This window comes from Leucopleurus acutus, assembly GCF_964270905.1.
Source record: "Leucopleurus acutus genome assembly, chromosome: 10".
NCBI classification, from domain to species: domain Eukaryota; kingdom Metazoa; phylum Chordata; class Mammalia; order Artiodactyla; family Delphinidae; genus Leucopleurus; species Leucopleurus acutus.
The window spans coordinates 50275898-50420076 of record NC_139153.1 but is presented as its reverse complement, the minus strand read 5'-3'; the positions used below and the strand labels follow the sequence as shown (position 1 = coordinate 50420076).

Genomic DNA, 144179 nt, shown 5'->3' with positions numbered 1-144179 from the left:
GGCTCGTATATCCACACTAAGCAACAAGCAAGATGATCTGTAGACCTGAAAAGGCGGGGTGGGGGGGGGCAGCCATCAAAGGACCACTTACTGTGTGTTTGCTTGTGACTTCGGCAGCTTATCCTGGTCTAATCCCTGCAGCGTGAGCAGTGGAACTCTGCCTCTGCCCCGCCTCCTGCATCCACACCGGAGGTGCGCATCCCTACTTTGACCTTGCTCCTCTGCCCCTTCGAATCATCCTGGCCGCCGGCTGTTACCTTTGCCCTCCTTTCTCATCTCTGCTGCCCCATCCTTGGAGAAAGGCCTGGGCTCTCAAGGAGGGCAAGAGGGAGGCTGCTCCCAACCCTTCAGGGTGTGGGACCACAGGTTCAGATAATGACCGGCTTCATTCTTAAAAGTTCACGACTTGGCGAATAATTGTCAGACTCAAAAGGAGAATTATTAACTCTTGACTGAGGACTTTGAGTAAATATTTCCTTTCTTACTGGGAGGATACTACTTTCTTCATTTCATTGGGTGAGAGGATGTTTTCTTCAAAATCATAGATTAGTCTAATCTGTTATCCTTGAAGCTTAGTGAACTACCCAGTAAGGATTCATTGGGAATTCATTGTTTAGCATACTCACTGAAAAACAGAGAAGGTAAGTCCTTGAAACGCTAAGTTGAATAACTCCTCGTTTTTAGCAGACTGTAAATTTCCTGAAGGCAGGGGCTGGACCATATCAATCTTTGCACGGCTCACAATTCCTAGCAGACTGGATTGTACCTAGTAGGAGCTGAGTAAATAATTGTTTATCCATTTCACTAGCATTAACAGCCCTGATTACACACATGATCACACACACGGATTGTCTGGGCAATTAAAGTGGGGTCCTCCAAGAGACTAAATGTTTTACCTAGACTGATTTAAGTACACATCTTCTCAGCCTTGTAAAACATCAAATGCTGAATACAACTTACTATTCTCATATTGATTCATTGTCATAGTATGAAAATCAGTTATTGAGCTGTGTTTGTGGGAATAACGATTCATGCTGTTACAGCTTCACCTCCCCCCAGGCCTATCCACAAAGAGAAGTGGTGAAGGATGCCACGTAAAGAGGGAAAGAGATGAAGTGACTCTGTGGGTTGTCACTGGTAAAGTTTATAGAACGCTGCTCAGCCTATAGGACCACAATGAGAGCATTAGCTGCTATTATAATTGTTTAGACTGCTCCTTTATTAGTGTCTTTGAAGTGCTAACATACTTGCTCTGCATAGGGTAGCACGGGGAAATCAGAACACTTATAAATTTCCTATGGCCAGCTATAAAAATTTTTAAATCAACAATATTCAGTTCTAATTTACCTTATTATGTCCTGCCTATTCCTCCAAAGAGTACTTTAGATAGACAACAGTCATACATGTTTCCTGTGGTGAAAGGCATGGTCAACACTTTCTAACTTGTATAATCTCGGGCAATTTTCTTGGCCTACTGAGTCTCAGTTATCCCATCTGTATAATGGAAACTGTGACAGCTAAGTATTAGCGATTCTGACAGAGTAAATGATATCACGTGTGTAAGCCGTTTATCATGATATCTTTAGTGCCTACTGTGTATCAGGCATGGTGTTAGCTGCTGGTGGTCTCGAAATGACATCTAGGAATGTCACTGTCAGAGGTGCCTGCAAGTAGATGTGGGCTACATTTGAGGTTAGAGGACTGTGTAACCTAATAGTGGCCTCTGAGAATTGGAAGTTGAAAATAGGATCAGATTTTATGTTTAGATGAAAATTCATAACTTTGGAGAGAGTTATAGATTTTTAATTGACCAGAATTAAATATGGGGTCCAATAAGAAGCAGTTACTCGGAAGTACAGATTGATATACAAATACACACAGTATGTACAAGTTTCAGTCCCTTTACACGTATTGCAAGATTTGGATCTGTAGTGAGGTGTCCAGGGTTAGAGAAGGTGCGTTTTGTTACCACCACGATGCGACTTCAGCCTTCCAGAGGGAAGCCCTGAGGTGTGGCAGGCAGGGTCCCCAGAGCAGCCTCTGAGATGGAGTTCAGTGTGCAGGAGGTTTACACAGTATGGTTCTTGGGACCAACACCATGAGGGACACAGGGAAGGGAGCAGGAGTGGCCAGAGGGAGCGGTGAACCACAGTTCAGGCCTGAGGATGAGATCAGCCTTGGCCAGCTCCGGGGCCCTGCAGCTAGGAGGGCCCTGAGTGTCAGCCTAGGCTGGAGATGGCCATGCTCACCTTCCCACATCAATCACTTATTGGATACGGACTGTCCTAGGAAGAGTGTGGCATTGGAGCCTCAGACTCTGCAGTTGAAATAACCCCTCAAGAGGCAACAAGTCCTTCCTTGAAGAGGATTCTGTCTCTACCACCAAGGTTGACCAGAAAGATAAAAAAAATGACCCCCACAGTGCCCTAGAACAAGTGTATTTTAATGTGTACCCCAGTGTTGCATAAAACTTGTCTTGTATCACTCCTTGGGGAAAAAAGCCTTAACTAGATATGCGTCAGTTTTTTTCAAAGAAGCTGTGGATCTAAGAGATTTTCAGACCTCTCCCATTCTCCCTGGCAATAATCATCAGTCACCTATGAATCAGAGTCTCTCCCATCTGGACTGAAGCCCCGTTTGGGTGCACAGTACTTCTACCTGATATTGTTATATTATTTAATCCCAGAGGAATTTATTATGAAAATCTTTAAAAATGCACAAAAAATAATGATAATTGAGTACCAACCCCCCATGTATGCATCAGGGAGTGTCCATATTTCCCCTTCTCCTTCCGGAGGGATTTCTAACGCATAAAGCATAGCCTCCTGTGTTCATCTGAGACAGATCCTGACGGGTGTGTCCTCAGAGCAGGGTGAGATTTCACAATGTTTGAAGTCACTAATGTTTCTTAATAGCACTGACGTGAACGCAGTTGGAGTTGTCAGATCCATGGTTCCGGGAAGCGACCTGCTCACCACCCCCAGATCTTCAAAACAGTGCCCCGCCAGCCACTCACATATCCACTGTCTTGCCTCTGCAGCTCAGCAGTGGGAATTAGATTTGGGCCTGGAATGAGGGCTGATGCCTGAGGCTGTCTCAACAACGTTCATGGCAACCCAAGAAGCCCACACCGGGAGTCACAGGCCGAGAAAGGTGCATGGAACTCTCGTGCTTCAGTTTCGTGATGCTGTTGTGTGGAGGGGCCTCCTGAAAATTGATGGACACGGAAGTGACCTGCCGGCCTGCTGTGCTCTTGGCAATATTTCAGCCCAATGTAACATCAAAATCAAGATTTCAGTTTAGGAAAGGAGCATCGTAGGGAAGTCGTACAGAGACTATCTAGAGCCAAATCGGGGATCTGATCAGAATCCGTGACCTGAAGTTCCAAGACCATTTCTGATTCCCTAGCAAGTTCGAGTCCCCAGGTGGGTCTTCCAGGGTGTCCAGGATGAGGCCCCAAGCCTTAGGCTGCGCTGGGCCCGGCTCTGTCCTGAGCGGAGCAGCCCTGGCATGCCAGGGAGTGAGTCAGCAGTCCCCTCTGCCCCCGCGGATGCAGTGGGGACTTGGTGGCTGTTTGGCCCCAGCGCAGGTGGCAGCGGGGGTGGCGGCGGTTGCATTTCCTCTTTGAGGTGGGGACTCAGCTGTTTCCTTGGTCACGTGCCCCTCCTAAGCGCTTGGAAGAGGCAGGAGGCCAAGAATACAGCTGAGACTTGAGCTGCAGCCAACTCCCAGCAGCTGCTACTCTGTTCTCTGAGCTAGAATCAACTCCAGGCTGCAGTGTGGCCTGATCTGGCATTTGGGGAGGGGCCCGGGAGGGGTGTCACTTGCACATTCTGAGTGACTTAACCCACCTGCTGTTTGTGTGTGTGTGTGTGTGTGTATGTGTGTGTGGCTTAATTTAAGTGACACTTTTCTAATATCCCAGTTACATGAAAAAAAATGTAGCTCAGTGAAAAAAAGGAGAAGGCGTTCACTTTTGGGGGGGGTCAGTGGATTTGTAGATCTTAAAGGAATTACTTTAAAACATAAAGCTGAGGGTACCATCCTAACTCAGAACGTGCTTAATACAAGCATGTTTTGGTCTACATTTTCGTCTCTATATATGCACAGAAGCAGCCTGGCAAGGAATTGCACCAGGAGCAAGAAGTACTGAGTCCTAGTGATTGTGTGGCCTTTACAAAGATAGGTATGTGATTCTGGACACCGTCTTTGTTCTCAGCCTAGGCTGTTTGTTTGTTTGTTTAACATGCTAACTGAAGACAATAAATCTCTCAGATCAAATTATGAGTGTTTTTTGGAGAAGCAAAACAATTAAAGAAAGTGGAAAGTTTTGGGCAAAATGCCAAAAAATCAACTTTTAACAGTCTACAGAATCAAAATGTGTACTCAGTTAACACACAGTATCTATTTCTTTTTTCCCCCTTTATTTATTTATTTATATTGAAGTATACTTGATTTACAATGTTGTGTTAGTTTCAGGTGTACAGCAAGGTGATTCAGTTATACACACATATATCTTTTTTCAGATTCTTTTCCCTTACAGGTTATTACAAAATATTGAGTCTAGTTCCTTGTGCTATACAGTAGACCCTTGTTGGTTATCTAGTTTATATATAGTAGTGTGTATTTTTGTATCTGTTTCTACACAGCAATAGTTGATAGGTCTTTAAAATGGCTTAGCATAGAGCTGTTTTATGTAATGTAAACATATCCATTTGGAGGTAAGAGATCCTACCAAACATCTAGGATTTTGTTACTTCCTATATTTGAGAAACCAGAAAAAGAATTATCTGCGTAAATATCGCATGAGTTCCTGAATCTGTCCTCCTATTTGAAAGCATTGCTGTTGACGAAGAGCCACCTTTAATGAACTCTACCTGCTTTTTTACGCAGTTAATACAAAATCCTCCTCAAGTCTGGGTCCTCCAGAGGGTGCAGTGTATTCTAGTCATCTTTGGACCCGCTGTTCCTATCAAGGTGCTCGTTAAAAGTATGTAGAAGAAATGAAAAGGCATTCAGTTTATCCTGTTCATTATGCTTTTGAAAGGAAATATGATGATAATGATGTGTGTTGTCGTGGTTTTAAAAATACCCAGATCGGGCTTCCCTGGTGGCGCAGTGGTTGAGAGTCCGCCTGCCGATGCAGGGGACACGGGTTCGTGCCCCGGTCCGGGAAGATCCCACATGCCACGGAGCGGCTGGGTCCGTGAGCCATGGCCGCTGGGCCTGCGCATCCGGAGCCTGTGCTCCGCAACGGGAGAGGCCACAACAGTGAGAGGCCCGCGTACGGCAAAAAAAAAAAATACCCAGATCATCGCTCACCGTGTAACAGCTCCGCTGGTCTTTACCCTTCTTCCCAGACCCTTGGCTCCAACCTGCCCCTCAAAGAAGAGTGGCTGCAGACAAAAGATGTTTAAAAGTGACAAACTTATAGGTGGCTGCTGAGTAAAAGGGACTACAGATGGTATAGATGGAGAATGCTATAAATGATGACGGATGTCACCCAGGCACCATTCCCTGAATCCAAACCTACAAAGCAGAAGGGAAACACATTTCTTTTAATGAAGTTACAGGGTTTCCCCACAAACAGTCCATTTTCATTGAAAACTTTTGGTTGATTCCTTGTAGAAGCAAGTAAGCTCAGAACCCAATGTTCACGTCAATGGCTCCATATAAAAATATCCTTGAATTCTTAAGACATTTAAGTCCAGTCTGACTTGTAATTGTTTTTGACTTTGTTTTTAATGCATTCAAGTTGTTTTGATTTTAATATTTATTCTAAGAACAAAACATATTTTTTGATCATTTAAATGTTTATCTAACTCATCTTGAGATTCTTCTGGCGTTATTAAAATAGTTCTAAAAAATTTTATTAAACAAGTTGGTTCATGTGTAGGGTATTTTTCTTTAGTTTTATCTTTGATGTTTATTTTATTTATTTATTTAGGCTGCACCAGGTCTTGGTTGTGGCATGTGGGATCTTCGTTGAGGCACGCGGGATATTTCATTGTGGTGCGCGGGCTTCTCTCTAGTTGTGGCTTGTGGCTTTTCTCTCTCTAGTTGTGGCATGCAGGCTCCAGAGCGCCGGGGCTCTGTAGTTTTCGCGACACGCAGGCTCTCTAGTCGAGGCGCACGAGCTCAGCAGTTGTGGCACGTGGGCTTAGTTGCCCCGCGGCACGTGGGATCTTAGTTCCCCCACCAGGGATTGAACCCACGTCCCCTGCATTGGAAGGTGTGATTCTTTATCACTGGTCCACCAGGGAAGTCCCTGACGTTTATTTAAAACATGCCTTTCATAGACTAACTCCTTTCACTGTGCATTTGATTAGATGGACTTATTCTCTACTTTTGGTTTTGTTAACAATTGCATTGTCTTTACTTTCATGTTTTCTAATTGAATGGGTAATTTCATGGCAACGAAAAAGGGGTTCACTGTGCAATTAACACTGCAAGTAGCCTATTTGAACTCATTCAGTATTTTTTGGTGTCTTCTCAATCTTTAAGTTTACTTTTTCTGATTGTAAAGCTAAAATAGGTTCATTTGAGAAAATTTAGAAAGACTGGGGTAAGCATGTACCCTCATATATCCTGTAGTTTCATCCCATGGATTCCAAAGCATCACTTTGGCCGCCTTGGTTACTTATCAGGCATGTGGTGACTGTTATTCTCACTCATTTGAAAGTGTTGTGGTTGAAGTTGAAGTCCTGTGGCCAGTCTGTCAGAATCTGAACTCTAACCCCACCTTGTCCTAGAGCAAATCTTAGCTATGATACTTAATGTCTCTGTAGCTGTTTCCTCCATTCAAAAATAGGACATTTGAGGGTGAATCCTTTTATCCTGTATTTTTTAATTGAAATAATGTCAGGTACGCAGTGAGCAATAGATGTATTGAAATTGTTGTCAATCGGCTCTGTTTACATTAGCATTAAACTTTCTTTTCATGTAAAATCTCTAATTGTATCATAGTAAAAGTCATTTTCTTTGCAGTGTGATTTATGGCAGTGATAATGATAATGAGGAAATAATTGCTAGTTTGAAAGTGGGACCTCAGCGGTTTTGCATTATGACTAGGTACCATAATCTCATGACTTGTTAAATTTATGTATTCATTCACTAATTCATTAAATAAGTACATCATCAAACCATTACTGAACACCAGATGTTTCCATACAATAAAAGTAAGGATAGTCCCAGTTTTTAAAGAACTTATGTGAGAGTGAGAGAGATAAGTAAGAATCTGTTACTTCTCTCTCTCTCTCTCACAGAGGAATCTACAGATTCTTCCTGAATCTTGACAGTCTTTTTTTCAATGTCCATTGGAAGCTGGGCTCCAGTTGGCTTACTTCTTTTTTTTTTTTTTTTTTTGGCGGTATGCGGGCTTCTCACTGTTTTGGCCTCTCCCGTTGCAGAGCACAGGCTCCGGACGCGCAGGCTCAGCAGCCATGGCTCACGGGCCCAGCCGCTCCGTGGCATGTGGGATCCTCCCGGACCGGGGCACGAACCCGTGTCGCCTGCATCAGCAGGCAGACTCTCAACCACTGTGCCACCAGGGAAGCCCCATTTGGCTTACTTCTTAATAGGTTTTGGAGAGGTGCTGGCTTAAAAGAAGAAAAAGAAGCAATGTAAGATTTTTTAAAAGTTAATTAAAGGAAAATATCTAATCTGAAATGGGAACTTATAATGCACAAAAATGTAATTTATAATGAAATTTCTCCTAAATAATGCACTCTGAAAACTAGCATGGAACAGGCATCTTGACAGCGTATACATTCTTGAGTAGACACTGATTTTAAAAAGGAGGACCTTTACATACTGGTAGTATAGTGGCTGAGTACCAGTAGTGGTGACTGGAGCATCCCTGTACCATCTCTGAATTTGTTTTTATCCATTTGGGGTGAGGAGTAGTCTTAATTAAATATAGAAGTGTTCATTTTTGCCTGAGCATATCTATACTAAAAAAGGGGGGAAAAAGAGAACCTAAAAGCCTTTTTTAGGGGTGAAACTGTAAATATTACTTCTAATAAATATTGTTTATTGCATTCTTTATATATAGCCCAGATGTGAGTGAGTGTGTGTGTGTGTTTCTGTGTATATGAATGTGTATCTTTAGAGAGGTTAAGATGTGTAGAGACTACACTTCACATAGACCATGGTGAATACAGTATCAATAGCTTATTACTGCTGGTCAGAAAACAAACTTTTGCTCCAGTGTTTATTTAAAGGCTGCAGTTGTCTTTCAAAATCCACTAAGAAACCTGCCCCCCAAATTCAGTTATAATGTTTTAAAGAGAAAAGAAAAACAGTGAACAGAAAAAATTTACTCCTAATTTGCATACAGAACTTTTGACAAAATAAAATATGTGAAAATGCTGCATCACAATACGTGTTAAGAGAAAGATTCCTAAATTTTCTACCAGTTTTTAAGAATGTTGCCAGGACACAAAATCTGCAGTAAAGCCCAGGCCACTCAACTAGGTTCTGTCTAGAGAAAGCCAGGAAATAAGGGTAGGTTTGGCTTATAACCAGAGCATTGTTTTTTTTTTAAATTTTTTATATATATATTTTTTGCGGTATGCAGGCCTCTCACTGTTGTGGCCTCTCCCATTGCGGAGCACAGGCTCCAGACACACAGGCCCAGCGGCCATGGCCCACGGGCCCAGCCACTCTGCGGCATGTGGGATCTTCCCGGACCGGGGCACGAACCCGTGTCCCCTGCATCGGCAGGCGGACTCTCAACCACTGCGCCACCAGGGAAGCCCAAGAGCATTTTTTTTTTAAACAAAAGTTTTCCAGAATTGACCAACTGAATTCATGTATACACGATACAGCAGGCCGGGAAGATTTAGACAGGCAGCTCTTCTTTTCAGTTTTTCACAGTCTCCTGAAGTTCGGCTTCTTGGTGAGCCAGTGGCTGGCCTGTGGAGGGAATAGCCAGTGGTTTCTGTCCCTGTGTCACTCTCCCCTTTCTCCTTCTGGAGTCTCTGAAGTTGAGAAAAATTATGGCCTCACCTGGAATTGGCATCTGCAGGTGTGACCAGGCCCCCCATAGGAATGATCAGGCCACAGAGTTTCCAGCAGAAACACTCCCAGGCAAGTTATAAGGATAGTTTCAGACCAGAAGAGGTTTCAAAGACCTGGGATTGTACAAATCACACATGTGTGTTCTCCCTCTGTGTATATATATATACATATATACACATATATACACATACATATACACACACATATATATATTAAATCTTAATATTTAAATTAGGATACTAACAATACCTTTTGAGGGTAAAAGTAGTCATATATGTTAACATGCTTAGAATCCATTAGTACTAACAGATTCAGATTACCTTTCTTATCATTATGTACGTGATTTGTGAGGCAGCAGGATCCAATCATGTCCTTTACACATCTTTTCCTTTTCAGTGAAATTACGAAATTGTTTGAAGTGTAGAACCCTTTTTTGTATATACCATACTTTAACAGATACAGAAAAATGCTCTCCTAACATACTATTTATCTATAATAATGAACCATCCTGTCTTTGCTTAGATGCTAGTAATAACGAGTGAATGACTCTTTTTGTCTTCCTAGTTTTCAGTCTATTTGTGAAAATTAAAATTTGTTTCAGGCTCCATCATGAATTCCTCCAAATATTCCATGTTCTACTTTCACATATTAATTTTGGATGATTTTTTCTGACAGTTGGGCTGGCCTGCCCCTTCCTCCTTACCTTTTTTTCTTTCCTCCCTTCCTCCCTTCCGCCCTTCCTCCTTCCTTCCCTCCCTTCCTCCCTTCCTTCGTTATGAGTAAAAAAATTATGTTTTTTTCCCCTCTGTATAGTTTTCCCCATGTTTACGACCTGGACTTTTTATTAAGGAGATTGTATCTAACAAAAATGTTTCCACTTCTGAGCATGCCTTGCTATATATTATGATGCAACTGTTGACTTCTCTTATCTATGTTTAAAATCTTGAAGGTATCACAAATAAGCCAGTGGCTCAAAAGCTGAATATTACACATTACATAAGACTGACAGATGTTTCATTTCTACAATAGATCAAATCATAAATTTGATTCTTTCGCAGATAATCTCATCCTGGCCATTTCCACATCTGAGGCTTGGATGTACAGTCTTGCAAACTTTTAAACAGCCGTCGTTTAAAAGTTGTTTTCGTTCGTTTTGCTTGTTTTCGTTCTTTGATCCAATACCAGATTTCCATCCCCCATTTCAAGAATCCTGTTGTCCTACTGTGTTGCAGGGATACTACATCCCATCTGACTTTTAATTTCAAGGTTGCACCTTAGAGATATCAAAGTGCACGCATTAGCCTCTTGTCTTTCTTCCTAAAATGTCCGTTTGCACTAGGTCCACCCGCAGTCCCCCTTTTTTGAAGTCTCTGAAAATCAAGTGTGTTTCAAGGCTATTTTCTTCTAATCATACGACACATGTACAAAGCTAATAGCCCCTTCCCGACACTTAGCTTAAGCATTATACACCCCATGAATAGAATGACCCCAAATCTTCAACTTCACCATCAGGAATCCTCAAAGAATTTTTACATACAGCTTAACCCTGTTCTTCCAGTAGTCATGGGACCCTTCAGCCCTGGGATCTCAGGCCCACATCTCTCATCACCTGGGTTGAAACTGACCATGTATCTCCTGAATTTCATCAGTGATTTCTGCCAGTTCCCTTATATAGATGGTTTGACAACCTGTTTTTTCCCACGACAGGTAACTCTAGCAGGCTCTAATAACTCACAGAGCTTACAGCAGCGCATAGTTTTGTAAGATTATCCACATGTATTAGATATTTTAAAATATAGAGAATTTTAAAAAGCACACACCTGTTTGCCCTGGGCTTCTCTGGATTGAAGGGACTTGTTGGAAAGTTTGAACAGGGAGCATCCCAATAGGAGAGTCTATCGAAGTAGAAGGCATTCACCTGCAAAATACTGCAGTCTTGAATGCAACTGACTCTCTAACAGTCCCTTAAAGCAAGAATGTTTTCTTTTAAAAAAAAAAAAAAAAGCTTTGAGGTCAGGCTTGAGGCAGGGAGCAGGGGAGAGGTCATGGGTGTCTGGCCAAGCTTTTGAGGTACACAGTGGTCATGTGATTGCAGTTGTGACACTGAATGGTGGCACACAGGCCAACTTTAAACGGCAGCCCCTATCTTTCAAGTGACCAACCACAGCTCCCTGTAGGTGACTTTGCAAGCAGGGCTCCTCGGGTTTAATCAGCATTGCCATAGATGGCCCCAGACCTGGGGGAGCACGCACACGCACATTCATATGTCTTAAGTAGGAAATTACCTGCCGGGTGAGTCCTGGGACACCTGGCAGAGAAACAGATTCTGTTCCACCAATGTGTCGTAAGTTTTCTGAAAATGTTTCCCTCCCAGGAATATATCCATTTCTCCTCCCGGCAAATTGGTACAGATTGTGTTCTTGCTGTGTGTGAGGCATTATGCATGCTCCCAGAGACACTGGTCCAAGAGCCCTCTGTCCAGGGAATTTAGTCATTCTCCCACCCATGTTTACCACCTGGAATGCTTTAGATGGTTTATATTTAAAGCAGGATCCTAAAACAAGCCAAACCTTTGATGGCTTAGAAGTAAAGGCTTTGAGACACCATATTGCATACTTGCATTCTTTTCCTAGACATTTGTTCTCCCTGAGTCTCTGTAAGTCCCGTCTCTGAAGCCACAGAGGTTTCACTCCCTGCCTGCTTCCCTTCTCTTCGAGGAAAGGAAGCATCGCAGGAAATGTTTTCCCATCACTTTCTGCAGCACTTGAGGTCCCAAATGCAGACTCTTTTCCTGAAGTCCATTCCCGAACATCCTTTGGTGGTTTTGTTAACTTACTCTCCCACATCTACAATTTAAATAGTCTTTCTAGAGATTTCATTGTGGTGAGGAAAAATTCCAACAACGCGTTGCTAGCCATTAAAACCAAAAACATGCGGATGTCAAATGAATTCATGTATCCTACATTTCAAGTGAATTTTCTCCCAGGAAGTCTGAGGATAGTAGGAATTATTTATTGAACACTTACGTTCTTCTCTAGCAAATCTATTGATCTCAGCCCAGTGGCTTTCTGGTTTCATGACTGTGTTTGCAGGGGTGTCAGTATGGAATTTTGTGTCGTGCTGTACTAGGCCGCGTAGAGAAAGAGGAAAAACAAGAGGAATAAAGTTCCTCGCATTCAAGAAGGGGCAGAGATGGCCGGTAGGATGTAGATATATTATCCTCCTCTATGTGGGCTGAGCACCATTGCACTGCAGTGGGGGGCATGTCATCCTGAGGTGCCAGGTGACACAGGTGAGGGGCCTGATGAAGTGAGCACTTGGACGAGACTCCATGGAAGAAACTCGATGTAATAACTGAAAAAATGGAGGTTAGAAGGAATGAGAGGCACTACTTCTGTATTTGTTTTTAGTCTGGAAGTATGAGCAAGGCCTAACTGTCTGGCCAGTTTAATTGTAATAACTCATACATTGGTGGGATGCCATCATTTTCATGAAAACTCAGACACTATCAATGCCCTAAAGAAACTCACCTGCATGTGAGTCTTCAGTTCAGGGTTTCCATGCTTTCCTTTTATCTAGTGAAAACGTCTGCCCATTGTCTGTTTTCTGTCACTTGTATCTATTAGTTCCCTTAAGATGGCATTCAAATTAGCCTTTGTGAATAGAAGACTTTGAGGAAACGTTAGGTCTAAGGTTGGCAGTGGTGTGCGTTTTTGTATCGTATGCTTTAGTCCTCTGGATGGGATTGCTTTGCTCTCAAATCCCTTTGTCCGCTGAATTCTCTAGTTGGGTTGTTAGCTGTCCCCGGGGGCAAGCGCCATCCCTTTCCTTTCTCTAGTGTCCTATCCGAAAGGCCACACAAGTGTAGGTGCTCTCTAGGTAAGCTTGGACTCTTTCTCTGAATGGACTGTCCATTATCACAGATACACAGAGCTCAGTGAGACCAAAGCCCTCTTGAGACCCTCCCATCCAGAAGCATGTCATGGTTTTGCCCTATTAGTGGCTGTTGGGCGTTTTCCCTTAACCTTGCCACATTGGTTAATAGGTCTCTGGATGGTTAGATGCCTTGGCTTTTGGGGGTTGGAGGAAGCAGAAAAAATAGTACAGTGACAACAAGTCCTGCTGTGTGTCAGGCACTGTTCTCAACACTGAGTTAATACAGAGGTAAACTAACCAGGCACAGATCTCCATCGTTGTGTAGCTTATGTAATAGTGGGGGGAGAATGATTTTTACTACTTGGTTCAAATATTGAGCCTTGTTAAAGAGTGACTTGTCTGAGTGTCTAAGATCTGGGGATTTCAGTGATCGAAGTAGCCAATAGCCAGCTGCCCTAACACTAAAGAGACAAGATAAGTAGGCGTGTTGTCTTGCCCCACTATAGGTTAGCAACAAATAGTGCAGTTGATATGACGATAAAATGTAATAATCTATGGAAAACACTCATTCCAAAATCACCCATGTGGAAGTAAATACTAAAAGCATTTATGGGTGTGGCTGTTGGATCTTGTAGAAAGAGCTTGCTATCAATATATTAACACACAATTGTAGCCCAGAGTCACCCGACAGAACTAAAACTCCCTTTGTTCCTGAATCTCCTGAAATTCCCCCTGCTGTACTTGGGATGGCAGCAGACATCCGTTTCTGGTAAATCTCTCTCTCCTGCCTCTCTCCCTCCCTTTTAGGTGTAGAACTCGCCTCCTGCGGTCATAGACCCTTAAGACCCACACTTGAGCTTTTTATTTTGGGGGAACATCCTTCAATTCCTTTGCTCCCCTTGAAAATCTTCTCATTCTTCTGCTGTTGTAGGGGGGTGGAAGGAGGCAGAGCTGAGGTCCTGGGTGGGTAATTTAAACTTCTATGTTGATTCACTTTGATTAGATTTAGTGATGATGTTAGCTAGTAATAATTCTGAAAAGGCAACCTTAAGGCGTGAAATAGTCACAGGCTGTGGCACCAAGTAATACCCCTTGACGTAAGGGAAAGCAAAGATATCGTGGCCGTGAAAACCTCTTATTTTTCCCAGTTTATATATGGATAGAACACGAACCTTATTGCCATTTCAGAAACTGACAGAATAGCAATTTATCGATTTATCTTTGCTTTTACTCATTTTATCTAAATGTCTCTTCCTTCTTTTCTGCAAGAAGTGTTTTAATGACACACACATTTAGCTCACCCTGTGGCACCTATAACTACTGCATCACATTTGTCAAGTTTCATTGCTTTCAAAATGACAGATTCTTCCTTCACTTCTTGTAGGAATAAAGGACAAAAGAGTTCACATCAGATACGCTGAATAAAATGAGTATTTCTCCCCACCCTTTTTTTTGAAGTGCCTTTTCTCTTCATGATGAATTTTTAGAGTTTTGAATTCTTTAAGCCAGAGTTGAAAATATGCATTTGTGATAAATCCTTGTTCCGTTACAAGGTGTCTCCAGTATACGTAACTGAACATAAGTAATGGATTATATTCTTGGCATCCAGATCCTCCGAAAGAGGACATCTTAAAATATTGCATTGAACTGAATTGAACTGAGTTGAGAATACAGAAGTTCTGACATCTGTGAGGTTAATAATGCTCAAGCAAAAGTATCATTTCAATTGATCATCCCCTCCCCCTTCCCTGAAATAGTGTTGTTTGTCCCAGGAGATCATGGTACAGTGATACTGAGGGAAATAATTCAGGATAAGTGTGTAACTTGGTGAGATTCCTGGAAGATCTAACTATTTAGAAGCATTTTTGTTTGAACAAAGTTATGTGGTATCATCAGCAACAAGATCCCAGCAGTGTTATTTACTTTCCCGGAAAATTTGTTTTAGTTACACTTGGAATAAAAAAGCAACTTCCCAAGCCGGAGATTCTGACTCTTCGCTTAAACATTAAGGATACACTCATTTCTAAATGTTACATGTGTTCTGGCACCAGTAAATTCAAATTCATTGTTCCATATTAAAAAAAAAAAGTATAATGCTTTCTGAAAACTCTGGGCACACTATCTGGGAATCTTGCAGGCATGTGATTTTTCTGTATGGCTTCTGGAAAGACAGGTACCATGAGTTCTAGAAGTGAAGGAGGAAACTGGGCAGATAACTAGCAGATATCTAGAGGTCATTCTGATGACTATGGCTTATGGGCTTTCAGGAGTTTCAAAGGAAAAGATGAAGCACAATGTCTAGAAACACACATGTGTCCATAAAATATTAGGGATAAAATCGGGAAAGAAACACACATACCATTATCAGACAAACTGTTCATGAAGTCTCTGGGCAGTATTTGTTGGCTTATGCGACAGGAAGGGCAGTAGTGGTCTAAGGAAAAACAACGTGTGTGTGTCTCTTGCAATATCCCGGGAACTAATTGCACAGATTAGATAAGCCTCGTCTGTATTTCTAATAGAGCCCCAAGTCACTAGAGGAACACGGAGTTTTAAAAACAGCTCTGATCCCCAGTTAAAATGACAGTGTTTCTTACCCAGCTCTGCCACTATCTGTTTGTAGATCTTCTCCAAGTCACTGGATTTAATATCAGCTAGACTAGCTGATTTCAAGGTTCTTTGCAGGGCTGTGGTTCTCTGGGTACTTTTTTTTTTTTTTAAGTTTGCTCATGGCTGGAGGTTGGTGATGCTACCCTGTGTATGGATAAATCATACCTAGACTCTTAACAGATTGAGGTAGGAAACATAAGGTGGTGATTAGCCTGCATGGCCTATGAAAGTTGAGGCTATTTTAAAATCCTGGGACTGGTCCCAGGGATCACCCAGTCAAATCTAAACAAGCCTCAGTGCTTTCTCAGTCTCGGATTGTTTTCTAACATGACAGCAGGGCCACTGGCCCTGTTCTCTGTGGCATTAATTGTGGTCAGAAAATTCTCCTTATCTGCAATAAAAAAAATATGCAGGGCTTCCGGGTTCCGGCTTCCGGGACCGGGTTTGTGCCCCGGTCCAGGAAGATCCCACATGCCCCGGAGTGGCTGGGCTCGTGAGCCATGGTTGCTGAGCCTGCGCGTCCGGAGCCTGTGCTCCGCAACGGGAGACGCCACAACAGTGAGAGGCCCGCGTACCGCAAAAAAAAAAAAAAAAAAAATATATGCAAAATACTGAGTCAGTGATGTGACAAAGCAGCTGATCAGCTGCCCCATTACCTGCAGCTCTCTCATTCAGATGATTGACGGCTGATGTTTGTATTGCATTAAGATGCGCTCAGAGTTGTCTTGTGCAGTTAGAAGTGGTTTCTGTTACCTTTTGTGGTTGAGGACACATTGGCCAAACAGGCACTGATTCTAGTAGAGGTGCAACAGAAAATTCTCAGCACATCACTGCATCCTAACCTTTTATTCTTGCAGTGTCCACATTGGATGGTTAAATAGCAGAGCTTATCTTGCCAACGATGAGACTGCTAAGATGATGCTGAGGAGGAGGATGGCCCCATTTATTGGGTACCTATTTGAATCAGTACAAACCAAGGCAGGTTACATCCACCACACTTGTCTTTCTACGTATGTGTTTTCAATACACCAGAAGCAGTTTTGTAAAGTAGGCCAGTTCCTCTCTTGTACCATCATTTTCTGCCTTTGATCTGTTTATATGTATATTGATTTGTCTATTTTTCATTTATATCATATTCAAGAAGAAAAAAGTTTTTTAGGTTCTTTTATTGTGACAAAATATACATAATATAATATTTATCATTTTAGCCATTCCGAAGTGTACAATTAGGTGGCATTAAACTGTGTAACCATCACATCTGTACCCACAACTTTTTTTTCCCCCCACAACTTTTTAATCATCCCCAACAAAAACCAATTAAACAACAACTCCTTTCTTCCTTACCTCCAGCTCCGGGTAGCCTCCCTTCTACTTTCTGTCTCTATAAATTTGCCTGTTCTAGGTACTTCATATAAGCAGAATCATACCATCTTTGTTCTTCTGTGTCTGACTTATCTTACTAAGGATAATATTTTTAAAGTCCGTACATGTTGTAACATGTATCAGAATTCCATTCCTTTTTAAGGCTGAATAATATTCCATTGTATGTTCTAGTCCCTGCTTTCCATTCTCTTGGATGTATATTCTGGAGTTGAATTACTGGGTCATATGGTAGTTCTATGTTTAGGAAGGTAGGTTCTTATTTTTTTTTCCTAGTGCTAACTTTTGAAGCAACACCAAGTAAGGCCAATTCCTTGTTCTCTGAATATGTTTTAAAATAGCGTTAGAAAATAGCTATTTTGTCCTCCCTAAGTCTTCTCTTGTCTAAACTAAAAATTGCAAATTATGCAACTATTTTTTAGAACCCAAATGTAAGATCTTTTGTCCTGCTACATTTCACTTTATTACTTTCATCAATTAGTTCTGGGGATATCCAAATATTTATTATGGGACCCAGGACATTATTTGCTTTTCCCAAGTTTATGTCTTCCTTTGAAATACACTGAGAAAACATTTAAGAATTATAAAAGCAGAAGTCATCTTTGTTTTCCAGTTCATGAATAATCAAGAAAAGGATGATGAAATTGTTTAACCCGTCTTTACAATTTTTCATGTGGATCCATTAGAAGTATTTAACTTTTATCTTATTTTATTTTTTGGGGAAAAAAAGAGGATTTTTTGAGATTGTGTTACAGCATCCTTGCAGGTGGTAGAGATTCCGTAAACAGTTGTTATAAAAGTGAGGAATTGAAACATTGGCCTTTTTCCTTCAGATGTGTTTACTGAGATCAGACCTCTCTTATTTTTAAAGACACTTGTGATTATTGTGGGGCTGTTCTTATGTTCAAAGCTTTGACATCAGTTTTTTCCGTTACTGAAGTCTGGTAAATGTTGATGTAGGTTATGTTTGTGTCCAATTTGCTATAATAATAAGGAAGAAAAAGTGATATTCTACATATGAGGTACTGTATGTTTATAAACTGCCTAGCTATCAAAGTTGAAGTAAGAATATTCATGTAAAATACTTCTACCTTTAAACCCCTAGTATGAAAATTCCTTTTCTTAAATATCCTCCTAGGTTCTTCCTCCAAAACAGTTGTCTGATCACTTTGGCATTTGCATGGTGGTTCAAGAATTTTACAGAATGCCTGTGCATTGAGTTGACCAAAAAATGTTTAATGAAAGGGTAGAACTCCTGGTTGAGTATTTCTTATACATGTATTGAAGGAGACATTTTTCTTTGGAAAGTAAACTTATGTGAAATTCTCTTATTGATGTTTTTCTGTTACCTGGGGAAATTTTCAAGCTTGCTGAAGGTATTAGTCCGTATGTTCTATTCATGCCATGATGCCATGGTTGCTCTCATTTCTGAAAGGATTACATTCCAATTACTTCCTCTTTCTTTCTTTCTTTCTTTCTTTCTTTCTTTCTTTCTTTCTTTCTTCCTTCCTTCCTTCCTTCCTTCCTTCCTTCCTTCTTTCCTTCCTTCCTTCCTTTCTTCCTTCCTTTCTTTCTTTCTGGCTACATTTTGGGTCTCTGTTGCCGTGCACAGGCTTTCTCTAGTTGTGGCGAGCGGGGACTACTCTTCGTTGCAGTGTGCAGGCTTCTCATTCCGGTGGCCTCTCTTGTTGCAGAGCCACTAGGGAAGCCCTCCAATTATTTTCTTCTCTTTTTTTTTTGTTTTTTAAGTCTTTAAACTTAATCTTACACGTTCAAACTAACTCTTTTAACTTTAACAGAATAACTGTTTTGAGACTAGGGTGTGTCTTTGGTTGATAAGGGGTTGCAGCATTTAAATACCTTATGCAGAAAATTGACAGATCACTAATATCACAATTTGCTAGTGGCTTACATTTGCGGAACTGTGACTAGCTAAAAGAAGAAGGAACAGTGCATAAGGGAAAAACATTTCAGTTGTTCAAATAAGTAAATCTTGATTGTGTTGTCTCATCATAAAGTACCTATACTGATCGAGGATAAGATTAGTCATCCTCTGCTAATTTTGAGTAGAAAGATTATGACAAAAGTGACTAATAACGTGGCCCTCCCAACTTGCTAATAGAATTTAATGTCTCATTTTAGATATCCTCTGAGAACTAAATCACTGCTGGAATTTGAATTAAACCCCAAGCTTTCTTTCTCCACACGACAGCCCAGTGATTAATATATGCAACACACACGCACGCGTGTGTGCACACAATTAGGACATGCCTATTTTGTTGGTGATGATGAAAGACAGAATATTTGGTCTTCTGCGCGGTGCTTCTCTCCTCTCGCCCTCTCTTTCTCATTCCCAGAAACCCAGTTGCTACTATATGCAACTCTAAAAGTCGGCCCAAAAAATAAGAAACAACATAATCTAAAATGGTCATTATTTTACTCATTTTCCTCATTGTAAATAGCTGACAACACCATTGATCAATTTCCTATAGCTTACTTATTGCGTGCCTCTCCTCAATATCACCCCCTAAACCGTGGTTAAAATATTATTTCCACTGAAAGAACTGCAGTGACTTTTATTTTGTGCATGTGTGTAGAGTCTCCTTTTTCTCCCTCCCCACCTCCAGCCATAACAATTGACGCTTGGCCAGGATATCTATTAACCAAATGTTGGGTAAAACATATTTGTTAGACATGGTTTTGCTTCTTTGTGAAAAACGGGAGAAGTTGGGACAAATGAAGACTAAACAGCAGTGGAAGAGTCGGGTTAGTTTGGGGAACGGAAAGCTGGACTAGGGTTGATTCCCTGGCACTGCTTTCTTAGCAAAGAGAACAGTTTTAATCAGTTACAAAAATATTTGTGATCCATATGTTCCTCCCTGCTCGTTCCCATATGCCCATATTCTCTTTTATCTTGGTGGATGATGACTTTATGATTCAGGGAGGCAAGAATAATACCTCGCTGGCTTTAGAGCACAGTGCTATTTCCAAACGTGTCCTGGTAATTACGCACGCACACATATCCAGGCTGTTCACGCTTTGAGATGGTTACGTGAATACCAGTTTGTTCTTTCTTCGTGGAAAGAATTATATCTTGCATCCACCTACTGGGGCTGGAATAAGGCATCTCAGGCTTAGATTTGAAAACTGCATGGCCATTTCACCGGCTGGATTAACCACCACTGTACAAATAGGAGCTTCAGAAAAAGGAGACAGGAAGGCTGCGGTGATCGTTGATAACTTCATTTTCTTTGGGAAAAGGAAAACAGAATCCAAAAAGCATTTGGTAAATCCATCCATCACAGGTGCCTATTCTAAGACATGTTAGATATTGAGCTGGTTACTTAAATAGATCCTAATTTTAAGGCATGTTGACTTCTATTTAGTATCAAGTTTTCATTATGTGAAACTGATAAAAATTGAGAAATTAAAATTACTGTTGATGAGCAACGCATTTGGTCCCTAAATTCATGTTTCCTTCGCCATAGTTATATAATTTTTAACGACAAAAGAAACACTTTTTACAGCCAAAGTATCCATTTTAATAAGACATAAATAACGCTAGAAATGATTGACTGTATAAGCGATTGAATTTTCAACAGTTGTTTTCCTCTTACACAACAAATGGTGTCGTAACCCAATAGGCTGTTGATAAAGCTGCAGTAAAATCCGATGAGGAGCCAGCTGTGCTCATGTCAACTTGGGAGGGGGCAGCGAGGGGGAGGCAGAGAGAGTTTCTAAACTTCAGAGTAAATAACTGAGATGCATTTAGTGTTTTCAAAGTCGGGTATATGGTGGAACACGTGCGCAGGCTGTTGGATTTAGCAGATGTGCGCCAGGGTAGAGTTGCAGCAAAGGGAGAGAGATACAGCTTGGTTTTGGCAAACGTTATTAGGAATCTGTCTCTCTCTTTGCATTCGAGCTGTATTTGCCGCTGCTCCTGTAGGAGTTGTGAGAAAAAGAAAGTGCACGTTATAGCAGGGATTGTTTTCAACAGGCTCAAAGTTTGCAAATCTGTTGAATCCCTCTGACAGTGTTGCTTTGCTGTCAAACAGAATGCCCAGCTGACGGTGGCAGTCCTGATTGGGAGGGGCCAGTAGGTGGCGGGTAAATGATGCTCACACAGCAAAGAGAATATTCGGAAATTTTCTTCTCAAACTGTCAGTGGAGAGGAAAGAGCTCTCTCAACAATACCACTGTGAAAGTTTTCTTTTTCCTTTCTTTGTTTTTTTCACTTTTATAGCTAATGCCTCATTAAGTCAAAAATCTTTCAGCCTTCTTAGGATAACCTTCAGAAGAAAAGAGTCACAGGAACAGCACTCAGGTAGATTATATTGATCTATAATTAAGACAAAAGCTTTGGTTAAAAACGGAGGCAAGACTTTTGCTCATAGGTGATCTGGATTGTCATTGAGGCAAACACACAAGCTTGTTTTTTTTTTTTTTTTAATATAAAGTGCGAGATTTCACTAAAAAAGGTTAAAATTGAAGTGAGTAATCTTCGGTGCATAATGCAATTGTTAATTTTAGCTCGTTGCGTGGGTGCCGCTCTGACTTGAACAGCCGGCTGTAGCCTTCATTAGAGAAGAAGCAGGCAGCTCGGGACAGGTGGAGTGGATCAAGCTGTGAACTTGATTTGCTGGAGGCCGGTCATTAGTGTTAGAAACCCAGTCTTGTTTATTTCGTCCCTCACCCTTACCATGGTTGTTGCAATTATTGTGACTATTGACTTTTCGTCTTTTTTCAGGTGGATGATGTGTCAGGCTGTGTAAGGGAATCGCACGGAGATGGGCGTTTTGAACTGTTGATGGGGACATGGGACTCCCGCTGTCTCTGATCCCTCGTGTGGATTTTCCCAGCGTAGAAGGACAGAAGCCGCTCGTAAGTCGCCAAGACCGACAGCAGAAATTCTGCGCAAAAGGTAAAGGGCTGTCATCAGATGGCTGTCATCTCATCTGTATATTTTTCTCATTCTATAAATATGCCTGTTTGCATAAAACAGTTCATGAAAGGCAACCAAAACAGACAGGATCTGTGTCAGGGATTCAACTGCCTTAGTGTTTGTAAAATTAGAGCTCAATTTGTTCTTTTTTTTTTTTTTTTTTTTTTTAAAGCTGGCCACGATCTGTTTTTTATTGAAACCCTCTGGAAAAAAAGTTAGGGCAACAGAAGTCCCATCTCCTCCCCCCACTAGTTTGTACATTGAGAAACAAACTATTTGCTACTGGGAAACAGAACTTTTTGTTTGGTTAACTACACACATCCCCGGTGTCACTGAAATACAAGAGATCTGTCAGATACACTGAATGGATATCCTCAAACCTCCCCAAACCTAAGAGCCTTGCTCACCAGGCCCTCACAGACTCCCAAGTACCATCCTTGAGGAAAACTTCCTTTTCCATTCCCACAATCCTTTGCCAAGTGAGCTTGTCCTGTCATGGTAGGTCTTAGCAAATTTGCAACAGAAATTACTGCGATTTAGATTTTTCTCGTGCTTCCTATGTCCAGTTGGAAATAAAGTTACTGAACTAGTAAATGATAAACACTCCCAGAGAAACATGTCAAGACACTGATTTGTCCAGTAATAGTTACCATTGTAATGACTAGGAACAGGGCAGTCATTACTTGGGAATTTTTGTGAAAAAACTGACTTTCTAGGCTACAAGGTCTTTCTCTATTTTTCTCTCTCCTTCCTTCCTCTCTTTTCTTCTTTCTTTTCCTCCTTCCTTCTATTCTCTCCTTTCTTGTTTTTCTTTTAAAAAAAAAATTGAGGAGGAAATAAATGCTAAATTATTCAGGAGCCCCCTTTGACAGCACATCGGAAGGGGAAGTGTCAGGGCTTTATGGAAGAAGGGAGAAAAAAGTACTAATAACAGGCTGACACTTTGAAAAGCCATTTCCAGTGTCTGTGTACTCGTCTCTTGTGAGCCTGGAGCATCGGAGTTCAGCTGTGATAGCTTCCTTCTGCAGAATCTCCAGCATCAGCCACCGACAGGGCTTCTGAGGGCTTCTGCTTTTAATAACGTCACTGTTACTGTGAAGCCTGAAACTGTTGTCCCTGAAAGGTTTACTGCCAAATTTAGATCCTGTGTGTATACTGAATGATTACCTCTTACATTGACTTCTGCCCCTTGTAGAGTGTACTGAATCCCTTCTACCCAGGAAGGTACGTCTGTGGTTGAAATTTGCAAATGACTTATGAGTCATCTTAGAGATGCTGCAGCACCTAGTACCACCTCCCGACTCAGAAGTGGAGGAAGAGTTGGGGAGATACTCTCTTCTTCTTTTGCTTCTACTTTGTAGAGGAGCATAGGGACGGGGAGACGTGTGGGACTTTCACATCTCATTTTAAGATGTATTGACCCACCTTGACGGCAAGGTGTATTCACAAGAGCATGTGTATGTGTTTGGAGGGGCGTGGACAGGGCAACTGAATCTGCCTCTTGTGTTTGTCTTGGGTACTTGATTTGATCTTGTTTTATTCTCCTTTTGTATAAAATTGTCAGGGAGGCTGGAGTTGCTTATTCGAATTTGAGTACAAAGGGAAAAATCGAATATCTCAAGGATAATGGTCAAGACTTCACCCTGTGCTGACATTACTTTCTGATGTCTTAACCTTGTAGGGTGTCAAATCTTGTTATTTTAATTTGCATCTGGGAGAATGTCTGAGCCAGGAGACCTGAGTCAGACCATAGTGGAGGAAGGCGGGCCTGAGCAGGAGACGGCCACTCCAGAGAACGGCGTGGTTAAATCCGAAAGTCTGGATGAGGAGGAGAAACTGGAATTACAGGTGAGCCTGGAGAAATCCCATTTCTCATACCACTGTGTGCATCCCTTTCTTTCATTTTGAAGATACTCTGAAGGTTTGGGGTTTTCTTTGCTTGTGAAGAGTTTGACTAGTAAAATAAATAGGAAATCCATAAAACGAATCTTCTCCTTTTCCAATTATTAGTCTTGTTTTCTTTTTTTTTTTTTTTTTTTTTTCTGACCAAACAGTGCATTCTGGTCAAAATGCCCTTTGAAATGAAAAAAAAAAAAAAAAATCCAAAGAACATATTTAATGACTGAATTTGCCCACAGCTTCTCCATATTAATTTCCAGATCACCTCAAGTAGCTTGTGGAGGACTTCTGAGGCAGCTTTACACTAGCTGAGTTATAAAAATGGGTTTGTAGTCCATGGAATACAGCTCATGACAGACTAAGAAAAATCAAAGACATGAGCTCTGTTGACCTTCCTGGGCAGGCTAAGCTTCGATTCTTATTAGCAGAAAAGCCTAGAATTCCCAGCCAGAGAGAGAGAGGGAGAAAGAATGCTCTAGAAGGGGTAGGGGGAAGTTTGGGAGTGATTGACGGTACTGAAAAAGTGATATGATTAAATACTCATGATTTATGAGAGAAGGAGATTTGGTAGAAGGAAAACAAACTGTACTTGCAAATAACCTGTATCGATTTTCTTTAAACCAAACTACAAAAGTGTTAACTCTTTTTATATAAAAAGGGAGCAGAGGCTGATAACAGCATAATGGCCAAAAAAGCCTTCAAGGCCGGCTTTTCCCCTCCCCAGGAGCTGCTGTAAGGAGGGAATGAGAAAAGCTAAATGGTCAAAAGTTTGGGGAAGCAAGAGCTGGGGGAGTCCTCCCTGGTGGTTATAATACCTTGTTGCTGTTGTTATTGATTTTTCAACTCTGGTGACATCTTTTTCTCTCCTTCTCTCCCCTCCCCTCTCCTGGTTGTTGGTGGACTGTTTGTTTGTTTGTTTGTTTGATTTTGTTTCTAACATACAGAGGCAACTGGCGGCTCAGAACCAAGAGAGAAGAAAATCCAAGGTAGGGTTCTGGAATTCTACATTGACCTGATATCATGGTTGCATGTGGATTAACATCAGGGTTAGAGAATTTGCCAAGGATTCACGTGGCTGTATGTGGATCTTGGCTGCACCGGTGCTGCCTGCATTTAATGGGGTCGTGTTGATGCCTATCTGCTCTATGTGCTTTTTTTTTTTTTTTTTTTTGGATATGGACCATTTTTAAAGTCTATTGAATTCTGTTTTATGTTTTGGTTTTTGGGCCACAAGGTATGTGGGATCTTAGCTCCCTGACCAGGGAACGAACCTGCACCCCCTACATTGGAAGGTGAAGTCTTAACCACTGGACTGCCAGGAAAGTCCCGCTATAGGCTTTTTAATTAGAGCATTTAGGGTTCACATAGCTGCAGTGTATATATTTGATCCTGGCAGACTTGACAGTGCTTTACAAACAAATAGCTGCTTGTTTTCTTTTCATTTTAAATCAAGTTTGGGGGAAATGTTTTAGTCTGTCTAATTCGTTTCTGCCTTGAAGTAAACAGGTTCTGGTGTTTAGGACACAATCTTCAACTTTTAAAACATCTTCTCAGTCAAGTCACTTCCAAACCCAGTTTTAGTAGAAATTAATTTGTGCTGTCTTTTTCTCCTTGTACTTTCATGAAAAGGCAGCAATTCATTCTTTGTACGTTTCCAGTGTGATGGGCACAGTTTGCTAGGCATGTTCCTTAAATTCATCCTTCCACATTCTCCTCCACCTGCATCTCGATCAACACAGGGGTCCGATGCTTCAAGCCAGTGTAGACACTGCATCCCCATCAGCACAGGGGGGTGATGCTTGGAGCCATTGTAGACAGCACTGAGCAGTGGATCTGAAGCTTGCTTTTAAAACTCTGATTTGGGAATGTCCAGAGAAGGTGGAGATGATTTGACAGCCTGAGGATGTATCCTGGGTTTTTTTTCTTTATTTTCCTTTCCTTCTCGTTTCTTTTCCCTCCCCAGTCAGGAGCAGGGAAAGGTAAACTGACTCGCAGCCTTGCTGTCTGTGAAGAATCCTCGGCCAGACCAGGAGGGGAAAGTCTTCAGGACCAGGTATACCCCCTGTCATTATGGGTCATTGCATGAACGGGATCTACCTTTGTGTGCATGAGTATTCATTTGGCATTAAAGAGTGCTTTGGGGGAGCAAAAAACAGTTCAAGAAGGAAAAAGTCTTCTGGCTTCATCCTCTGTTTCTGAGACATTCAATATTAGTTGAACAGTTTGTCACAAAGTATTACATTTGTTTTTTTCCAGACCCTCTGAAAACTGCAAATGGAAAGGAATTCAAAAGAATTTAGATTAAAACTTAAAATGTAAGCACAGTCGTGCTGATATTCCTCAAAGGCTCTCTCTTGATAAAACTGAACCAAATATAGTCCCAAGTATCCCATCTCCTTCCTTATTGGAGATTCTTACCTCCCCAAAATGCACTTGCCTATAAAAACACAAATCTTGGCTTTTGTGAAACTTCAGAAATAGTGAATAAGGTGCATTGAGTTTTGGAGACATACTTTTATGGCCTTTGGTGGAGATTTCTCACTACTGGAAAAATTGTCCAGAAATAAATCTGAGATGATGGTGAACTTGAGTTAATATTATTAATACATTGCTGCATATCCTTATACCTATTTTTGCTCCTTATAGCAAGACTATTAAGCTCTAAAAATTCAAATTCCAACAAAACCCTTCTGTGACAAAATGGGAAACTTCACATCGTATCTATTTTTGTTTGCCTTTCAGGCATCATATTCATTTTTATAAAAATGGTCTTGCTGCTAAAAAATTTTCCTTATTTTATCAGAGGCTGAGAGCAGTGAAGACAAGTAAAATGATTTATCTGAGCCCAGAGGAGGAAAAATTGATTAAGATAGCATTATTTTTGTTGGGCCTTGTTTTGCTTCGCTCTTTTTACTTTAATTAAAATAGTCTAAATTCTCCTCATGGGTACAGAGAGCATTGAGAGCACTTTCTTTAAAAGGACCAAAAATAAATTCCTTATAGATTTTGTCCTAAGAGTATTTTTTTTCCCTAGCCTCATTTCCTTAATAAGCCACCCATGTCGTAAGCCATGGGCAGGCCAGCTTTCAGTAGCCATCCCTATGTTTCATACACAGGCTTTATTTTACTTGGGCTCTGAGAAATATGTGGCTTTTGTTCAGCATTTTATTTGTGCTTCTTCTTTTAAGGGAGATTGAAAAGGGGGAATAATGTGAATATCACAGCTTATATTATTCAACATTGATTGATGGCTTGTGATGTAATGCACACAATATATGTTAACACTGCAGAATGACAGACCCTGGGAGAAGTAATGCCCCAGTGGTCCCCCACTTCTAATGCCAGGCAGAGGAGGACAGCCTTTATAGATTTCATCTGCTTTTTATCCTATTTGACAAGTACCAGGAGGAAATTTTTTAAGAGATCATCTGTATCGTTGTGCCCATCCTGGACCTAAGTCTAGGTTCTCCATACAATTGGTGCAGAGAAATAAGAGGCAAACGGTGCTTTGTTCCTGCTGGTTCCAAGCTGAGTAACTAAGACTAGCTTTGTAGAAATTAGAGCTTGCAAGCCTCTCTTTGGACTGGCTGAGGTGTGGTGGAAGCAGGGGGCTGATAGACACACAAATAAGCGAGTGGCCGTGCTACTTTTTTTAGAAAATAAAGAAGCAGACCTTTGAGCTTGAATGCAATGCCTTCATTAGGTACTACCGGCACTTAAACAAAATGTGGGAACTGAATCCCTGAGAACACTGGCCGAAGTATACAGTATATGGATTGTATTGCTTCCCCAATGTTTGTATATTCACAGTATTTGGAAAACTGCCTTCATTTTCCTGCGTGGGAAAAACTCTTGCTACCTGTATTACTTGATCTCAGACCCATAGCTGATGGTTCAGCCTGTCCTTAAGTTAAAGGAGTTTTGCTTTTCTAATGTTATACTATTTACCTATCAGTGTATTACTGCAACTTGAATCATTCTTTTCCTGTTGTTGGATATAAACTTATCCTGTACCGATGTATTTATTAATACTTGTATTTTATTATTGAGCATATCAATAAAAATATTAAAAAAGAACAGATTGTTTTTTACCAACTCTATAGCACTTTTGTGTGTTCTTTCAACACCAGAATGTGTAGAAAAGACAGGTATGTTTCTGAGTATGGTATTTGTCAACACACGGCATGAGTTTGTACATATTTTTGGTAAATGATGTCCTTCAGCCTGTGCTCTTACATTTATATTTCCAAGCCTCTTTGATTTTAGATTCAAACTTACCGAGGCTGGATGGTTCAATCGGTTTTGAAGAAGCAATGAGACCACTGCCATGGCCTGGTACCATCACTTTCCTCCCCTGAACCACTGTCGAATCGATTCTTCCCCACTCAGAGCCAGAAATGTTCCAGCTGTTTCCTTAACAAGTGGAAGCAAACCGTAACCCCGAAGTCTGCCTGAATCTCTGCAGACTGAGACATTTCTGTCCCAAGTCCGGTGATAAAAGACCTTACAATCAAATTACACTCCATTTTACATAATTTGTATATGTCCATCCCGAGGATAAACATGTGGATATCAGGAAACCCGGCTAAGATAAATATTTACCATGAGAAGGTGTTTTATTTCATCCTCTGTATCATGCATCTTTCCAAACATGGTGACTTTTTATTCCAGCCTGGAATACACAATGGAGCCTCTCCCAAAACAGAAATTTGGCTTTGGAGGATTTTTGTTTTCTGCTTGTTAGATTAGCTAGATTTACCAAGAACCGTTAAGAATCCCGGATTGACCATAATTTGAGGATGTAGAGGCATAGTTTAGTCACATGTAGAGGAGCATTAGTTTAGTTACCAGTGAGAAACACTATTAGTCATTGGGAATATTTTTTTCCCACATCATAAATGTTAATGTCGCTAGTAGAAGAAAGCTTTCCCATCAAATCATCTCTTACATAAGAGCCAGTGGGTTTAATGTTGGCTCATTTGTCATAGTTTTAATCATAGTGTAGTTTTTTCATAAAACTGAAAAACATAATTTGGCTCATTCTTCTTCAAAACAGTGAACATACTATCAACCAAATGGCTGATATATGAGTTAATACAAAATGATCTGTTTTCAGTGAACAATCAATAAATATAAAAGTGGATCCAGTCCCAATACTGTAAATGGTCAACCAAGCATCGGTTCAAGAGAATCTTACATCTTGGAAAGGATTAACTGATGCTAGAATTAAAATAATATTAAATATTTATATATAACTGATGGAAAATATAGTCCTATTTTCTACCTTTTCTAAAAGGCAGTGCTTATTGTAACCATATATTACGATGATTTATTAATAGCCTTTGTAAACAATGTATGATAATAGCCCATACCTAGGATTCCTGCAATTCTATATCTTGAGTTTTCATAGTGATAGAAATCATTATTGATATGGTTCTAGAACAGATTTTTAATTGTAAATTGGCTGTCACGGCCTTTATTTATGTCTGTTTTTTCTGTAATTATGATTCATAGTATCTGTCTGTCTGTGTTTGTGCCAGTTTTTCCTTACAAGGAATTATAGAAAAGAACTGCAGAAGCCTCTTTTTTTCTTTTTTTGAGACGTGACAGGAGCTGTGATGCAAGCTTATTGATAAAGAAAATTTTTCCTAGGTGTTTAAAAATAAACCTGTAGAGAAAATCAGTGTTGTTATCTACAGAAATTTAACTTGCTTATGGTTAATATTCATGAGGCAAAGTTTTAGTACTATATACTTCTCATGACCTTCCATTGACTTCTGAAGTTTAGTTCACCTTAAAGGGCAATTATTTTTCTGACAGGTTTAATTTTTTACCACTTAAGAAAAAAAAAATCTGCACCTGGCTTTCATTTTCCTGTTCTTAATAATCTCTATGCAAAATGGAAACCAGACAGAGATTCTTAAATCTGGCCCTAAATTATTATATTTTTTCCCCAACAGGAATCAATTCATTTACAGCTTTCCAGTTTTCCCAGCCTGCAAGAGGATGATAAATCTAGGAAAGATGACTCTGAAAGAGAAAAAGAAAAGGATAAAAACAAAGATAAAACCTGTGAAAAACCCAAGATCAGAATGTTATCAAAAGGTGAATGTGAAAATGTTTCCTTAACTTAATTTGGACGCATAAATAGTCACAGAATACATTATAGATTTTACACACATGTCACCTCCCACCAAATTCTGCATATAATTTTATATGTGTACGTATGTGTGTGTGTAAAAGGTGATGTGACCTTGATTTTTTTTTTCTGTTCATGGTGTCATTTTTGTGTATCTAGAAAGGTTACTTTTAGGATCACATATTTCTTGGGATATTCGTTTGGATATCCCATTTTCAATGAGAAGTTTGTACAAGGGAGTGAATATAAATATGTTCTTAATTCAGGTTTATTAGTCCAGTTAGCTCGAATTGATGAACAGTAATAGTACCCAGTTTTATATCTTTACTTTCATGTTTATCTTAAAAAACAGATAGTGGAGTAGCAATTCTCAGTCGATAAGTGGTAAGTGTTGTTATCCCCAAAGCACAGATGTATATACCAATGTCAATGGAACACATTTTAACATTTTATCTGGCACAGATGAATTTGGTCTCTGCAACCCATATACTGCTCCATAATGTCTCATTTAAAATATACACACTTCTACTTCAATAAAAATTCTTCCCCAAAAGTTATTCCTTCTAAAACCCCAAATCTACAATCCGGGCTTTTCAAATTGTTGCCTTACGTGTAATTATACAAAACTAAAACCGAAAAAAGAGAGAGAGAGAAAAATAAAACTAAGTTGAAATGAAGAATACCATGAATAAATAGCTTGGCGGTAGACTATTTTTTTTAAAAATAACTGCGGGAGCATAGGGCATCTGATCAGCTGAGAAATGACAACTACTTCTCATATCATGCTCTATAACCACATATCTGCCTATAATGATTATCTCTGCTGCTGAATATCTAAAACCAAGGTGTATCCAAGAGTAAAGAAGTACAGCTTCCTAAGATGGCTTTAGAAATTAAGCTTTAGCCAGCATCAAAAGACTTGAAAGACTTGGAAATATTTAGTGCCCTCCTATACTTTGTATTGATTATTATGTAGACAGTCTTATAACAGAACTTTCAGTTTTTGCCTTCTCTGTTTTAAGAGAAAGAGAGTTCCATGGTATCTCAAACTCTTGAGAGCTCTCTCTGTGGGTTGGGAGTACCCCTCACTGTCACGGGGAGGTCGTGCCCTTGCTGATTGACAGCACAGAATGAACACATGACATTTGACTCCACCCACCCACCCAGACTGTGCCCACTTCCTCTCCTATGACAGTTGGGTCTTTTCAAACTGGGAATTTACTGGGTGTTCTCAATCCCTGAATCTAATTTTCATCCTGATGTAATATTACCAGGTTGCTAGTTTTGTAACATGTATCTTTCACACCAATAGCTTCACCTAAAGTTTACCTGAGCAAAAGGGATCGGGAAAGGTTGGGAAAACCTTTTCCACCCCACCTCCACATCGGCCTTTCTGACAACTGCATCCTGCTATTTGTTTCAGATTGCAGCCAAGAATATACGGATTCTACAGGCATAGACTTACACGAGTTTCTGATTAACACATTAAAGAATAATTCCAGGTAAATTATTAAGTAAACCTCTCATTTCTAGAAGAGTCAAGTAGAATATTACAATCAAACTCATTAATCCAAACACTTCTAAGAAGAGAGTTGTAAAAGGCAGGCTTCTTCTCTGATGTCTTAAACTGTCTCTTGTATTTCCTTTTTTCTGCAAATAGTTTGCATGTGTACTGTGTATAAATAGTCTTAATTCCTGGGTACTTAGCCAATGAATAAATTACAGTTTACAAGTTCTGCTTTTCTGGTCACAAAGAGATACTGATTAAGGGGAAAAAATAGAGGATGAGAATCAATGTCAAATAAACCAAATATGCATCAGTACAGCTATAGAACCAACTACTTAGGCTTAGCTTTGTTCCAGTTTCCTATCAATTTAAAATATAAAATTTACTTGATGTGTTTTATGGGCCTGATACCTTGCATGCCTTAATTAATATTAAAAACTACAGGAGTTTCAATATTACAAAATACTTAACAAATGAGATGAGAAATAATCTTAAACAGAATGGAATTACAGGTATTTGGACAGCATATTCCAGAGAAGAGTTAGATACTGATTTGTAGCCACATAGATTTAAACAATCTTTTCCATACATATAAATGAAATTGTTAAGTCTTTGGGAATGGAAAGTACATAAAGCCTTTTCATTTTAACATTTATTTTGCAGAGACAGGATGATACTCTTGAAAATGGAGCAGGAAATTATTGATTTCATTGGTGACAACAAGTATGTTAAATTGCAATGCCGGTTAATTAATCTGATATGTCTTAGTTTGGTATTTGGGTTTAATTATTCATTCTGGAAAGATTTTTAGGGATAGATAAAACATTATTTAACGTGTTTGCTGACTCATTAAATAGAGATGCTATTGGAGTTAGGAGCTATGTGCTGATGGGAATTGTTGCTTGGACCGTGTGTGCTCCCGCTTGTTAAATTCCTGACAAAACGGCTATAAACAGGGGGGCCACTGATTAGCATAGAGTAGCAGTAACAAGAAGCGACCCTTTTCATTTTTATTATAGTTTTTTAATGGGCGCCAGCTGGCTGTAGTCAGTTATGCCTGGAAATAATTGTACTGCTTTCAGTGTCAACCATGTAATGACATATCTCCAGATAGGCATCTGCAGTCCCGTATTATGTCATGTCATTTGTCCTGTGCCTGGCTCTGTTGATAAGGTATCCTGGACCAAAACAGAACACTTTCCAGTGGACATTAAGTTCTCTGTGGTCTGAGAAATGTGCAACTATAAAACAAAAACACTTATTGTAACTTAATCAGTACATCTGTCAGTGGAAAATGTGTCTGGAAATGAGGACCTCACGTGATGCCAGAAATGAAATAAGCTTAATGGTTTGGATGAAAAAGAACTGGTTTTGTTGGTGTGCCTCTAAAATGTACTACAGGCCAGAAACGAATTTGCTGATGCTGCTGTTTCTTGTATTCCTTTCCAGTAATCACTATAAAAAGTTTCCTCAGATGTCGTCCTATCAGAGGATGCTTGTCCATCGAGTGGCAGCTTACTTTGGGTTGGATCACAACGTGGATCAAACAGGGAAATCTGTCATCATCAACAAAACCAGCAACACAAGAATGTAAGCCCCACCACTGTATTTATTTAGCATTTGCTTTCTCTCTTGTGGATTCATTTATAAGAGCACAGTATAAAATTCAAAGTACATGGCATTTAAAATGTGCAGTGTTATTTATCTCTTGCTCTTATCAGCAGTAGTGGCATTTATCTGTAGAAGATTGTCTGAGGACCAGGAAAGTCGATAAAATTTAGGCCGTGCTATGTATTTATTGCCTGATCTTTTACATAACTCGTGAAACGCAGTTTTCTTCCTTCCATCAGTAATCCCTGTGATTACATACAAAACATGGAACGTGTTATGTCAAATATACCTCCAATGAAAAATAACAGACATTTTAAAACAATAATGACATACATAGGATAATTGTCCTTTTCTTTGTTTTTCTGTTTCATAGACATCGATCTTAGTGTGGTTTTTAGAATAACAAAAAATTCCAAACCTGGAGACAAAAGTCCTGCCTCTAAGACTCAATTCTTTTACTTACTAGCTGTGTGACTTGAAACAAGTCATTTAAAATCTGCCATCTCAGTTTTTTCACCTGTAAAATGAGAGTTTTTGAGCTGGCTAATATCTAAGTTCTAGATCTAAAAGGAGGTTGCTTGTTTGGTTCTGCTCCTTTCAGTAACTGTTTGCTTCTATCTTAATGACTTTTCATGGTGCCACTGAGTCACCAAAAAGCATAAGATGAGTAGTCATTTGCTTTGGTAATTTGGAACCGTCTCTCTTGAACTCATGTCTCCTTTAAGTACAGCACAAACCACCTTCATAGCAAAAATACACATTAAACTCAAAAACTGTCCCTATATAAAGCATTCTCTTAAGACATCTGTGTATTATAATTTCTTTTTTCACAGTGTTTGGTAAATTGTGTAAACTGCGTGGTTTTTAGGAATGCCATGTTGGTGAAGGGAACTTTTGTATCAAGCACAGCAGCATGGTTAAAACATTATTTTCTACTCACCGGAGGTTGGGACTTGTTGGGACGGAGATGAGGCTCTTTCTCTGCTCAAGACTCAGTCTGTGTTCAGCAGAATGAGCGTGAAAGTCATAGTGGAGAGAACTCAGACTAGGAGATCTGGGACTGAGGTTGGCTATTATCTCAGGAACACTGAACACTTCACTTCTCTGGGCTTCAAATTACTTATGTATCTGCAGGAGAGTTTGAAATGGATAATGTTTAAAGGCCCTTGGAGCTTCAGAATTCTTGGGTCCTGTGGTTGCATTCTACTGTGCTGGCAAAATACATCTTAAAATGTATTAGCTTTCCACTTTATCTGATTGTTGGCACATGGACCTCCTATTCTGAACAGTAGTAGGAATGAAAGATTACTGTCCTTTAATCCTTTACATCTTCCCTCTCCATCAGATACTCCTGGTTGTTGCTGTTGTTTTTCACTCTCCATTCTGGTTTTTCTTATGACGTTCTGATACTAATGCAGGGACACACTGACTGCAAAATAGGCAAGCAAGTGACTCTTTCCTTCTAATTTCACCTCTTTCTCTGTAAGGCCATAACAGACATGGAAAAAGCCCATAGGTCAAGTAGATTGGTATAGTTTCAACTAGTAGAGATAGTGCATTTATGTTTAATTCACTGTGATTTTGCAATCGCATAGTCATAGATATTAATACACATGTTTGAGACCTGTTTCCTTGTATAACAGTTTTTGAGAAAATAAACCAGTGTATAAAGGCTCTCAGTAAACTCGGAGTGATGACTCTGAACTTGCTCAGTTCGATGTAGTAGTCACTACTTATGTATGACTATTTACATTTTAAATTAAGTTAATTAAATTTAAATAAAATTTGAGCATTAAGATTCAGTTCCTCAGTCAGGCTAGCCACATTTCAAGTGCACCTGCTCCAGCATATATAGAACATTCCCATTTCTTCAGAAAGTTCTATTGGTCAGCTCTTCTCGAAATCCTTATGATTCTTGCAAGTTTCCATATATCACTAAAGGACATAATTTGTCCCGTAAACCTTTCATTTTCTGCCAGTGAGCATCCTGTTATCATAATATATCAGACTTCTTCACTTCCAAAAGAGCACTAGATTTTCTTTTTCTTTTTTTTTTTTTTTTTTAATGGCCAGTTTCCAATAGACCCCATGTGTTCATGCCTCCAGGAAGAGCAGAAGGAGAGTTTATGCAGGGTACCCCTTTAGGTATTGCTGCTACAACAAAATGCCCAGGCTGCTAGACATTTTGCCTGGTTCCTGCTCTTGATCCTCACTCTGTGAGTCCTAAACAAAAAGAAATGACCGTATGTCATGGACAATCAAGGTATTTTCTGAAGAGCTGAGCTTAATACTCTTTCATCCACAGTTGTCAAGGCCTACTGTCCTATTCCAGATGCCTTTCTGACCGTCCTCGATTTGAGTGGCTCTTGCCGGGGTTGAGATGGGGATGGGAGAGGTTAATATCTTTTAGGACAAGAGAAAAGGATGAATTAAATGTCCTTTTACAAATGTCCTTAACAAGTCACATTTCCAGGACCTGAATCACTTTGGGCAGTTTCAGAAAGGAGAAATAAATATTGTTCTGTGGGAAATGATACATTTGATGTTTGAAGTCTATTGCCATGTTCTCATGGAGTTGAAGTTTGAAAGGGAACATCTCTTCAAGTTCTAGGTGTCTTGGCGTTTCTTTGACTCTGAAAATTTCAGGAGTTGTGCCATCAGCGCAATTGGCATGTGATGGTCGTGGGGACCGTATTGATTTGGATATATTATTAGATGAAAATGTTTCCATTTCTATAAAGGAGGGAGGCTGAGATGGAAATTCCTCAGATGGTTCCTTGTGGGTTTTGTGTTTTAGGAGTACCTTTTCAGTGTGTACAGTTTTATGCTATTCTGAAGCAAATACATTACAAATGCATATTTTAAATGGTACTGCAGCTTGGGAGAAATGCAGCAAAACGTGGATGGAAGATATAAAAATGAACTAGAGGGCTGAGGGAGAGAAAACACTTTCTTAGTTAACTTTTAATTTTTCTTTTTCAATGACACTGAGCTGGCATATAAGGTGTTCCTCTGACGTGGATGCATATCAGCTAGATATTGGCTGGGATTTATTTCCAGAATCCCTGTTTTTCTAGATTGTCAGCAGTTCAAGTAATTATAGAATGTGACTTGAAAATATTAAGTTTTGCATGGAGAGAAAATAGTTTCACCTGAAGTTCAAAATACTTAAGTCACGACAGCAGACTATGAGGATTATACATACACGTGTGTGTACCACACTCACTTCCAGTATTTTCTCTAATGTCTTCAGATATAATACATCCATCCTTTCATGATGGAAAAAACTTATCTCAGACTTCTCAGTTAGTTAAGTGGTATAATCTCTTATACGAACATTACCTAATGTTTGTTCAATTGCACTGGGTACTTTACCTCTTATTTAATGTATGTTATTTCATTTAATATTAAAAACATATAACGTAAGTCATTAGAGGTTCATTTTACAGAAGAAGAACATTAAGCACAAACTCAAATTCAATTTTGGACTTACAGAGAAGCAATGCTCAGTGTGGCTGGGATCTAAACCAGTGTGTCTAATGCTGAGAACAATTTTCTTAAATAATCTAACTCTCTTTAAAGCAAAAACATCCAAAACATCTTGGGCAAAATCCTCAAGATCTCCTGGATTGGTTGGAATTTTCAACTCTTAAGTCTTTTGTTGTCTGATAAGAAACAATGATTGAGGGAGAAGATCTCTTTGAAGATTAACTCAGTGGTATCAATAAATAACAGAGACTTCCTACAAAATGATAGTTCTTGCCAGATTTTCTGTATTTATCACTGCTACAAGATGTGATATTTGGGGAGAAGAAGATGCCGTATTTGGTAGGGGGTGATAGCCATCCAGTGGAAAGTTCCTATACTCCATTTCGATCTGTGTTTTCAAGAATGAAAAAGCTACGCTTATGGATAATGTCGGTACAGGAGATAAACGTATCCATTGTGTTAATACAAAATTACTGCTCCAGGCAATTCAGTTGTCCAAATGCATGTTTTCATGTCATAGCCACAGGAGCATGGGGTTAAGGATGTAGTAGTCCTGAGAGAGTAGAAAATAAGAATCATGTTCATTTGGGGTACGTTCCAAAAAGGTGCCTTCTTCTGAGTGAACTGATGCACTTTAGAGCCTTTAGCAAAGGAAAGTCACCTTAGCCTGGCACCACTGCATCCTTGTTGATTCTCAGGGCTAGCCAGGGTGAGAACAGCTGAGTGTATGTCGCCTACAGCCATCCAGCACATCTGTTGTTCCACGAATTGGATCTGAATGGTTGGGGATGCCTCTCATTAGAATTGACTGCTTTTTGTTGAAATAACAAGAGTTTTTGAGCTGAGGCTCACTACGTGTTTTTGTTTTTGTTTTTTTTCAGCTTTTGTTGGGCTCTCTTTCCCCCGTTTATTGCTAGAAATATGTTTCACTCTCTAGCACTTTTAAATTTTTTCTGTTGACATTCTTTGTTAACTGTCAGATTAGGTGGTGACACCAAATGAGCCCCTTGGAAATCTGGGGCAGAGGTACTAGGGTCTGTGCAATTTGGTAGTGCAAGTGATATTTAGAATGTATTTACTCTCTATCATGTTACTTTTTTGATAAGTATTGAGGATTGAGGCTAAAAGATGAACAGTGCTTTTTAAAAAATATTTAAATGTTACAAATATATGGGTCTGTTTTCTTTATGAGAAGCTTTATTCTTCTCTTTGTTTCTCTCTCTGATCTTCACTTTTTCTCTTTTGCTTATTTTTCTACGTGTTTAGCCCAAAGCAGCTCATTGTTCTCTTATTAGATAATTTTTACCCGCCCCCCCTCCCATTTTCTCCTTCTTAGAGAAAAGATGTATGCTCAGGGTGTATCATATGGAGACGAGAAACCATCTACTTTGACTAGTATTTTCCAAAGGGCCAAGGTCAGTCATAGGCAGAGAAAATCCCACGTGTATCTGAATGTCTTTGCATATGTCAGAGTAACCATTTAACTAGCTCCAGATAATTTTCATGTTAAAATGTTGTCATCTCTTGAATATTTTTTTCTTTTGTCTTTCACATCCACCCACTGTCATTGCCTCCAATCCCCTACTCTTAAGAGTGCAAAGCAAGGAAAGGAAATGGCAGATCTACTGCGGAAAGAGGATACAGGCCCCTGCAACCATGAAACAAGAATAGTGGCTCAAAGGCAGAGGTTGGGGGTGACACCTTAAGAGTCCAGTGCTCAAGAGCACAAGGTCCCGATTCCTGAGAGGTGTGGACGTGGGTATTGGCCTGGAGTGATGAGCGGCGTTATAGTGACTGTGGTAGTTTGCTTGTTTGTTGCAGAAAGGGTGATGCACTGAGCTGGCTATTAGGTAAATCACAAGAACCATGAAACTTGTTCTGGTGCTAAGCAAAGCCTCTCTCTAAGTGAAGCAGTTGAGCCCAGTTGACTTTGCTAAGAATCCCTGAGGTGATGGATGGTGACTGCCCTATGAAAAGGACTGGGGGACTGCCCCCTTCTCAGGGGGAGTGGCCAGCAGCACAGCAGGGTCAGCGGACATCTGTTCTGCTTAGTTTCCTGAAGGGACTCAGGTTGAAGATGGGAGTCATCAGTTCTTGACCCTTAAGCACTCACTCCCTGCAGGTGATGGAGTGCATTTATACCAGAACAAACCAAAAAAACCCATACTTTTCCTCCCACATCTGTTGCATTTCTTTTCCTTTGTCTTGGAATGTGAGTGGCACCAGGAATAAACTGAGCAGCGTCCTGATATGATGCTTGCTAACTAATCCTCTGAAGAGGACTAAGCATCCCTTCAAGTGCCTCTTGGAAATCTGTGAGCGGTTGGTTGGCATCCTGTCATTTCTAAACAGGACAAATTTACTCTGCACTTTTTATAGGAATAGCATTGAAAAATCATCTGACCTTAAGCCAAAGGTCAGAAACCTAACTAAGAATCACATTACTCTCAGGAAAACCGTGGGATTTTATTTACTGAACAGACAACCTAGTTCATTAAACAATAGTCCAGCTCAAAGTTAAGACATTTATTTATTAACATTGGTCAAACTCTGCATCATGTCTCTCAAAATATATTTTCTCATATTATTATTCTCAAATACCTCAGAGAACATGTGTCTGTAGATAGACAGACATACATTGTGAGGAGAGAAAATAAGTGTGCTCTGTTCCTTTCACAACTTGAAATTATTTATGGGCCTTGGAGTGTTGAACATATAATTTACTGTTTAATTTTGGAAATGAAACATGCACGTACCTTCTATAATGTTAATATCCTTAATATAACTTTTTTTAAAAAGAGCTTTCCCATGCAGTAATAATACTTTCCAAATATCTGTATATCTCTCTATCTATCTGTCTAGCTCACAACATTCTAGGTAGATAAAGCTAGACTGTTTTACAGAAGAGAAAACTGAGGTTCGTGTCTTGGTCTTACCTGGTCATTTCACAGAAGATCAAGACTGAAATCCACGGCTACTGCCACTCAGCTCAGACTGAGGTTTACATGGTGTGTAAGTGCAAGCCTGTGTGTATAAGTTTGTAAAGACATTATCTGTATTATACAGTTCGGGAGAGTTTAGAGGGAGGTTCACTATACATATAAATACTACATACAGTCTTTTCCTATATGTAGAGTAGTTTGGAGGGAGCCAGATTACAGTGATTTGGTTCCTTCCATCAGCACCTTGGCCTCCTATAGGGAGCAGAATTGGGCCCAGTTTCTGCAGACTCCCTTTGTTGCTTCCAGATCCACCTTTAGTAGGAGCAGTCACATTAGCACTCTCACTGGGGGAAGTTGTAGGGCATACTTGAAGGCCAGAGCCTGGTTGGGTACAATGAATCTTCTTGGTGTATTTCCTGTGTCTTATTAATCTTAAGATTTCTAGAGAACAAATGTATGGACACCAAGGGGGGAACGTGGTGGGGGAAGGTGGTGGTGGTGGGATGAATTGGGAGATTGGGATTGACATATACACACTAATATGTATGAAATAGATAACTAATAAGAACCTGCTGTATAAAAAAATAAATAAAATTCAAAAAATAAAAATGGTCAATAGAATGAACTGAAATTTCAACAGAGAACATATACAAATGACCAAAAAAAAAAAAAAAAGATTTCTGCTAGTGGAGAGGCCGTGAGTGTGTCACCATGACTTCAGGAAAGGTGGAATTGGGGCATAGAGTAGAAAGAGAAGTTGTAGTCTGTTGGTTGAAGATGTTTGGTTTCCAAACTTAAATGCTAGAATGCTGAATTTTTAAGGCGTAGTCTCATTTAAAAGAGAATAAAATGGTATAAAATGACAAGGTGGAAGTGGAAATCATGAAATACGTAAAGAACATAGGACTTTCTTTTTTAAATAAGAGATATCAGTTGTCAGTATCGTAATTGAATATTTCCACGTGTTAAGGGAACAGGGACACTCAGACTTCTGTGATATGTTTGACTATTAAAATATTTTTGACGAATGTCTTTGACATCAAAATATTTCACCCTGCTGTGCGCAGCAACCTTTCATGCATATTGATGACCATCTTTCCATTATTCAGTATGAAATTCAAAGATGTCCCTTTGTGCTCCTCCGCATTTAGCAGAATTGAATTCTTCATTTGTGCGTATGTGAGGGGAGGGATTAAACTGAACTATTTGGATGAGAAGTAATACATTTGGTTTCAAGAAATGGAAACCAAATGGCAGTGAGAGTAAACCACTGAAAATACTTGTAGATCAAAAAGATTTTTTAAAAATAATAAAGCATCCTCATCTTTTTTTAAGGTTCAGGTGAAAGAAATCTAACTAAAATTGGAATCAATTGACGAGAAGATAGAGTTTGATGGTCTTACACAGTATTTCACTCAGCCATACTGCCTGTCAATTCATGAGCTCTGTCTAATAAGGAACAATGAAGAGTTAGTTCTAACTTTTGAAAGGTTTGGGGATGCCAAGACAGAATGGAAATGCCAGTACTGCTCACCACACATGATCAATGAGTGTCACAGTAGACACCTCCTATGAATTGTGGGAAAACACTTTTAAAAAACTTAAGAAGAGGAAACTATTTTTTTTTTAATCAAGAAGAAACATTAGGAACTTCCCTGGTGGCGCAGTGGTTAATAACCCGCCTGCCAATGCAGGGGACACAGGTTCGATCCCTGGTCTGGGAAGATCCCACACGCCACGGAGCAACTAAGCCCGTGCACCACAACTACTGAGCCTGTGCTCTAGAACCCATGAGCCACAACCACTGAGCCCACGTGTCACAACTACTGAAGCCTGCACGCCTAGAGCCTGTGCTCTGCAACAAGAGAAGCCACCACAATGAGGAACCCATGCACCACAAGGAAGAGTAGCCTCCGCTTGCCACAACTAGGGAAAGCCCGCACACAGCAATGAGGACCCAACACAGCAAAAAATAAATAAATAAAATAAAATAAATAAATTTTGAAAAAGAAGAAGAAACATTAAATTTGTTTTCTCTGCTTTTTGATAAAGAGACAGCTAAAAATAATAACTCATGGACTGAAATGTTCCAGGAAAAAATAATGTAGGCATGTATAATGCATGGCCATGAGATACATAGTAAACTCTAGTTATCATTAATTTAATAAATACCTTGACCTTTTGAAGCCTTGAGGAGTTTTTCTTAGAGTTACATCTTGATACATTAAAAATAATTCATTACCATTTTAAATAAAGGTCCATGATATATTACTTTAGTTCCATTCATTTTATGGCTAAGAAATAATATTGCTATAATGTTAAATTAGTGGTAAAAAGGATTTTTAAAAGCGCCAATATAATGGTGCATTACCAGTAATTTTTAGTGTAATCACATATAATACTTCAGTAATAAACTATAGCCTGCATGAGTTTAAACCTAAAATTACTCCTTACCTCTAGGTAATTCTCTATAAAATCAACCTGGAAAAATCTTATTAGGTTTATTTTATTCCTTTTATGCAAACTTCAAATGGTTACTTTCTAACCTTTCAAAATATTTTTGGAAAATCAAGAAGGGATTAGTAATTTGGACTTTTAGTTTCTAATGTTTGAAAACAAATTTAAACAAAATACTTGAAAAGCAGTCGTGCAAGATGCAGTTTGCATAATTTATATCAGAGTAACAAATATTGTTGTTCTAAATAATATTTCCATTATTGATTCAAACAAGCTCCTTTGACTACTCTTGCTTATGTGATGGATGTATTTTTCCTGCTATGAAAAAAAGAAAATCATCACTATGAAGAAACGCAGATGACATTTCAAAAATAATGGTTGAAAAGCTCTCTCGTAACTATAATGACATTTTAACTGAGAAGTTCCCAAACTAGAAAAGCTAAAATTCCCATGTCCACCTCTTTTCCCAAGATATCCTCAAATGTGAAAAGCTTTTCTTTAATAACACAATTGACTTGAAGCCAAACATAAATCTGATTTTTAAGGATGTTCCTAATGGTCTAAATTTGTTTTTAAGATTTATAATTTATTTATTTTTGGCTGCATCGGGTCTTAGTTGTGGCACACGGGATCTGCATTGAGGCATGCGGGATCTTTCATTGCGGCATGAGGGCCTCTCCCTAGTTGTGGCAGGCGGGTTTTCTCTCTCTAGTTGTGGCGGGCAGGCTCCAGGGTACGTGGGCTCTGTAGTTGTGGCACGCGGGTTCCAGAGCATGCGGGCTCTGTAGTTTGCAGCACGCGGGCTCTAGTTGAGCCGCGGGAGCTCAGTAGTTGTGGTGCGCGGGTTTAGTTGCCCCACGGCATGTTAGATCTTAGTTCCCAGACCAGGGATCAAACCCGCGTCCCCTGCATCGTAAGGCGGATTCTTTACCACTGGACCACCAGGGAAGTCCCTCTAAATTTGAATTTATGCTCCTACTAACCAAACTCTCTGCTGTTCTGTTTTATAAACATTTGTGACTGTATATCTTACTCAGTGATTCTTTGATCTGTCCCTGAATTACTGTGATTTATATACAGCTGTGCTAAATTTTCATTCATTCATACATTGAGTCATTTATTCATCCAACCAAATGGCTCCCATATGCCAGGCACGGTTCTAGGCACTAAGGATTCAGTTTTTAAAAAGCAAGGTCCCTACCCACATGGAACTTGCATTCTATCTCTGGTTACTACGCTGAAATCTCACTCTAAATGATTTTCTGCCTAAAGAAGAATTTAGTCTGAAGCAAATTCACCTTATGCTCATGAATCCAAAAGTTCACATTCTTAGACCATTTCATTTCTAAATGAACATTTATAGATGATTAGCAACAAATAAAAGAAATATATCTGTATATTTAGCAGTCAGCAAATCATTTCATTGACTAGAGTTTATCAGGTTTACAGAGCTTGGGGCTATTAGAAGAGGCTTAATTAGTATTGATACTATCAGCGTTTGTACTTAAGTTAATATCCTAATTTTACATGCTACATAAGAAACAATACAACAACATCTAAGTGTTTGAAAATGTTGGGAAGCTTTAAAAAAGCTTTTTTTAAAAAAAATTTGGATATCACTGTATTGTACACCTGTAACTCATATAATATTATGTACACTTACTATACGTCAATTAAGAAGAAAGGAAAGAAAACAATATAACAACACCTAAGTGGTTGAAAATGTTGGGAAGCTTTAAAAAAGCTCCTAAAAAAAAAAAAAAGAAAGAAAAAAGAAAAGCTCCTGGAGAATTTTTCTCGTTTACAGCGACCTGTAGCTATTCACACTAGTATTGTCAGACTTTATAGCGTAATAAGTAATTGAAGTGACCTGTGACTGTGCTCCACCAAAATATATTTAATTTCTCTACTGTGAATGACCTCTTCATTATAAAGTGCAAATTTACTCTGTTCTGATGTTAAAATGTCACATTCGCACTTCCAAATTGCTATATTTTATTACATCTTAATTTTGGTGGAAAACATTTACATTGATATTGAAGATGATATGATGCAGATTTTTTGTTCTTTATCCTGAGGTGTGAGGCCCTCCAGCCCACTGAGTACAACAGAAGCAGAGAGAGACTGAATCACTTCTCTGCAAGGATGTGAATAGGCTGTTTGATGCCTGTGGCTTAGTGGGTGAATCTATAAACTGGAGTCAAAAGATTTAGCGAGGGATGGTTTCTTTATCTGTAAAAGAGGCAAAAAATATTTGCTTTTCCTACATGAAAGTTTTTTTGCAAGGATTGAGTAAGATAATGATATCACTTTGCAGAAATTATATACAATTCTAGAAGCTATAACTGGTATTATTTCAGTTTTCTGGTTTTGTCTGCTCCCCAATTATTATTATACTTTATGTATGTGCGTTTAAGGAAACAATGCTTCTCATCAAGATTTGAATTATACAGTTAAACTGCTCCTTTGTTTTCAAAGTGCTGTTTGCTTATTTTGGAGCTAATGATGAGATTCCCTTAATTACTGGTCACCTTAATTGCTGGTCATATTAAACAATAGATGCTGTGACATGGCTTCCCAATGACTGGATACATACTGAACCCAGGGGACTTACAGAGTAATACATCAGACATGAGAGACACTTTAATGACAGCCGTAAATTACAACTGCTCCTAAACTGGGGAATGAACATTTTAGCACTTCCTCTGGGATGAACTCAAGCCCAGGTCATTCATTGAGTTCTTTGGTGTGCAGTGATGCCTGTGGGAAATTAACAGGGAAGTGGAGCCCTTTCCTGTAATAATACAAAATGATTAAGAGGACCTTAAAAAAAATCAATTGACTAGTCAATAGTGTATAACTGCTTGGAGCATTTTCCCCATGCTAATCAGACATTAAGTTGTTTAAACTAAATATCTCCAGTTTCCCCTATTACTGAACTGATTTATAAGACATGGTCAAGGATGTCAGAGTCTACTGGAGCCAGATTCCAGAGCATTTGTCATTAAAGAAAGATGGAAATAATTCGTAGATGGTTCTCTCTCACTACAGATTCAGAAGGCTCTTGAAAGGGAAGATATAATAGGAAGATATAAAAGAAAGTGTTCTTCTAGTTTCCAGACATTTGTGAATTAATGTGGTAATCCCAAATTCTAAGCATGTATAGTTGCTTGAGAATATGGGCAGGGACTTGATTGAATTCAGGAGTGATGGAGGTCAAAATAACTATAGAAAACATCTATACACTATATATTTTCAGGCCTTTAAAATTTTTTTTTAACTTCAGCCATGGTGAACAGCATGCAGCAAACAAGACTCCGAATTCCAAACAACCAAAGGTATTCAAACAACACCTGTGAAGTGACATATTATTACCTACCTGTATATTGCCAGCAATTCTAGTATCAAAACCACGTGTCCACGTTTTTTTAAAGTTGAATGCCACTGTGCGGGGCGTGGGGGGGGGGGGAGCACTAAGAAATAACTCTAAACAGGGGGAAAAACTTTTTTTATTGATATGTTTTACTTTGCTGGCAGACCAGAGCAAAGGTTTTGTGAACATTTAAAAGATGAAAAAGGTGAAGAATCCCAGAAGCGGTTTATCTTGAAGCGAGATAACTCTAGTATTGATAAAGAAGACACTCAGGTTGGTTCTCAAGTTTGAGAGTGGCTGACGTTGTTGTTTTTGAAGGTGGGCTGCCTGATGTTCTTGTCATTCTGTTGTCCCCGCTCCCCCTCCCAAATCTCCCCTGCCTCTGAAACGACTGTCCGCCCCCAACCTCCTGCCCCCCTCCCCCCTGCCTCCCTCTTCGGCATTCAGTGGGTAGCAGAACACCACATCCTGGTTGCTTCAGCGATGGCTCTGTGTTGGGCTGCATGGGTGGTGCTTGACGCAGGCTCTGCTGCATGTCTTGGGGGGTTGGGATGCCGCAGGCTCCGAGCTGATGGGAAGAGCTTTGTCAGTTGCATTTCCAGGTGTCTGTGTAACTCTGGCAGTCGTTCCCCTCCCTACAGCTTTATCCTTCCGTTGTGCACACATTGAGCTGGATTGTCAATACGGACCGCTGATCAACTGATGTAGCTGTTAACAACAAACCTTGTTATGGTGAGGCCAGGTGGATTTTGCAAACTCTCCTAAAATAAGTCTTCACAGCAAAGAACTGAGTTCAGGTTTTAGTCCCCCGCCCCTTCCCCTTCCCGTGTTTTATCGTCCATGTCAGTTGTCTGCTTGTTTTGCACGAACTGGAGCAGAACTTCCTCCTTACGTGTTTTTTGCTTGTGACAAAACATTACATTGTTCTAGAGTAGCCTTACTCATGGGACCTCAACAAGGCTAGAGAGACTTTTCTATGGATGGAGGGGGTGGGTTCCAGGGTGATTAAGAAGAAAACTAAGTAAATGGCAAAAGAAAACAAAATTTTAATGATAAAAGGAACAGTAGAAAGTCATGTAAATGTCATTACAGTTACCCTTTATGTCTCTGACAATCAAATAGATTTTTTTTTTTTGGCAATGACTTTGCTTTAGAATGCTGAAAGGTAAGACAATCTGCGTCTCACTCAAGTTATTATTTTAATTACCCACAGTGAGTCACCGTGAGCCTGTGTGTGCATCTCTGACGCACTTTTTTTTAAAAAAAAAACCCGTTCGTCATTTGTATCTCGTTTCCTGCCACCACCATCAAACCACACCATGGCTCGAGTTGACTCTGGAACATGTGCCCGTGTCCTGTACTTAGTGGGTGTTTGTTGGATGGATGGATGGACGTGGTTAGTGCAGGGCGTTTGGGGAGGAACGGCAGGAATAAGATGGGAGGGCGGTAGAGACACAGGAAGTGGCTCAGCGGGAAGAACAGCAGTCCTCATGCTGGGTTCTTTGAATTGTTAGATTTCTTGACATCGACCTTAATCAGCAGACAAGCTTTTTGAATTTAGTTCCTCTTTTTATCCCAGACGCAATTCACAGAATAAGTCATTGAGTGAATAAAAATACAAGTTAGGATGCAGAGAAGTAGCATCCACGTCTTCCATTCTGCCTGTTCCCTTCTTTACCGCCTTGCTCTGTTTCTCCGGTCCCCACGTTTTCAAAGCCATTTCTTCTCTTAGACATCTTGAACTAGCCACTTCCTCTTTTCTCACCACCATTCTGCCTCCTTTGGGGGAGTCAGAATCACACAGGTTTGCTAAGGGGACAGAGCCCATGACTCATGACCCATCACGTAGCCAACTGACTGAATACCTGAGGCACATTCAGGAGCTTACACTCCAGAAACTCCCATGCTACTTGCATCGGCAAGGGAGCAAGCAGGAGTAACAAGCATCCCCTGCCATTGCATGGCACACACACCACACACGTACCCTACCACGGCTTCCTTAGGGACCAGAGGGAGTAAGGCTTTTCACGCCCCATTTGCTTAAGTGAACATTTATTATTCTCAGCTGACAGTTTTTCTTAACTGCAGATTTCCAACAGCTCAACTTGGATAACCCTCCTGATTTCTTTTTTCTGTTCAGCAAAACAGAATGCATCCATTTAGAGATGACAGACGAAGTAAATCAATTGAAGAGAGAGAAGAGGAATATCAGAGAGTGAGGGAGAGAATATTTGCACACGATGTGAGTAGTTGTTTTCATTGCCTCTTGAGTGCGGTCCTTCCGTCAGCAGCAAGGCAGCCTCATTCCCCAGACAGGGAGCTGGCAGGGACGAGGGAAGCTGGAGGCAGGGAACAAACCGAAGGGCAGCAAACTAGAGGTGTTTCTGGAAGAGGACCTGCTTCAGGGAAGTGATGGAGGAGGGGCCGAGGGTTTGCATGTGTTCTCTAGGGTATGACCTGTGGGGAAATAGAGATACCATTTTGGTCAATGAAATAGACCGTAAGTACAGAGAGAGGTTGCCAGATTTGCAGAAATCCCTTCACGTTCATATTAGCCAGCAGATACCACACGGTTGTCTTTTTAAGACCAACATTGTACACAGGAAAGAATTACAGGAAAAGAAAGAAGAGTTGTTGATCTTACACACACACACACACATACACACACACACACACACACACACACAGAATTTTCTGCAATCTTAGCAAGTATGGACATTTTATTATATCAAAGTTAAATAGTGATATTCATCCCCCCCCACCCCATTTTCAGATCGAATAGTTCTGTGAACAATTTTCAAGGATATAGTCAGAAAACAATTTTTATTGTTCAAATCCTAAAGAAGATGTGGTTGGTTTTTTTCTTTATCTTTTTCCTCAGTGTGGCCAAAATTAAATGCAATTAAATTAAATACAAATTAAAAGGTTTTTAAAAAACTGGATTTAAATGCAATGAAATGAAAAGGACAAGCTATTGCCATAGGTTTTCCCTTCCATGAACTCATCTGGCACCCTCCTAAAATGCTGTGGCCTCTTCTCTCTGCAGAGGTACAGCCGTGAGCACCTTTGTGTAGACTCTCTGCTGCCAACACCTCTGGCGTTACTAAGTCAGGTGGAGCGTCTGACCTCCTGTGTGATTTGCTCCTGGATGTCTTACAAAGCCAGCCTAGCATGGAGGGGGACTGCTCTCCCTAGAGGTGTTAAGCCCAAGCCAGTCTCCCTGATCTCTAGATCCTCTCTGCCTTTCTTAAAACACAATTTTCAGTTGAATAATCTGGCCCAGAGCTTGGGAATTAGAGGAGTGTGAGAGAAGGAGATGGAGGTAGCCATAGTTGGCTGACGTCCAGGTACAATTCTAGAAGATTCTAGAAAATTCTTTTATTATGGTCAGAATTATTGAGGGTGCATAGGACAGCAAGACACATGGTAGACCTTTCCTTATGTTTGCTGGATACAAGAATGCAGTAATGAGAGGATCTTTTCTAGTCATGATACTATGATGATGCCAACTGTGGACTAGAGGTAGAATGTTCCTGTCTGATGACCTTCAAGAAGAGAAATATTTCTGAAGGCTAGTTTATTTTCTATTTTCTCTCTCTCTTTCTCTCTCTCTCTTACACACACACACACACACACACACACACACACACACACACACGCGCGCACACACACACACACCCCTTTTCCCTCTTAGTCTGGTTCTGGCAAGTCATATAGTTTATGAATGAGTTGTTACATTGATAAACAAATACTTATCACTCACATAATATACGAACAACATTATTCTTTTTTTTTCTTGCCAAAGCTGTGCCACATTGCCAGACACTCAAGAGCCAGGTGACAGTAAGTAACGTCACTGATGCATGCCTATGATGGGGGTGACACTTGCCCTGCTGTACTTCATTTGTGTATTCTCGTGTCCATAGGGAGGTCGTCAAAGGGAGAAGGGGTCAGCGTGACTCGCTTTACACATTGCATTTCCTCACATCCATCTTAAGGAGATTATTCGTAAGCGACCTGGGTTCCAGGCTAAAGATTGGAGGCAAGGGTTCCTGTTTAAAGCCTCTATGGCCACATGCTGTATTAACTTTTTTTAACAAGTAAAAGCAGACTTAAATGTGAGAAAGCTTAAATGCAAAGCTATTGTCATAGCCTTTTTATTCCATGAAATCATTCAGCAGCCTTCTCTACAATGCTGTGGCTGCTTCTCCCTATGGGAGTGGAGGCATGAGCTCCTTTGATAGGCTGTCACGCCTGGTGGCCAGCACTTCTGGCTTTACTGATTCAGGTGGGAAACTGCCTGTTTCTGACACTGCTTTTCACTTGATCTCCTAGGGCAGTAGTTTTTTAATCAGCATGCTGTACCCAGAGTGTACTCATAAAGGGCTTCAGAGATCAAATAAAATCCCTGATATTACCTGCAAAATATTATGTTCATGAGCATATGTGCATTTTTCTAAGGATAAGATCTCTAGTGTTTATCATATTCTTATAAGTTTTCATGATGCTTAAATGAGCCACTAAGAGCCACTTTCCTAGACGGAAAACAAAATGTGTTTCTCCCTAGTCTGATAGCTCTTGTAGAGACAATGCAGTCATACCACTGGTATTCTCTGTTTTAGCTATTAATATTCCCAAATTTAGCAGCTTAAAAAACAAACAAACAAAAATCTGCTTCTCTCACAGTTTCCATGGGTCAGGAATCTGGGAGTGGCTTAGCTGAGTGATTCTGACTCAAGGCTTTTCATGAGGTTACAGTCAAGCTGTCAGCTGGGGCTGTACTCATCTGAAGGCTTGGTGAAGTGGTTATCTGCTTCCAAATTCACTCGAGTATCTCCAGGCCTTAGTTCTTTGCTGGCTGTAAGCTGGAGATCTCACTTCCCACATAGTGATGTGGGCTTCTCCATAGACTTGACAGGTGTCTTCAGAATGGCAACTAGCTTCCCCCAGAGCAAGTGATCTGAGAGGGAAAGAAAGAATCCCTGTTAGAAGCCACAGTCATTTATAACCTGATCCTGGAAGTGACCTACCTTCCCTTCTGCTGTATTCTGTTGGCACGCAGACCAGCCCTGGTGCATGTGGGAGGTGCTACACAAGGCAGGGGTCACTGGGCGCCACCCTGTACTAACAGGATAACACAAACTCAAGGACATAACAGCAATATGAACTTTCTCGAATATATATAGTAACATAAAGACAGGACCCTTTAGGGAACCTTCACCTATGCAATTCCAGATTCCCAAATGATCATTACTGCTGCCCAGATTGTCAAGGTTCACAAGATAATAATTAAAGTATCTTAACTCAGTTGTAAAACAAATGCAAAGAATCCAGCATAAGGAAATTAAGTTACAGGCATCTAATCTTTTTTTTAGCTGGTCTTTAATTTAGCATCTTCATAATTTAAAAACAGAGGTAATATAACCAGCTTCCTTTGCCAATTATTAAGTAGAGGAGTAGTTCAAACAGGTTCAAATATCGATATACTTAAGTAGGATTTTTTTTTCTACTTGAAGTTACAATAGAGATTTACAGAAAAATACTTCCTGGTATTTACACTTTAGCAAAATCCAGATTTGTTTTAAAATTAGAAGCGTTCTTGAATATTTTACAAGTGTATCTTGGTTTCTAAGGATGTGTGTGTGTGTGTGTGTGTGTGTGTGTGTGTGTGTGTGCTTTTGTACATAGGTGTACAATCAGTATATGCAGATTACTTCAGGGTTTTCTAGAAAAAGTTTTTCAAATATAGTTTGAGAATTTTGGTATCTTGAAATAAGACCAATTTATCTATTATTTGGGAACTAAAATGTTATTTAGAGCACACAACAATTTAGTTCTCAAATAATAAATAAATGTACTTTTGTTGTCAGAAATACTCGAAATATAGCTCTTGTTTCCTTTGGCAAGAATTTCAACTTGTTTTATGATTAATCCTATGCAATGTTGTTCCTTTTAGGAAGGTTAAGTTGATAAAGCAATATATTTGAGAGAGACCTGTTTTGCCTGTAGGGTGATTTCTGAAGGGTATTTATGTATAAATAGGGATTCGGGGAGGACCTCATCTTTGGTCTCCTTTGCATGTGCTGGGATTCTTCAGGGAGAGCTGATGATGAGGGTGTGAGGCACCACCTGGCTTGGGGGTGGCACGTGGAAGAGAATTCTGTAAGCCATCAGCAAAAACGTTTTCCTCCTTTAAAAAAAAAAAGACCTTTGTTTACATCTGAGAACGCATATACCTGACAGCTCTGAATGCTGGGCTAAATTACTGTGACAATTTTATCTTTCTCTGCTATTAAAATTTGTAAGTTATTAATGCTACTTTATACACACACACACACATACACACACATACACACACACACATTTTCATCAGTTACTGAATCACAGCCCATAACTGTCTCTTGTCTTATTTATGAAAATGTGGTAGATGGATGATGAGATGATTTTCTAGGACCTTTCCACAATAATCAGGCAGATGCTCTGGACATTGGTTTTGGGGAACATCATCTTTGACTTGCAAGTGACTTATTTTTTAATTCAAAGAGTTTTGGGCTGCTTCACTTTCCCCCAAATGCTATTAGATTAATGAGTCTGACGAGGTCAGCATGTCTTTGATCAACTCCTTCAAAGAAGTAATTGAGTCTCAGTTATTCAGTACCAGCCAGAACATCCTAAATGTAATTGACCTCTCTTCAACCTCAACAGATGAGAAATAACAAAGTATTAAATTCATCGTGGATATCTGACACAATCTCACTTTTGTCACATACCAGGACTTGGCTCAAACTTGACTCAAACTGGTAGGGAAACCAAACTAAAGGAAATAAAGACAATGGGATATTTAGCTTACTTTAAAGAGATCCTCATAGGAATAATGTCAAGGGCACATCATCTGTATTTGTTTCCTTTTATAAAATTAAATGTCAAATTTTTAAAAAAGATATTTTTCTGAAAAGCTTTTTTCTTAGTTGGCTGTTTTTGCCTTTTGTTTAATAAAATCTTTGCACACTTGATCTTCGGGATGCATGTTAAATGCACAGAGGTTAAAACAGAAATCGTTCTAGAGATGCCCCCATTAAAATGCTCAGACCACTGAGAAAAACATTTATGCCCAATCTAGCCCTTTGGCTTAGTGGAAGGAAATGATTTCTCCAGTAAAATGTAGAAAGAAACCAATATCCTGCTGGCATCTCTGAGCGGTGGTTACATTAGCAGCATTTTTAATTCAAAAATTCAATATTGAAAGGTCATTATTATTTCTTTAGTTTTATTTTATCTTAAAATCGACCTGTTAAGTCTCTATTTATCCCTTTAGCCAGGTGACTTATTCATCATTTAGAAAATCCACACGTATAATTTTACATTTGTAAATTTACATTTACAAACTTAGTACTTTGGACATGGTTTTATATTAGTTCCTAAACACAGTCGTATTTTAGGACTGTTGCACCATATTTTGTTTAGACTTCTCTTTCTCTTTTGTTAAAATTTAATTTGATCTCCCTTTCCTGAGCACATATGATAATGGAATTTTATCTTCCCTAAGTTGTATATTAAACCCAAGATAGCAGAGAAATGTGTGCTAGAGAACGCAAGCTAAGAAGAAAGTCACTGGGTTTTTTGTGTGAAAAACTAAGATATATTAGATGGAGCTTGATATTCCTTCCCAATTAACTTCATTTTGTTCTCACTTGTTTTCTGAGCACCCCGCTGCCCCCACCAACTCCCCACCAAGATTGTTTGATAGCATCTCTTCGGTTTGAGAGTCTTGCAGGTCATCTGTTTACGTTGTGAGAGTTTATTGTTGCCAGGTCATAATTTCAGGATTGTGGCTTTACAGCTCTCCCATCCTCAGGTGGATCGTGCCAAGTTTGCACGCTCTGCCTTGATCTGAACTTGTCCTTTTGGCTCCTGATGGCGGCTGCATCTCGGCAGCCCTAGAGGAAACCACTAGCTCAGGACCTGATGCTCACAGGTTTCTCCAGCAGCTTCATTCACAACATCTCTCTTCTGACCTTGGCGCTACACGGGCTAAATCTGTGTGAAACCTGGAGACACCGTGATGGAAAAGAGCTGCATGAGAATGGTTTACACTTCTAACTCTAACCGTTTTTTTTTCCTTTTTTTTAATTTCCATTTTTTCTGAAAATGGTACATATTTTTCTTAATTCTTTTCCTCTTGGAGGGGAAAAGTAGTTTGAAAAGCAGGCAAGGATTTGGGCTCCCTCAGCATATCCAGAACATCTGATACAATGCTTTTTTTTATTTTTCAGTCAGTTTGCTCCCAGGAAAGCCTTTTTGTGGAAAACAGGTAAAATGAAATCTGCTTTTTCATGTCTTTAGAGGAACAAAGTCTGTCATGTGTCTTGTTTTTCATAGATATACATATGCCATATATGTGTGTGCTTGAATATATGTATAAATAAATACATATATCTATGTGTACACACGTCTATATGCACACATATATGTTATTTAGCATGTCTAAAAGCTATTTAACTTTGGGGAAGAATTCCCTCCATTACTTCCAAACATAAGTTTCAACAATTTCCTTATTTAAAGTCTCAACTTCTGGTCCTTCCAAAGGTATAATCCTGTTACCTTCCCCAGGCATTAAAAAGTATAAATGTTGAGACAAGAACTTGCAGTTTCATTGGCTTATTGAATAGGCTGCTAAAAGTACTTGTGTATTTGGTGTTATTGGCCTCTTCCTGTGCCCTATCGTTATACGTAGCTACACAGATGATAATTTGAATAGTATTGTTTTATGTTTCTCATTCTAAATAATCTGTCTTCATAAAAGGCTGAACTTGGAAAACTTATCTAAACCGATCTAGATTTATCAGTGTACCTGGCGGGGTATTAGTAGAGAAGGTGGTGGTTATGACATGAATGTGTTAAAACATTTATACAAAGTCTTGAGTATAAGAGCAGAAGTTCTCAAATTTAGCATGTACCTTTTAAAAATAGTTCTAAACTGATATAGATATTAAAATGCTCCATTGATTTAATTGCACGTTTTCAAGGGGAATTAAGGAATTCCTCATTAGCTGTACTGATCACATTAAAATGCATCACAGTGGGCAACTTGGATTGGAAATATGGTAGCCATTAAAAGAGTGGTGGTTAATTTCATTTCAGGCGTTGGCTTAATGGGTATCCCTATAAAATCGATTAAAATGGAGGCTATTTCATTAAATTCCAGTACTTAGAGAAAAGTTAAACCTGGCATTCAAGAGGATTGGTTTAAAAAATGCCCTCATTCATAGTAGCAGTTAGAAAACGTCAAGTAACTACCCTCAACTGAATAACCTCTTGTAGAAGAAGGGATGAAAGTAGTGAACAGGTCTTTACAAGGCATCCAAAAGCATCCTCAAAAACCCATACAGTTTTCAACAAGTATTCCTTTTTTACAGTAAATTAAGAATCCGTGAGCTTTACCATCGTAGGGATGTTAAAGCAATCCAAAATTCTATATCCAAAATTGAATTTGGATGTTGGATGCAACATTTGGATGTTGAAGCAATCCGGAATTCTATATCCTTACCCAAAGAACGAAGTGAGCATTTAGAATTCAGTTTAGTAGGACATGTCATTCCCTAGTCTTCTAGCCAATCATTTTCCCTACTTACTCCCTAATCTTCGTCATATACTTGTGTTTTGTATGAAAAGACTGCTAGTGCACTTGTGTCCCTAATATTCAAATTGGATTATATTCATCAATACAATAATTTGTCACAAATATGCATTGCATATGTGAAGAAGTATTGATGGTCCCCAAAAGCAAAATTCTGAATAGATCCCTACAAAAATAAATATATTTCTTTGATACCTGCCTTTGGAAGGCACATTTCACTATGCCCAAAATATAAAGAATAACTAGTATTACCCAAAGAAAAAAATTGCAACCGATATATTTAATTAATTAAATGTCTATTATATCTATATCCATTTCTTTGATTCTCCCCTCCTCTTCCATTCCATCTGTTTCTTCTTCCCTTCTTTCTCCCTGTCTAGCATCGGTACTTTATCCTAGGGTAGGGAAAAATCAGGCTGCCATTAATTTATTAGGGCAAAATTCTACATCTTGAAAATAAACCGTAGCATATAGGGTTGATTTGCAAGACAGGTGTGCCATAGTTGAGTACACATCCATTTAACATAGGGCATTTAGTACCCTTAGATTTTATATCATAAAAATCATGTTTTTCATTTCCAGTAGGCTCTTGGAAGACAGTAACATATGCAGTGAGACGTATAAGAAAAGACAGCTCTTTCGGTTGGTATGGTTTACTTTTTTAAAACTGTGTTTTCAGATGATGTGGTGGAATCAATGTTAAATATAAGTGTATTAGTGTAAAATATCTCTGTTCATGAAATAAAATATGTTTGGTTATCTCTTTGTAAAGGTTATTACTGAGCTAGTGTTGAAGCCATACGGGGTCCTGTGAGATACAGGACTGGGAAACCAAGTGCTTTGTCTACAGTCCTTTAGGGTTCTTCCTCGGATTTTCTGGGTTTTTTTCCTCCAGGACTAAGTTTGACGGCACACTGATTTCACATTCCCAAATCAACTTTGGTGAATTACACTGAGTTAAAATTTCTCTTATAGCTTGCAATTGTGTATACGTTCCCAACACTGGAAAACAAATCAATGAAAACTCTATTTGAGTAGTTGATTTTTAGCCACTACTATCCATCATAATATTTCAAACAATATTTTTTCAAGCACAGATTTTATTTCTAAAGAAAGATATGGGATTGTTTCCAATTATAATGAACTGCTTAAATCAAGATCTGTGTGGGATAAGGAGAATAGGTTTTTTATATATATACATAATATGTATAAAGTTTTATACTAGGCTAGAGAGTGCCATGAAAGCAGAGGTACTATACGCGCTCTCTCATTACTTTATTATTTATTTATTTATTTATTTATTTATTTATTTATTTATTTATTTATTTTGCGGTACGCGGGCCTCTCACTGTTGTGGCCTCTCCCGTTGCGGAGCAACAGGCTCCAGACGCGCAGGCTCAGCGGCCATGGCTCATGGGCCCAGCCGCTCCGCGGCATGTGGGATCTTCCCGGACCGGGGCACGAACCCGTGTCCCCTGCATCGGCAGGCGGACTCTCAACCACTGCGCCACCAGGGAAGCCCACTTTATTTTTTTAATTAAAAATTTTTTTTATCTCGTTACTTTATTAAATGTGTCTCTACCATCCATTATAGGGCAATGGATACACAGCGCTATATATATTTTATATGTATATGTGTATATATATATTCAATACCTAATACATATATTTACCTAATATATATATTTAATATGCTAGTGCTTTTATGAATATTAGGATTCATCTCTGTTGTAGGAAAGGCAAAACAAACAAACCAACAGAACTTCTTGACCACTGAGAAAAAAGGAAATACCCAGAAGTAAATGAATTCTATGCTTAGAACATATCTTTTTGCTGTAAATCTGAACTTATGACCTCACCCTTAGAAAAGTTAGAGCAATTTCTTTTCTTTTTACACTTTGGCAGAAACAAACAAAAAAACCAGGATCTATTTTTTTAACTTCCTTTACTTTTCTAGGTTGAACTATACATCTAATACCTTCCTCTTGTATCATTAGACAGTTTATTTTCACACTTGAATATTAAGAAAATAACCTTGCATTTTTTCCCTTGAAAGCCCAGAGAAGGACTAGAATGTATCTGTGCTCGTGCAGTCACACACCATGACCTGGCTTGTTTAGACCAGTACAGATAAAATGTGAGTTCTTGACCCCTAGAGGCATTTAGTTTTACATAGCCCCAAATCTGGTCCCTAGCCAGAGCTGCCGTCTACTGAAGTCAACCATCCCAAATACGGATGCTATAACCCACCAAAATTACCAAGCACAGAAACTCAGGAATATGACTTAGCACAAAGCCATCCACACACTGATAAAAGCAGTTCAAAATGTACATTATACCTAACTTGGTAAAAAAAAAAAAAAAAAAAAAAGTGTCACGTTCAAACATGAAGGACATAAAAGTTATCAGCTATGTTAATCAGCACAGAAGCAGAACTTAGAGTACGTGCTTTATGACTACTCTGGGGTCAAATTCTAGTTATGTACAAGAGGGCCAACGCCTCTTGATGGCCAGATATTCATTATCATTGTCTTCCTGGTTTCCAATAGAAGAACACTAGGACTGGGCTTGTTAGGAAGTATAGGAAGGCACTTGTGGATATGATACCTATGATTCCACACCCAAATAGATATGAAATTCAGTTCTGGACCTTACCTTGCCAGTGTTAAGGTGAATGATTGATAGAGCAGTAAAAGATATGATTTCAGTGTATCCGTATCTAGAGATCATAAATTAAATGCATTATTTTGAACCTCATTAGTGCTAACTCTCTAAAGCAACAACTTAAATTCCATTTTTTATAAAATGCACAGATCTTGACTTGAGATGAGGGTTTGAGCCAGTGGATTAGAGTTAGAAGAAGTTAAGGAAATCTTAGGTTGCCTTATTGGCTATGGGATGTGACATGAGCCTAGAGGAACTACCCAGTGCTTTAGAAACACACTAAAATGCACTTAGGAATAGTGGTGGACACCTCCTTTGCAGAGAAAGGCTTAGCCACTCTGGCATTTAGAGGAAGTCTGAATTCCTCCCATGGAGGTGCAGAGTTGATAATTGAAGCGGACTTTAGTGATGATCGCCTCCATATGGGGAATTGCCTTCTGATGCATCCTGTATGCTGAGGACCCCACTCCAAATCTTTTCCTATAATAAATATTCTGCGTTATCTACAGGGGAGATTATTGTCACACCCTTGGTACGTTCATGGTTGCTAAATAATGATTTAGTCAGGCTTTGTCAAGGGTGGGTCAAATCAATCAGAATTATATGAGAAAAGAATGAAGCTGAATTTGGAGATTGAAAGGGAAACAATCAGGAATAGAGCACCTTGAAGGGCTGGTTTTTCTCCACCCAGTCTCCTCTGGGCTGTTTGAATTTCATAGGTGTTTAAGAACTAAAGTCACCTGGCCCTTGGTGAGTGTCTGATACTTACTACTCACAAACTAGTCTTTTTTTAAAATAGCCCTTGTTTCTAAAACCAGCCATCCCCGAGGTACGGAACGCAGAGAGAATGTTTGTAAGAAAACATTAAGAGAGGACAGCAGGGCGCTGAGTACTTTTTGTTTTGTGAATTTTCTGTTGCATTTCCTCTCCTCACTGTACAAAGTCTTTATCACAGACTAGCTGTTTCATCTTTATTATCTCCTGGATCCATTGACCTTCTTAAGTTTTCACAAAATGAAAGAAAACGTTTAGTAAGTAAAGTTGAAGCAAAACCTAAAATTTTCTGTATACCTTCTGTACAATTTGGTGGGTGAGTGTTTCAATCAGATATGTATACTTCTAGCATCTCAACAGCCCATGATTGTCTTTAGAAGAATATTAATAAAACTGCTATTCACCACTGTGATCAAGATTTCTATCACATTGCACAGTGATACGAATTAGGGGTTATATTTATTGCCCATGGTTTTTGTCCCCTTTGCTTATTCATAATCCATGAGAATCTTAGAATATTTTGATGATCCATTATTTCCAAACTGCAGAAAAGCCTTTGAAAAATAGTAACCAAGTCACTCTTTAAGCAGTTGGAAACCAATGAAAATGCAAATTTCATCAACTTTCTCTATAAAATATATGCAGTTTTGCACACTGCTTAGAAATACTCTGTAGTCTTCAAAAATGACTTTTGACTATTGGATCTCTTCCAATAAGTTCAATCTTTTTCTATTTGAATTTTTAACAAATGTGTCATTTCATCTATGGAGCTATTTTGTTATTCCCATTGATCTCCTTGGAAAGTTTCGTGTCAGTGTAGTGTTTGCACTGTTGTTATTATCACGAATTTTTCTATGTGAAAGGTATTAAAGGGCTCTTTCCTCTGCCCGTGAAGGTTAAAATCACTGGGCAAAATTCTCACCAAAGGTTAACAGAGGAATTCCTGTGATCTCTGTGCTGTCTGCCAAAGCCTTAATATGTATATAATATAGTTAGCAACTAAATTAGTAAATGGCTTCTTTGAAACTGTGTATTTTACCATGGTCCAGTTACTTAATGCTAAAGGGAAAGACGAAACTCTTCTTCGGTGGGAGTTGCTTTTAGGATCATTTAACATCATAATTGCTTTCAAACACTGATTCATTGTTGATTTGGGTCAGGAGAATTTACCTTCCTCTCTCCTCTCCACAAGAGAAGTTACCAATTATATCTTATATCCTATTTTTCTTGTTGTTTCCCCTTCACTGGCAGAGGGACCATGTGACATTTCTAGGTTTGGTTTTTCGTTTGTAGCATGAGTGTTTGTGTGATGTGTTACCTGTCTGTCTGTACATCAACAAGGTGTCTGTGCGCTGTTTGTGAGGCGACAGGTGTCAAGGAAAGTGTTGACAAGAAGGGTCTTGTGTAGACGGTTCTTACAAGAAAGGTCCCGCTCTGTGTCCGTTCTGCTCTCGGAATCTAATGCTGTCCCGTGCATCTTTCTGATGGCCACACTCCAGGGGCAACAGAGACAGCTCGGGGAGAACATCTGGAAGTCGGCAGAGCAGCTCGGAGAATGAACTCAAGTGGTCCGACCACCAAAGAGCCTGGAGCAGCACAGATTCTGACAGCTCCAACCGCAATCTCAAGCCTGCCATGACCAAGACGGCGAGTTTTGGGGGCATCACGGTGCTGACCAGGGGTGACAGCACATCCAGTAGCAGGAGTACCGGGAAGCTGTCCAAAGCAGGTAGTTAGTACTGAATGGGTTTATGTCCTGTGATAGTTTCCTCTGATTCCACCCAAGCTGTGCAGTCAGCGCTCTCACTGACTTCCCTGAACTAAAGATAATGATGTGAATATTAATCACTGGGATAGGAAAAAAGTCAGAAGGTGCAATTGAAATAACAATACTGCCTCTTGCGAGCTGTGTGCCTGGGTCCAATTATTAACCTCTCTAATCTTCAATTTCCTTATCTATAAAATGTGGGTGGTAATAGAATGATACTGTAACTCCCCTCAGTAGACTATTGTAAGTTTAAATTTGACCATTTATATAAAATCAGTTACCAAGGCACCTGCACAAGGCGGCTATTTAACCAAGTTAGCTATTTTTAAAAATGCAATATTATGATTTATTCCTTAAAGATAAGGAATAGGATAAGGAAGGAGAGCCTCAGAAATTTTCAAGTCTCCAAGTAGCTAGGTGCATGCATCTTCTTTTTTCCCGTTTTTTTTCTTGTAAGTGAATAGTGATCTTTTTTTTTTTTTTTTTTTTGCGGTACGCGGGCCTCTCACTGTTGTGGCCTCTCCCATTGCGGAGCACAGTCTCCGGACGTGCAGGCTCAGCGGCCATGGCTCATGGGCCCAGCCACTCCGCAGCATGTGGGATCCTCCCAGACCGGGGCACGAACCCGTGTCCCCCGCATCGGCAGGCGGACTCTCAACCACTGCGCCACCAGGGAAGCCCGAATAGTGATCTTTTGACATAGGTAGTTGAAGTTTGCATTCATACTGGTGCATTCATAGCCTGCATGTGCAGTGAGTGGGAGTCCAGGGCCCCGAGGGGAAATGCTGAATGGACAACGCCAAGCAGAGGTAAAACACGGGCAGTCCTCCACTGTGAATACTTTCCCAACCAAGCTTCTCACTAACGCTGGGGAGCCTCTTTGTGAAATCTCGGCTCATTATGCTAATGGTTTAACATAATTATGTTGTTGACAAGTGCTTCCTAAGAAATTATCTTGTGTTTTCCTACATAGGCAGAAAATTAATAGCATTTAGTCTCAGCCACTACTTTATGTATATATTCTGCTTCTTGGAAAGATTCAGGTGGGCTCGCACTGCCTTCTGTCATCTCTATTCACCAATTGGTGAATTCTTGATTTCTTCCTCTAATTAATTGCTCTTATATCCCACTACTGCAGCAATCTGAAGTCAAGAAAATCCACTGTGGTACACTTGAGTTCCTGTGAACTAAGACAGGTTAAAGAGTTTTAAATCTCCTTCAAACGCAGAAACGAAGTACCTTAAATGGTGCACTTAAAAATTCCAGCACACCCAAAGAGCTCTTAAGATTTTTAAATTAATCGTCCTTCTCCACACACCAACCACCAATCATCTCCAAAGCAAAGCTCTTTGGAAACATTTAAAACACTTCAAGAATGCTAAAATGCCATGTTCTTTGAAGAATGATTAGAAATTGTAAGTGCTTCAGACATTTTTTTTTTTTTCTTTTCATCTAAGTGTCTCCATTTGAAAGCCTGTCAGGGTACAGGAATGGCAAGGAAAAAAATTAAAGGGGATCAAGATAGGATGTCAAAACAGACTTACAATCTCCCAAGATGGTTTTATGAAACAAAGCTGTCAATTTTGCTGTCATGGAGCTTCAGAACCACACAAGTTTCTGATTTTTTACTTTATTGTTCACAGTGGAATGGCAAACTTTTTTTGACCTTTTAGAAACTAAGTGTGGAGTTGTGACGTTTAAGTTATTCTTCTCCTCCTCTAATTACATAGGTTCTAGCTTCAAATAGTTAATAATGAGACTCTTTCCAGGTGGGAAACATGTTTTGCTACATTTGGGGAAAAGCATATCAACTGAAGTCAGAATGCACAAGCACATCCTCTTGAGATCTGGGCTGTATTTCCCTTATTGTACCCCCCGCACTGAGCACAGCAGTGGTCACCTATCAGGGGTCCAGTGCAGGCCTGTGGAGACAGCTGATTTCGTCACATCCTCATTGGGAAGAGGACTTGAATGGCGCTTGCACTGCGACCCCAGCTGTTTCTTGGTAGTGGCGATGGGGTTGAGAGAGAAGTGGGTGTGATATCTATTTCTTTCCACACTGGCCACACCATGTTGGGTTTTTTGGTTTGTTTGGTTGGTTGGGTTTTTAAATCTAATTTTTATTTTATATTGGGGTATAGTTGATTTACAATGTTGTGTTAGTTTCAGGTGTACAGCAAAGTGGTTCAGTTATACATATAACTGAATTCTTTTTCAGATTCTTTTCCCATATAGGTTATTACAGAGTGTTGAGTAGAGTCCCCTGTGCTATACAGTAGGTCCTTGTTGATTATCGATTTTATATATATTAGTGTGTATCTGTTAATCCCAACCTCCTGATTTATCCCTCCCCACCCTTCCCTCTTTGGGAACCATAAGTTTGTTTTCGAAGTGTGTGAGTCTGTTTCTGTTTTGGAAATAAGTTCACTTGTATTGTTTTTATAGATTCCACATATAAGTGATATCATATGGTATTTGTCTTTCTCTTTCTGACTTACTTCACTTAGTATGATAATCTCTAGGTCCGTCCATGTTGCTGCAGATGGCATTATTTCAGTCTCTTTATGGCTGAGTAATATTCCATTGTATATATGTACCACATCGTCTTATCCGTTCATCTGTCGATGGACATTTAGGTTGCTTCCATGTCTTGGCTATTGTAAATAGTGCTGCCATGAACATGGGGTTGAGAAATAAGTGTGTGATATGTTTCTTTCCACACTGGCTACACCATGTTGTTTTACTACCATCCTTCTCTCTTGATGTCCAGAGCAGGGCTTCTCGACTTTAGCTGCATCAGACTCACAAGAAGAATTTGTTCAAGCACAGATGGCTTCTCTACAAACCAAGCTTGAGAAACAACTGCTCTGGAGAAATAAGATAGCCTTCCGTTTTGTCTTCACCATTTTACATGGCCTGGCATCTTGTTTTCTGGAGGCAAGGGTATCCTTGTTGTTGTTACCTTCCTGGTCTATGCCCTGGGGTATTTCTGGAGCCAGTGCAAGATGCCTCATCTTTCCATCACTTCCTCTTCTCCGTGTTTATTTTCGTCACTACACGAATGCATCCTGGATATTCTTTGTCCCTCGTAATTTCAGAAGCTTTAGGTTATTCTACTGAATAACTTGGATCTGGAAACATTTCCTCAAACTCAGGAGAGAAAAATACTCATGGTTCAGGGTCCCTGTAAAAGAAAAATTGCATCTGATGAGTTAAAGAGGCAGGGAAGACTTTACCCATAACTAATTCAATAGAGGTCAAGACTGTTGCAGTAGGGGAGAGAAACTAAACTCAACCCTGCTGAAACAAAGGCAGGAGAGTCTGTAAATGAGCTAGAGGGCCTTAAAGAGCTGATTGGTCAATTTGATAAGACCGCCTGTGTTTGCTAATTGGTGCTGAGACTTGCAGAGAAAGGCACCGTTTTTCTTGAGGACTTCACTTCAAACGGATGGCTCCCAAGTCCTTAGAAAGACCTTCCCGTGTTGTAAAACTGATAAAAGGCTGGGAGAAGATTTGCATCTTTTTTTTTTTTTAACATCTTTATTGGAGTATAATTGCTTTACAGTGGTGTGTTAGTTTCTGCTTTATAACAAAGTGAATCAGTTATACATATGTTCCCATATCTCTTCCCTCTTGCGTCTCCCTCCCACCCTCCCTATCCCACCCCTCTAGGTGGTCACAAACCACCGAGCTGATCTCCCTGTGCTATGCGGCTGCTTCCCATTAGCTATCTATTTTACGTTTGGTAGTGTATATATGTCCATGCCACTCTCTCACTTTGTCACAGCTTACCCTTCCCCCTCCCTATATCCTCAAGTCCATTCTCTAGTAGGTCTGTGTCTTTATTCCCATCTTACCCCTAGGTTCTTCATGACATTTTTTTTTCTTCGATTCCATATATATTTGTTAGCATACGGTATTTGTCTTTCTCTTTCTGACTTACTTCACTCTGTATGACAGACTCTCTAGCTCCATCTACCTCACTACAAATAACTCAATTTCGTTTCTTTTTATGGCTGAGTAATATTCCATTGTATATATGTGTCACATCTTCTTTATCCATTCATCTGATGAAGGGCACTTAGGTTGCTTCCATGTCCTGGCTCTTGTAAATAGAGCTGCAATGAACATTTTGGTACATGACTCTTTTTGAATTATGGTTTTCTCAGGGTATATGCCCAGTAGTGGGATTGCTGGGTCGTATGGTAGTTCTATTTGTAGTTTTTTAAGGAATCTCCATACTGTTCTCCATATTGGCTGTATCAATTACATTCCCACCAACAGTGCAAGAGCATTCCCTTTTCTCCACACCCTGTCCAGCATTTATTGGTTATAGATTTTTTGATGATGGCCATTCTGACTGGTGTGAGATGATATCTCATTGTAGTTTTGATTTGCATTTCTCTAATGATTAATGATGTTGAGCATTCTTTCATGTGTTTGTTGGCAATCTGTATATCTTCTTTGGAGAACTGTCTATTTAGGTCTTCTGCCCATTTTTGGATTGGGCTGTTTGTTTTTTTGTTATTGAGCTGCATGAGCTGCTTATAAATTTTGGAGATTAATCCTTTGTCAGGTGCTTCATTTGCAAATAATTTCTCCCTTTCTGAGGGTTGTCTTTTGGTCTTGCTTATGGTTTCCTTTGCTGTGCAAAAGCTTTTAAGTTTCATTAGGTCACATTTGTTTATTTTTGTTTTTATTTCCATTTCTGTAGGGGGTGGGTCAAAAAGGATCTTGCTGTGATTTATGTCATAGAGCGTTCTGCCTATGTTTTCCTCTAAGAGTTTGATAGTGTCTGGCCTTACATTTTAGGTCTTTAATCCATTTTGAGTTTATTTTTGTGTATGGTGTTAGGGAGTATTCTAATTTCGTTCTTTTACATGTAGCTGTCCAGTTTTCCCAGCACCACTTATGGAAGTGGCTGTCTTTTCTCCACTGTATATTCTTGCCTCGTTTATCAAATATAAGGTGACCATATGTGCGTGGGTTTATCTCTGGGCTTTCTGTCTTGTTCCATTGATCTATATTTCTGTTTTTGTGCCAGTACCATACTATCTTGATTACTGTAGCTTTGTCGTATAGTCTGAGGTCAGGGAGCCTGATTCCTCCAGCTCCATTTTTCTTTCTCAAGATTGCTTTGGCTATTCGGGGTCTTTTGTGTTTCCATACAAATTGTGAAATTTTTTGTTCTAGTCCTGTGAATAATGCCAGTGGTAGTTTGATAGGGATTGCATTGAATCTGTAGATTGCTTTGGGTAGTAGAGTCATTTTCACAATGTTGATTCTTCCAATCCAAGAACATGGTATAGCTCTCCATCTATTTGTATCATCTTTAATTTCTTTCATTAGTGTCTTATAATTTTCTGCATACAGGTCTTTTGTCTCCTTAGGTAGGTTTATTCCTAGATATTTTATTCTTTTTGTTGCAATGGTAAATGGGAGTGTTTTCTTAATTTCACTTTCAGATTTTTCATCATTAGTGTATAAGAATGCCAGAGATTTCTGTGCATTCATTTTGTATCCTGCTACCTTACCAAATTCATTGATTAGCTCTAGTAGTTTTCTGGTAGCATCTTTAGGATTCTCTATGTATAGTATCATGTCATCTGCAAACAGTGACAGCTTTACTTCTTCTTTTCTGATTTGGATTCCTTTTATTTCTTTTTCTTCTCTGATTGCTGTGGCTAAAACTTGCAAAACTATGTTGAATAAGAGTGGTGAGAGTGGGCAACCTTGTCTTGTTCCTGATTTAGTGGAAATGGTTTCAGTTTTTCACCATTGAAGACGATGTTGGCTCTGGGTTTGTCATATGTGGCCTTTATTATGTTGAGGAAAGTTCCCTCTATGCCTACTTTCTGCAGGCTTTTTATCATAAATAGGTGTTGAATTTTGTCGAAAGCTTTCTCTGCGTCTATTGAGGAGCAGAGATGCGCTGAGAAAAGGGAGGTAAAGGGCCTGTAATCAGAAAGAAACCTATTTAAAGCATAGTTAAACTGAGGGGAACTTCAAGGGCATCATCCTCAGCTATACTCATCATTTAATCAGTGGCTTATATTTTACAAAGAAGACATTGAGGTCTAAAGAAAATGTCACTTCCTGAAGGAAATACAACTAGTTCTGGCAGAACTGGAACCACAACTCAGGGTGCTCCCTCCCTGGGGAGTGAATGCTCATTCCCTCCTCCAAGGGACCCTTCCCTTGCCCTTTCCTTTCTGCCCCATCCCTTTCCTGGATTTCTATTTTGCTTTGCCTTATGATCTCTTTTCCAATCTCTTCCCATTTTTCCCTTTTCCTGTGTCCCTCTTGAGGGTTCATCTGAGGCTTTCACCCAGCCACCCTAGTGTCTTTGGTCTACACCTCCCACCAGCTGCCCCTCAGGGTCCAGCTTCAATTTCTGAGCATCCCGTTATGAGTAGCATTGAATTTCTGTGCAGTATCTCCTAGAACTTGGCATAGGCCTGGTCAGGGCCCTGGTCCTACCTGGTTCTTGCTGGAATGACTTTAGGGTAAACACATGACCTGCAGGCTTCAAGCTTGGTCCCTGAAGTTGCGTTGCCTGGGTTTGAACTCAGACTCCTCCACGCGCTAACTGCACTTGGGAAATTTACTTAACGTCTCTGAGGATCAGCTCTCAGCTGCAAAATGAGGTTGCTATGAAAAGTAGATTAGATAATTCATACAGCGTGATTAACACTGTTTGTCACATAGACATACTGTTTAAATATTTGCCATTGCTGTCACTAAGTCCCTAAACAAGGAAGCACGAACCACTCTCAGCACCCAAAGTAGTAAAGTTCTCAAATATTAATTTTTTTTTTAATCTGTGAACACTTCTAATCCTGTGCCTTTTATCACCATTGGTAGCAGCCATTTTTGATCAAGAATTTCAGTAATGCTGGCTACGTGTCGAATACCTGATTCTAGGTGATGGATGTTTAGAAACTGGTCAGAGCTGGTTATACACCAGCCAGCCTGCAGGGTCATTGCTGAGCCATCGCTCCAGGGAGGTCTGACTGCCTCCATCTTTGCAAGTGTTGAGAGTTTAAGCCAAATTTAATTTTCCTTCTTCCCTTCTTTTAACCTGTGGGATCAAATCATTTCCATTATCTTTACCTTGTCTCCTCATTATTCCTGTTGAAGCTGCTGCTTTTTCTCAGCCAGTAGAAGGAAATATTGTCAATCAGTGATGAATGGCCATCTTCTAAAAGCCAAAATGAAGTCATCTTTTGGATTTTGTTGAGGCACGTTAGTCTCTGTGTATCAATCTCCACCACCAGCACACACGCCCAGCATGGTGCTAGATGCTTGTTAGCCCCGACTTTTTCTTACTGTCTAACCCCTCAGCCTGGATGTGGGCTGAGTCAGTTGTGTATGAGCTTCATCGTCTGGGGTCAGGAAGTGTTATTGTATTATTACTGTTCTTGCTGTTGTTGTTGACGCTGCTAAGTGTCAAACTTGGACTGTAGCATCAAATCATGGGCACAAGTCCACAAACGCACGCACTGGGGCAGTGACTGCAGGATCAGACGTGTCAGCCATGTGGTCTGAAAACTACTCTTAGTATTTCCACATTTCCTTTTATCCTTCATTTTTCTGCCCATACATTATTCAGAAACCCATCAGCATTAGTTAGATGGAACATCCTGAATTAATCTGAAACTTTATCATTCTGAATAATAAAGTCATGGAAAAAGCAGAGAAGGTTCCCACCTGAGAACACTGGTGGCAGTCGGTGTTGGGTCATGGTTAAATCTAGATCATTCTGCCTGGATCACATCCCAGCTCTGTCACTGTCTACCTGTATGAGTTGACTTGAGTTAGCTGCCTTTTCTGTGCTTCCATTTCCCTATCTATCTAGGCAGTATAGTCCTTGTAATTACAATGTTTGTCAGGTTACCCACACATGCTAAATGCTCAGTAAATATCACTGTCCTTCTTCTCAAAAATTACCGCACTCTCCAATGGCCCCTCTTCTCTGCAATCACATGTTGTATTCCTCTCATGTATTTAAGAACTTGAAAAAGAGTAGACACATGTATATGTATAACTGAATCACTTGCTGTACACCTGAAACTAACACAACATTGTTAATCAATTATACTCCAATATAGAATAAAAAAATTTTCAATAAAAATAAAATAAAAAGGTCTTCAGTTTACCGTAATTTAGAACTCCATATTCTCATTAAAGATGACAAATCACTTACTATTCCTTTAACCACTTATTAGTACTGGAATAAGTTAGGGCCGTAGAGTTGAAATTCATATGTCAGCCACACTTTTTATTATTAAAAATGCTGAGAATTTTAGAAGGAACATAACAAAAACAGATAGTAGAACTAAAAGCCATATCATTTCAAAGATAAACTTCATCACATGTTATTTAGTTACTTATATTCTTCCCAGTATCCACTGTACAGAATATTTTTCCTCTTTATGTTTTGCAGAAAGATAATTTATAAGGCATTATACTAAATATCACTTTGAAAAAAAATGGTTTAATAAAAGAATCTGTGTTCAGGAAAAAAAAAAGGTCTTCAGTTTAAGGGCACATTTTAGAATCTTCTAAACAATCTTAACTATTCCTTATATGTTTTAACCTCTAATGACACAGAATAATGCATTTTTAATGACATAAGTCAATAATGTGAGCTGATAGTTTTTAAAGTTTCTTATACTCCATTCTTTCAAACTATGATGTCACTCAATCCATCTGTTAGTTTGAATTCACAGATACAGAAATTTTGCTCAGTGCATTTTCTCTCTCAGGCTCTGGTTAATATTCAGAGCCCAGAACAGCCACAGTCAAGGGTGCTGGAGCTGCTTGGCTCTGGTTGCAGTGAAGAGTGGCTGGTGCCTAATGGACGTGGGCTGTAGCTTTTCTTGTCCACATTGGAGGGAAAGGGAGATGATTAGGGCTGGATTCCATCTTGGGAGCTTCTGCACACTGACCCAGTTACTTACATATTTGAGGAATCTACAGTCCACAAATCTCCCCATGATTCTACTCTTCTGTGTCATCTGAAGGATGCTCAGTCAATATCATGATGGCCAAGCCCTCCTTGGTTCACCTCTTGGTCATATTAACAAGACTTCTGTGAGTATGGGAGGTACAGTGCAGCTCTTAAGCATTTCTAATAGGAATAAGCGAGTTCTTCTCACATTTGAGGGAAAAGATCGTTTCTGACCATGACCCTTCAAAATGCAGCTTTACAGATGTTGGAGAACCAGTACTTTAGAACCATCTGCGTGACCACAGACTCCTCCTTAAACTGCAGTCTCTTTAACCTCCATCCCAGTCATGTTACTGTCATAACTCCAGCTCAGTGAGACATTTCCACTTCATTAGTTACTCAGGGAAATGGGAGTTTTCAGGCCCTGAGTTCCCAGCTTTATGGTACCATTTACCAATTCATCACCCTAGTGGCATGTGAGAAGCCGGAAAGAGAGAGCTCATTCTTAATCTCTCTTTTCCTAGAAATCTGACACATCTGAAAAATACGCAGCAAATATTTCAATCAAATGTGGGAGGGGCATTAGTTAATCGCATCCTGCAGTGCTCACCTCAAATTCTTTAGTGATGGATTCTTTACACTAAGTAGTGGTTTCTTTCCTCTCCTCCATGTGGAATGATTTGTTGATTTGTGTCTCTCCGGTAGGTTCTGAGTCCTCCAGCAGTGCAGGCTCGTCAGGATCGCTGTCGCGTACCCATCCACCTCTCCAGAGCTCACCGCTGGTCTCGGGCGTGGCAGCCACTTCTCCCGGCTGTGTGACCTACCCAGAGAATGGGATGGGAGGCCAGGTCGCTCACAGCAGCACCAGCTACATCCTCCTTCCACTCGAAGCTGCCACAGGCATCCCACCCGGAAGCATCCTTCTTAATCCACATACAGGTTCGTGCATTACCTCTGCTTTGGCTGAGACATAATATCAGAGGTTTATTCTTGTGTTTGAGCTTAGAACTTTGCTGGCAAGTGTTCTAAAAATTCCTGGTGCGTGGATTGTTCTGTAGGGTCTTGATTTAGGAAGAGCAGATCTATAGAGAGCTGGAATCTATATCTCTGTATCGTTATCAATATTGGTATGTAAATCGAAATACAGATACTTCCCAGAAATATCCGCTTTTCTCTCTGTCCTCTTCCTTGAGCACGGTGTCTCTCACGTATTCCGAGGAGCTAAGATAAGAAACCATGGAGTGAAGAATCAGGATGTACTAATTGAAAATTGATGTTTCTCAGACCAAATCCGTGGTTAGCTTGTTGTTGTGTCAAAAGCATTTTTGCATCCAAGATATTTCAGGAACTTGAGATCTCAGTTGGAGCAGATTCTTCACTACAGAAATTGACTTCCCACCTTAGAACTCCATGCAACTCCCACTGGGAAATAAGGAACAGCAGTGGCAAGAGAATACAGAGGGCAAGTTCTTATGTATTTTAGGGATTTTAGGATTAGACAGGTTTTGGTGGGGTTTGGAAAATCGGTAACTTCATGACTATTGTTTCTTTCATGATGAATGGCTATTTTTTTACTTTTTTTAAATTGAGGTATAGTTTTACAATATTATATAAGTTACAGGTGTACAATATGGTGATTCACAATTTTTAAAAGTTATGCCCCATTTATAGTTATTGTAAAATATTGGCTATATTCCCTGTGTTGTACAGTATACCTTTGTGGTTTGTTTTATACCTAACAGTTTGTACATCTTACGTTTTTTACTTTTTAAATTTCTCCTGTGGTCAGTTAACTTCCACACTAATTTCAGAGGACCCAGAGCATGGGCAAATAGACTGATGAACACCTGCTTCATGGGGGAAACTTCTCAACCAGAGGCAATTTTTCCATGCCTCCAAGGCCATTTGGCAATATCTGCAGATAGTTTGATTATCATGACCTAGGGAGGAGGGGCTGCTACTGGCATCTAAGAAGGTAGAGACCAGAGATGCTACTAAACATCTTACAATGCACAGAACAGCCCCTGACACAGGAAGATTATCCAGCCCAATATGTTAGTCGTGCCAGGGCTGGTAAACCCTGGGTTAGAAGGCTTGATTTGACAAGTCACTTCTCTAGAAACCTTTGAAAGAGATTGAAAAAAAAAATGTATTTTCTCAAAATATATCTGAGGTTTGGTTTAGATTACTTAAAAATGCAGCGCTGGATGGGAATCTCATAAAAGTGATCTGGCTCAATCTTCTCACATGTCTAGTGCTACTAATAAGTAGGAAATTCAGAGAAGCATGACAGTAAAATAGTTACTTGAATAATTGCCACATTTTCATGAAAACATATGGCACATTCTTAAGGAATGGTGTTTGATTGAGACATTTTGAAAATGCCACAAGTTTGAGGGAAAAGGAGGCATAATCATTTTATTGAAAACCATTTGAAAGCTTTCAGATTAGATACTTCTAAGGAGAATATTAGATATCTGGATCAGTGTAAGCACTATAAAGGAAATGAAAAGAAAACCAGGATCATATTCATTACTCTGGGCACAGATCAAAGTATGATCTGACTCTGTCAGCTTTAATTCTTTCACTTTTAATTGAGATGGAAGGTTTGTAGACAGGAGTAGCCACTAAGCATAGTTTTGAGTGTTATGTTTTAACCAAAACTGCAGAGTATTTCGGGAAAGCTCAAAAGAGTATTTTTTAGGGTACAGCGCAGGAATATGATTTGTAATGAAAGCGTGGATGTGTGTGTATGTGTATATTATCATCTATAATCTTGTTTATAGAAAAGGAAAGGATGTGCTCTTGGTGCCAAGCCCCAATTACAAATTGGAATGAGTAATTTGGAGCTGTTATTAAAATTTATCCTTTGCAAAAGGATCCTAACTAAAGAAAAGGATCCGATAATACTGTTGAACAACAGAGTTTCCCTACACACATCTCTGATCTGACAAATGCTAGACAGAAAACTATCCCTCGACCAGGAGGAAGATGTACGATTCTATTCTGTGATTGAGTGGTGGGATGTAAGGTGAATTGTGATACTTCTTTTTTCCCAGAATGTGTTTATTTTTGTCAATTAAAAATATGCGTGGGGGGACTTCCCTGGTGACACAGTGGTTAAGAATCCGCCTGCCAATGCAGGGGACACGGGTTCGATCCCTGGTCTGGGAAGATCCCATATGCCGAGGAGCAACTAAACCCGTGCGCCACAACTACAGAAACCCACGTGCATAGAGCTCATGCACTGCGATAGGACAAGCCACCACGATAAGAAGCCCGCGCACTGCAACAAAGGGTAGCCCCCGCTCGCTGCAACTAGAGAAAGCCCGCAGGCAGCAACAAAGACCCAATGCATCCATAAATTAATTAATTAATTAATTTTAAAAATATGAACAGAAGTTCCCTGGTGGTCCAGTGGTTAGGACTTAAGGCTTTCACTGCCGTGGCTCCAGGTTCAATCCCTTGTCAGGGATCTAAGATCCTATAAGTCATGTGGCATGACCAAAACACACACACACACACACACACACACACACACACACACACACACATGCCAGCACATATGAATGTACGTATACATCTATCACATATCATATATATGTATGTATATATGTATCTGTGGTGAGTCATGTGCATGTCTGTCTATCAGGCTATCTGATCACTTATTTGACTCTACTATTGAAACTGGAAATTTGCCTCCTTTGGGCTGAAACTCATCTTTCTCTGGCATTGCTGTGTTCCCCTAGAATCCACACCTCTTACCTTTTCCTAAATACCCTTTGCCAAATATGTGGTAGGAACACTTTGGTATAAGCAACCCAGAGCATATGACTACTTTGCTTCTTATGTGAATTGCCCTTGGATACATTTCCCTGTTACCAGCATATTCATGAGCTTGTGGGGAGGAACCGTACTTGGTTATATTTTTGGCCTCCCTAGAGTGGATAACAAAGGTCCTCAACAATTACATATTTTTGAAACAATATCTACTATTCATCATATATGCTAATGTGGATAATAGAGCAGCTTTTCATCCAATGTCATATATTTGAGAATGTCCCTCATATGTAAAACAATGATTGATTAAATATCTGTCTTAAGCAGGAATAAGACAAGCAATGATTTGAAATACTAAGGTGCCTGCCAGTCATTTGTCTATTAAATGAAACAAAAATGAAATTTCCTTTGTCAGCACAGTTGACCGGGCTCTTACTAGGAACTGAATATTTGGCAGCTGAAACCAACCCACTCACATACATTCTTGTGGCTCCCAGATACAACCAGGACTTTTTATTTAGTCTGGCTTTAGGCTCAGCTCCCATTTGGTCCATTTCCAACTCTAAACCTGCGTTGGCTGTTGTTTCTTTGCTTTGCAGGCATCTGGATGAGGGAGTCAGAGGCTCTTTCTCAAAGTTATCCCTGGACCACATCTTCATCCTTGCCAGGCAAGCCTGGGTTTGACTCTTGAGAATGATCTTCCTCCAGCCGTCTTAGGCTCAGCCTCAGTTTGGAAATTTCTAGCTGAAAGCTCATCTTTGGCTATTTTCTTTCAACTCAGTGCTATCCAGAGATGTCAACAGGTGTTGGCATCCCTTAAGTGCTCGTTAGTTGCCGTGTGTGTTGTTTTGCCGTTTTGCTTTGCTTTCATCTGGCAGGAGTCCAGGAGCATGAGATGGAAGAACACGCCATCTGCAGGGACTTGACTTTGAGCCGCCATTGAGGGCTGGTCTCTTTCAAATGCTTCCATAAACTATGCTGTTTTTGTTTTTCACAGGACTTCTAGAATCGATTTATCCAAACTGCTTCCACCTTTCGATTAAATGCACCATGAAGTTTTTGTGTGCTGTCTAGAAATGTATCTTTGCAAGTCCTGAATCAGTCTTTGCTTATCCATAATCATCAGCTCCCTAATCATTTGATTGCTCACCTTCTAAGGACTAGGAAAGGAAAATATTTTTCCCATCATCCCTTCCCTTTCTTTTCAAATAATACCCTTCTGCCGGGTACATGGTAGCAGTGCTTTGGTATTGGAAACCAAGAGCATATGATTACTTTGCTTCTAGTGTGAACTGCCCTTGGATTCATTTCCTTATTACCAGCACATTGGTAAGCTCTTTGGGAGGAGGAGTCCTACTTAGTTTCTCGTTTTTTGTTTTGCATCCCTGGAATGGGTAACAAAGCTTTAGTCACCATGCAGGGGCTCAATCATTATATATTAGTAACATAATGTCTGCTGCACATTACACACATTGATGTGAATAGTGGAGACGTTTTTCACCTAAAGTTATGTATTTGAGAGCGACGGACTCTCTGCATTCAATCCTTTTCTCTGCCCTGGCTCAGCTCACCACACTGGCTTACCTCTGTCACTACACTCTCTTTACCTGCTAACACCCATTCCAAGGCCTGCTGGACACGCTTCTGCAGTTCTGACATGAAAACCTCTGCTAAGCGGAATAGTCCTAGAGCTAGTGAGTCTTTCTCTTTTGATTTTCAGCCACTGTCATTCAAACTAATTGCCTGGATTCAGTCGTAATTGCATCTGGATTGGTAAACAAGGTAGAATACCGAGAAGCCACCATAGCCTGACTTGAAAACCAGCAGTCAGTCATCCCGGCCCTCTTAGAAAATTGTTTTTGGTCTCTTCCCTGGCATCCATCTGACTTCTTTCATTTTCCTCAGTTCTCTCCACCATTCCTTGGTGAGCATAAGAATCAAGCTTTTATACTACCTTCTCTTTCTAGAAGAACCTGCCATCTCTCTCTACCCAAGTGAATTCTTAGTACTTTCCACATGCGGTTATTTAGAAATATTTCTTTCTTCTGGTCCACAGCACAATAATAATATTTTAAACAGAGGGTCTAAAATTTATCGAAAATGGCATCTGAATATTTTGCTGTTATATTTTCACCCTAAATATGGTCAGTTTTTCACACTTCCTTAATTCTCACTGGGGTAAATCAAAAGTCAGAGACATAGTAAAGAGCCTTTTCTTTTTAGTTTTCCATCCGTGTGTGTGTGTGAGCTTAGAGTGAGGTTGACTTTGAAATGATTTTGTATGAAGTTGCTGTGATAATTTTTTTTAAATGTTACGTACCTAAAATTTTCCTCTTCCCTATTAAGATACACAGAGAGGAGACAAGTAAGGATTAGAACCCCAAATGGGCTAATAGATTTTTGTAAGTTGACCTTTTTTTCATCCTTTCCCAAATTGCTGGGTTTTGCAGGGGAAAAAAAAATGGGTTGCAGATTTTAAATTCAGAAGAGTTATTTTGGAAAAAAGAACAATAATTTAAAACAATAAAATATAGCTAAAATTAAGTAACAGTGATAGGAAAACAAGTGCTTATGAAGAACATTTTTTAAAAAAAAAAAAACCTCTAAATTTAGTCATTGTTCTCTGACTAAAATTCTGGCACATTTGCTTTTCCATCACATCATGTTGTGATTGGTTATGAAACTGTTGTTAGAACTCCTGTGGTTCTGGCAGGTATGTTCTTGAATATGCAGCATGTAAGGTTACTTGTTGCATACATACACACATACATATGTATATAAATATTTGGGAGGGTACTGAAAATTTGGGGACTGCTAAAGCTTTCATGTCAGTTCCTAACTGAGCTGAAATCAAGTCCACTGCTCTTTCGCAGTAAGCACTTTGCCCATCTTTCCCCCAGATTCTGATTCTTATTTACCAATCCTGGGGGTGATTCCACCTTGAAACACGGCCCCCACCTCTCCAAACTTCTCATGTGTTGATGAATAATTTTCAGTTACAATTGGATTTTTTTCATGGTACCTCGTTGTACCATGTACTCATTAAGCAAACTTGGATAATTCACTTAAGTTGTGTGGTATGATGGGAGGTGAAGGGACCAGGGCCATTTCCCGGGTGTCTCACTTACTGCTTTGTGTATTTCTGAATAAATTGCTTGGGCCCTCCAAACTTTGATTGTCTTGTCTGTAAAGTGGAATGAGATTGCACACCTGTGGGGCTCTTGGGAGAGAAGACCATGGATGTAAGGTGCCTGTTGCTGCACCTTCCATATTGGAAATCCATTTCTTCTCTCCCTTACCTCCTTTCTCTCTCTTTCATTTGCTGCCCTTTAATCTCTTCCTTTCAGCTCCTTATTCCTGTAATCTTCCTGGTGGGCCTTCATTTCCTCTTCTGAAACATAGGGAGATGATACCTGCCTTCCTCAGAGGCCCAGGGAGATTCCAGTGATACTGTTTTGTAAACCATAAAATACTCCTCAAATAGTAGGAACAATAACAGTGAACCAAGCCATTATCTCAAAAGGCAAAATAATGTATATTTGCTCTGCCATGACAAGATGATTTTGTGATGGGTTTATTATGCATCACCTTCAGAATCTCTATCCCCTCCCCTGTGTACTCCTGCTTGTGAGAGAAGCGAGTGAATGCATGTGGTATATCCTGGTTGTATATATATTTGTGGAACTGATAATGATTCTAAGTTGGTGACCAGCCCAGTGGAAGCAAAACAAATATATTGGTAAACATTGAGTAACTGAATGTCGCCAGAGCCGTATAAACGGAAAGCAGCCCTTATATTTCAGTGTAAGTTATCTCGCTGGTAGCTGTGAGGTGCAGGGCAGCAAGACACAGGACTTGGTGAAGGTTGCTTCTCCACAGGCCTTCTGCACTGGGTGCCACTGTACAGATGCACTTAGCTTTGGCAAATTGCCTTGAAGGTGATGGATTCATTTGCGGCTTCTTTAGGTTGCTGTGGGCTTACGCTGTGACCTCGCTCAGCCTGATGGGTCATAAACAGTCAAGTCTTCACACTGGCAAAGGCTCCAGTGTCCTGGACTTCCCTTGCCCCTTTGCTTTAGGTTCCATTTTTGAGTATCTGTCGGAGTGGTTCTTTGTGCCAAAGGAGAGCTTGAGAAGTTTACCTTGACCAAGGTGTGATTCCACTGCAGGCCAGCCCTTCGTGAATCCCGATGGAACCCCCGCCATATACAACCCCCCCACCAGCCAGCAGCCCCTGCGAAGCGCGATGGTGGGGCAGCCCCAGCAGCAGCCCCAGCAGCAGCCCTCCCCGCGACCCCAGCAGCAGGCCCAGCCACCCCAGACGCAAATGGCAGGCCCACTGGTCACTCAGGTAAGAGCTGGTGGGAAGGCAGGGAGGGGAAGTGCTCGGAGACGCAGACTGCACCAGCCTCAGCGATGCGGTGCATCAGGAAGAGGTGATATTTTCCATGGGTGCCAGTCCCATCCACTCAACTCCATAATAAAACCTGGCAGCCTCGAGCCCTTGGTTTCAGGTTGACAGGACTTCAGCTGGAGCCTTAAGCTTAGGTAGAGATGAGGGCCCCGTCCAGTGACTTGCATGGTGAGGCATGGTACTTGGGAAAATGGATGACAAGTCTTGTCTTAGATCTAGATGCTTTTATGTGTCAAGGAGCCTGTACTGTCTAGGGGACTGAACTCAAGCCCATCCAGGCCGTTGTGTCACCTTGCTCACCCATTCCTAATGCAGATCAGGTGGCCTGACTGTTCATTTGTCCCTTGGAGAGACATTGGGCTGTCCTCCTTTTCTAGGGCAACACATGGAAATGTTCAGAAACCTGAAGTGTTCCAGGCAGGTTGCCAGGGTGAACCTCTTTTTTTTTTTTTTTTTTTTTTTTTTGGCCACAGTGGGCGGCATGCAGGGATCTTGGCTCCTGGGCCTGCAGTGGAAGCAGGGTCTTAACCGCTGGATGGCCAGGGAAGTCCCCTGAACCTTTTTTTTGTTTGTTTGTTTGTTCTTACTTTTTAGTACTTGGACTATATTTTTAGACCCAGGGATCTGACCACCAACAACAACATGAAAAGTATCACAATAACTTCTTTTTTTTTAATTGAACGAAAGATTCTTTACTCTCTATAGTGCTTTACAATTTTCAAAAGTTTCACACACAGGACTTCATATCTGAGCAGCAAGCCTCCCTCAAGGCTGGCTGGTGCTGGTCTGCCTGCATTGGCTTCCTGTTGGTGGCTGGTGCCCCTCTCTGGAGTGCACTGAACCAGGAGGACCTATGAGGGGGACGGTGGTGTGCTTCAGACGCGATCGCCTTCCGGTGGGATTTCAACCCCCAGTATTTCCCTGTTACCTGACAAGCTTTTTCTTTCCTCCAGTCTGTCCAGGGGCTGCAGGCTTCCTCCCAGTCAGTGCAATACCCAGCTGTGTCTTTTGCTTCCCAGCATCTCCTGCCCGTGTCTCCGACGCCGCAGTTCCCCATGGTACTGTATCATGTGGGGATGACTTTTCACCTGGGAGAGCATATTCACTGGTTTGACTACTTTCTTGTGCAGGGCAGGCTGATGCTGGGTGGGTGCCCTGGGCTGACTGTAAGGGGGGAGGTGGTGTGTGAATGTCTCATTCTCCAAAATAATGCTTTCCTTTCTGTCATCTGTCCCACGTTTAGTGCCTCTGCAGTGGTACCCTTTTAAGAGTTTGCGAGCTAAGCGGGAATTGAATGTCCTCAGAGTTACATGTCAGGAACAGAGAGACACATGAGCTTGGTGTGAGGGTTGGGAAATATCTTAAAAGTCAATATCCAGATGGTAACTGACATCACCCTGTGCTCCTGATACAGGTGTTCCCCTAGAATCCCAATCCTCCAACGGCCTCTCATTTCTCCTCAATGTACTAGGTCCTTTTGGACAACAAGAGTGAGCATTGTCCCTGAACATCAGGCCAGGCCAGTGACTAAATACTCTTTAACGTGCAAATGAAACCCCACTGATGACACCAGTTCTTTGTGGCAGCCATGGGCAGCACAAGTCCTTCTGCGTCCTCCAGAAGGCAGATCCTATGGTTACTGCTGGTAGACCAGATGACCCTCCAGGACAGAGCCCCAAATCCTTCTTGTCTCAGTGCCATCCTGAGGATCCCAAGCCCTCAGTGAAAAAAATAATAATTTGTTTCCACTGAAAGAGGGAGATACGGGTCAAACTGTTTGCCATCTCTAATCCTCAAGATGATTAAAATCTGTCTTCTCTTGTTATGTTCTCTTGGTGTTCTGAACAGAGAATTCCTTTCGTTTATTTTTTTCCAAATTGTTCTCCCTCCGTCTCCCATAAGGACAAGGCTGTGTCCTATGTCTGCCATTCCCATTCCTCAGCCACTCTTGCTGACGCCCTGGTTTCTCTCCATGGCTTGCAGAGAGAGGATGTGACCACGCAGTTTGGCCAGATGAACCTGAGCCGGCAGTCCTCGGGGGAGACTCCCGAGCCCCCAGCCGGCCCTGTCTACACACCGTCCCTCCTGCCGCAGCCCACCCAGCAGCCAAGCTACGTCATCGCCTCCACAGGCCAGCAGCTCCCAACGGGGGGCTTCTCGGGCTCTGGCCCTCCCATCTCCCAGCAAGTCCTCCAGCCCCCTCCCTCGCCCCAGGGATTTGTGCAACAGCCTCCACCCACACAGGTAAGTGTGCTTTTTCTCACACCTGTGACCCAGAGCTGGTTGCTGGTGCATCTTGACCTCTGTTTCCATGTAGAATATCACCAGCTCAACTCATCTCACTCTTGTGGTCCATACTGATATTCCCAGCCTACAGGACCCGGTCTGTCGCATTCATCAGTTGTGTGAAGTCTTGGGGGCTCAGAAAGTAAGTTTAATGACGCAGACCCGTGTCCCTGGTACCAGGGGAAGTGGCCCATTTTCCAGGCTGTTTGTGCAGAGGCCATGGGAGAGCATTGCCCTCCAGCAGGATGTCAGCTCACTGGGGTGATTGCCCAGGGAGGGAAAGCCTCGGGGAAGAAAGGGGAAGGCCAGCTCCTGGGGGACTTTCATCTCTCTTGCTGCTGCTCTGGAAATGTGTTGTTTCCTTTCTTATCCATTCATAAGCATTTTCTGGAGCTTTTCTGGGGCTCCTCTCTGAATATAAAGGAGGAAGCTAAGCCCCATCCACTGTCCTCTCCACTCCCCTGGGGAGCGGGGCTCCTGCACATGCTCACAGGTAGCCATTAATCATATTTAATTGACTTGAGCATGTAAGACACCACAGATCACTGATTTTTACTGTCTTCTCAAAGACTGATTATGTGTTACTCTTCACCACCAAACATCTCTGGGGCTCTCCTGGGTATCCCTTGCAGAATATTGCAAGTGATTACTGTCAAGATGTAAAATGCACAGAAGCGTTTTCTGGTCCATTTTCAAGGCATGCATATCCCAAGCAAATTCCATCCTAATTACGAAATATTGCATTGGATGAGCCGTTTAAAGTACAGTGTCACCTTCGTATCATTTGTGGTGTGGCACTGCCTTAACATCTTGAATAAATTATTTTCTTTTCCAGCCATGCAGAATCCTCCACCATGAAATGATTTTCACCCAGTTGTTCATTTTATTTTGAGTGATAATTAATAGTCAGTCTTTAGTTGCCTTCTGTGTAATGTAGTAGTGTTGCTGGTAGGGTTTAAGGAGATGTTAAAAATAATTTTGAGTTACAGGAGAAAGGACCTCGTTGATATATTAATTATTTTACTAATATTTACTTTAATTATCAGGGAAAAATAGTTTAACTCTTTTAGCCTAAATAGCATCTAAGTGTCACCCTTTTCTGATGTCAAAGAGAAGAGTTGACAGGATATTTAATTGAAGACTTTTTTAAAAAAATGCCCTTCCTTGATTGAAGGAATTTCAATAATTAGTGCACTACAAGAGCAAAGACAACTCAGAGCTTTGGTGTGTCTGCAACAGAAATGCTTTCATTCCCTCTCCAACAGATTTAAAAATAGAAAGAGGGACAGAAGAAAAAAAAAAGGAAAACAGATGCTCATGAGCAGTCTGGACATCTGTGAACTTCTTTGTAAAAGTACCACAGATAAAGGTATAGGATGTAACCCACAGTGATTGTCAATTTAGTAAACATTTTAAAACTCAGTTACTCAATTATGTATAGTGTTGAAAAGAACACTTGAGATACAGTCCATGGGTATATATGGAAATACGTTATGTTTATGCAGAAAATGACCTATTTAATAACCTTAAAGGTCAATTTTGTCTGATTTGGGTGAGTGCTTTCTGATCGCCCACTGGAAGGGTGAAGCAAAAATGTATGGACAAGGGCTTCCCTGGTGGCGCAGTGGTTGGGGGTCCGCCTGCCGATGTAGGGGACACAGGTTCATGTCCCGGTCTGGGAGGATCCCGCGTGCCGCGAAGCGGCTGGGCCCGTGAGCCATGGCTGCTGAGCCTGCGCGTCCGGAGCCTGTGCTCTGCGACGGGAGAGGCCACAGCAATGAGAGGCCCGCGTACCGCATAAAAAAAAATATGTATATATATGGACAAGGCAAGGAGGGAAAATAAAATAGCCATAAAATTCACAGTTCTTAAACAGGTGGCTCCTAATGTTATTCTAAGCAGATAATCCTTGCAGGCTGTGTACTGGCACACCTCTGCTTACACTTTAAAGAAGCTGATAGAAGAAAAGTCAGAGGCCTGTAAATAAAAAAGTAATTGATTAATAAGAAAACAGGGCTTCCCTGGTGGTGCAGTGGTTAAGAATCCACCTGCCAATGCAGGGGACACGGGTTCGAGCCCTGGTCCGAGAAGATCCCACATGCCGCGGAGCAACTAAGCCTGGGCACCACAACTACTGAGGCTGCGCTCTAGAGCCTGTAAGCCACAACTACTGAAGCCCGCCCTCCTAGAGCCCATGCTCAACAAGAGAAGCCACCGCAATGAGAAGCCCGGGCACCACAAGGAAGAGTAGCCCCCGCTCGCCGCAACTAGAGAAAGCCCACGTGCAGCAACAAGACCTATCGCAGCCCAAAATAAATAAACAAATTTCTAAAAAATAAGAAAACAGCCTTAATATAAATGACCTGAGGCAGGCAAGGAAGTCTTTCCAGGTCAGGAGACATTTGATTTGAATCTTATTGGAAGTAATTAGAGTATTTTCAATCATTCTTAGTCATTAGAAAGTGACAGAAGGTGACATGAACAGTATTTTTAACATATGTCCCTTTTAAAACTGAACATCCATTTTCTGGGATACCAGCTATGTGCCAATCACTCTGAAAAGTGCTTTGCTGGGCCTCCCCATATTTCATAATTTCATCCTCTGATTCTTTTAGGCAGGAGATCAGCAGATTTCATGACCTACCTGTGTTTCCATTAGCAAAACAATTCAAGTTAATGATCATATTTAAAACTACGTAAAAATGTGTTGTTGTAGATGACTGTTTCATTCACTCTTGTTTAAAAAGCACAAAATTCAGCACCTTAAGACAATCACCATTGTATTGCTCACAGCCAGGTCGGCAATTTGAGCAGGACTTGGCAGCGATGGCTCGCCTCTGCACCACATGTGGCTTGACTGGGCCTGAAAGATCCCAGGTGGCCTGACTTACATGCTGCAGTGTTGGGGTCTTGGCTGGGCTGCCTCTGTTCTCCACACGGCCTCTTTCTCCAGCTGGGTAGCCTGGCCTTCTCCTGGTGGCTGGGTTCTCTCCTGAAAGAGTGGAAGCTGCAAGTCTTCTTAAGGATCAGGCTTACAAGTCTCAGAAGTCATCATTTCTGTCTCATGGCATTGGTCAAAGCAAGACAGAGCCAGCTCAGATTCATGGCTTTCGGGAGTAGATTTCACCTTTTCATGGGAGCAGTAATGCACACACACACACACACACACACACACACACGTAGGCGTGGTGGCCGTCTTTGCAATCTACTGTACTCACATTATGTCATAAGATGACAATATTTTACGTTTCAAAATGTTACTCCATTTACAGCTCTCATTTGCTGCCATTGTTCCCTTTCTTCCACAGATGCCTGTATATTATTATCCATCTGGTCAGTACCCTACCTCAACCACGCAGCAGTACCGGCCCATGGCCTCTGTTCAGTTCAGTGCTCCGAGAGGCCAGCAGATGCCACAGACAGCACAGCAAGCAGGTACTTGGAATCCGTTTCCCATTTTCTCCTCCAACTCAGTTATTTTGCACATAAATCTCTCAGCTGTCCTCTTTGGATGAGTATCCAAGCTTGGCAATTTAAATCAGCTCATTTCCCTTCCCCAGAGAAGATAAAGGAGCATTTGATTAACTCCATGTGGAAAAGTGACAGGTCCAAGGAGGAGAAGCCCATGTCACGCCAGCATCCCTAGCATCCCCAGCATTCCTAGCGTGCATGTGAAACGCGGTCTCCGTAAATGACTTGAGGATCCTCTTAGTTTCTCTGAAAGCAGAGAGCCAGCTACATCCCTATCTTCCTAGTTCATACTTTTTTCCCCCTTTTCAACCTAAAGAGACTTTTCCCCTGTTCCTAAGGCTAGGGCACCAAATTAGGTTGTTTCTGTAGCATCCTAGAAAGCAGCGTTTTGAGAAGAAGGCCACTGACACTGCAGCCTGTGTCCCGATGGAACTCAGACCCTGGCTTATGGTCTGGAGGGCCACAGCCTCCTGCGGCAGCCGCTGTGCAGTGGGAAGGGGGGCCGAGGCACTGTCCGAGAGTGAGTAGCAGGTCTCACAGTGAACCGGTCTCTTTCCCTACTGTGTCACACTCCTGATGGGATGCCGCGACCCCGACAGCAGCAGGAAGCCGGCAGGCCTCAGTGACCTGTGCTAGGGAGACATTTGTGTCCTTTCTGCTGCCCACACGGCAGAGAAAACCGCTGATGGTCCTGCTGAAGACCGCCTGGCTGGGGCACCCTGCCTTCCGTGAGTAGGGCAGCATGTTAGAGCCCACACTCCCATCTGCCACCCAGTTTCTGCACTGGATGTATGTAAGTGCATCTGTAATGTGTACAATATGCCTGTGTGATATCTACAGGAAATGGACAGTTTTTTTACGTTATGACAAAAAGCACCATCCTTGCCAAGGATGAACACCAACCCCCACTAGAATACTCACGCTGATGCTGCTAGCATTTTGTCACCTTGGAGGGGTCATTTAATTCCTCCGTGGTGGGGGTAGCTGTATATTCTTTAGTTCATCTCATGGCTTAAAGTCTGTGGGGGAAGAAGGAGACGCATATAGCAGCCAACCAGACTATGTCTTATTTTCAACACTGTATCAGTTTGGGGAAGAATATATTTTGACCTCAGAATTGGCTTTACACTTTTACAGTCATGAGAGCACTAAAGGATTGCTAATTATTAGTTACTTTAAGACAAGCATTTGGCCATATTTTCTCTGACTGTTGGAAAATGGTATTATCTCTATCATTCTGGTGGTAACTGTGCTATCAATTTAGATATTTAGACTCTAGTAACGTGTTGTTTGCATTCTTGAACCGTCTTTTTTTTTTTTCCTGCTCGTGTTATCAAAGAGTTAATTTATAATCTTCTAGCTATTGGTCCAGAGGCTATAGCGAAGTTTTCCTTTTGGTTGCCACTGCCTTTAGAAGAAGAAAGATGCCAATATCTAATTATAATGATTTTTTTAAAATTTAGTTTAGTGCCACTGTTTGAGAGTTTTCTGAAGGATATTTCAGTCTTGTGTTAGGGTATAGTTCACATACAGGAATGCAGGTCCAGACGTGCAGCATCCCACTGTCCCGTGAACTCTGGGTCTGTGTGAGGTGCTGAGAAAGTTGGATGAATATGTTAACTGGACAACAGAATAAGATTTAGAACAAGCCTTGGGCTCCCCACTGACTCTTCCCCGCTACCTTCACTGATGCATGTCAACCCAAGGGAGAATGCACATGACCTTTTCTTACCCTTTTTAAAACACTGTAGGGGAATTTGGGGATGCAGAAACCACCCTCCCCATCTTGAGGAGACCTAACTGGTGGCTTTTGTGACAACCCAGTGGCTTTGACTTGTCCCATGCCCCACATCACCAGGGAACTGCCACCTCAAGGCAAGTTAATGACACGTAATTAGAAGAAAGCATTCTAAGTCAGTATCTTGCTCAAAATAGCAGCCGGTGCTTCAGGTGTCAAGGAAGTGAGTGGCAGCTAATGTGCCTGTGAGGGTGGGGAGCTGAGAAATGCAAAATGATACATGCACAGTATCTTCCCTGAGAGTGATGACATCAGTATACACATGTAGACCCTTGTGCTCCTAGCATGGTGGCCATCACAGCTGACATCAGGCCGAAAATCCCCCTGTGGTTTCCACCTCTGCTGAATTTACTGAGTGTTTGGGAAGGCAGATCGTGTCCCCAGATCTCACTGAGAATCACCTCTGCCAATAAAATCCGAGGAACACAGCTTGGCGATGGCTCTGTGACGGTGGAAGGGGGCTCTGGGCCCTACAGCTGGGAAGCTTTTCGCTGAGCTTAGTGACACCATCAGCAACTTCCCAAAGGGACATACATAGAGGAGTTATTTGGGGGAACGACTCCATGTCCGTGGACTGCCTCATAGAGGAAAGAGCCTCTTAATTAAGCCTGTGTGTTAACCAATTTATCATAATGACATAAACATACTTACTAGTTTTGCCTTTATTTCCTGGCATGGATGATCCTGTAGAACTTAACATGCTGTAACTAAACCAGCATGTTACAGAGGTAGATAACATTTAATTATTCAAGTACACAGGGTGGCTTAATAGCAGAACACATTGAGAGCCTGGACTTTTGTCTCCCGACTCACATGGGCTTCCATGTTATTTTGCAGAGCTGGTCAGTAACAAACGGCAGAGAGCAGCTGAGACATTCGTGCACAAATCACACATTGGGAAGGAAAAAAATAGCGTTCTTTTACATCATGTCTCCAACTCCAAATTCCCTTTTCAGTTTGACTTAAAAGTGTGCTGTCTCTCTCTCTCTCTTTCTCTCTCTCTCTACATATATATGTATATAGCTTCATTCTTCGTTCTCCAAGATCTTGGAATGTCCTAAAAACAACAAAAATGAACTTGTAAAGTCCCATATACTTTCCTAAATGGGCATTTGGGAATGAATAAATCCTAATTTTGGTATTAGAATAATACTGGTTTCATAAAATAAATTAGGAAGTGTTTCCTCCTCTTTTATTTTTTGCGTGAAATTGTGTAAAATTGGTGCTGAATCTTCTTTAAATGTTTGGTAGAATTCTCCAGTGAAACTGTCTGGGCCTGGGGATTTGCAGAAGCAGAATTTTTTTTTTTTTTTTTTTTTACTTTTTATTTGAAGATAATGTGTGCAGCTTTTAAAGTATGAATTCATTGTGGTTATAAGACTATTCAGATTATCCATTTCAGTTTTGCTGAGTTTTGGTAGTTTGTGGTCGTGGAGGAATTGACCCACTTCTTCTAAGTTGTTGAGTTTATGAGTATAAAGTTGTCAGTAGTATTCCTCTATTATCCTTTTAATAGCTACAGGATATGTTGTGATATCCTGTTCTATCTTGATATTGGTAATTTTAAATTTTCTTTTATTTTCATAAATCTTGCTGTATTTATCAATTTTTATTGATCTTTTCAAAGAACTACCTCTTTGTTTCACTGATTTTCTGTATTGTTTTATTGTTTCAATTTTATTGATTTCTCCTCTTGTCTTTATTATTTTCTCCCTTCTGCTCATTTTAGTTTTATTTTGCTCTAGTTTTGTAGTTTTTTGAGGTAGGAAGTTGGATTATTGATTTAAGACCTTTTCTCTTTTCTAATGTAAGAATTTTGTGCTCTGTTTCCTTCTCAGCCCTGCTTTAGCTGTGTCCCACATATTTTTAGATGCCATATTTTGATTCATGTTTATATATTTTTTTCTTTTATTTGAGATTTTTCTCTTTGACCGGTGGACTTTTTAGAGGTATGTTGTTTAATGTGCAAGTGTTTGGAGATTTTCCTGTTGTATTTCTGTTATTGATTCTAGGCTGATTCCATTATTGTCAGAAAACATACTCTGTATGATTTCAATTCTTATAAAATTGTTGCAGTTGGTTTTATGGCCCAGGATATGGTCTATCTTGGTGAATGTTCCTTTGAGCACTTGAAAAAAATGGGTATTCCGCTGTTGTTAGGTGGAATGTTCTATACATGTCAGTCAAACCCTGTTAATTTATTTTGCTGTTAAGATCATCTGTAATTTTGCTGATTTCCTGTTTACTCGTTCTGGCAGTTGCTGAGAGGTGGATATTCGTGACTCAAACTATAAGACTTCCTAAAGTCCTGAAATGAATCTCAAGACAAAGGTTGCCCCCGTATCCCTGAAGTCCAAGGATGAAGGGGACACTGTAGCTATTTGGAGCATGTTGGTTCCTTTCCCAAATAAACAAGAAATGCTTCATTCCCTAACAGAAGCTAGAAACGTTCCATAGAAGCAGTCTGGAAGGTCAAAGCCCTCTGACCAGTGAAGTTTGGGTAAGGTCTTCCTATAAGCTGCTGTCCACGTCTCTCACATGCCAGGCTTTCAGCCCTGTTGCTTAACGGCAGTAATACTACTTGAGGTTTGGGTAGAAAAATCATGTAGGTGACTGTTTACAACAGACAGTCCAACAGTTCTGCTTTCCTAATAGAGCAGATGTTTCTGTATTCTTGAATATAATGAAAATAGAACAACAGGAAGAGAACATGGATGGCTTCAGAGCAGAGCAGGAAGGGGGGAAAACATGAAACTTGCGTGAGCCTTAGATTAGATTTTAACTGCAGTAGATCATTTGATGTGGATTCTGAAAACTCTGGGGATGCCTCTCACCTCTGCTTTTCTAAAATCCCATTCCTCTCCCACCTTCCCCCACTCCCAACCATCTGCCGAATGATTCATTTTTGGTAAATACCAATCTCATAGAGCATTTTCCATGACAATGTTTTACTTTTCAAATCATAGTTTAAAAGGAAGCCATGAAAAGGAAATCTTAAAAATGCATTGTGGGCTTCCCTGGTGGCGCAGTGGTTGAGAGTCCGCCTGCCGATGCAGGGGACGCGGGTTCGTGCCCCGGTCCGGGAGGATCCCACGTGCCACGGAGCGGCTGGGCCCGTGAGCCATGGCCGCTGAGCCTGCACGTCTGGAGCCTGTGCTCTGAAACGGGAGAGGCCACAACAGTGAGAGGCCCACGTACAGCAAAAAAATAAAAAAATTTAAAAATAAAAAAAATTTAAAAAATAATAAAAAAAAAATGCATTGTATTGCAAAACTCCATGCAGCTTTTGTGGGGTTCTGCTCGCCTATTTACTTCTGCTCTGCTCAGTTCTCTGGATTGGGTCCATGAGGCTCCAACCTGCCTGGTGACGGTAGAGTTGGAATCTCTTACAGGAGGCAATGGTGGAGGTCTTCAGAAGTTTTTGAACTTTACTCACTCTTTTCACTTGGATTTAAGATAAACCTCACTTGGACTTTCTCTTATGCTCTGCTCGTCAGCCATCATGATATTTATAATAGTGGAAATAGAAATGGAAGGTAAACACTCAGTTTTGCTAAATGAGGAAACTGAGGAAGGTCAGCCTCCTACCCGATGTGGAGTCTTTCTCGTCAGAGCCAGAAAGGGGACTTCTGCTACTTCAGTCTTTACAGATTTAGTAACCGATGCAGCTCCCAGACACTCAGCAGGGTTATTCAGGCTGACTGAGTCTGACTTGTGAGATTTTGCCCTTGACTGTATGAACTCAGAACCAACTAGCACGTGCAGGTGGTAAGGAGGGCACATGAACAGGAGTAAAAATAACATCCAGATTACTCGGAGACGTGTTATCACCCCTCCCTATTCATAGGAGAAAAACTGGAGCTTCCCCACCTCTTAGGGCATCATCTCTCCCTGCCCTGATAGAGAAGCTGGAAATAAACCTTGCAGCCAGCCTCCTAGTGTCCAATTAATCAGAGTGAAGAATGATGGATGCAGATAAAGAAGGTTGCAATTTATTTAAAATATATGCAAATAAAAGGTATACAAGAAGAATGGTGAGGGAAGAGGAAACCAGGTGAGGGAGTAGAGATCCTGTTTGTTTTATTTTGCTAACTGATGACAGGATAACAGTAGAATCCAGGAATCTGTTGGGGACCCTCTGACCTTTGGGATATAGATTTCATTGATCCAAACCTCCATTCTATCTAGGAAGAAAACCACTTGTATGTAGAAAGTTCTTCAGTGAAGAAGGTAGAGTTCAAGGGGGTCAGCCTGTCAGAAATACAAATGATATAATAGGCCATTAGATTTTTCTGTTCTTCTCTGGAACAAAATATCTTCCACTCTTTAGGTAGAGCAGTTCAACTCCCTGTAGCTCCTTCCACACACAAATCAACTCTAGGTCTCTGAATATTCCTTAACTAGATTTTGTAAATGCAATGCCTGCCCCCTCATCCGTTTTGGATATTTGGGGGAGGGTGGCTGTAGCCAGTGTGCCTCAAACTTGCAGGCGCATACGTAGCACCTGGGATCCTGTTCACATGTGTATTTTGATGCAGTAGTTCTGGGTGACTCCTGAGATTCTGCATTTCGGGCACACTCCCAGGTGATGCTGGTATTACTGCTCTACCATCTTGACAGCAATGTAGTAGATGGTACACTTTTAACCACGGCTATCTTGTAGACCAGCTACTGACAAGAGAAAGGACCTACCGAGATTCACTCTTTGATTCAACATTATTTATATCTCAGGCATAAATCTAATACTTCATGGTCAGCATATATGATCTTATGAATTATAGCTAGTGAGTATTTAGAATAAACAGGTTAAAGCTTACAAATGCAAATCTTGAGATAGAAAATAAATAGAGCATGATTCTACTACATAGCAGGTACTCATAGGTGCTGAAAGAATGAATGATATGTGTACCTATTCTATGTTCACGTGTACAGGGAGCGTGTGCTTGTGAGTGAGAGAGCGGAGAATGTGGGAAAGTTTAAAAGGTTAAATGAAAACCTGTCAGCCCTCGAATTTAAATATCAAAAAGAGCAAATTAATTAAATGTTATGAAATCAAGTAAAAGACAGCCTAACCAACCAATCCATGTTAACAAACGAATATACACATTTTTTTCAAAGTTCAAACATCCAAGAACTATGTCATAGTTACACATTCAGGGATATAGTATGTTTGGATTTTCATATGCTTAGCAATTTGGGAATTTCTATACATTTAAAGTAATGAGGGGCTTCCCTGGTGGTGCAGTGGTTAAGAATCCGCCTGCCAATGCAGGAGACGCGGGTTCGAGCCCTGGTCCGGGAAGATCCCACATGCCGTGGAGCTACTAAGCCCGTGTAGCACAACTACTGAGCCTGTGCTCTAGAGCCCTCGAGCCACAACTACTGAGCCTGTGCGCCACAACTGCTGAAGCCCGCACCCCTAAAGCCCACGCTCCACAACAAAGAGAAGCCACCGCAATGAACAGCCCGCGCACTGCAACGAAGAGTAGCACCTGCTCACCGCAGCTAGAGGAAGACCCAATGCAGCCAAAAAAATAAAGTAATGATACTTCCATCAAAACTCATTTTACAGGGCTAGTTTTTTTGTTTGTTTGGTTGGTTGGTTTTCTTTTTTTTTTTTTTTTTTTTTTTTGGCTGCATTGGGTCTTCATTGCTGCGTGCAGGCTTTCTCTAGCTGCGGCGAGCAGGGACTGCTCTTCGTTGCGGTGCGCGGGCTTCTCATTGCTGTGGCTTCTCTTGTTGCGGAGCTCGGGCCCTAGCTTTCCTTTAATCATTTTAGTTGCCTTGTGAATGCACAACGATGGAATGGATTGGGTGGCATTCCTGGCAGGAAGATAGAAATTATCTGTGACCCGTGTATATTTGAAAATAGACAAAAGCCTCTGTTCCTGATAGGAAAAGCAACGTCTTAGCTTTTTATTTCTTTTAGGAGTAATATTTTTGGTTGCAATAGAATATTGTTCATATTAACAGCTCCTAGTGAGAAAGAGGATTGCTGCCTCTTTACTGTTGCTCTGAAACACATTTGGGATGGGGCAGAATGTACCTTAATGGAGTCTATAAATTTATCTAATCAGTGCAATTGAGTAAACTTGACAGTGAATTCTGTATTTTTAGCCTGACTTATTAAGCAGTCATTGTAATTGAGAGGAATTTTATCTTCAGAAACCTTTTCTCTGTCTTTGTTCTTAGGACGATATTCTTCACCTTGACTTCTTTCCCTCTTAGGATTGGCTCAGATGAGGAGAGGGAGCATCAGAGATCAGAGATAAAGAAGGAATGTGGGGCTTCCCTGGTGGCGCAGTGGTTGAGAGTCCGCCTGCTGGTTCAGGGGACGCGGGTTCGTGCCCCAGTCCGCGAGGATCCCACATGCCGCGGAGCGGCTGGGCCCGTGAGCCATGGCCGCTGAGCCTGCGCGTCCGGAGCCTGTGCTCCGCAGCAGGAGAGGCCACAACAGTGAGAGGCCCGCATACCGCGAAAAAAAAAAAAAGAAAGAATGTGGTACACCAGTGTGACCAATAAGAGATGTTCATTTATAGACAGTGGGATCTTCTCTTTTTATCTTAAATTGCCTTCCAAAATTTGATGATTTTTTAAAAAAGAACTGTTTGCCTAATTACCCGACATATAATTTCCATACATTTTAATATTTTAAATCCCATTAATCTCTATTTTTTTTAGTTTGAGAAAGAATATATAACTGATAATCACTCAGAGAAGCAATGCAAAATTTTTTACACTTGACAACTCTAAGGAAGTGATTGCACTTTGGATGTCTGCATTATTATGTTCCTAAAAGCAGAGGGGGGAAATTATCAAAGAGTTACAGGAGGATTTAATTATCTGATTTCTGTTAACATCAGTGGAAGTCACATGGATAAATCCTTGCGGAACATGCTGTCCTGAAAATATTGGTCTGGAAAAGGTTTCTATGGAAATGTTCATGTGTTTCTTTCATTAATTGGTCTAATTATTCCATTTACAGAAATGGGAATGAGAAGTATTAAGCTGAGATTATGAGAAAGGTTAACACTGTTAGGAGCATTAATAGGAATTATGCTATTTTTAGGTCTGAAAATCTTACAGGTTCCCAAAACAATATAGATGGCCAGGTCCCTCTGTCCCCTAGGAGGTTATGGTAAAAGAATTTATTCAACATGTTTGAAATAGTTACTTTAACACTTTGCATTTTATGTACCTTTGGTGTTAACATACTCATTTGTTATGCATTTAAGCACTATAGGATGGTTAGGATTTCTGCTTTTCTGTAAAGATAGGAAGTAAGATCATAGCATTATCTGTTTTCTTTTTTCTTTTTTTAAAAATCTGTTTCCTTTGTCTTATGCAACAGAAAGTGGAAAGCATAGCTTGTAAGGTGGCAAGAAAAGCATACAAATACATGTGTTTTTGAAAACTGTTAACATCTTTCCTAAGAGAGATATAGTTGTCCTAAGAGAGAATCTGAATGCATTAGAAAAATCCAAAGAACCCGAACTACTTGTTCCAAGGTGTCAGTTACCTGATGGTTTAACCAAAGTAAATTAAGAGAAGTTAGGGGGCTTCCTTGGTGGCGCAGTGGTTGAGAATCCTCCTGCCGATGCAGGGGAGAAGGGGTCGTGCCCCGGTCCGGGAAGATCCCACGTGCCGCGGAGCGGCTGGGCCCGTGAGTCAAGGCCGCTGAGCCTGCGCGTCCGGAGCCTGTGCTCCTCAACAAGAGAAGCCACAACACTGAGAGGCCCACGTACCACAAAAAATAATAATAATAAATAAAAAAACAAAAACAAACAAAACACACACACACACACACACAAATAGAAGTTAGGATGTTTTGTGCCATGTGTAGTCTTGACCCTCCCTTTTTGTGTTCTGCTCTTTTTATGTCTTGTGAATTTGCTGCCAGCAATTTCTGCTGTCAGCTGTCACCTAGATCTATGAATGACCTCATTTTTCAGCTCCACTTTTCTTTAGAAACATTTTTTTAATTCCTCAAGGTCTCTATTTCCTCCCCATCCCCAAATCTGTTTTCTTATTTTATTTTCTATCTTTAATTCTTAACTCTACACAGTCTCCCTCCCTCTCTCTCTCCCTCTCTCGTTTGTTTGCCTTTTTCTTTCTCCTTATATTAAATAAGATTTTCACTCCAAACTCTGGGTGCTTGGTGCCTTTCATCTCATGTGTTCATTGTCTGCATTTTCCCCTTTATTTTTTTTTAAAGTCTTCATTGAATTTGTTACAAATGTTGCTTCTGCTTTTATGTTTTGGTTTTTTGGCCGCCAGGCATGTGGGATCTTACCTCCTCCACCAGGGATTCAACCTGCACCCCCTGCATTGGGAGGCTAAGTGTTAACCACTGGACCGCCAGGGAAGTCCCTTCCCCTTTATTTTAATTTATCAATCTCATTTCTTTCCACCCTACACATCCCTCCCCATTAAGAGATAGGACACTGCATTCTTTCAGAGACATTCACAATCTAGCATTCAAATGATTAAGAAGAATGTTCTAGATTTTCCCAACCTTCTGGAAGCAGAGCATGGAAAGTACTAGGCTATTTTTTGTTCCCGTTGCTGTCCCTAAAGCCAGCATCAAGTTAGCCCTCAGGGTTTGACTCCACTTAGAAATCTGTGGTGATAAAACAGTGAAGAGCATCTTGAATTATGTTATTTTTATCTTGCTTCCCAGATTCCAAGCTGCCATGGTCTCTACAGAAAAAATGATTAGGCTGGTATTTAAATTTGTTGTTTCCAAGGGGGTTACTATTGCTTAAAATTATTGATTTTTTTTTCTAACTTTGAATTGAAAACAGTGTGCAGATCACTAAATTCAAAGGACACTACCTCCAAGTAAGTAGCCGTGAAATACGTTCCTTTCTTTTTTCCATGGTCTTCAGATGTGACCATTTTCTGTAGGGACACCAATATCAATTCAGCCAAGCCAATCAGCATGGATGTACTTTATTCACGACATCCAGTTTGCCCCTTCCCTGGACCAGCAGCGCAAGAACAAAATTTTAATCACCCCCTCCAGCTCTGAAATGCCATTGGCCCTTCTGTCCAAACGATGGCACGTGAACATGATAGTTCTGGGTCCAGACAGCAATCCAGGAAGGCTGCGGGATTGTAGGAGCCTCGAAAGTTAATATAATTCTCAAAGAAGCGCAGTGGCTCCCATACCCTCTTTAAAGCAGGTGGAGGTCGCATGCTTACATGTAGGGTCACTAGTTCAGTTGTTACAGCCCGATTCCACGGCAGAGGCATTTTTGCACGGCTGTTCATTAGAAGAGCAACATGCAATAGGCTTCACACTCATGCTCTTGTTCAGATCCCTGAAGAGGCCACAGCCCCACTGCGTGGTTTCATCCAGGTGCACTTCACAGTTGTCAGCCCATCTTCCCTGGCTGTAGCCAGGATTTTTTTTTTTTTAATAAATTTATTTCTTTTATTTTTGGCTGCATTGGGTCTTTGTTGCTGTGCACGGGCTTTCTCTAGATGCGGTGAGCGGGGGCTACTCTTCGTTGTGGTGTGCGGGTTTCTCATTGTGGTGGCTTCTCTTGTTGTGGAGCACGGGCTCTAGGCACATGGGTTTCAGTAGTTGCAGCACGTGGGCTCAGTAGTTGTTACTCACGGGCTGTAGAGTGCAGGCTCAGTAGTTGTGGCTCACGGGCTTGGTTGCTCCATGGCATGTGGGATCTTCCCAGACCAGGGCTCGAACCTGTGTCGCCTGCATTGGCAGGCGGATTCTCAACCACTGTGCCACCAGGGAAGTCCCTGTAGCCAGAATTTTGATGCCCTTCCAGGACCGCCACCAATCCCTAATTGCCCACTGACATCTTCTCCCTGATTCCCACACCATTTCCTTGAAGGCACCTAGAGGTTCATTAAAATTGCATTTTTAACGTTTTCTCAGATGCTCTTACTCTGTCATTTTTTGTTTTTGTTTTTGAAGTAGGTCCAACGCCATTGCACTTTTTATGAGCCATTGTGGGTCATAACTGTTTGAGAATAAAAAATAAATGGCAGATAGAGGAGTTAGAATAGAGCCCCCCAAATGCAAGATACTGCAGTGGAGTACACATTTCGAGGGATTGTAAGAATACGCAGTAGGATATGTCAGACTAGCTCCAAGTGGGTTTGTGTACATTTCTTTCCCAAGGAAAACAGTTTATAGATAAATATCACTCTGAGTACTCATCTTTGCATGGATGGTGTTAACCGGACTGTGTGGCATCCCATGATACAGGTCAGAGGGCTTGAGATACTCTTTAGTGAATTTTGATGAACACCTTGATTTCCCCAGTTGAGACCAACTAGATCTATCTTGGAGGAAAGGCTCAGTTTTTAGTGGGGAAATGAGTCAGAACAATCCAAGGACAAAAAAAAAAAAGAGAGTAAAGCTCCTGCCTAGCTGAAAATTGTGGCAATTTTCAGTCCTAACATAGTAATTTTTGTCATTTTATTTAGAATATGAAACTTTTTATAAATTGTGAAAACAACACAGTACTTACAGGGAAGGAATTTTTTTTTTTTTTTTTTTTTTTTTTTTTGGCTGCGTTGGGTCTTTGTTGCTGCGTGCGGGCTTTCTCTAGTTGCGGTGAGCAGGTGCTACTCTTCGTTGCCGTGCACAGGCTTCTCATTGCTGTGGCTTCTCTTGTTGCGGAGCACGGGCTCTAGGCGCGTGGGCTTCAGTAGTTGTGTCGCATGGGCTTAGTTGCTCCGCGGCATGTGGGATCTTCCCGGACCAGGGCTCGAACCCATGTCTCCTGCATTGGCCACTTAACCACTGCGCCACCCGGGAAGCCCAGAATGTTTTGAAAGACACAAAAACTCCATGCTGACAGAACAATGATTTTTTTGCCTTTTTTTTTCTGTTTGAGCTTATATATATGCATGTTATAGGCACATAATCATAGATCATGCCACTTTCTTATTAATACAGTGTTTTTATTTATTGAAAACACCTTATTATTTTATACATGCATGTAAACTGATTCTCATAACAGTTCTGAACACTATATTTCTATTTCTATGCAAAACTATTTTCAGGTGACATGCATGTTTAAATAAAAAAATTCAAGACAGTCTACAAAACAGTTACTAGAACTAATAAGTGAGTTTAACAATGTTGCAGAATACAAGGACACAATATAGGAATTAATTGTATTTGTATATACTGGCAGCAAACAAATGGAAAATTTTTAAATGTAATTGTAATAATATGTGGCATAATTTTAATAGCAATAATGAATCACCCTGCTCCCAACCCTGTAGGTCCAACCTTGCCTCAGTCATTCAGGACTACTCAGGAGAACCCCAAACACTCGGAAATATCTCGCACAGTAACAGCAGTTTACAACATGGAATGTTTCCCAGAGCAGCCCTTGCACTCCTGGTTTCCTGTTTAATAAGAAAGTACATGTGGTGGCGGAACAAAAGCTTTCAAATCTTTCATTTATCTATCTTCCTTAATGTCCATATCCCAGGACTATTTCATAACAGACTGTTGTTACTGGCTTCGCTTGTTCTCTCCCCAAACAGGGAGGACTCCACAGAAAGTTCAGGGTATTTCTCTGCCTTCTGTCAAGCACTTGTGTCTTTTTAATTTCCCATTGTTAAAGCGACAAAATTCAAGGAGCTCATACTCTTTGGGTTGGAGTCTACCTCAAGAGTCTCTGGGAATGTGCCACACAGAGAAGAAGGTTTCCTTGGCAACAGGAATGTGGGGGAAAAAACATGGAAACATTTGCTCCCTCCCTCCTTCCCTGGGGCTCCTCAGCACTGCTGTCTGTCAGGCATAAAAACTACACTTGTCCTCGCTGTCAATTCATTTAGCCATTGACCCCACTACCAACCACTTGCTCTGTCTTCCCATTCATGAAAATAGCTCATCTGTGAAATGGACACTGTTTCATTATTGCCTTTAGCTGGTCTTTTCTAGACATCCAAATAGAGAAAGGGAAATTGGGTTTTTAAGAAGTGTGTGTGTGTACGAATGTGATTGTCCAAATAAACTGAATTTAAATGACTGAGTGGTAGCACTTATTTTTACATGTATTTTCAGTTCTGAAATTTGCATAATAGGCATTTTCCAAACTCTGGCAGGATGTAATGGCATATTTGGTGACTAGTGTGAAAATTAATGTATTAATTTGGCAGAACTTATGACATACTTTCTAGGTATGCTTCTAAATAAGCCCCCAAGAGCTCAAAATGTTTTTCTCCCCCTCTTAAAAATGGCAAGACAAATATAGGCATGTGAATTTATAGATAGGTGAATCTAGGAAGTCCGATTCCAAGGACATCATTCAGCAAGTATGGGAATCAGCTGATGTGACTTTCAGTCCTAAGCTCTCACTATGCCCCAGGAAATCACTAAACGTGTATCAGTCTGGATCCAAAACTCAACCCCTTCCTAACCCACTTCATCCCTCTTATCTGTATTTTCTCCTTCCTCAGAACAATGATAGAGAATATGCATATATAGTTGTTGATTTCTAAATTATTCTGCTGCTGAGTTTGTCAGCTAGTTAAGGATATTTAGTGTGCTGTAGGCTTTTGCTTCTTTTTCCGGGTAATTGAACCACCTGTTCAACTTGGAACTTAAGGAATTTAAGAGTTTGCCAAGAGATTTAGTGTCTCTTATTCAGAAACAAGTCTTCAGCGCAAGTAGCAAAAATAAGAGGGTTAGTATGTGTGTGTGCGTGCGTACATGCGTGCATGCGTGTGTGTGCGTGTGCGTGTGCATGCGTGCGTGTGTGTGTGTGTGATAAAGAACTGGCATTTATTTCTCACCCCTCTGGAGGCTGGAAGTCCAAGGTCAGGTTGTTGGCAGGTTGGCTTCTTCTGAAGCCTCTCTCCTTGCAGAAATCTGTCCATTCTTTCTAAAGTGAAGAATTGAAAAAAGATATTAAGTGCAGAAAATCAGTGTGTTTTGCCAAAGAGTTCTTATAATGCTGTCAACAAGCACTAGCACGTTGGATTGTTTCACCCACCACTGGCTAAAATTAACCAGAACAAAAACAGCGATCCTGTGTTGCTTCCCATTTTGAGTTACTCTAATGTTGCAGGAACTACCTTATCCCTTCAGGACCTAGACGGCATATATTAAACATCACATTGTACCTGTGTGTGCTTGTAAATGGAGATTTGAAACCTAAAAGGGCATGCCAGGCTTATTCAAGAGGCTGTGAAACAGAGTAAAAAGACACCTAAAGCTTTCTCTCTTTTTCTTTTTCCCCCCTTTGTTGTTGTTTGTTGTTGGTTTGTGGTGACAGCAACTGACTATAAATTATGTGAGTCAGTAATTCCAGCTCTCAGCATCCCGCAAGCTCTCTTCCTGTTCCAGCTCACACTGGTGGCCCTGAGGGTCCGCAGGATTGTCGGGAAGACCGGCTACTTGAATCCTGTAAATTTGCCTGGTGGTGACAGCCAGCACTTGTACAACGACACCTGCCATCTGGCTCTTTCTGCTAGATTTGCAGCAGAAGCCTCTGTAGGGTGGAGGGGATGTGAGAGTCTCCAGTCAAACCAGAACCTCTGTGAAATCACTGCAGATGGCTTTATTTTGGGAACTAACAGGCGTGGAAGTCGAAGCAGGAAGTAAAAAATAAATCAGCTGGGAGTTTGATGTCTGCTGGTCTTCAAGGGGCTTGAGATAAATTTCATTGATTTATTAGGACAATATTATGTACCTGGAAAAATTTGGAAGCAATTTGAAACTTTAAAGACCCCATCACAGAACTGTAGCTACTATACTCATCTTCAGAAAAGGTGGTGATGTGATAGAAATTTGCCATTGGAAAAATGCACTTTCATCACTCCTAAATCACTGTTTCTCAAGAGATGTTCCATCGGCATTAGGCTGGGGAGGGGAGCTTATAAAAAATGCAGATAACTGGATTTTCCTGAATTGTTGACAGCTAGGCATCACCTCTCCCCAAGGGGTACTCTCTTTTTGTAGGGAAGGTGCATTTCTTCAGTCTCTTTAAAAGCTTTTTTTGATTTTAACTAAGTGCAACTTATTCTAATGCTCAGACAGATCAGCTTTTCCAAACTGCATTCTCAAGCAATTAATGTGCCATTAATCTTTTTTCTTCTTAACATCTTTATTGGAGTATAATTGCTTTACAATGCTGTGTTAGTTTCTGCTGTATAACAAAGTGAATCAGCTATATGTACACATATGTCCCCATATCCCCTCCCTCTTGTGTCTCCCTCCCACCTTCCCTATCCCACCCCTCTAGGTGGTCACAAAGCACTAAGCTGATCTCCCTGTGTGATGCAGCTGCTTCCCACTAGCTACTTTACATTTGGTAGTGTATATATGTCAATGCTACTCTCTCACTTCATCCCAGCTTACCCTTCCCCCTCCCCATGTCCCCAAGTCCATTCTCTACGTCTGCGGCTTTATTCTTGTCCTGCCCCTAGGTTCGTCAGAATCTTTTTTTTTTTTAGATTCCATATATATGTGTTAGCATATGGTATTTGTTTTTCTCTTTCTGACTTACTTCACTCTGTGACAGACTCTAGGTCCATCCACTTCACTACAAATAACTCAATTTCGTTTCTTTTTGTGTCTGAGTAATATTCCACTGTATATATGTGCCTCATCTTCTTTATCCATTCATCTGTCACATTCATGGGCACTTAGGTTGCTTCCCTGTCCTTGTGCCATTAATCTTTAAGAACCACTGCCCTAAAGCTAATCTACTTTGAGAATTCCTCTGATGTTTATTTCCTTCTCTATGTTCTAAAGAATCCTTATGGGCAGGAATACCATCGGGTTCAAATTGGAGGCAAATTTCCATCCACATCTCCAAGGATGTCTTTGTTGTCAAGAATACTGTCTGATGCAGCAAATGTTTGCTTTCTCTGTATTTTGGGATGTGTTCGGAGGTGATTAAGATGAAGAGGTGGCAGAGTGGTTAGGGTAGGCAAAGGTACACGAAAAATGTGACCAGAATTTTTTGACGGCTTATCAGGCAAGGCTACTTATAAATGACTCACGTGACCTCTGTGCCTTCATGGGTGTTTGCTCTCTATAGTAACAGGATACAGTTATACAGTCACCGCTCACAGGAGCCCAGGGACTTGCTATTGGAGAATACTTCCTCCTGTACCACCTCCTCCTCTCTGTGCCTTGATGCCCATGGAGCTGTCCCATCGAGTCTGTCAGCAAAGTTGGTGTTCTAGTCCGTTTCTAAAGAGCATATTTTAATCTTCTCTGAGGGAAAACTTATCTGAGTGGAATTAAGAACCAATGTGATTTTTTTATTATTAAATGGTGGAAAGTGGGAGCTAAAATATCGTGGATTTCCAGTCTGTGGAGACAGGAAAGATTAGCACTACTGCTAATCAGTAGTGCTGACACTACTAACATCACCAGTGATGTGAATGACCAAAAAGTTTGTTCAGGTGTATCATGAGTTCTGCTTGTACAGGTTTAACTTCCAGGTGGTTTTGTAATCAGGCATTTATTTATTCAGCAAATGTTTACTGAGCCCCTGATAGGACCAGGCAGGAATCCGGTGATATTTGGAGACACAGACCTGGTGTCATCTCACACTGAGGCCATTTGCACCACCCACCCACGAACCTTCTCAAATCTGTTGTGATTTTACAACACGTTTAAATAACAAAGAGCTTCTTCCAGACACAGAGCCCTCAACATCAAAATCAAAAACTATGATACCTGCACACACACGGAGACACACTCACATACCACACATACACGCATATGGAATAGATCATTATTCTTACACATTAATCTTACACATAAATTTTTTTCCAAAAATCAGTTGTTATTCCTTCACATATATTTTAAACTAAAATTACAGAGAATCAACTATATGCCAGTATAAAATAAAAATTAAATGAATAAGTAAAATTACAGAGATACTCTGTCATGGAAAATATTCTTATTTGTGTTGATAGCCAAGGTAGACTATCCTTTGAACACTAAAAAATGATATTTGTGATGCTAATAAGACGATGCTGATACTATTTCTCAGTGTTTACTTATTTACTCGTTCACATTCAGTGTTGGCAACAGGCACTGCCTATGTGCACATATGTGATACTATTCACATGTGATACACAGGTGTGATACTATTTGGTTATTAGTATATTTGAACCCTCAGTCTGAGACTTTCAGCTCCTCATATATGTTCTCTCATCATAATATCTACTTACTTCTGATAAACAGTAGATTCATGAAGGCTGAAGGGCTGGGGAAAGAAAGCATCCTTGACCTCTTACTGCCAGTTGAGACCAATCGTGTCAATATAAACCTCACATAACAGGCACACAATCAATATTTTTTGAATGAATGAACAGATGGCAACATTTTCTAAAACAATAAGACCAAATGTTGAAGATGGTTCTAAGTGTCTAATTTAACCCCAATTTAAAGACCTGCATATGTTGAGGTTTTGTGAAGTGTTAATTCAGCATTGTATTGATGGCCAGAAGTTCAGAACCAGAATTGGCCTCTGGAGCCAAGAAAACTATAAAGCAGCATCATTTCCCACGATCACTTGGTTCTAGTGGGGAGGGGTCATTTCCCCTCTGTCCCTCAATGACTTCTTTTACTAAATGTTATAGATTCTAATGCTTAGACAGACCAGGTTCTCTGAAATATCTTTGAAATAACCACTGGAGAAGTGAATCAGAGGCCTCAGTAGCAGACACAAATATAGAGCCAAACAATTAGATATGGTAGAGAAAAACCCCAGGGACGTAGTTCTAAGGTTAGTGGTGCTGTATGTCTTTTTAAGGCTGTGATTACACAGCTAGGGGTGGGGAAACCTATCAAAAATTCTCTAATATAATTAACTGACATACTTTGGTTGTATTAACATCCCAGTGATTCTGATTGAGTTCTCCCACTTGCGTCATTCCTGCCCCTTGTAACCAGGATCTTAGTGGAAGGTGGGATGCTGGCATAGCCTCAGGACCACTCATCAGAGAGTCAGCACCATAGTGTGACTTGAAATCCCGTGGAGGAAATCCTGCCCAGCACTGCTGGTTGTACATCTGATAAAGTTCTTTAAAAGTCTTGATGTACGTGTAGCATCCACCTGCCTCTCATTGGCATTCCGTGTGAAGGGTGAGGAGGTGGGTAATGGCTGCCTCCCCCGCCCCATGCTTTTCCATCTGTGAAGGAAGAGAGCTATTTCCTAATCCCATGGAACCATGTGGAGCTTGTCCAATCACCAAAATGGTAACCCAGCATTTCTAACTTGGCAATCGTAAGTCCTTTAGGGATCACCCTAAAATCTAATACATTTTACAGAAGTGAATATAGCATATTGATCTTGAGTTTGAAGTCATAACTGACATCAGTGGAAATGCAGAGGCCCAGGTAGGGGCAACCCCCAGTCCAAGTATAGAAATCATGTGCTAAGTGGTATCCTTTCCAAATCTTTCATCACCTTCTAATATTTGTGGAAACATTCAGAAATTGTTCATCAGCAGTAAAATTTTGTGAATGACTATCGTGTAGTCCGAATAGGATTTTCAGAAGGGGATAAATTGCTACGGATGACTAAAATAAAAAGGTACATTTTTTTAAAAATTAACTTGTTTTAGGCAATTAAATGTTCGTGCCTATTCTTATCCCATGAAAGACCATGGTGAACCTTTTAACCTTTATTGGTGAGCTAAAAAAAATAATGTTGATGAAAAAGAATAGTTTCAGTCCCTGTGAAACCTCTTAGACATACTTGTCAAGAAAAATTAGAGCTGTTTTACATGCATATTTTTGCATGATAATAAGAGCATTTTTAGGAATATTTATTTTTAATATTGTGGCTTTGATTTTAAAAGCTGATGCTTGCACTAGAAATGTAACAGTTGTAACCAGCGTACAGTGGTGTGGCAACAGATTCTAGCAGGTTTTTTCCTCCATGTATTCTGTTTTGTTTTCTCTTCCAGGGCTGATATACGCCCCCAGTTTTCTAGGTTAAATGTGGTTCTTTCGGTGCTTTCCTCCATGCATCCTTTGAGGAGGTAGCAACGCAGGCCACAGCGGGTAGAAGTCAAGAATTGATCTCAGAAAGTGTCACACCTTCATCCCTAACTCTAGGTGACTGTGTCAAGCAGTTTTCTTTGGTCACGAAAGCAGTCAGTAGGAGCACAGAATTACTGGGCAAAAAAGGGACCTTAGATAACGTTTGGGGGGGTGGGGTGGGGCTTTAGTTTTCTGTTTGCATATACATGCATTTTGGTTTTCTAAATGGTTGCAGAGAGACAAATGGAAGTCTACCACTCTTACTAAAATATTACAGTTCTCTTGTTTGTATGTGAAAGATCAAAATCCATATACATAGTTATACAAAGTCTAGAGTGGATTTTTTTAACTACTTATTGAGTTATGGCAAGGAGTTTAACACTCATTATTTCCAAAACCTCTTCACTTCTCAGGATCTGAAGTAATTCTCTTTGTTCTCTTGGCTGAATACAAAGCCACAGCATCAGAATTAAAATCATGAGAAATGCATGATTGTCTCATGTATGTACTATTGGTGAAGGGCAAGGAAAATTCTGCTTAGGTGAGTTAAAAAAAGAAAAAATTATCCTTTTAACCCATTGAACTAAAATTTTGGATAGAAATTTTGCAGAAGTAATTTCACTTTCCCACCTGACAAAACAGAATATATACACTGAACATAGCATTGTTCTCACCCTAAATATCCCAAGACTACACTTCTTTTTGCTGATTTTTGTCTGTCAAAATGTCAAATTCTGAGCGGGATTGCCTCAGCCCCATTTTTTTTTCTTCTACTCTGACTTGGGTTGAGAGAGTGGTAACAAGGCTTGTTAGAGACATGTCTGAGATTGATTCTGAGTGATAGCTAAGAGCTTAGCTAAGAACGAAAAGCCTGGGGTTTAGTACAGAAATGCTGTAACAAGTAGTTAACTGGGTCCACTCTTTTGCCCTGGGTCCTTCCGTTTATTGCCTAAGTGAAGCATCAGTGCACTGAAAATCCATCACCCATCCTTCTTGTCAGTTAGGCATAGCTGGGATGCAGTTTTGCATGCTTTCTAGACAAGGAACAAAGCTCAGCCATTCCAGGAAACAGAGGTGACATGAAAATGTAAATGAAAGTAAAGTGCTTTCAATGCTTATTCAATTAATTGAGTGTTAAGTAGTTTCTTCCTACTGAGATCAGAAATGGGAAGGATGGGAAAAAAAATGGAAAGGATGGGAAAGATAAAAATTAGTCCTTTAAAATAGATCAGTCTAAATAATTGTTACACATAAGTAATTTGTCCTACATAATGGAATGGTTAGAAATAAGAAGTTAGATTACCTGGCTTCAAATCTCTGCCATTTACAGCTGTGTGACCTTGGACAAATTAACCATTCTGCCTTGGTGTTCTCATCTGTAAAGTGAAGGGAATCCTAGCATTAGCTCATCAGTCATTAATGCAGTAATGAGAGGAGACTGTTTAAATTGTGGGAACTAAGTGCTTGATACACAGATCACAGTGACTGATGAGTCATGTAGCTCTGGGTACCTCACTGAGCCTGTGGAAGAAATGGGCACTGATTCTGAAGACTTTCTGTCCTAAGATACCTCTTTTCTGTGTAGGGGGAATATCTAATATCCAGTGCAGTGAAATGTTCCACTCAGTGATCTTCCATTAGGAATTTAGCTTTCTAGATTTTAAATGCTTGTCACACAGCTGGAGTCATGTTTTCATTCTTTAAAGAGGAAACTGGGCATTTTGGATTCTTTGGTAAAATATAGGTACGTGGCTCTGCCAAGTTCAATTCTGGAATCAACTGATAAATCCCCACCGGTTATACTTTTAATGGCACACGGTCCTAAGCCAATGTTGAATGCCAGTCTCTTTACTGATAAAAAACAAGAGAAGCTTCGTTATTGCAAAACAAAAACACTCTCACAAAAGAAAACAACGAGGCACTAATTTGTTTCTTTGCCCACCTTAGATGCCACTGTATGTGAGAGATTATCATGGAAAACACATCTTGCTATAATTTGGAGCCTTTAGGCATTTGATGTGCCAATTGCCTTCACTTGGATCTGGTCTGTAATTTATCATTGGAGTGTCCTACCTTGCTCAAATGCACCCTTTGTGGGCAGAGGCAAAGCTAATATACTTTCCAAGTGTATTTGAATTGCTTCAATAAATCACAGCTGCCACTGTAAGCAGCTTTATCATTTGCCAGAACAATAAGTTATCTTCATGCTTCATAGATGCAGTGCTCTCCAAGACGTTTATTTGTGTAAATTGTAATGCATCATAACCCATTTCCTAAAATGAAATTAGGAAGCCACATATATATATATATATATATTTTAAGATGCAAGGAAATATTCCAAGGAACTCGTTTAGGCTCACCAAGAAATGGGGAGATTTTTATCCTGCTTATTTTATAGTAGCAGTTTATTTCTTTATTATTACTGTAATGAAGTGGGCATTAAATGCTTGCAATTGGGGTTAAACTTCATTTAGCTCTTTACTGCTCCAGTGTCTCAGTAAAACCAGTCCACAAAGAAATAGGACTGAGCACAAATGGTTCCCGTTGGATCAGCCAGGAACAAGTTGGAGAAACCTGATATTTCATAAATATTTGTTTCTATTGACAGCTGTATTAGCAGTCATTCCAATAAATCAGGCTGCAGAATCAAATTTTTGCCCATAGTGATCTCTGGGACTGACTTCAGTTTCCTCTTTATTTCACGATGACCAAACCCGAATTCAAACCTGATTTGAACCCGTTAGACGCCTGAGAGGGAAATGTATTACATAACAATATTATGTCTGAAGATCCCGATGAGGAAAACATAACCTAATTTTAAAACTACTTCAGGACTCTAATCAACATGATGAACAATAAAATGTGCTCTTTTTTATTGGCTTGACTGAGTAACTGCTAAATATTTATAAACTAATTTGCCATCACTTCTTCCATGATAAGAAAATACTTTTGTTCATAATTGCCTCAGTAGCTCACTCCAAGCAGAGAAAACAATGTTTGTCAAGAAGCCAGGTTTCATAATTAGAAACTAATTTATTTGTTTCAAAGCCAAGTGTTTTCCCATGCATATTACAATATTTGGATCCGCTTTAATTTTTTCTGTCTTTATTACCAAGAGGGGACTTATACTTCCTGCCGTGGAATTTTAGCTTTTTCCATCCATCTCTCGAGTTTACAATGCTGTTTATTTTTATATCAAACTGCCCAATAGCTATTGTTAAGAGCGTCATAAACCCCTCCTTTTTGCGTGATGACAGGATCTTTAAACCAGTGTTTTCCAACCTACCAGTAGTGGTCCCATCCTGCCCCTTAAGCAGAACTCCATGCTCACCAATTCTCAATCATCAGTGTCCAAGTCAGCATCAGTTCCCCCAACATCTGCAGTTTATTCAGGATGCATCCCCATGACTCTCATCTTCTCATTACTCCCATTCCCTTACATGGTTTCTGGCTCCACCACCCACCTCCTTGCCTTTCTGATGCCAAACCCAGGCAAACCCACCCCAGCTCCGGGCTCATACCCTGCTAGATGACCATGCATTTCTGTGGGGGGGGGGGGGGCGGGGGCGGGGGGGGGGTAAAGGGTGGGGAGGATGGAGGTAAAGATGGGACTCAGATTTAAGCAGGTAGAACTTTGCCTCTCTCCTTCCTATTTCTTCCTTTTTCCCAGGCCCTCACCACATTGCCTTCTTTCTTTTTCTTTTTTTGAAATTTTGAATTTTATTTTATTTATCTTTTTATACAGCAGGTTCTTACTTGTCATCAATTTTATACACATCAGTGTATACAACTCAATCCCAATCTCCCAATTCATCCGACCATCAACACCACCCCCTGCCACTTTCCCCCATTGATGTCCATACATTTATTCTCTACATCTGTGTCTCAGTTTCTGCCCTGCAAACCGGTTCATCTGTACCATTTTTCTAGATTCCATATATATGCGTTAATATACGATATTTGTTTTTCTCTTTCTGACTTACTTCACTCTGTATGACAGTCTCTAGACCCATCCACGTCTCTACAAATGACCCACTATAATTCCTTTTTATGGCTGAGTAATATTCCATTGTATATATGTACCACATCTTCTTTATCCATTCATCTGTCAATGGGAATTTACGTTATTTCCATGACCTGGCTATTGTAAAGAGTGCTGCAGTGAACATTGGGGTGCACATGTCTTTTTGAATTACGGTTTTCTCTGGGTATATGCCCAATAGTGGGATTGCTGGGTCATATGTTATTTCTATTTTTAGTTTTTTAAGGAACCTCCATACTGTTCTCCATAGTGGCTGTATCAGTTTACATTCCCACCAACAATGCAAGAGGGTTCCCTTTTCTCCACACCCTCTCCAGCATTTGTTGTTTGTAGATTTTCTGATGATGGCCATTCCGACTGGTGGGAGGTGATACCTCATTGTAGTTTTGATTTGCATTTCTCTAATAATTAGTGAGATTGAGCAGCTTTTCATGTGCTTCTTGGCCATCTGTATGTCTTCTTTGGAGAAATGTCTATTTAGGTCTCCTGCCCATTTTTGGATTGGGTTGTTTGTTTCTTTAATATCGAGCTGCATGAGCTGTTTATATATTTTGGAGATGAATCCTTTGGCAGTTGATTCATTTGCAAATATTTTCTCCCATTCTGAGGGTTGTCTTTTTGTTGTTTCCTTTGCTTCGCAAAAGCTTTTAAGTTTCAATAGGACCCATCTGTTTATTTTTGTTTTTATTTCCATTACTCTAGGAGGTAGATCAAAAAAGATCTTGCTGTGATTTATGTCAAAGAGTGTTCTTTCTATGTTTTCCTCTAAGAGTTTAATAGTGTCCAGTCTTACATTTAGGTCTCTAATCCATTTTGAGTTTACTTTTGTGTATGGTGTTAAGGAGTGTTCTAATTTCATTCTTTTACATGGAGCTGTCCAGTTTTCCCAACACCACTTATTGAAGAGACTGTCTTTTCTCCATTATCTATCCTTGCCTCCTTTGTCATAGATTAGTTGACCATAGGTGTGTGGGTTTATCTCTGGGCTTTCTATCCTGTTCCATTGATCTATATTTCTGTTTTTGTGCCAGTACCATACTGTCTTCATTACTGTAGCTTTGTAGTATAGTCTGAAATCAGGGAGCCTGATTCCTCCAGGTCCGTTTTTTCCCTCAAGAATGCTTGGGCTATTCGGGGTCTTTTGTGTCTCCATACACATTTCAAGATTTTTTTTTCTACTTCTGTAAAAAATGCCATTGGTAATTTGATAGGGATTACATTAAATCTGTAGATTGCTCTGGGTAGGGTAGTCATTTTCACAATATTGATTCTTCCAATCCAAGAACATGGTATATCTCTCCATCTGTTGATATCATTTTTAATTTCTTTCATCAGTGTCTTATAGTTTTTGGCATACAGGTCTTTTGTCTCCCTAGGTAGGTTTATTCTTAGATATTTTATTCTTTTTGTTGCAATGGTAAATGGGAGTGTTTCCTTAACTTCTCTTTCACATTTTTCATCATTAGTGTATAGGAATGCAAGACATTTCTGTGCATTAATTTTGTATCCTGCTACATTACCAAATTCATTGATTAGCTCTAGTAGTTTTCTGGTGGCATCTTTAGGATTCTCTGTGTATAGTATCATGTCATCTGCAAACAGTGACAGTTTTACTTCTTCTTTTCCAATTTGTATTCCTTTTATTTCTTTTTCTTCTCTGATTGCCATGGCTAGGACTTCCAAAACTATGTTGAATAATGGTGGCGAGAGTGGACATCCTTGTCTTGTTCCTGATCTTAGAGGAAATGGCTTTCAGTTTTTCACCATTGAGAATGATGTTGGCTGTGGGTTTGTCATATATGGCCTTTATTATGTTGAGGTAGGTTCCCTCTATGCCCACTTTCTGCAGAGTGTTTATCATAAATGGGTGTTGAATTTTGTCAAAAGCTTCTTCTGCATCTATTGAGATGATCATATGGTTTTTATTATTCAGTTTGTTAATATGGTGTATCACATTGATTGTTTTGCGAATATTGAAGAATCCTTGCATCCCTGGGATAAATCCCACTTGATCATGGTGTATGATCCTTTTAATGTGTTGTTGGATTCTGTTTGCTAGTATTTTGTTGAGGATTTTTGCATCTATATTCATCAGTGATTTTGGTCTGTAATTTTCTTTTTTCATAGTATCTGTCTGATTTTGGTATCAGGGTGATGGTGGCCTCATAGAATGAGTTTGGGAGTGTTCCTTCCTCTGCAATTTTTTGGAAGAGTTTGAGAAGGATGGGTGTTAGCTCTTCCCTAAATGTTTGTTAGAAGTCACCTGTGAAGCCATCTGGTCCTGGACTTTTGTTGGAAGATTTTCAATCACAGTTTTAATTTCATTATTTGTTATTGGTCTGTTCATATTTTCTATTTCTTCCTGGTTCAGTCTTGGAAGGTGATACCTTTCTAAGAATTTGTCCATTTCTTCCAGGTTGTCCATTTTATTGGCATAGAGTTGCTTGTAGTAGTCTCTTAGGATGCTTTGTATTTCTGTGGTGTCTGTTGTAACTTCTCGTTTTTCATTTTTAATTTTATGATTTGAGTCCTCTCCCTCTTTTTCTTGATGGCTAATGGTTTATCAATTTTGTTTATCTTCCTAAAGAACCAGCTTTTACTTTTATTGAACTTTGCTGTTGTTTTCTTTGTTTCTATTTCATTTATTTCTGCTCTTTATGATTTCTTTCCTTCTGCTAACTTTGGGTTTTGTTTGTTCTTCTTTCTCTAGTTCCTTTAGGTGTAAGGTTAGATTGTTTATTTGAGATTTTTCTTGTTTCTTGAGGTAGGCTTGTATTGCTATAAACTTCTCTCATAGAACTGCTTTTGCTGCATCCCACAGGTTTAGGATCATCGTGTTTTGTCATTTGTCTCTAGGTATTTTTTGATTTCCTCTTTGATTTCTTCAGTGATCTCTTGGTTATTTAGTAATGTATTGTTTAGCCTCCATGTGTTTGTGTTTTTTATATTTCTTTCCTGTAATTGATTTTTAATCTCATAGCGTTGTGGTCAGAAAAGATGCTTGATATGATTTCAATTTACTGAGTCTGGATTTGTGACCCAAGATGTGATCTATCCTGGAGACTGTTCTGTGCACACTTGACAAGAAAGTGTAATCTGCTGTTTTTGGATGGAATGTCCTATAAATATCAATTAAATCTATCTGGTCTGTTGTGTCATTTAAAGCTTGTGTTTCCTTATTTATTTTCATTTTGGATGATCTGTCCATTGGGGTAAGTGAGGTGTTAGAAAGTCTCCTACTATTATTGTGTTACTGTCGATTTCCTCTTTTATAGCTGTTAGCAGTTGCCTTACGTATTGAGGTGCTCCTACGTTGGGCGCGTATATATTTATAATTGTTATATCTTCTTCTTGGATTGATCCCTTGATCATTATTTAGTGTCTTTCCTTGTCTCTTGTAACATTCTTTATTTTAAAGTCTATTTTATCTGATATGAGTATTGCACTCCAGCTTTCTTTTGATTTCCAGTTGCAAGGAATATCTTTTTCCATCCCCTCACTTCCAGTCTGTATGTGTCCCTAGGTCTGAAGTGGGTCTCTTGTAGACAGCATATATATGGGTCTTGATTTTGTATTCATTCAGCAAGGCTGTGTCTTTTGGTTGGAGCATTTAATCCATTCACGTTTACGGTAATTATCGATATGTATGTTCCTATGACCATTTTCTTAATAGTTTGGGGTTGGTTTTTGTAGGTCCTTTTCTTCTCGTGTGTTTCCCACTTAGAGAAGTTCCTTTAGCATTTGTTGTAGAGCTGGTTTGGTGGTGCTGAATTCTCCTAGCTTTTGCTTATCTGTAAAGCTTTTGATTTCTCCGTCGAATCTGAATGAGATCCTTGCCGGGTAGAGTAATCTTGGCTGTAGGTTCTTCCCTTTCATCACTTTAAATATATCATGCCACTCCCTTCTAGCTTGTAGAGTTTCTGCTGAGAAATCAGCTGTTAACCTTATGGGAGTTCCCTTGTATGTTATTTGTCATTTTTCCCTTCTTGCTTTCAATAATTTTTCTTGTCCTTAATTTTTCTCAATTTGATTACTATGTGTCTTGGCATGTTTCTCCTTGGGTTTATCCTGCCTGGGACTCTCTGTGCTTCCTGGACTTCGGTGGCTATTTCCTTTCCCATGTTAGGGACTTTTTTGACTATATTCTCTGCAAATATTTTCTCAGGTCCTTTCTCTCTCTCTCTTCTCCTTCTGGGACCCCTATAATGCGAATGTTGTTATGTTTAATGTTGTCCAAGAGGTCTCTTATGCTGTCTTCATTTCTTTTCATTCTTTTTTCTTTATTCTGCTCCACAGCAGTGAATTCCACCATTCTGTCTTCCAGGGCACTTGTCCGTTCTTCTGCCTCAGTTATTCTATTGATTCCTTCTAGTGTATTTTTCATTTCAGTTATTGTATTGTTCATCTCTGTGTTTGTTCTTTAATTCTTCTAGGTCATTGTTAAACATTTCTTTCATCTTCTCGATCTTTGCCTCCATTCTTTTTCCGAGGTCCTGGATCATCTTCCCTATCATTATTCTGAATTCTTTTTCGGGAAGGTTGCCTATCTCCACTTCATTTAGTTGTTTTTCTGGAGTTTTGTCTTGTTCCTTCATCTGGTACATAGCCCTCTGCTTTTTCATCTTGTCTATCTTTCTGTGAATGTGGTTTTCGTTACACAGGCTGCAGGATTGTAGTTCTTCTTGCTTCTGCTGTCTGCCCTCTGGTGGATTAGGCTATCTAAGAGGCTTGTGCAGGTTTCCTGATGGGAGGGACTGGTGGTCAGTAGAGCTGGCTGTTGCTCTGGTGGGCAGAGCTCAGTAAAACTTTAATCCACTCGTCTGCTGATGGGTGGGGCTGGGTTCCCTCCCTGTTGGTTGTTCCCGCTAGCCTTCAAATTCTGATTCTCTAGGATTTCCTCCTCCCATTGCCAGACCCCCAGGCTGGGAAGCCTGACGTGGGGCTCAGAACCTTCTATCCAGTGGGTGGACTTCTGTGGTATAAGTGTTCTCCAGTTTGTGAGTCACCCACCCAGATGTTATGGGATTTGATTTTATTGTGATTGCGCCCCTCCTACCGTCTCATTGTGGCTTCTTCTTTGTCTTTGGATGTGGGGTATCTTTTTTGGTGAGTTCCAGTGTCTTCCTATTGATGATCATGCAGCAGTTAGTTGTGATTCCAGTGCTCTCACAAGAGGGAGTGAGAGCATAGCCTTCTAGTCTGCCATCTTGAACCAGTCTCTCCTGCCTTCTCTCTTTGAATCCATGGAAGGGAGGTGATTTCCTGTTCCCCTGAATGGATTCAGTTGGCAAATCCTGCTCCCAACAGTTTAAGTGGAAAGAGAACTATAATTTTTGGAAGATCTGCTCATTTTCACCAAACACGGGGCAATGCCTAACACTGAGATTTTAATGATTCCTCTTTTAGAAAACCAGTTATTTACGGGGCTATCACTATTCTATAAATACCCATTTAAAGAAGAAAAACAACTGATAGTTGCTATTTATATCATTAATTTTAATAGTATATCTTTGGAAGAAAAGAGCTATACAATAAAATATAGTATGCCATCATAGATGATTGTTTAGAAAGTTAATTGGCAACACTTCTATATAAAATCCCATTCAAATATTTGCTTTTTATTTTAAAAATCTCCATTTGAGCATGTTGAGTTTTACATTTTTTCAAGTGCTGAATTGAGCATGACTCACTCTCGTTTATCTATCTTTTCACCAAAAGGCCGCCTGCGTCCTTTTCTAAATTATTGCAGTGTTACAGTATTATTACTATAATTATTTTATCATTAAATGCTTGCGATTTATTATCATATTGCCATTGTGTTCCTTAAATCCTGGCATGATTATTTTTCAATATCCTGAGTTCACTGTCTAGGCATAGTTTACTAAATAATTAGGAATGTTATGGAAATGAGAAAGGGCTAGAATAAAGGAATTTCTCCTTGGGGGTTTCAACCTGTGTCAAATCCAGGTGGAAGGTTAAGGGAATGATTATTGAGAATCCATGAAGAAATGATGCATTCTCTGTCTCTGTCTCTGTCTCTCTCTCTTTCTCTGTCTCTCTCTCTTTCTCTGTCTCTCTCGTTCTATTGGGTTGGTCAAAAAGTTCATTCTGGTTTTCCCATAAGATGGTACAGAAAAACCCGAATGAACTTTTTGGCCAGCCCAATATATGCTTAGATATCTATATTTTGAGAGAGTAAAAATTAGCCCAGGCTGAGAAAGTAAAACTCTGCACAGCCATTCATCAGGCTAGAATAACAGACACAGAGAACAGCAGGGGCAACATTAACAGGGTATTTGTCTCCTAAGGACAGGGAAATCTAGAGTCGCAATAACCCCCTCATGTGAGTGACTGCTGCCATCTTATTCTTGTCCTCTTACATTATGGACTGTGTAAAGTTACATCAGTGAAGAATAAAACTTCCCACTCCCACCTGGAAGACCTAAGTCACTGTAACATAGAGAAGCAGCCTTGATTTACAACCCATGTGCAGGGGTTCAGACAGACGCTTCTGGACACAGCATTTCACATCTATCCTAACCTTGTGGTTAAGAGAAAGGAGACAGGACCCTAGGTCCACTGTGCAGTCCAGAGAGGGGGATGTTAACTCCTTACACAGCTCTGCTTTGTTTTAAACCGATTAAAACTGCTTCACTTAAATGCTGTCTAAACTCCCTATGAGACCTATATTTTCCTCTGTCCTTTGTTGGTAAGACACCCTAAAGTTCCTCTGTTGTGTGTGGCCTCCCTCATTGCAACGGGTAAATAATTTATCAAATTACAGGGTTTTTTCTTGGTAGTTTTAGGCTGATTGTGCTAAGACAGTCTCTGTCCATCGACCCAGACCCCTTTGATGATCATTTGGGGCAAATTTTCTTTGCGCCTGCCTAGAAAAGTGTACATTCCTGTAGCCAAAGCAATGCTGCCTCGTCAAGAAACAGGAAAGGCAGTTGATATGGAAACATCATGGGAGTTGAGGTATTGCTTGGAAAAACGTGGTAATTTGGTTTAAAAACTCACAAAAGTTTCCCCCAAACTGCAAAAATAATAATTGTACAACTCTGCAGGAGTGTGGTGGTATGGAAACCACTAAGGAGAGGTTTCACAGTCCAGGGGACTCACTCCTTAAATTTGCGGTGCTGTCACAGTTCGTGGAACCCATTGCACCCGTGTAAACATAAAGGCAGCTGGAAAGCTTCTCAACCGCAGCATTCATTAACTGCCAAGTGGTCATCCGAAATGTACTTCTTTTTTGTTGTCTCTGGGATTAGAACCAAACCTGCTTTATGTGGTGTTCTTCTCAGCCTAGCCCCAAACTGGCCTTCTAAATTCTCTTCAAGAAGGAATGCCCTTAGTCTTCTGGATGTCTCAGATCACTCCTTTTACTCGTTTCTTTTCTTTTCACCAGCTTGGTGTAGGAAAGAGTGGCTGGGTTTTACCAACAGTAGTTTCTTTAAGGGTGTATGTTAGTAAGATTAATAAACTGGTTCTGAGTCTTGGGAGTCATGTTTTTGTAGCTCAAGCTGCCTCTACTGTTGGAATGGTGGCCTTTCATCTCCATGACTTGGGGACAGAGCATTAGGAAGTAGCGTGTGGTTCTTTTTACCACAAACAGCATTGACTGTTTGTGGTGAAACAGTTCTTGCCACGGTTTTAGAAGATTCTTAAAGAATGGCCCCAGCCCTCGGAACGCAAACTATTTGGTTATGAGTTTTCACAGGTGGGCAGTGACGCTACCAACTTCCCTTGATGCCCCATCAGTTTTGAGCCTGGTAGATAGTCTGCAGAAGAATTAAACATAAAATGTTAACATCACAAACAGTAGACTGCTGAGTCTTCCCATGCCATGATTCTTTATACCCTAGTAGGCTGTTTGTGTCATTCATGTAATTTACTTGACGATGGGAAGGTTATGTGGAGGAATCACTGCTGTAATATATTATTTCAGTCAGCAGATGGTTGTGTGGTGTGGCAAATAGAATTAATCATCAATAAAGACCCAGGGTTTTCAAAGAGAGCAGGAGAGTGTCTGTCAATATTGACAAAACATGAAGGTCCTGAATTGTTGGAACTGGAAGAATCGTCCAGCACTCTCATTCTTCACCTATGGGGTGTGGTGAGTTACGTGCTCTGCCCAAAGCCACGGTGTTCATCTGTGTGTGACCTGACCTTCCATTGGGAGAGAATTTCTTTTCTCTTACTTTTGTTGGAAACTGCCTGTGCCTTGGAGCTAGAGTCACACTTAGCCAGGTGGGAAGTCAGAAGAGCTAAGGACCACAGTGTTTCCCAGTCTCCTTGCCCACATGCACGTTGGTGTCCATCGTCACCTGTTTTACTTGTTGGTCTCTGGGTTCTACCCTTTTGAAACAAGATGTCTGGGTGGAAAGTTACATAACATCAAGCCTTAATGCTGTTTTATCTATCAACTTTCATTTAACGATAACAATACATTTATTAAGCATCTGCTGTGTGCAGGAATTGTAACTGCACGGAGAGTATGGGGTAAGCAAAGTGGGAAACATGTAACAAAGATAAATAATAACATAGACGCAGTCTCTTAAGGGGACTTCAGTCAAGAGGAAGAAAAGTGACTCTTAAAATCATTGCATAGTCATATACATTAGCAAAATATTTTTAAAGGCCTTTTGGACTATATTCAAATCAAGAAGGGTTTTTTGGTCTGTTTGTTTTCTCCCAAAAAATATTGATATAAACTGATCTGAACAGACTGACCTTAACAGACTCCATGAAAACCCAACTCACATTAGGCAAAAATAATTTTTGTAAACAAACCTAATATCAGATTTGGTTCAGGTTCAATGTTATCTTTTCAAGTAGCAAATGTAGCTCTTCTTTGAATCCATTAAAGTCCTAATTTTGGTTGCAGCTGGTTATTGCACCCAGTGAGAAATGCAACCTTTGATGAATTTGGCAAGTTGAATTTGAAGCACTTGGAGGCATCTGTTGAAGTATCCAATGTCCATATCAGCTATTCCTGGAAGTGGGATAAAAAGAAAGGGTATTTAAATAGGAAACATCTTCCAGAGCTTCAAAAGTTTGTGACAGAATACTTATTTACTAAATTGTCTTCCATAAAGCAATCCTGTTTAAATATTAGAATGTTAGAAGAGCTCTTAAACACATCCAGTTTAGCTCAGGGCCCTAGCTTGACAGTCATATTCATGGTGAGGAAACTAAGGCCAAGGGTGGTTAAGTCACTTGCTCAGAGCCATACAATGGAGTGAAAGTCGAGAGCTGAAGTTCAGGTTTCCATACAACTGGTCAGTGATCAGCACAGCCAACCCTGTTTCAGAGATCAGGATGTTTTCTGCATCCAGACGTGAGGCCGTGGCCTCCTGGGTGGTTCCTACAGTCTCAGACTCTCCAGCACATTTCAGTCTTGCCTTTCTCAAAGGCAGCCTGTTTTCTTTCCAGTCCAGTGGATTTACCTCTACTAGATATAATCCTCCTCTTTTTATTCTACTTTATTTTGGGCAGTCATCTGTGTGGTGATCACAGATTTCTTAGCTGCAGATAAATTAAAGGGCTTTGGATGCCCGAGAACAGCTGCACAGGCTTCGGCTGGGTTAATGCATTGATTGAGTTCAGCCTTGCAGTGCAGGGTGCGAGCTGGAACCTGGCTCAGCTGCTCTTCTTTCTGGAAGGGCACCTCTGTAACAAAGCCTCGCACTAGATTACAATTATTTTTGCTTACAGCCACTGTTCCTCACAGATATTTTACTTTTTATGGAAATGAGAAAGAAAGGATTTTATACTTTTAAAAGACAGCTTTCTTAGCCATATCTTCAGCATAAGCCTTGAGTTTCTTTTTATTCAGGGACTTGAAACTGTGTCTCAAAAAATAAGTAGAAAGTATATCATCTTGAGGGTAAAGCATCTTATTAGAGTATGATGCCTTTTGGGCAAACCCTGGGGGGTGGCATACTCTTGGCAGCAAGTGAATCTCTAACTTCACATCATTTTTATAGTTATAAATTAAAGCAACTTGAGTGTTTTCTCTCTATATGCCAGACAGTGTGCTTAGGGGTGTATTACTACTTAATCCTCACTCCAATCCTGTGAGATTGATGTCATCAATTGTGTCGCCTCCCCCGCTTTCCAGATGATGGAAACAGAGGTTTGGAAAGGGGAAGTAACTGCCCTAGGAGACACAAGGAGTCTGTCACCCAAGGCTGGGTCTTTACTGTAATATATACTGCCTCCTGTGATTTGACAGCTGTGCCTACAAAATAGAACAGTAATCATCTTTGCTTTCTCCCAAAGAAATGTTTTTACTGGTCTTCGGATGAGATGTTTGTATCCACTGAGACATCATTAGGTGTGTGGTCCTGGGTATTAGATATCAAATAGCGGTTCTTTCACACCTAAGGAAAGCAGTTGTAATCATCTATTTTTAAACTGCTCAACTATGTCCTTCATCATGATCTTGTTAGTAATGCTAGGCTGCTCAGGAGTTATCAGTCATGAAATTTCATCATATAAGCTTTCCAGGGGCTCTCACTTGCTGAAACACCAACTCTCCTTAATTAAAATTTTATTCTCAAGAGAAACAGCTCTATGTGTTTTTTGGTGAGTTAATGATGAAACTAATTATCATGGTTGGCTGTGTCTTTGGCTACATCTATTTAAATATGGACATTTGTAGTCTTGTGTTCCCTGGCAGCATTATGAAGACACACTGTCAGCTAAGCACATGTTTTTGGGAAAGGTTCTGCCCACTCCATTTCAATCGAACACTTTTGGAAGATGGTGTCTGTGTCCTGCCTTTGCTGGTAGACAGTTTTATTGATGGGGAGGTACAAAAGCCTAACAGCCCAGCAGGGCGTTTTTATTTTAATGTGGCTGAGGTAGGATGGAGAATGTCCCCCCAAAATGGACTTACCGATTTAATAACAGATTAGAAAGGATTTCCCTAAGGACAAGCAGTTTTTTTAAAAACATGGCTGGAAATATAATGAGAAACATTTTATTTATTTTTTATTTTATTGTAGTTGATTTACAATTTTGTGTTAATTTCTGCTGTACAGCAAAGTAATTCAGTTTTTATATATATATATATATATATATATATATATATATATATATTCTTTTGCATTGTGGTTTATCACAGGATATTGAATATAGAGTTCCCTGTACTACACAGTAGGACCTTGTTTATCCATTCTATATATACTAGTTTGCATCTGCTAATCCCAAACTCCCAATTCTTCCCCCCACTCCCCTTTTCCCGCTTGGCAACCACAAGTCTTTTCTCTATGTCTGTGAGTCTGTTTCTGTTTCCTAGATATGTGCATTTGTGTAGTATTTTAGATTCCACAAATAAGTGATAATCATATGGTAATTGTCTTTCTCTTTCTGACTTACTTCCCTTAGTATGACGATCTATAGGTGCATTCATGTTGCTGCAAATGGCGTTATTTCATTCTTTTTATGGCTGAGTAGTATTCCATTGTATGTATATACCACATCTTCTTCACCAATTCGTCTGTCGATGGACATTTAGGTTGCTTCCATGTCTTGGCTATTGTAAATAGTGCTGCTGTGAACATTGGGGTGTGTGTATCTTTTCAAATTATAGTTTTGTCCAGATATATGCTCAGGAATGGGATTGCCTGATCATAGGGTAGGTCTATTTTCAGTTTTTTAAGGAACCTCCCTACTGTTTTCCATAGTAGCTGCACCAATTTACATTCCCACCACCCGTGTAGGAGGGTGGAGCGTCCTACATCTGTTGGTAATCTCTCTTGGATTAGTCATAGATGCCTCAACTTGTCTAAGACATTGAATTGCTCTTCATCAATGCAGATTTATTTCTTGTGAATTCCTCAAGCCCCCTCTTCCACTCCTATCTTCCACTCCTTTTTAATAGTTAGGATCTTGCTGGAAGAGTGTATTGAGAAGTTGCCTGCTTTGAATCATGTTTGTTATATTTGAATGATAAAGAATGAGAATTGCTCATTTCTCCCACTAGATCAGGAGTTTTAAATTCTGGGTTTTGTGACTGGGTTTCTGGAGTTCCTGAAACCAGTGGAATTTTATGTAAAATGTTTTTTGTATGCCCAGGTAAAACTGACTAGAAAACGGGTTCAGGACTCTCAGTAAATTATCAGTGTGATCCATGATCCTCGGTAACTGTTAAATGTCAGTGCCCCTGATCGATAAACTTCCCAGTGGTGCCTATTGTTTTGTTGCCTCCCTTTCAAAGGTTAGTGAGGAAATGAAGCAGCAGTTCCCAAACTGTGGACATTAGGGCTTCTGGAAGTTTCTGCTGTTAAAAACAGCAACTATGTCAATCTGAAGAAGATTAATACATCAAATTATTATAAGCATCCCCCATCTCCCACCCTCCCCCCAACAAAAGGAATTCAGCAGATGCGCTCTGAGTGGGAGGAGAGCTCAGATGAGAGAGCTGCCATGACTCAGTCACTCATTCTTTTTGGCACAGTTTTGAACCCAGTTATCTGCCAAGCTGATTTAAATAGTTTCAGTTTGAAACTATACATTGTTTAGCTTATGTGCATAACAGAACAGGAAGAGAGAGAACAGCCAATGTTGCAATGCAAGATATGCGGAGCACAAAAAGAGTGACATTTCTCTAAATTCGTATCATAAAAATCTTCACTCAATTCCTAAAAAAATATATTTATGTATACATATATGCATATTCATACACATGCAGACACATATATATGTATATATGTGTGTAAATGTGTACAGTATATGTATATACCTGTATATAGTAACTGCAGAATTTCTCATCTGAACCCATACTGATTTGAGAGTGAAAAGGAAGGCTATTAATAATTACACTAGAGTAACTGGCATTAGTAGACACATGTGGTCACCTTATATGTAAATGCAGTGTTTGCTCGGTTACTAAAAAAAAAAACAGTTTTAGAAGTGAGGGAGTTAGATTTTAATCTTAATTTTGTGCCCCTTGGGACAGTATGTATTAAATAAAAACTGATGATTAGAAATAAATAAATACATGCCAAATTCTAAGAGAGGGAAATAATGACATTTATATCAAATTTGGGTTTTTGTTTGGGAAGAATAAAGGCTGTCTATAATCCACAATGTGTTTTTTCTGGATAAGGGCTTGCAGTGAGCAGCAGGAAGCCTTTTATCTCATCTCATCAATTAGAAACAAAACACAAAAATTATCAGAACCAGTCAGTTGATTTTTTTTAACATCTTTATTGGAGTATAATTGCTTTACAATGGTGTGTTACTTTCTGCTTTATAACAAAGTGAGTCAGCTATACATATACATATATCTCCATATCTCTTCCCTCTTGCATCTCCCTCCCACCCTCCCTATCCCACCCCTCTAGGTGGTCACAAAGCACCGAGCTGATCTCCCTGTGCTATGCGGCTGCTTCCCATTAGCTATCTATTTTACGTTTGGTAGTATATATATGTCCATGTCGCTCTCTCACTTTGTCCCAGCTTACCCTTCCCCCTCCCCATATCCTCAAGTCCATTCTCTAGTGGGTCTCTGTCTTTATTCCCATCTTACCCCTAGTTTCTTCATGATCCTTTTTTATTTCTTTCTTAGATTCCATATATATGTGTTAGCATACGGTATTTGTTTTTCTCTTTCTGACTTACTTCACTCTGTATGACAGACTCTAGGACCATCCACCTCACTACAAATAACTCAATTTCGTTTCCTTTTATGGCTGAGGAATATTCTATTGTATATATGTGCCACATCTTCTTTATCCATTCATCTGTTGATGGACACTTAGGTTGCTTCCATGTCCTGGCTATTGTAAATAGAGCTGCAATGAACATTGTGCTACATAACTCGTTTTGAATTATGGTTTGCTCAGGGTATATGCCCATTAGTGGGATTGCTGCGTCATATGGTAGTTCTATTTGTAGTTTTTTAAGGAACCTCCATACTGTTCTCCATAGTGGCTGTATCAATTTACATTCCCACCAGCAGTGCAAGAGTGTTCCCTTTTCTCCACACCCTCTCCAACATTTACTGTTTCTAGATTTTTTGATGATGGCCATTCTGACTGGTGTGAGATGATATCTCATTGTAGTTTTGATTTGCATTTCTCTAATGATTAATGATGTTGAGCATTCTTTCATATGTTTGTTGGCAATCTGTATATCTTCTTTGGAGAACTGTCTATTTAGGTCTTCTGCCTATTTTTGGATTGGGTTTTTTTGTTATTGAGCTGCATGAGCTACTTGTAAATTTTGGAGATTAATCCTTTGTCAGTTGCTTCATTTGCAAATATTTTCTCCCATTCTGAGGGTTCTCTTTTCACCTTGTTTATAGTTTCCTTTGCTGTGCAAAAGCTTTTAAGTTTCACGAGGTCCCACTTGTTTATTTTTGTTTTTATTTTCATTTCTCTAGGAGGTGGGTCAAAAAGGATCTTGCTGTGATTTATGTCATAGAGTGTTCTGCCTATGTTTTCCTCTAAGACTTTGATAGTTTCTGGCCTTACATTTAGGTCTTTAATCCATTTTGAGCTTATTTTTGTGTATGGTGTTAGGGAGTGTTCTAATCTCATACTTCTACATGTACCTGTCCAGTTTTCCCAGCACCACTTATGGAAGAGGCTGTCTTTTCTCTACTGTATATTCTTGCCTCCTTTATCAAAGATAAGGTGACCATATGTGCGTGGATTTATCTCTGGGCTTTCTATCCTGTTCCATTGATCTATATTTCTGGTTTTGTGCCAGTACCATACTGTCTTGATTACTGTAGCTTTGTAGTATAGTCTGAAGTCAGGGAGCCCCATTCCTCCAGCTCCATTTTTCGTTCTCAAGATTGCTTTGGCTAATCGGGGTCTTTTGTATTTCCATACAAATTGTGAAATTCTTTGTTCTAGTTCTGTGAAAAATGCCAGTGGTAGTTTGATAGGGATTGCATTGAGTCTGTAGATTGCTTTGGGTAGTAGAGTCATTTTCACAATGTTGATTCTTCCAATCCACGAGCATGGTATATCTCTGCATCTATTTGTATCATCTTTAATGTCTTTCATCAGTGTCTTATAATTTTCTGCATACAGGTCTTTTGTCTCCTTAGGTAGGTTTATTCCTAGATATTTTATTCTTTTTGTTGCAATGATAAATGGGAGTGTTTTCTTAATTTCACTTTCAGATTTTTCATCATTAGTGTATAGGAATAGCAGAGATTTCTGTGCTACTTTACCAAATTCATTGATTAGCTCTAGTAGTTTCCTGGTGGCATCTTTAGGATTCTCTATGTATAGTATCATGTCATCTGCAAACAGTGACAGCGTTACTTCTTTTCCGATTTGGATTCCTTTTATTTCTTTTTCTTCTCTGATTGCTGTAGCTAAAACTTCCAAAACTATGTTGAATAATAGCGGTGAGAGTGGGCAGCCTTGTCTTGTTCCTGAATTTAGTGGAAATGGTTTCAGTTTTTCACCACTGAGGACGATGTTGGCTCTGGGTTTGTCATATATGGCCTTTATTATGGTGAGGAAAGTTCCCTCTATGCCTACTTTCTGCAGGGTTTTTATCATAAATGGGTGTTGAATTTTGTCAAAAGCTATCTCTGCATCTATTGAGATGATCATGTGGTTTTTCTCCTTCAATTTGTTAATGTGGTGTATCACGTTGACTGATTTACATATATTGAAGAATCCTTGCATTCCTGGAATAAACCCCACTTGATCATGGTGTATGATCCTTTTAATATGCTGTTGGATTCTGTTTGCTAGTATTTTGCTGAGGATTTTTGCATCTCTGTTCATCAGTGATATTGGCCTGTAGTTTGCATAAAGTGTAACATTTCGAAACATCAAGTCAAAAAGCATTTAAAAAATCTGTTTTGGCACTTTAACATGCCTTTAACTTAAATGCCCATTTTAGTATTCATTGTTCCCCAAGCTGAACATTTTGAAAGATATTTATTCACAAATCATGATATTTTCCCCTCACATAGTTAAATAGAAAACAAATGAAACATCACGTGTCATTTGTTAAATGGGAAGAAGTAAAATTGGTCCAGATATATCATGAATATTATTAAATATTGCACTTGAAAGAATACTGTAGTATAATCAATAATATATTCATTGAAAATATACTTTTTTCCTAAAAACTGCTTGCTTAATCATCTTGCATAAAAAATAGTACAGAATGGTTAGGTTAGAAATATTCCTAAAGTGGAAGATTCTCTGTCCCTCTGCAATGATCTCAGGGGTTCTTGGTGCTGGGAAGCATCGTAATAGTCTAAGGAGTTAGGAGATGGGCCCACAGTGAGAGCAGCTGGCCAGGGGAAGCAGAGGAGGGGTTGACACTTTGTATCTTATCTTTGATGTGATGAGAGGGGGCTCCATTCATTAATTAAGTCACCAAAAAAAAGATGGAAAGGCACGTGCTTGAACCCAGATTTCCCCCAGTCTTCTTTTGCTCTGAGACAGCTTTAGATTAGGACACAAGAGAAGAGGGAAACTTGGTCTGTTTCTTATATGGGAACAAAAGGAAGCCTCACATTTCTCTGAGTCTTTGGTGATAAACGTGGAGCAGCGCCTCTAAACAAAGGATAGACAGCACCCTGGCTGTCTTAAAGTTACAGCCTAGAAGTCGGTGCTGCGCCAGTGCTTGGAGTCTGGACGCACAGGCCTTGGCAAATGATTCCCACCTGCACACAGCCTCCCCAGGTATGATTAGCTTGCCTCTTCCACTCCCTGCTATACTGAGTGCTTTGCCTACCTTCACGTTCAGAGCTGCTTCTGCTGTGTTTTGTTTTGTTTGTTTGTTTTGTTTTGTTTTTGCGGTACGCAGGCCTCTCACTGCTGCGGCCTCTCCCGCTGCGGAGCACAGGCTCCAGACGCGCAGGCTGAGCGGCCATGGCTCACGGGCCCAGCCGCTCCGTGGCATGTGGGACCCTCCCAACCACTGCACCACCAGGGAAGCCCTCTGCTGCTTTTTGCTACTAGAGATTACACTTTCCTCATAAACCCAGGTCAGGAGAGCACTTCATTGCAGCGCCCATGGTCATGTCCCGGTGACTGTGTCTTGGCTCATAGGAAATTTGGGGTAGTGAAGCCTGAACATTGTGAGCTAAATGGGGCAGTTCCAGGAACTTCTTTTGGCATCTGGAGTCCTTCCTGGTACTATCAACACCCAGTTTGTTCTTCATGTAAGGTACAATTCTGCAGGGAGTGAAAATACTTTCACTTTACATAGCATCATTTGGTGGAGACAAATGCCAATTACCATGTAGTCAATGCCGTGTCTGAGGACGTGTGACTCATATCTGCTTGATCTTCATAAAAGCCTTGGGAAGTTGGAAATTAATAGGCAAGCAAGACAAAGCTCAAGGATAATAGATAACTTCCCAGTCACGGAGCCAGTGGGTGGAAGACTTAGCAGTCAGCCTCTTGTCTGTCTGATTACGGAGCCTGTGATTTTTCTATTAGGAAGCAGAAACTCAGATTTAACACCAGAAGGCTAAGTTGAAGTCTCATTTAAGTATTCTTTTACGGTATTTCATCTTGCTGATAATTCCTTTAAATATCTGAAACAATTATGGCTAAATGTATTAAACTTGAGACTAATATATAGCAGAATGTTTTCTAAGCCAAATATGCTTGGGCAATGCGGGGATCAGTTAAGGTCATTGTGGAAATAAACTAGACCCTCCTTTTTTCTTTTTCATTTTCTCCCGAAATATTCTTTGCCCATTGTTATCCATTTGATCTCAGCCATCTGGTTCTGCAGCCAGCAAAGGAAAATGTCAGATCCAACAAAATGAGTAGTACTGCTTGAGTTGAATCATAATTTAACTTTTTTTCTCTACCCTACAGGATACTGAAACAGTAACATAACTTAATAGTACTTCCTAAGTTATTATCAATTTCCTACAAACAATGCCATTTCCTCAAAATGGAAAGGCAAGCATTAGGGCTGAGAGTCAAATATTCTGCCCTAATAGCCAATGACGTCTAAATTTGAGAGTTAACATTCACTTAATTGCTGAAGCAGTCATGCTAAGTGCATAGTCTGACACATCATCAGGTGTTAAAAAAAAGATAATTTCTGAGGGGAAAAAAAACCCATCTATAAAACCAAGAGACAGTACTCTGCTAAAATTATCACCCACCTCTCCTTAAAATCTTCATTTGATCAGGTTGGCGCAGTGGCTTGGGGAATACCGCTTGACGTAGGAGTGTATTCCTTGTACTTTTTTTTTTTTTTTGCGGTACGCGGGCCTCTCGCTGTTGTGGCCTCTCCCATTGCGGAGCACAGGCTCCGGACGCGCAGGCTCAGCGGCCATGGCTCACGGGCCCAGCCGCTCCGCGGCATGTGGGATCTCCCCGGACCGGGGCATGAACCCGCGCCCCCTGCATCGGCAGGCGGACTCTCAACCACTGCGCCACCAGGGAAGCCCTCCTTGTACTTTTTGAAGGGAAGGGGTGTGCTGGTTATTCCATTTGCTTCTCCTCTCATCACATAGCCATTCTGCATCCTTCTGTTAGCTTCCTTTGTCCTGTGGCTTCCAGGTGGGTTTTGCTAATAGAAGGCGTCAGAGGGCAGAGGAAGAGGGAGATCAGAGTCTCTTCAGCTCCTCCCTCCCTTGCAGTGCAGTTGGTTCTCCAAGTGGCCCCTAGGCTCTTACTGGCTTCTGGTAACACTGGCTCCTCCCCTGAGACCTGCAGGCTGAAGGGAGAGAACGGTCCTTCCTGTTGTTAGGCTCTGGGTGCCCCTCGCTCGCCTGTTGGTCACGTAACTTGCCTGCTCATTTGGCAATACTCTCTTTATTAACACCTCTTCAGATGAATCATTGGAGCGCAATTCTGTTGCCTGCCAGGACCCTGAGCTGGAGGTGGGAAGAAATTAGTAGATACGCCTGACGTAATTCTGGTTCTTCTAGGCTGCATGGCCCTAAACAATCTACCTGGATTCCTTGTGCTTCATTTTCATTGTCTGTAAAATGAGAGTCATAACGGCACCCGCTCCACAAGAGCTTAACTCAGTAAGGCATAGGCCATAAAGGTTACTATTAGCTTGGATGAAGAAAGGGTTGAAATGCTTGTTCTCCTGGTTTGAGTTAATGCAAGCATGGTCCGTATTAACCCAGTATATGACCTCCTGGGAATGTTGCCTGTTGGTAAAATAACTGCTAATATCTGTACCTGAACATCGAGATACAGTCAGGCTGATAGTTTCAAAAGAGATGGTTTGATTCTGGTTTTTGCAACTCATGATATGTTCCTTGAATCTCCAAACTTTTCTTTTCTTTTTCCCTAATGCCCTACTGTGGGTTATCTTAGAAAAGTCTGTTGGTAGCTCCTAGAAACAAGCTTGGTGAACTCCAGTTCACATACACAAGTTATATTCTCCAAACTCTTAGTAATAACATGATAACAGCAACAGAGCCAATGCATGTGTGGCTAGGAAACAAAACTATGCCTAGCAGTCCAGTCTGTCCTATTTGAAGGAAGCACTATATAGCATATATGCTAGCAAAGGGACTAACAGGGAAATGGGATTTAGTCCCCAGTTTATGAGAAATTCTGTGTGTGAGCCTGTGCCTACTTAGCCCTCTAAGCCCCAGCTTCATCACCCAGAGCTTGTTGGGCCAGGAGATCTCCGATCCATTGTTCCCAGTCAGGTTGAAGGACTTCAGGCTTAGGGGGGCCAAGAAGAGATTTAGAAAAGCAAGGAATTCCAGCCGTATGCTGTAGGAGGGAACGTAGGTTGAGGTCCAGGTTTCTTGCTTGCTTTTTTTTAGGCCAAACGAAGATTGAGACACAGTCACAAGGGAGCATAACCATGGGTTAGCAAACTCACAGTTATGTCCCAAAGACACGAGGCTACAGAAATCTGGTTTGTTTTCCTAGATGCCTCACCAAGTGCTAGCAGATAGGTTTGAGAAGGCCAGTGTCTCCAATGGGTTTTCCTTCCCTCTCCCACTCCCTATTTCAGCTCCTTCCCGCATCTTCTCCTGTCCTTTTGTGGACCTCTCCCTATGCCCATCCCATTAGCATCAGGTGGAAGTGGAAAACTGTGCTGTGCCCTCTTGATTTGCTGGTGGAAGGAACTTCTTTTTTCCAGAGGCAAAGGGGCTAAGAGAAAACATTTGGCAACCAGTCATCTTTGTCTTTATTCTACTGTGATGGTGATAAATTGTTTCCCTTTGGCCCTGCCTCACGCATGGGCAGGGCTGGGGGCTCTCTCTCTCTTCTGAGTACATTTGCTTGTTCATTCTTTTCCTTGACATTTTTGTTTGTTGGCTTATTTTCTGTAATGTGGCATGGTAAGGGTCGTTTAGGGTGAATGCAATGAGGATGGTTTTTTATCAACATCATTGATAAAATGTTTTTGAGACACTGAATGTAGAATACGGGGCTAGGCCCGGATGTATAAGATACGCTTCCTCTTCCAGAGGATTATAATCTACCTGGGAAGCAGGACCTAAATCAGTAATAAAATTTAATTCAAGTTCATACAAGGTGGAAAGTGAAGAGAGCAGAGGCAGGGCAGTCACATATCTTGGTCATTGCCAGGTGCTCAGTACCTGGGATTTGTCTTACAAGAGGTGCATCTTGGACCATCCTAACACCCCTTGAGAAAGGATGGTCCCCATTTTATAGATAAGGAAAATGAAATCAGAGAGGAGAGATGGCCCACCACAGGATGTGATGTGCCAGATTCCATCACCCACTCTATGAAGGGAAAAGTAAGCGGGTTAAACGATAGGAATTCAAGGAATTCAAGTATTTATTGAGACCCAGGGTCCAGCAGTGATTCCCAAAGTGTGGTCCCCAGACCAGTGGCATCAGCATCCCATGGGCACTTGTCAGGAAGGCACATTCTCAGGCCCCACCCAAACCTACTGAATCAGAACCTCTGGGGGTTGGAGCCCAGCAATATGTGTGTTTTAACTTGGTCACTTTAACCAGGTTATTCAGAGACAGGAAAATGTTGAGAACCATTGACCAGGGAAAAGAGTTCCAGCTGGGCGGGGAAGCAGGCACTCAAACATGGAGACAAGAGGATGAGGCAGGACTAAGTGGCAAACCTTGAGAATCCAAAGCTCCAAGAAGGCAGCATACACTCCTTGCTGGGAAGGATGGCCCTGGTTTAGCACACTCTCAGCACAGCCTGGTGTCCTGCCACGGACAGAACCTGAGGCCTTCGCTGGTTCTCTTAGACCCAGCGTATTTGCATCATCTCATTACATTGAAGTCAGCAGGCAACAAAGGTTGTGACTGTCTTAAAATGCTCATGCTCTATTTGGGTGCTTATAAAGCATTTAACCATGATGAAATGTGAGTTTTACTCTTGCAGGCCTTGGGTGGAAGACCATTTGTCCTTCAGTTTTACTTTTACTCTAATTATTGTGAAACAGGATTTAAGTGTGGACCATATACTCTGATTCCAGCTAAAAAGATAAGCACATTTGTATTTGCGTGGACAAGCCTGTAGATTTCTAATTGTTGTCTTAACCCAGATAAAAGCAACACTTTTAAATAACAGTTCCCCGCATGGTGAGATTAAAGATTGTTCTCATTGCTGTTAACAAGGATAATCATGTGTTGATTACGTAGATGAACAGAAAGTATCTCTTTATTGTTGCTTAGAGTTGTGACATCATCTGGTGCCCAGAAGCTTTACTCTGGGGCCATCTGTCGGAAAACTGATAAAGAGACAGCGAACAAGGGAATCAGGAGTTATGTTCCCTGAACCCTATGATGAGAACTTTACAAATGTTTATCCCCATATTTTCTCCTTGGAAAACATTAGTTATGGATAGAATACGTACATTTATACCAAGTTCAGTTGTGGGTTTTTTGTTTTTGTTTTTGAGCTATACATTATATAATTTAGAATCACTCACTCTTTGGTTGTAATAAAATGTAAGCAAGTTGACTTTTAAACTTTTTTGGCATCTTGAGATTGAGAACGGACTGATGTGTCTACTGGACTGCAAGGAAAAAAATCAGAAGAAACTAAATCCTGAAATCAATTAGAGCTTGGCATTTTGCATATATATGTTCAAAGGACGTGTGTCCACAATGTACCAGAAAACATCATGCTGGTGCTTCAGTTTCTTCACAGCCCAGTGTACATCTCAGTGTACATACGGTGTACAGTATAGTGTACGGTCCAGGGTACATTCCAGTATATAGTGTACAGTCCAGGGTATATTCCAGTGTACAGTGTATAGTGTACAGTCCAGTGCATATCACGTGTACAGTGTACATCTCGTGTGCAGTCCAAGGGCACATCTGGTGTACAGTCCAAGTGCAATCTGGCATATAGTCCAGTGCACATCTGTGCACATCTGGTGTACAGTCCAGTGTATGTCCAGTGTACACCCAGGGTACGTTGTATACCATCCAGGGTACAGCCCAGTGTACGTCCAGTGTACATCCAGTGTACAGCCTAATGTACAGTCCAGTGTCTGTGCCTGTCTTCTCCATGTTCATAAAATCCTATGAATGGCTTTTACAGTCATTCTTACAAGAAATGTCAAAGAACAAATAGTCAATAGGTTTGAAGAAGGAAGGATAAAAGGAACAAAATTTAAATGAACTGAAAATTGGATTGCTTGACATTGAATTCAGGTCAGTGGTGTACCAGAGCTCTCTTGTTCTGGCCCACACGAGCAACATTCAAAACATCAGGAATTTTGCCAGCTGATTGTTAAGCCCTTTAGAGCTTGAAATTGGCCACAGTGGGAATAGTTACACCAGGGAAATCAGCAAGCACTACCAATCAGGGCTTTTGTTTATCAGAGAGTTCATGTTCTAGTGGACACGTGGACAACGGACCTTCATGACTATGGTACAAACTCATCCAACATGTGACGGGACTAAAACTCCTAGATGCCAGTGTCTGGCAGTTCACATCCTAAGTATTTCCCCAGTGTGTCCCTTCTCTGTCATCCTACCATCTCTGCCTTAGTTCCTGTCTTTACTGTCTCTGCCCTAGATTATTGCTCTTGCCTCCCAGCAGACTTTACCAGTGGAACAATGTTATTGTTAAATCTACCACTAGAATAAAGTTTAGTTAAGAACCCTGCCAGTCTGGAATTGAAGAAAAGAAGATAGCTATCTTTGACTATTGGGAAAAATAACGTTTAACACTTTCCTATATAAACAGAGCACTTCTGATTGACTCTAAAGTAAGTGGTTTTTGGTTTTTGATGTTTTTTTCTGTTTTGATGTGGGTTTCTACAGATTGAATCTATGACCATAGAACTTACTTTCAAAATAGTTTGGCCAGGGACTTCCCTGATGGTCCAGTGGTTGGGACTTCGCCTTCCAATGCAGGGGGTACAGGTTCGATCCCTGGTTGGGGAGCTAAGATCCCACATGCCTCCCTGCCAAAAAACCGAAACATAAACCAGAAGCGATATTGTAACAAATTCAATAAAGACTTTAAAAATGGTTCACATCAAAAAAAATCTTAAAAAAGAAAAAAGTTGGCCAGGGCTAGGTTCCAGTGACAGTGATATGATCACAATGGTATTGACCCCATGACCTTTGACCTCACGATTGTCCTGTTCTAGCCAGCTGATCAAAAGCAATTCGTCAGTGAAAATATCCACCAGAGGGAATGCTACTGTGGGGAATGATTAGACCCACCTTTGTCTTGACTTTGCCCCGAGCTGAGTCTGGGGAAAGAACTCCTCCAAGTTGCCTCAGCAACAATTCGCTGTCACCCAGCCTGGTGTGAGCACATCCGTAATTAACACTGGTAGATGTGCAGAAACGCAGGAATGCCGCATTATCTTCTAAGCAACATGGCCTCATTAATAAAGTAAAACGTTTGTGAGGCTCAGGCAGGTTTTCTCCCTCTGGGCTGTGGAAGCTCTCTGGCTGTCAGCACAGCACTCAGGGCCAGGAAAGTTCAGAGAATTACTTCAATAATATGACAGCCTCGTCCTTTTAAAATGGAATTCAATGCCGGCTTCCCTCAGAGGCATTCATTGAAATTCCATGCATGAGCCATTCCTGTAGTCACTTAACAATGTCTCTCATGTTTGCCCTGATTTAAAAAAAAAAAGAAAGAGAGAAAGAAAACCAACTTTGTAGTTGCGATAACATGGATCTGGATGGTCTAATTACATGAAGAGGCCCCGAGCCTGCAGTAATAGGATGGTTCATCTGATGTGTACGGCCATTAGAAACTGACCCACGCGTGGACGTTCAAGGGGGACAGTAAAGAGGCTTTTAAGAATTACACTCTGTGCAGTAGGAAAGCTAATGAGCAAAAGACCAAGTAGGAAGAAAAACTACTGCTTCAGGAAGTGTAGTTCCATTTACGGCCTGTGACAGCTGTCCTCAAGTTCATATGGATGGACTGGGCTTCCCTCTGTTCCCATGCAGCCTCCCCATGGCTCATTCTGCATCTTGTTTTTCAGGAATGAAACCACTGAATAATAAACGGTGAGGAAGAGAAAGGGGATGGATGCAGAGTCTGCCAGTAAATAAGATGCAGGCAGACACACAAAGATGAAAGAAGTCATAATGGGCTTCAAGAGCCCCAAAAAAAGCAATTTTTTATACTTCTCTTTTTGACTTTTTTATGCTATTTTACTTCATATATTAAGAAGAAAACAGTACCTTATTATGATGTCCAGGCTAGATATTTTTATCCTGTATCTTAATTTTTGGACACGTTTGAAAACAAGTGTCTTCGGATGCAGTCTGTACGGCTTTCTTGTTTTAAAAGTCCTACGTGGCATCTCAGGTCACATAATTTGGGAGGTTGACGTAGAGGCAAAATGCTTCAAAAGATACACACCTTGCTTTTCAAAGTGGACCCCCCTTCACCTACACTGTCACACCAGGGAGTCAGCACCTAGGAGTAAGAGTGGGACAGTGTCTGTAAAGGCCAGTGAAATCAGATGCCTCCTTAGTCCCAGAGGACCCCCTGGTTCTGCGAGGCCTCAACATCAGTGGAACTGTCGAGGGCATCTTCCATTCGACCTGAGGTGGGCGAGGGGCTATCAGTACCCCAGATCCACTTTCTGAAGCATAAGGTGGTGGTTCCTCTTTCAGGAAAGCATAGCGATATCGTGATACCATAGGATACATCTGTTCCCCCTACTCAAGCCTACTTTGAGCACCAAGGTGCTGTAGGTAGATGAGGCCAGAAAGGACCCCTGTCTTACAGACAGTGCCTTCATAACGAAGTAAAACTGGGGAACAGAGCCGTAGTATTCACAGAATTAGAACACTGATGAGAGCAGTCTATAGACTCCGAAAGTACAGCCACCTCTAAGTGCCCTGGGGGATTTTGATTTCTCTGACATCCTAGGCTGTTTCGCAGAGTTTCTGTGTATCGTCTCTCTCTTACCCGCTTTTATCTTTCAAATGCTACAGATACTATTTTTGTTTCCAAAGGTCAAGTGACTTTCCTAGGGGCAGCAAGTTGCCTGGTGCAGTCAAATAACAGAACTGATGTTACACTGAATGTGCAAATAAGTTATTTTTACCTTATATTTTAAGAAAACAATCCAGAGTAAATATACAGAGTCTTCAAAGATTGTGAGGAGAAGCGTTATTTGAACCGGTCTTAGTAATTGAAAACTGTAGTTTCCACTGATTAGAAACTAATTAAGTAAATGAAGGGACTAGAATCCATTTGACCCTACTCCAACCTGACCGCCTGTCTAGTGTCCCAGTATCTGAGTAACAAACCTTTAAAATGTTATTACGTGGTCTGAGTTGATTTTGTCGGGCAATTATGCTTTACCTTTTTTTTTTTTCCTTTGATATCAGCAAGATCTTGTTCAACAGACTATGGCTCATAACTCTTGTCCTCTTTACTTAACTAACTATTGCGAAAACATTTAATGCAATGAATAGCCATTGAGTACCTGCCATGCTAAGGGGATTTATGTTAAGCTATGAAAGTTGGAAGAATGTATAATAAATAGTACTACAATTTAGGGAGTAAAAGCAGGGATGCCCAAGTGAGGAAACCACAACTTAATTTCTAGCTTTCCCTCCTACTAGCTGTCTGACCCTGACAATGTCTACATCTAAGTCACAGTTGTCTCTTTTGCAAAAGGAGTTTAATAACACTGACTGCCTCCCGGGATTCTTGCGACAATAAAGTAAAAGTGCTTAATTTACTGCTTGGATCGGAGAAAGTGATCAACAATTATAGCTTGTTAGCTTCTTTAAAATGGAAAATCTTTAAAGAAGATGAAAGTTTAGAGGAATTGATAGGAAACCAAGAAACCGAACCGGGCAGATATTAGGTAGTGGTGTGTGCAATGCATGAACTATAAAAATTCGGCAAAGGGACAAGCCAGCCCTGGATAAGCATTTTTTTTTCTTTTTCATAGTCTTCACCAGCCATGCCATAACTGAACTACTGTAATTCCATCTCAATACCATGTACAAAGAACAGAATTTGAATTCAGAATCAGCTAGCTGGTTCCTCAGAAACCTGGAGAAATGTGTGTATGTTGGTTCATCCAAGAGAAGTCATGTTTTCTATTAAGCAGATTATTAACTTTAATCATTTGAAAAGGCATTCTACCATATTAAGAATACTTAATAAACCCAACAGGAAAATTACACTGCTTGGGTGGGTTTGGGGAGGTGATGAGAACTGTCTAGCTTCTCAATTACTTTGCTCTGTAGATATTTGCCCTCCTAACTACACCCTTCCTCATCGTCAACCTTTATAACCAACAACAACAAGGGAATCAAAACCCTGAAAATACAGGTTACGGCTTTGTCATTCATTCATTTCCAAAATGTTGGCTCTGTAACAGTGTATTCAAATAAGAGTTAAAATAATGTCAGTCACAATCATGCAATTTATAATTCCTAAATTGTAATCCCAATTAACATTCTGATTTTTCATAAATATGCTACATCCAGCGAAATGTTTCCTTGACAGAATATTAATGAATTATCCTCTGACTACAAACAGTATTCAATAACTGCTGTATTTCAGTCAAAACAATATTAAATTTTCAGATTTGTAAGCTCCAGACATTTTAAATGTTATAACTCCTCCGTCTTAGTAGAGGGTACTCATTTATTTGCTAGGAGGCATTTGTCCTTTCCTAACCTTTTTACCTTCAGAAAATAAATGATGCATGTGACTTGAAAACTGAATTAATCTCAACTGAAAAAGGAATAATAAAAATAGCTAACGTCTTTATGATCACCATAGCAAGCCTACAGGGCAGTTACTTTTGCTATTTCTGTTTTGTCAGATGCATTCTATCTACTAATCCTCAATAAATGTGAAAAACTGATCATTTCACAGCTAAGAATTGACAAACTGGAACACATTTCTCATTTGAATAGATGAGATAAGCAGGTTGCCACCAGCCAGCGTTGCCACCTCTGCCTTCAGGCGAGCTGTGTCCCCGGTAGACCCTGTTAGTTCGTGCTTAGGTCACTGCTATCACATTTCTATTTGTCTATTCCTGGACCGGAGCTCAGATTCACATTCCAAATAGCCTCCTGTCTCAAGGACCATTCTGCTGCCTACCTTCTGTAGCATCATGTAAAGAAATGGAGCCCTCCAATTAAACCATTCCAGGTGTACATTTCTTGCCTGGAGAGCGAATTGAGAAATGAATGGGGTTCATGAATATAAATTGGGCTTTCCTTACACTTAAGTTTTCATTTGGAAATTGTATGGCATGATTCGCTCCCCACATAAATCTTTATTTGCCTTAAGTGTGTTTACTGTGGGAATCCCAGTGCACAGCTGGTAGCCCATTGCTATGCATGACTGAATATTAAAGTTCACAAATCATCAGGCAGAGGGGGCTTGGGGAGGGCGACATCGCAGTGTCCCTGCATCTGTGTGCTCAGCAAAGATGAATCACACCCTCCCAGGCCGTGCACCTTTACTGGGACGAGGCCACCCAACCTCACTCTTTTTCTCTCCTTGAATATTATTTGACAGTTGCTTCCCCTTTCTACCAAGACATTCTGTTTTCTGTATGTCTTAACAGCTCTGTTATCATCAGACTTATTTTTCCTTTCACCCCAATTTTGGTTTATAGAGCTGATGTAATAAATGAATCTTTCATAGGCCACCTCAATTTATTTTTGAACAGACTCTGTGAAACAGAGTCATTTTGAAGATGACTCGGTGAAAGGATGGAACGATTCAATAAGCAAATACATCATCTTTAGATGCAAGGCCACTGGACCTCTCCTGCCCTCCCCTCTCCCCTCCTTCCCTCTCCTCTTTTTGTTTACATAATAGCCGTGTGTATTCTGCAACAGGACCATTGAGGCCAACTGGGCTTTCACCAGAAGACCAAATATAAGTCAGACTTCTAGAAGACATTTCTCTCATTTTCAACCTGTACTTTGAATCTTCAGCCAGAAATAAGGCACCATTACACAGACTTGGAAGTGTGTTCACATTGCCTGCTCTTGTTATATAACTAGGAAATGGTAAGGAAGGCTGTGGTCATAAATTTTCTATAGTCATGCCAAGTTATTTTTTTATCATATACAAACAATTCATATGACAGTGAATTTGACGTGGCTAGGAGTAATGTCATAATAGTAGTAAAACAGCAACAGAATTTTTTTAGGGCCAATGGGTATATGAATAAGAGTGGTAGATCTAGACAATGGGAAATCATAGAAAACAGGTTTTTACAATTAATGTTTAATTTCTCCCTGCATATGAGGCATTCTGGGAGGTAGTAAGGGCCATGACATGGCCTAAAGTCACATTTCTTGTCCCCCAAGTCTGATGATTTTTCCATACTGTATAAATTGCCGCAAAGCATATGTAAGGGAGGCTTTGACTGTGTTACCCCAACACAGTGTAACTGGAGGAAAGGTGGTCAGGACCCTTACTTACGTTCTTAATATGTGGTGTCTTTGCGAGAATGTAGAATAACCTAGTAAGGAAAACCATTATGACGGTGGAGTAGGGAGAGTAATGTGAACGTGAAAAAAATGGGACACATAAAGGAGGTCAAAGGATGACTTTCGAGATTACACACCTGCTCCACTTACCAATCAGTGCAGGCACAGTCCAGGTCTCCCAACTCGGCTCATCCCCAAGTTTGCTCTCTCAGGTGTTCCAAACTGACCACACCTTATTTCCATCTCCTTAGATGAATAGAGTTTAACTCAGTGACTATCTGCAAGACACGTTTCCACAGTATTTCTAAGATGAGTGAAAACACATTTTTTCAGAGCAAAGGAGAGCGAAGTACTGTCTGTTTAAAATTACATTATAGGGCTTCCCTGGTGGCGCAGTGGTTGAGAATCTGCCTGCCTGTGCAGGGGACACGGGTTCGAGCCCTGGTCTGGGAAGATCCCACATGCCGCGGAGCAGCTAGGCCCGTGAGCCACAACTACCGAGCCTGCGTGTCTGGAGCCTGTGCTCCGCAACAAGAGAGGCCGCGATAGTTAGAGGCCCGCGCACCGCGATGAAGAGTGGCCCCCACTTGCCGCAACTAGAGAAAGCCCTTGCACAGAAACGAAGACCCAACACAGCCAAAAATAAATAAATAAATAATAAAGGAATTCCCTTTAAAAAAAATTTAAAATTACATTATAGCCTTTATGTAATTTTACCCTTTCTCAGTTAAAACTCTCACATGCACTCAAAACGAGGTCTATTTATAAACAATGTGGATTGATTAGGAATCTTTTACCCTTTGTTTCAATTTTTAAAATCTGGTTGTAAAACAGTGTCTGCGTTAAGAAAATCTAGGATTGTAAAGACTTTCTCGCAGGGAATTATATTAAGACAGCAGTTCCACTGATTTCCAGGCACTCAGTACAGTTAATAGTATGAGCTCTGGAAGGACCTTATTTTACAGCATGACGTAAATCTGTTTTATTTCTCTATCACCATGTCATTTTCACCTACATTACAACTTTCTTCCCAATATTTGTAAGAACAGTTCACAGCCTTCATTCAAGAATGCATTTTAAACCACATCTTGTAGTAGGGATTAAGATAATTAGAATAAATCCTGGTCCACTTAAAAAAGAAGGAAAAGAAAACCTACCAACTGACCCATCCAGCAGGTCATAAACACATACCTTCTTTACATGTTGTACTCTGCATTATCTATGATATGTACGTGATCCCCCATGGGAGTGTTTTGCCAGAACGTTTTCTTGGGAGCTAGTGGTGGCACAGAATAAAAGCATGACACACCTGCTGTTGTTACCTTTTGTCTAAGTCAATGAACGTTGAATTATGTAGAGTAGGGAGTCATTTTGTTCACTAGGGTATGGAAAACAGAATGCATCCAAAATTAACAGGCTGTTTGGTGATCTCTGTGTGAAGTGAGGTGATGCAGAAAAGCGAGAGGGTAAGAGAATGGATCAAATTAATTAGGAAAAAACTTGATAATGTGTGACATCTCCAAATATCATTGAAACCAAAGCAAAAGATAGATCTGAAAGGTTTAATTTACAGCAGTCAACCGATGTCAATACAGGTTCCGGTCTTTGCATCATGAAGAATTTACCACTGTCACAACCTGCTGATTGGACCACTCTTAAGGATGGAAGTATCAGTGAATTTTTTGGAGTCATACCCTTGTCCGCCCTAAGAAGCAAAACATGCGTTATTAGGAAATACAGACTCCTGATACAGAGATTGAAAGGTCTGCAGGTTGCCTGGTGAAGAAGTGCTCTCATCCCGTACAATATCATCATTGTTCTTCTTGGTACAACCAGTTCAAATGGTGTTCTTTCTTCACAGGTTACCAGCCGCTCTTGTCTGGTCAACAGGGGTTCCAAGGCCTCGTGGGGGTACAGCAGCCGCCTCAGAGTCAGGGCATGATGAGCAGCCACCAGGGAACTCCAGTGCAAAGCGTGATGCTCTCCTACCCAACCGTGTCTAATTATCAGGTGCATATCCGTAACTTGGAAAATCGTGTTTTATAAAGCAGCACTCGCCTAAGTACAGGCTGTGGGTATGTTCCCACATCGGCTGGTTGGCTGGGTGGTAGGTGCTAGGCCCAGCCAGTGCTGACGGCTGATTTTGAGTCAAGATTATAATAGACAAGCAGAAAATGGGAAATGTATACTTCTGTAGCTACTGTGGCTTTTGAATGCCCTGCTGAGTGTGATTCCATACAGACTTTGTATTCATGGAAGAAAATTCTTTAAAGTTCTATTCATGAAGACCTTCGGGCATTCTGTTGAAATTGTACTTTACTGGGAGAAAGTCCTCACAGCAAATTTTCATTTGTTTTTGGTCATACTCAAAGAAACTTCATTTCACCACAAATTTATCTTATAAGGGATTTTAAAATGGCATCTCAAGATTCATTTAAAGGGCATTTATTGGACCTGACAGCTGCATTTTCCAGACTAAACCCACACTGGGTATTTAAAAAGTGTCATGCCCCCTTCTGTAATGTATATCCTGAAATACCCTGGCAGGGGGCAAGGGGTAGTGAAGGGTTGGTGAAACACTTTAATCATTAAATTTAGCTGCATCAGGTACTTCTGGCCCTGGAGAACTTATCCTCGGTCCTCCTGCCCTGACAATCCTTGTTCACACTGCATCAGTTTCTACCTCCAACTGGATAGGAGATGTTCTCTAAAGCTGCAGGCTGAGAGTGAGCTGGTGTTCCTGGGACAGAATCCCCTTTTACTATCGATGGCTCCAGACCACTTTGCGTAAAACCGGAATGGGAGCATGGCTTTTCAAAACTGAGAGAAATCCGGAGTGGGAGGTCCAGATGGCAGTCCCTGGAGGGCCAGGAGAGAGGAAGGAAGGAGGCTCAGAACTAACATCTCCTGAGCATGGACTTCTAGCCAGATGTGTCCCAAGAGCTGTACACCCCAGCAGTCCTTTCAGGGGCACTTTGAAGGAGGTTACATTATGCAGATGGACTCAGAGAAACAGAGAGGTTAAGTGACTTGCCCAATGTGAAACAGCTGATAAAAGGGAGAGCTGGGATTCCAACCTAAAAGCATGACTGTTTTTGATGACACCACTGTAGCTCATGGGACACCCCAAAATAACCTCTTCATACAGGCTTCTGTCTTGTGTCTTCCTACAGGTGCCAATGACCCAGGGTTCTCAAGGACTGCCCCAGCAGTCATACCAACAGCCAATCATGCTACCTAACCAGGCAGGCCAAGGGTCCCTCCCAGCCACTGGAATGCCTGTGTACTGTAACGTCACACCGCCGACCCCTCAGAACAACCTTAGGCTGATGGGCCCTCACTGTCCCTCCAGCACTGTCCCCGTGATGTCAGCCAGCTGCAGGACCAACTGTGCCAGTATGAGCAATGCTGGGTGGCAGGTCAAGTTCTGAGCACTCTGGCCATGGTACATGTCTTCAGATACTACTCATGGCCTTTAAGGGAGGAAGAGCAAGGTGCGAAAACTCACTGAGGACTTAAGTATTCACTCAACACCCAAATGACTGCTGCTGGTATTCTGTAAAAAACAAAACAAACAAACGAAAAAAACAAAGACTAATCCACACATTAGCTGGTTAATGGTGCATATTTCCGTCATGTCTGCTAGGTATGCCTTTCTAGCTTAGCTAGTGACATGAATTCATCAAGGTAAGATTTTCTCCTACCACTGAATACCACTGTGTAGATGATAATATCCCTAATTTGGATTATTAGTTTTGTACTTTGTGTTGACTTTGTGATGCTAAAAGTATTTAAAAATTATATACTGAAATCACATTGTACCAAAGCTGTAATGGAAAAGAACTGATGAATGGAAGGAATAATTTATATACACTATAGAGTTTTCTTTTTTTAATGGATATATACTGTATTGTAGTGTTTAATCAAAATAAAACTATTTGACCTTATGGAGGAAGGTCATGTTTTTACCACCAGTTTGCTTCACTCTCTGTTCCAATATATGTTGGCTTATGTGTCACTGTTATCCCTTTTGAGCACTATTTCATGAATAATGCACAGAAAAGATGTTCCAGGTGTTTGTAGATGAACTGGCATCACCTTGGTAGGCAAACACTGAACCAACTGTAGTTTCTTGTCACTAATACTACAGGGGTCCTGAAAATCAGGCAACATTCATCTCATCTGTTCACTGACTTCACATTTTTGAAATGTGTACCTTGCTTTTAGTTTTAGGCCCATTGAATGCATGTAGCTATACTTCACCAACTAGGAAAACCTGAGTATCCTTGGTAACAACAGCTCTACACCAAACTCTATACCAAACCCTGATCCACCTCCATTCAAATTCCATCACCTACCTGGAAAACGAGATATCTTTGCTTAGAGGGAGATTAAAAGAGGCACAGTCTAATTTATACTGGGTCACACAATGTAACGTACCACTAATACTCACAGTAGGTCAGTATCTCAAAGGTGCTGTTTGTCCTAATAATTGAAAATAAGGCAAAATATTGCAATTTGTTTACAAATACTCAGAACATTCACACACAAAAAAAGAAAGAAAATTAGAAGAAGGCTGTTCCTGTCTAATCCCAAAATGTTTAACTCCCTATAGACTCTGCAGGTAAGACTGATTTATGACAACCTTTGAAAAATAATATCAGAACTCTGTATACCATCTTTGGCCCTTCCAGATTTTTTTTTTTTTTTGCGGTACGCGGGCCTCTCACTGTTGTGGCATCTCCCGTTGCGGAGCACAGGCTCCGGACGCGCAGGCTCAGCGGCCATGGCTCACGGGCCCAGCCGCTACGCGGCGTGTGGGATCTTCCCGGACCGGGGCACGAACCCACGTCCCCTGCATCAGCAGGCGGACTCTCAACCACTGCGCCACCAGGGAAGCCCTCTTCCAGGAGATATTTAATAAGGGACTAAAACCCCACAGCTTTCACTTTGCTATGGCAGTACAATGACTAACAGTTTTGTATTTTATACTCTTTACCTAAAAACCATTATTACCAATGAGAAGGATTTGGAAAGTATATCTGGATAATTACCATTGTTTTTCATATTATCACATTCTCTATATTAGATTTTTCCATATTCATGTTGTTTAGCTGGAGATAGAGTTAGGCAGCTAGTTAAAAACTCAACCTACCAGATTACCATTCCTTAATTTTACACTATTGTTGTATTTTTCCTTTAAAGGGGATTTTTTACACATACTATCATTAGTTTTATTCCTTGTGAAAAGTCTGTCCCATTTCCCCAAATCTCAGCCTACTGATTTCTTCATAATAAGTAAACCCTATGAAAGATGTTATAAAAAGAGGATGTTGCATTTTTTTAAATTGAGCCATTAAACCCATAGGCTGAGTAGCTTTTAAACCAAGAGCTGCTCTGAGAAGAAGCTATGTGTTTGCCTAATTAATATCTTCCCCTAATAGAAGGAGAGGGCTGACCAATATAGATTCATTTTTAAATATATTCCCCATGCAGCCCTCTGATCTTGGCAGTGATCCCAAACTCAAGGATCCAAATATGAGTCTGAATGTTTATTTTCTTTTCATACAATTCTGAGAAATTTTGAGCATTTCTTTAATGATTCTTAGAATTATTGAGCCTTCTTTCCCATGGATTTGAAACATACGTCATGCTAATAAGAATAAAGACAGACCTTCTTTCTTGTTGGCCATTCTTCTCCAAATGTGTTACACTCTTTCATACTTAGACTTTTGACTTTATTGCATAAATCCCTTCAGTTACTGTTTCCAAGCTGAGGCATCTTCCTTACTTTCACTAAATATTTGTATCCAGCATTACCTTATTCCTAATCTCATGTTATGCTTACTGTCTTTTTACATTTGAATATTCAAAGTGGTTGTGTAGAGTGCGGGTCCCCAACCCTACCGGTCCGCAGCCTGTTAGGAACCCGGGCCGCACAGCAGGAGGCTTCCCATTGCCCTCATTACCGCCTGACCATCCCCCCCAGCCCCACACCCACATCCGTGGAAAAACTGTCTTCCACGAAACTGGTCCCTGGGGCCAAAAAGGTCGGGGACTGCTGGTGTAGAAAGACAGTTGTTATTAGTGAAGCACTTCCAGAATTTAATTTACCTTCAGGAGAACATTCCGTTTTTTTCACATTAGTTAAAATTTTATTACAATCACATTTTGAAAATACATATTACATATATGTCTATAAACTTATATAGATACATACATATGCAAATATACAAATATACATAGTCATCCCTAATGATCCTCCATGTGAATGTATAAAAGAGAACACAAGTGACTTACGCATTCATTTATTCAGCAAAATTTTATTGCATACTTCATTATATCCTAATTATGTGGCACAATTTAAAATAAAAGTGCAAATAAATTTCACGCCCATAGATTTATTCTTGTAAGTTTTATCATACATTTGGTTATTCTGTGATAGTTGTAACTAAATGTGCTAACTAGGATACCGATGAATTTCAGCCATAATTATTTTATCGTTTTAATATCGTTCCCCAGGATGTGGGGTAGGATAAGACAGTGTGTTATATAACATTATGGAAATGGATTTATGTCATTTATTATAAGTACAGTTGGAGGATTTAGATAAAGTCGTAAATCACCATAACAAAATAAGTGGGGTCCCTCTGAGCCAGAGCAGCTTCACAAGAAAGGATGGAAGGACAAAGCAGTTCTAGCTCTTAACCCTTAGCAATTCTATTTTACGTGCAGCAAAGCTTTAGCGGCATGTATTTTCTTTTTCCCTCTTGGACAGAAACTTCTGTATGTAAGTGCCCTGTCTTAAGCTGCATCACAAGGCACAGTTCCTATAACCCATCAGGATAAAACAAATGAGACTGAACAGAACATGGAGACAGCACGGGAGGGCTGCCAAGTCTCCATCACGACATATTCTGTACCAATACCCAATATGCAATGAAATCGGATAAGTCCCTCTTGTTTAAAAAAAAATGGTGAGACATTTATCCATTCTGACTCACAAAACATTTTTTGTTTTCTGTACTTTGCTGGATGCCACTTCTACACAAGACCAGAAATCTTTGCTTCTTCCCATACTATTCTGTCCAAAACCCTCTTTACTGAGAAAGTTGTTCTCTTTAGGGCTTTGACACTGTTTTCCAATAGTTCTCAGCTGTAGTGTTTGTTTCAAGTTCAAATCTTTATCACTTGCCTTCTGTGAAGTTTTGTAACCTCCGGTCTTCTCCCCGCAAAAGATCTGCCACTATTACGTGTCACCAGTGGCAAGAGCTTTTCACTCTTGGAGCTGGGTTCTCTGCTCCTCTTGGCATTGTGTACACAGTGCGGGTGAGAGGCATCTGATACTATTCTTCTGAAGAGGAAAATCATTTTCTGATTGATGTCCTAACAGAGAACCAAGTCTTCTACTGGGCATGAGGTTGCTTCCTCTCAGACAATAATAACCAGCTCCCTGACTGCAGCAGCTCAGGGAATGCTCTGAAATTTGAGTTTGTTATTTGATTTGTTTTACTGCTTTATTCCATATTACTCTCAGTATTGTCATAGAAGGAGAAGGAAGAGGTCAGATACTGAGCAAATAGGAGGAGACGTAAATCTGAAGGGGGTGAGCCCTGAAACCAGATTCGATGGACAGTCAAGGAGCAAACGCAGCAGGCACTCATGATAACGTGTGTGCCACTGATGCACTGGTCAGACCGATTCAGCATCCTGTCGGAAGAGAGTCGCTTTTTGAATGTTCAAGACTTCACTCCTTTGGTGTGTGGTATATACAGAGGATGGGGGAGACATTCAGGGATGCGGGGGAGAAGATGAGGCATAGAGTATAGAGATTCTGGAATTAAAAATAGGACGGGGCTTCCCTGGTGGCGCAGTGGTTGAGAGTCCACCTGCCGATGCAGGGGACACGGGTTCATGCCCCAGTCCAGGAAGATCCCACATGCCACAGAGCGGCTGGGCCCGTGAGCCATGGCCGCTGAGCCTGCGCGTCCGGAGCCTGTGCTCCGCAACGGGAGAGGCCACAACAGTGAGAGGCCCGCGTACCGCAAAAAAAAAAAAAAAGTAGGGCAGCTGGGACTTCCCTGGTGGCACAGTGGTTAAGAATCCGCCTGCCAATGCAGGGGACACGGGTTCAATCCCTGGTCCTGGAAGATCCCTCATGCCATGGAGCAACTAAACCCGTGCACCACAACTACTGAGCCTGCGCTCTACAGCCCACAAGCCACAAGTACTGAGCCTGCAAGCCACAACTACTGAGCCCACATGCCACAACTACTGAAGCCTGCGTGCTCTAGGGCCCGTGTGCTGCAACTACTGAAGCCCACATGCCTAGAGCCTGTGCTCTGCAACAAAAGCCACTGCAATGAAAAGCCTGCGCACTGCAACGAAGAGTAGCCCCCACTCGCCGCAACAAAGACTCAAAGCAGCCAAAAAAAAAAGTAGGGCAGCTTATTTGAAGTTCTGAATCATGTTTCTTGCTAAAAGATCCAGCGTCCCCA

At 40.6% G+C, this 144179-nt stretch overlaps 1 protein-coding gene across 20 annotated transcripts; it reads left to right on the top strand.

The window, feature by feature from the left end:
- Window positions 1–23548: 23548 nt before the first annotated feature.
- Window positions 23549–139309, top strand: ARPP21 (cAMP regulated phosphoprotein 21; the record flags this gene model as incomplete). 20 transcript variants are annotated; one of them, XM_082848286.1, is made up of 19 exons in its annotated part: window positions 23549–23677; window positions 24673–24714; window positions 25692–25781; window positions 29689–29833; window positions 31291–31369; window positions 32038–32097; window positions 32824–32964; window positions 45411–45519; window positions 47387–47488; window positions 53520–53557; window positions 55469–55525; window positions 59821–60050; window positions 69748–69981; window positions 76992–77173; window positions 78190–78294; window positions 79220–79480; window positions 82831–82957; window positions 137543–137691; window positions 138855–139309. In XM_082848286.1, the coding sequence occupies 19 exons, from the start codon at window positions 23549–23551 to the stop codon at window positions 139110–139112; spliced, it is 2538 nt and encodes an 845-aa protein (XP_082704412.1). In that variant the 3' UTR covers window positions 139113–139309. The 20 variants fall into 20 exon arrangements, with proteins under 20 accessions (XP_082704412.1, XP_082704411.1, XP_082704409.1 ...); XM_082848285.1 differs by having other exon boundaries at window positions 59821–60053; XM_082848283.1 differs by having other exon boundaries at window positions 55466–55525.
- Between the last annotated feature and the right edge of the window lie 4870 nt (window positions 139310–144179).